Source organism: Arachis hypogaea, chromosome 3, assembly GCF_003086295.3.
Source record: "Arachis hypogaea cultivar Tifrunner chromosome 3, arahy.Tifrunner.gnm2.J5K5, whole genome shotgun sequence".
Classification (NCBI taxonomy): Eukaryota; Viridiplantae; Streptophyta; class Magnoliopsida; order Fabales; family Fabaceae; genus Arachis; species Arachis hypogaea.
Genome location: NC_092038.1, coordinates 10,655,803 through 10,799,981, shown reverse-complemented (window position 1 = coordinate 10,799,981; position 144,179 = coordinate 10,655,803). Strand labels below are relative to the sequence as shown.

The 144,179-nt window shown below is 33.5% G+C and overlaps 10 protein-coding genes, 1 long non-coding RNA gene and 1 pseudogene across 23 annotated transcripts; 10 read left to right on the top strand and 2 right to left on the bottom strand.

Annotated features, from left to right (window-relative positions):
• The first annotated feature begins 16,873 nt into the window (after positions 1-16,873).
• Positions 16,874-18,632, top strand: LOC140182524 (uncharacterized). The gene is made up of 2 exons (XR_011878265.1): positions 16,874-17,005; positions 18,273-18,632. It is a non-coding gene; the product is annotated as an uncharacterized lncRNA (long non-coding RNA).
• Positions 18,633-31,102: 12,470 nt separating this feature from the next.
• LOC112789459 (COP9 signalosome complex subunit 4-like) lies at positions 31,103-32,458 on the top strand (annotated as a pseudogene).
• Positions 32,459-43,490: 11,032 nt separating this feature from the next.
• On the bottom strand, positions 43,491-44,498 carry LOC140183062 (wall-associated receptor kinase-like 20). Its single transcript, XM_072231062.1, has 2 exons — positions 43,652-44,498; positions 43,491-43,558 (listed from the first exon to the last, which is right to left on the bottom strand). The coding sequence occupies exons 1-2, from the start codon at positions 44,496-44,498 to the stop codon at positions 43,491-43,493; spliced, it is 915 nt and encodes a 304-aa protein (XP_072087163.1).
• A 2,245-nt stretch (positions 44,499-46,743) lies between these two features.
• Positions 46,744-59,268, top strand: LOC112789458 (autophagy-related protein 3). The gene is made up of 11 exons (XM_072229394.1): positions 46,744-46,937; positions 54,507-54,719; positions 55,116-55,186; positions 55,411-55,527; positions 56,526-56,689; positions 57,121-57,194; positions 57,492-57,543; positions 57,790-57,855; positions 58,079-58,206; positions 58,809-58,913; positions 58,995-59,268. The coding sequence occupies exons 2-10, from the start codon at positions 54,559-54,561 to the stop codon at positions 58,906-58,908; spliced, it is 933 nt and encodes a 310-aa protein (XP_072085495.1). The 5' UTR covers positions 46,744-46,937; positions 54,507-54,558; the 3' UTR covers positions 58,909-58,913; positions 58,995-59,268.
• Positions 59,269-60,454: 1,186 nt separating this feature from the next.
• Positions 60,455-61,502, top strand: LOC112769526 (PLAT domain-containing protein 3). Its single transcript, XM_025814038.3, has 2 exons — positions 60,455-60,610; positions 60,770-61,502. The coding sequence occupies exons 1-2, from the start codon at positions 60,539-60,541 to the stop codon at positions 61,229-61,231; spliced, it is 534 nt and encodes a 177-aa protein (XP_025669823.1). The 5' UTR covers positions 60,455-60,538; the 3' UTR covers positions 61,232-61,502.
• An 18,166-nt stretch (positions 61,503-79,668) lies between these two features.
• Positions 79,669-80,955, top strand: LOC112772837 (uncharacterized). Its single transcript, XM_025817846.2, has one exon. The coding sequence runs from the start codon at positions 79,669-79,671 to the stop codon at positions 80,953-80,955; it is 1,287 nt and encodes a 428-aa protein (XP_025673631.2).
• A 12,891-nt stretch (positions 80,956-93,846) lies between these two features.
• Positions 93,847-97,728, top strand: LOC112789457 (splicing factor-like protein 1). Of its 2 annotated transcripts, XR_003196264.3 has the most exons (3): positions 93,847-96,492; positions 97,130-97,166; positions 97,390-97,728. XR_003196264.3 is itself a non-coding variant. In XM_025831361.3 (2 exons), exon 1 carries the CDS (start codon positions 94,037-94,039, stop codon positions 96,461-96,463), a length of 2,427 nt encoding a protein of 808 aa, XP_025687146.1. In that variant the 5' UTR covers positions 93,847-94,036; the 3' UTR covers positions 96,464-96,492; positions 97,390-97,728. The 2 variants fall into 2 exon arrangements, 1 of the variants encoding a protein (XP_025687146.1); XM_025831361.3 differs by lacking the exon at positions 97,130-97,166.
• Positions 97,729-100,153: 2,425 nt separating this feature from the next.
• LOC112789455 (uncharacterized) lies at positions 100,154-104,045 on the top strand. Of its 2 annotated transcripts, none has more exons than XM_025831360.3 (10): positions 100,154-100,428; positions 100,510-100,568; positions 100,693-100,756; positions 102,072-102,111; positions 102,452-102,511; positions 102,662-102,870; positions 102,960-103,023; positions 103,154-103,227; positions 103,327-103,560; positions 103,636-104,045. In XM_025831360.3, exons 1-10 carry the CDS (start codon positions 100,396-100,398, stop codon positions 103,768-103,770), a joined length of 972 nt encoding a protein of 323 aa, XP_025687145.1. In that variant the 5' UTR covers positions 100,154-100,395; the 3' UTR covers positions 103,771-104,045. The 2 variants fall into 2 exon arrangements, with proteins under 2 accessions (XP_025687145.1, XP_025687144.1); XM_025831359.3 differs by having other exon boundaries at positions 102,452-102,517.
• A 1,013-nt stretch (positions 104,046-105,058) lies between these two features.
• LOC112789454 (uncharacterized) lies at positions 105,059-106,921 on the bottom strand. Of its 2 annotated transcripts, none has more exons than XM_025831356.2 (4): positions 106,423-106,921; positions 105,989-106,151; positions 105,631-105,724; positions 105,059-105,552 (listed from the first exon to the last, which is right to left on the bottom strand). In XM_025831356.2, the coding sequence occupies exons 1-4, from the start codon at positions 106,728-106,730 to the stop codon at positions 105,257-105,259; spliced, it is 861 nt and encodes a 286-aa protein (XP_025687141.1). In that variant the 5' UTR covers positions 106,731-106,921; the 3' UTR covers positions 105,059-105,256. The 2 variants fall into 2 exon arrangements, with proteins under 2 accessions (XP_025687141.1, XP_025687142.1); XM_025831357.2 differs by having other exon boundaries at positions 105,059-105,540; positions 106,423-106,919.
• A 3,496-nt stretch (positions 106,922-110,417) lies between these two features.
• Positions 110,418-114,654, top strand: LOC112789453 (pheophytinase, chloroplastic). 2 transcript variants are annotated; one of them, XM_072232361.1, is made up of 14 exons: positions 110,418-110,690; positions 110,781-110,914; positions 111,124-111,283; positions 111,413-111,524; positions 111,678-111,981; positions 112,111-112,324; positions 112,469-112,558; positions 112,666-112,921; positions 113,079-113,191; positions 113,693-113,791; positions 113,875-113,922; positions 114,037-114,147; positions 114,249-114,339; positions 114,428-114,654. In XM_072232361.1, the coding sequence occupies exons 3-14, from the start codon at positions 111,212-111,214 to the stop codon at positions 114,526-114,528; spliced, it is 1,611 nt and encodes a 536-aa protein (XP_072088462.1). In that variant the 5' UTR covers positions 110,418-110,690; positions 110,781-110,914; positions 111,124-111,211; the 3' UTR covers positions 114,529-114,654. The 2 variants fall into 2 exon arrangements, with proteins under 2 accessions (XP_072088462.1, XP_025687140.1); XM_025831355.3 differs by having other exon boundaries at positions 110,424-110,690; positions 111,134-111,283.
• A 3,711-nt stretch (positions 114,655-118,365) lies between these two features.
• On the top strand, positions 118,366-139,518 carry LOC112789452 (uncharacterized). 9 transcript variants are annotated; one of them, XR_011879527.1, is made up of 19 exons: positions 118,366-118,750; positions 119,082-119,150; positions 119,369-119,448; positions 119,708-119,802; positions 120,311-120,465; positions 120,738-120,889; positions 121,104-121,222; positions 122,041-122,204; positions 122,339-122,413; positions 123,048-123,119; positions 123,930-124,067; positions 124,936-125,091; positions 125,695-125,747; positions 125,846-126,024; positions 126,140-126,225; positions 126,302-126,327; positions 126,400-126,493; positions 126,651-126,728; positions 138,849-139,518. XR_011879527.1 is itself a non-coding variant. In XM_025831351.3 (16 exons), exons 2-15 carry the CDS (start codon positions 119,096-119,098, stop codon positions 126,198-126,200), a joined length of 1,554 nt encoding a protein of 517 aa, XP_025687136.1. In that variant the 5' UTR covers positions 118,366-118,750; positions 119,082-119,095; the 3' UTR covers positions 126,201-126,225; positions 126,302-126,586. The 9 variants fall into 9 exon arrangements, 1 of the variants encoding a protein (XP_025687136.1); XR_011879526.1 differs by lacking the exon at positions 138,849-139,518 and adding an exon at positions 129,685-129,941; XR_011879528.1 differs by lacking the exon at positions 138,849-139,518 and adding an exon at positions 127,560-127,874.
• LOC114927445 (cell division cycle protein 48 homolog) lies at positions 138,154-139,235 on the top strand. The gene is made up of 2 exons (XM_029297368.1): positions 138,154-138,210; positions 138,849-139,235. Exons 1-2 carry the CDS (start codon positions 138,154-138,156, stop codon positions 139,233-139,235), a joined length of 444 nt encoding a protein of 147 aa, XP_029153201.1.
• Positions 139,519-144,179: the final 4,661 nt, after the last annotated feature.

Below are 144,179 nucleotides of genomic sequence, written 5' to 3'. Positions count from 1 at the left end.
TCGGAAGGGACAGAAATTGTTGGGGAGTGAGTTAATTAGAAAAGTTAGATTATAAGTTAATAAAGGTGAGTAATATGTTGGGCTTTTTGGTAATGCTGGAGGTTACATTTTTGGTAGCCAAAGGTTATATGTAGTACTATTGATGAATATGAAAAAAGTTACGAGAAGTTTTAATTTGTTGGTTAAAATAGCTCTTATATGTAGGAATTGACAAAAAAAAATGTTTATAATTCCATACTAAAACAAGTATGTATTTTAAGAATATAAAATTATATGATAAGAATTTATTATCTATTATATTCTATTATGTTATATATTTTTAATTTTACATGTCACATGTTACTTTTTTTTATTATAATTGGAATTAAATCTTTCTCTCCAAAATTAAAGAATTATCATCTCTTTCTTATTAATTTTACAACCAAAATATGCCACATGTCATTCCCTCATTATAATTGAAATTAAATCTTTCCTTCAAAATTAAAGAATACGTCCCTCCTCTCTATACTAATTTTATAACTAAAATGTGCCACATGCCACTCTCTCATTGCAATTAAAACCAAATCTTTTCTTCCAAAATTAAAGCATTTTCCCCTCCTCCCTCTTCTTTTCTCCAGCTCTCTCATTCCTTCAACCACTCTATCTATTTTATATATCATTATTAATATTAATATTAATATCAATGACTAATTACTAATTTGACAATCAGAATATGCAACATGACATTCTTTAATTGCAATAAAATTAAAATTGAGAAATTGAAATTGAAATATACCTATATTATGTATCATATATTACTATCTAATTTAATAATCAAATGAGTCACATGACACTCTCTTATTAAAATTGAGAAAAAATATATTTTCCTAAAATTAATAAACTCCATTCCTAAACTCTCTCCTCTACCTCTCTCTATTTTCCTATTTCTCTCTACTATTTCTATTCTATATATAATTTATATTTTATATTAGTAATTTGACAAATCAAAATATGTTATTCGATATTTTTTTATTATAATTAAAATAAATTTTTTTCTTTCAAAATTAACAAACTCTCACTCTTCATCTTTATCTTTCTCTCTCTTTTCTCTCATTCTCTATTTTTTTTTACCTTTCTGTTCTACAAAAAATAAAATTAACAAAATAATATAATTCAAATAAAAAATATTATTATTATATACATATTATTTTAATTTTTTATTTAGTTTTAAATTTTTACTATATTTTTATTTCTGTTCTTTCAAATATTTATTACATATAATTTGGAGAGAATACTAATGTTATAATTAAAAGTTAGAATCAAGATTCAATTGTTTTAAAAAAATTAATTTTGAGTTAATTTTATAACTATCAGTATAATTTTTTATGCTAATATCTAATTATACTTTTATAGACATAAAGAGAAAAAATATTAACACCTAATTATTTTTATTTGTGCAACAGACACGTATACACGTTAAATTGTTTCAAATTTTAGATAACGAATGTTAAAATTAATTATTAATAAAAATTAAACTTTTTCATATAAAAATAATAACTAAAAATCTTATTATTTGATTTTTTTATCTATAGATACCTTGGTCTTTTTAGCCAGAGATTTTTGTCAACCTACGACTTTTTATTTGTAAAAGTAGTTTAATTTTATAAATTTTTTGTGCCATATATAATCTATACTGTCAGAACAAAATAAACCGTAATTTTAAAAAATGTATATTCCCGTAATAACATTACGGATAAAAATACTAATATAAACTAAAAGATAAGTCTAATAGTATTATTAGTGTGTGTTCGGTTGTCGGTTTCCGGATAGATCGGGTGAGTAGGTGAGGGAGTGAGGACGCCCTGCTTCGGTCGTGCTGGAATTGGGGTTGCCGAGCAGCCGAGCACTCGTTGTAAAAGGAGATTGAGGGGGGTGCCACCTGCAAGGACACTCCGACGCTCTAGTCAGTGATGTGCAGGCGGGAAAATGATTAGATGAAAGGATATGACGTACCTTGGGGAAGGGCAGGTCATTCCCCATTTATACTGTGTCAGAGGTGGGTCTTGAGGGGACGAGCCCACTTTCTACGAAGATTCCTCCCAGCTGTATTAGGGGAATAGTGAGGACGCGTGTCCAAATATCGTGGCGAACGCCGAGGGCTCAACCGCCCGGGTCGGGTTCCCTATAGGTCGGGCCGACCCGTGCGTGACTTGGGCCAGACCGTAACAGTGTGAAATTATAAAACTTAAAATAAATAAAGGTAATAGAATGAATTTCAGAATTTGAAATTATTAAAAATTTGAAAAAAAAAATAAAATTTTTGGAATTTTTTAATTTAAAATTATTGGTAATTAACGTTATAGAATAAATTTTTCAATAAGTAATTTTAATGAAAAAATTTAAACAAAAGTACTATTATAAGAGTTTTTTTTATTTTTATTTTTGTACGATTTGAATTCTATTGGTATATTTTTATTTTTTAATTAATTTAATTTTATTCAAATAATTTAAATTAATCATATAAATACAATAATATGAATATTTTTTTATTAAAATTAAATTAAATTAAATTTTAAAATTTATTTTATAACGTTAATTACCAATAGTGTCAATTTTCAAAAATTTTAAATTTTAATTTTTTTTCAAATTTTTAATAATTTCAAATTTTGAAATTTATTCTACTATTTTTGTTTATTTCAAATTTTATAATTTCAAACTAATAATACTATTAAATTTATCTTTTAATTTATATTCTTATCATATAATTTTATATTCTCAAAAAAAATTTATACTTGTTTTAGTCTGCAACCCTAAATACATTTTGCTTTTTTTGTTGTCAATCCCTGCATATAAGGGCTATTCATGTACAAAAACATAAAAATCCAATTATAACCAACAAATCAAAAAAATTCTTAATTTTCTTTCATCTTCATCAATAGTACTACACATAGCCTACTTTTACCAAAAATACAACCTCCAACATTACCAAAAAGCCCAACATATTATTCATCTTATTAACTTATAATCTAACACCTCTAATTAATCCACTTTCCGACAATTTCTGTTTCTTCTGAGTCTCTGTCTGCGAGTGTTGACACCGCTGCCAAGCGTCAAGCACTCCAAAGATCCACGCATCTTCCGCACCTGCTGAAAAAATTATTGTTCAACACCATAGCATAACCCTTTATTATGGGCTCAATATTTAGGGTAATTTCATCTATTTATTTTTCCTTTGGAATCATTTTATAAAAAAATTTAAATATTAATTATATTAGATATATACTAAAAATTAATAATTAAATCAACTTACTATTATAAAATAAATATTAAAATATATATTTAAAAATAAAATAATATATATTTATATATAAAATATATATTAGTTGATTTGATCATTAGTTTTTTAATATATATAATATTTTTTTAAAAAGGAATGACTTCTTAATTTTTTTTTCAAAAGAATTTTTAAAACTAATAAGAAAAAAGAAAAAGAATAGAAGAGTATATTGTTTGAAAATGGTTGGAAATAGAATTTAAATAAATCTACAAACTATAAAAAAACATTTAACTTTAGCAAGTTAGCCAAATTAACTATAAAGACTTTTGTAGTATATATATATATATATATATATATATATATATATATATATATATATATATATATATATATAAATCTGTTATAGTTGATATAAATATTTTATTTTATTTCACATTATATTTGTTATTAGACTAGAAGTGAGTCGAATTGAATATACTAAATTTAAATTTAATTCAAAAAATTGAATTTATTTCACAATTTCACTTATAAATAATTAATACTATTTGTAAAGATTAAATTTACAATATACATTTTATGAATTTTGTTCATATTATGTACTAATATTTTTTTTATGACTAATTCTAAAATTATTTTATATAAAAATAAATAAATCAATAAAGTTGAAACGAAGAACTATGTCCTCGTTGCAGAAAGTAGATAACAAGTTATTGTGGATTGTAGAAAAGTCAAAGTTACTAGTAATAAAAAAAATTCTTTAATTTTGGGTTTTATTGGTAAATTTTAAACTATAATCCATGGATATTGATATAAACATAGAATATAATACAATATAAAATATGTGAATACATAAATTTAAATTTTTAAAATATATAATATTAAATATTTTTTGGATAAATTATAATAATATTTTAAGATTTTATTAATATTTAAAATACTTTTAACTGTTTTTAATATATTTTTAATTATATAAAATATTTAAAATATATATATATTTTAATAGATAATAATATATTATTTAAATTTATTTTTAATATATATTTAATAATATTTAAATATATTTAAATATATTAAAAAATAATTCTTTTATTAAAAAACAGTTAAATATAAAATAAAATCGTCTCTAAAATATATTCGACAAATCAATATAATAACTCAGCTAAGGGCATGTCTTTAATAGTTTTTAAACAATGTCAGCTTTCACAGCTTGCAGCTGAATAATTAAGATTCTGAATATGGACTTTGGTTACGTTCGATCGAGAGTTCATAAAAAAAAACTAAGAGGTAGGTGAGACCGTGAGAGGTTTAATACTTTAATGAGCTCAATATTTAGGGTATTTTCATTTATTTATTTTTCTTTTGGAATCATTTTATCAAAAAAATTAAATTTTAAGTGTATAAGATATATACTAAAAATTAACAACTAAATCAACTTGTTATTGTAAAATAAATATTAAAATATATACTAAAAAAATAAAATAACATATATACATTTATACATAAAATATATATTAGTTTATTTGATAATTATTTTTTATATATACATAATATTTTTAGTTTTTAAAAAATGATTTCTTAATTTTTTCAAAAGAATTGTTAAAACTAAGAAAAAAAGGAAAAATATAAGAGTATATTTTTTGAAAATAGTTGGAAAAGAAATTAAATTCACAGACCACAAAAAAATATTTAACTTTAATAAGTTAGCCAAATTAACTATAAAAACTTTTGTACTATTAAATGTATATATATAAATTAAAGCTCTTCTAGTTGATATAAATATTTTATTTTTTCTGTTACGATATTTGTTGTTAAGATAGAAGTGAGTCGAGTAGTTGATGAGTTTAGGATCTCTTTGGATTGACTTTTAAAAAAAGTAGTTATTTTTTTATTTGTTTTTAAATTTTTTTTAATCGACAAAAATTATTTCACATTTAGATAAACTTTTTAAAAAGAATTTTTAAGTACGTTTTTTACTTTTATTTTTTTTAAAACAAAATATTGCTAGTTTATAGAAAAAACAAATAATTTATTTTTTAATAAAAATATTTAAAAAAAAGCATATCCAAATAGATTTTAGTACTAATTTAGGTTGGCTTTTTTTTGTTCAAAAAATATTTCTTTTAAAAGAATACTTTTTTATTTTAAACATGTTCGTATATCATTTAAAAAAAGGTACTTTTACTAAAAAAATAAATAACTTTTTTCTAGAAGCCAATAACACATTGCTTTTAAAAACAGAAGCAAAAGTAGTTTTTAAATCTTTTCTTTATCAAAAATATCTTTTATCATAATTAGTAATTACAATTTATATTTTTAATTCTAATTTTTTCTCCAAATCTTCGATTTCTCTTTAAATCTTATTTTTCCTCTAAATATTAAACTTCATATCCTAATTTTTTTCTATATTTACATTTATATATTCTCTTCATGTTTTTTACATCTATCTTCTTTTTAATTTAGGACAAAATACATTCAATCGTATGTTTATATATGTATTCTTTAGATTTTGTTTACGTCCGCTATTTAGAAAGAAAGAGTGTTGTTTGCATAAAACCAAAACTAATTAGTGCTGCCATCTTAGATTTCATGGTGCAATACGTGAATATATATAGTTTTTGCAAAAGCCAAATGAATCACTTAAACCATGGTTAATGTAACAGCAAACTAAAAGTAAATCTTCGAGTTATTATATCTTGTTAGTTATTACATTTTATTATTAATTTTGGTTACATTTTCAATTAATTATACAAGATATATATATATATATATAATTTAAATTTAGTTTATTCTAGTGTCTTACATTTAAAAGATTCTTAGGACTTTATAGAAATATAAAATATCATCTTTCTAAATTTAAGAGATTATATATTTAGATCACAAAATGTTTTTAACTACTATCGTTTAGATCACGTGATAAAATTTTTAACTACTATTATTCAAGTGTTATTGAACAAACTTTTAGAATTTTCAAAGTAAGATAGAAGATTTTACAAAATATGACTAACTTCAAATTTAAGACTCAATTTTAAATCATATGGGCTTGTTTTACTCTATATGTTTATATAAGAAGAACAAACTCAAATAATGTTAATATCTTTAAGCAATTTAAAGATATCTCAAAGAAAGAAAACATTAAAAGATGTTCAGTACTTTGGGTCTCAGACAGATCGGTGGTGCTCTAAGAGTGTTTTGGTGGGAATCGATTTGGATCTAGGTTTGGTGAGTGAGGGCTGAGACTTCATGACTTTTTGAGCTGTTGTGGTGCGAAAAGGGGGGAGCTACCTGCAATGACACTCCGACGCTCAAGTCAGAGTTTGCACAGTAAATATATGGAGGTAGTGACGTACCATGGGGGAGGGGTAGGACCCTCCCCTTTTATACTCAGTTTCCCAGGGCGGGTCCCACGGGAATGCTTGGCATCTTCCAAGAAATTTTCCCCTCCCAGCTACCATCCAGCTGTCATGAACCCTGCTGGAGGAGAGGGGGTCTGGGAACTTCCCTCGGGTCGGCTGTTTGCGATTTGCCGGGTCGGAACAGTGCCCCAATACGCCGGCTATGGTTGCGAGAACCGTGGGTGGCGCGTGATGCTTTGGCTATCTCGTCATTGGGTCGGTTTGCCGCCAATCGTGGTAGGGGCGTGCCCCCTACGCGCGAGTGAGGCTCGTCGCCTTGATGGAGCGTCCTTTGTCGCCTCGTTCTTCGCGCTGTGCATTTAATGCTCTTAATGGTTGATTTAAATCCTGTGTGAAATGTCAATCTTGCCCCCTGCCTTTCGCGCTTCCCAACGTCAGTTGTCACTTCAGTTTTCTCTCGCCTTTTACATTTCAGATTTTAACTCTCCCACTCATTACCACATTTTCCTCACTTCCCTTCTATATTCTCTGAAGTGCTTCGTTGTGAATCGATTGCTTCTTCCAAATTCTTTTGGGATTTCCCAGCCCCTCTTGATCACCTCCATCAGTCTGGTAAGTACTTCTTCTTTTGCGTTTTATTCTGTGTTTATGCTGCTTTCCTTCATCTTGGATTTATTCATGATCTGCGAATTTTGCTAGGTTGCATGCCTGATTCGGACCAATGCTAGGTAGACAATAGGGGTTACTATGTTAGGTTTTTTTGGTTTTTTAGGCCTTTGGCTCTCGCTCGACTGTAGATTATTGTAGGTTTGGCTTTTGTTTAACTATGGATAGGCAAACTGTAGTTTCTGGTATTAGTTCTGATTTTCTGACCTCATAGACTGATTATGAGTGGTGACCCCACTGTAGGTATGGCCCAACATCCGGTCGCGAGAGCCCCTGTAGATCGGTACGCCTGGGTGACCTCGGACATGAAGGACACCCTCTCGCAGATGACTTTAGAGGAACTTACGGAGTTCCGACGAGAGGAATACCTTTGCGGGGGAGGTTCTGAGGAAGAGAACTATGAGGTGTTTGTTCCCAACAACCAGGAACGGATATGTCATCTAAACCTGCACACTCCCCAGATCGCTTATTGGATATGGATGTACAAAGCTATATCCACTAACTTGGGGATTCATATTCCCTTCTCCCCCTTTCAAATGGCGCTATTCAACCGGTGTGACGTGGCGCCGTCTCAACTGCATCCAAGCAGCTGGGCCTCTTTCCGCTATTTCGAGATGGTTTGTGAATTTTTAGAACTGCCGGCCTCAGTGGAGGTTTTCTTGTTTCTTTTTGTTCTAACGAATCCTTCTAAAGAGGGGAGGGCAAAGAAGGGATTCATGTCTTTTCGATCGGCCCAAGGTCGGAGGATCTTTGGCTTGTTTGAAGATTCCTACCACGGATTTAAGGATAAATGTTTCAAGGTTCGCCCCGTCGCAGGTCGGCACTCCTTCTGGTTGACTCTAGAGGGGGAACGCCGAATCCCGACCTATTGGAGTTTTGGGGCGGGTGCTAACGCGTTCACGAAGGTGACGTACAAAGGATTGTCACCAGAGAATAAAAACATTGCCGACGTGCTGTTGGCTGTGTTTGGGAAAAATCACGTCAATCCCCACCTCCTGATGGGGGACCCTAAAATGGGCAAAGCCTATATTTGTGAGTTACCCGGGTGGACGTTGAGCCCATCTTTATTTGTTTGTCCTCGTTTTCTCTTGATTTTAACTGATGTTCTTGTTTTGTATTTGATTTTGCAGTATCCATGGCTGCCGACCAAGTTGGTCTTGACAATCTGATGTCTAAATTCCTTCTTAATGACGAAGACAGCTCCACTACTCCTCCCGTAGATCCCACGATTGCCTATGGTCCTGAAGTTCAATCTTGCCCTCCTCAGGGGGAAGTTGCCGGGACCAGCAATAATCCAGTTCTTTTTCTTGAGGAGGCTTCCGAGGAAGGGGGTCTAGAAGTCGCCATCATTGACAACCCTCGGAAGAGGAAACCGACTTCTTCCCCAGAACGAGTTCTTACTTGCATGAAAAAGAACTTCGATGCTGGTTTCTTCATTGACGCTCAGCTCCTCCCGGGAACTAAGGAGTTTTTTACGGTGGGGACCTCGCTTCTCAGGCCAAGTGGGTATATCGCACTCTCCTCTGGGCCGCTGCAATTGTGAGGAAAGCGGAGCCCGTTCTTGCTGGTGCCCAGAACCTGGAGAACAAGCTTCAAAGAGCTGTTAATTTTGTGGAGAGGGCCAAGGCAGAGGCGACTACCTTGAAGGCCCAGCTAGCCACTGCCCAGGAGAAGTTGTCGGCCTTCGACGAGGTGGTTGCCCGGCTTACTAAGCGCGAGCTTGCCTTGGAGGCGCAGGTTTCCACTGCACAAGCTCGGGTGGCGGAGCTGGATAAGGAATTGGCTGCTTCGGTGGCCTCCGTGGATGCCGCCAAAGTGGAGGTTGTTGCCTTGAAGAAGAACAAAGAGACCGTGAAAGAGGCGAGGGACACCATTATGGCCACGGACAAGGTGATTAAGGCCCAGGTGAAGCTCCTAGCTCCCGAGTTTGACGTGTTCGCCGTGGGTGCCTTCAAGACCATCAGGGATGGGAAGATTGTCGACCTCTCTAAGAAATGAGTTGTTTGTACTTTTATTTCTTTGTTTTTTGTTTGATAGTTTGTAATACAATTGTTGCCGATCCACCGTTCTGACTTTTTAAAGCCGACTTGAGGCTTTTATGTATGTTTTATGGTTTTGAAACAATGTTACTGCAAAAACCTAGGCCGAGTTGTGGCTTTTTCATTTAAGCATCTGGATTTTGGCCTTATTTGATAGCCGTTAATGGTAGCATTTACGATATCTAGGGTTCCCGGGGTGATCAGTCCCAAGATACTGTATAGCCATCGAACTGGCAGATTTCACAAGGAACATTCGATCTCCCCTGAATGCGATTATATTATGATAAACTATGATTTACGTAAACGACCAACAAGAGATAGACATAAAATGGGACTTACTAAACCGGGAGATCGTTCGCCCGCTGGGAGTGCTTCGGCTTTTAGGAGTAGAATCTCCTTAAGTTTCTCACATTCCACGTTCTGAAGACTTCCCTTCTGTCCAGTTGTTCTAGCTTATAGGCTCAGTTACCGATCACTTCCTTTATTCTGGATGGACCTTCCCAGTTGGCCACTAACTTTCCTTCCCCCGGTATCGGGAGACCCACGTCATTATGTCATACGACTAGATTGTTTGGCTCGAAATCTCTCTTTAGCACTTTGGCGTTGTAACGCAGGGTCATTCTTTATTTTAACGCCGTCTCTGATAAGTGGTCCATCTCTTTAGTCTCATCTACTAAGTCTTTCTCCACGGCCTCCTCGACTCCACCCGAGAGTAGTCGTGGGCTCGGTTCCCCAACCTACACGGGTATTATCGCGTCAACCCCATAGGTGAGCCGGAAAGGCGTCTCCCCAGTAGAGGACTGATGCGTTGTTTGATAGGACCACAAAACCGACACTAGCTCATCTTCCCAAGCTCCCTTCTTTTGGTCAAGTCGCTTTTTAGGGCCTTGAAGGATGACCTTGTTCGCCGCCTCGACCTGGCCGTTAGTTTGGCGGTGCTCAACAGACGATAACTTCTGCCCTAAATCGGCGAGAAATTCCCCAGCTTCTGTTGGCAAACTGCGTCCCGTTGTCCGAGATAACAACCTCTGGGATTTCGAATCTGGCTATTACTTGCCTCCACATGAACTTCTGGGAATTCACCGAGGATATGCTGGCCAATGGCTCGGCCTCTACCCACTTCGTATAATAATCGATAGCAATAATTAGGCACTTGACCTGTCCAGACCCGATCGGAAAAGGCCCTAAGAGGTCGGCACCCCATTGGGAGAATGGTCGGGAGGCCATCAGTAGGCTAAGTTCAGCCGCTGGTGCTTTGTGAAAGTTAACGTTTTCCTGGCATCTCCTGCATTTCTTCATGAACTCCTTGGAATCTGTCATCATTGAGGGCCAATAGTAGCCGACCCTGACGAATTTTCGGGCTAAGACCTTTCTTCCGATGTGGTGGCTGCAGCACCCTTCGTGGACTTTGCTTAATAGGTAGTCCGTCTGGTCGGGGCGCAGGCACTTCAATAGAGGTTGATTCGGCGCTTTCTTGAATAGCTGGCCTTGTATTATTGCATACTTGGCCGCTTCTTTCCTCAGTGCTTTCGCCGTCTTTTTGTCATCGGGGAGCTTAGAATTTTCCAAGAAATTGGTGATCGGGTCCATCCATGAAGGGAGGTCGGCCGCCCGGGTTATATGTAAGGTCACTGTTGGTTCCTTCACCAAACCTTAAATCAGAGACCGGTTTCCCGTTCCTGGTTTCGTGCTCGCCAGTTTTGATAGGAGATTGGCCCGTGTGTTCCTTTCCCTCGGAACGTGCTGTAATGTGACCTCGTCAAACTCCTCGCTCAACTTTTTGACCTTCTCCAAGTATTTTTGTAGCAGTGAGTCCCTCGCTTGATACGTTCCATTAATCTGTGATGTGACGACCTGAGAGTCACTACATACTTCCACTCTGGTGGCCCCGACTTCCCTTGCCAAGATTAGGCCACCAAGTAGGGCTTCATACTCCACTTGGTTATTGGACACTGGGAACTCGAACTTTGCTAATTGATCATACACGACTCCAGTTGGGCTTTCCAGGATGATCCCCGCTCCTCTGAACGTTTGGTTGGAGGCTCCGTCTACATGGAGTTTCCACCGTGTGCTCGGTGTCTCAGGGGGTTCCCCGTCACTTCGACCAAAAAATCGGCCATTGCTTGGGCCTTGATTGCATGTCTAGGCTCGTACTGTAGGTCATACTGACACAGTTCAATTGCCCAGGTCATCATCCTTCCCGCCAGGTCGGATTTTTGCAACACTTGACGGATCGCTTAGTCCATCCTGACGATTACCTGGTGTCCTTGGAAGTATTGTTGCAGCCTACGAGAGGAGGTCAGGAGCGCATATGCCAGCTTTTCCAGCTTACTGTACCTCATCTCTACCCCTTGCAATGCCTTGCTCACAAAGTAGATCGGTTGCTGAATCTTTCCTTCTTCCTGTACCAGGACGGTCGCCAAAGCCTCATTAGTTACTACTAAGTACAAGTATAGTGTCTTTCCATTTATGGGTTTGCTGAGGACAGGTGGTCCCGAGATTCTATTCTTGAAGTGATTGAAGGCTTCTTCGCACGTCTCGGTCCATTCGAACACTATCCCTTTTTTTCATCAAATTAAAGAACGAAAGAGCTTCGGCAGCCGACGCACCGAGAAACCAGGATAGCGCCGTGAATCTTCCCGCTAGTCTCCGTACATCTTTAACACATCCCGGGCTCGTTATCCGTAGGAATGCCTCACATTTTTTCGGGTTGGCTTCCACTCCTCTTTGGGTTATCATAAAATCCAAGAACTTCCCGGCTTCCATGGTGAAGGAGCACTGAGGGTGTTAAGCCTCATGTTGTGCCACCGAAGAGGTGCGAACACGGTCTCTAGATCACTAATGAGGTCTTCGGCCTGGGTGGTCTTCACCAGGATGTCGTCTATGTACACTTCCACCGTCTTGCCGATAAGACTGCTAAATATCTTGTTCATCAGCCTTTGATACGTAGCTTCTGCGTTTTTCGTCTAAACGGCATCACCTTGTAACAGTATGTATCCCCTATCGTTATGAACGCCGTTTTCTCCTCGTCTGGCCAGTGCATCGGTATCTGGTTGTAGTCAGAGTATGCGTCCATGGAACTCAGAAACCGATACCCCGCGGCCGCGTCAACTAGGGCATCAATATTAAGGAGGGGGAAGGAATCCTTGGGACAGGCTTTGTTGAGATCGAAATAATCCATGCACATTCTCCACTTCCCATTGTCTTTCTTGACGAGGACTACGTTCGACAGCCAAGTCGAGTAGTCCAGTTCTCGGATGAACCCCGCTTCCAGTAGGTTGGCCGTTTGCCTGGTCACCTCGTCAGCTCTTTCCTGGGATATTTTCCTTCTTCTTTGTGACACTGGTAAGCTTCTGCCTTCACAGCTAGGTGGTGTGATATGAACTGGGGGTCGATCCCCGGCATGTTGGCTGGTGTCCAGGCGAACATGTCGCTCTTTACCCAAATCATCTCGACCAATGGTTCTTTCAAGTCATGAGGAGGTTTCTGTTCACGAAGGTGAACTTTTCTTCTGAGTTGCCGACCCTGAACTTCTCGAGGTCTCCTTCAGGTTCTGGCCTGGGCTTGTTGTCAACCCTGGCGTCTAGATCAGCGAGGAATATCCCGGATGCCTCTTTGGACTTCTTTCTTAGGGAGAGACTGGCATTGTCACATGCGACCACCATTTCCAAATCTCCCCTGATGGATCCAACTGACCCATCATCAGCAACAAACTTCATCATCAGTAGCTTGGTACAAATTACTGCTCCGAACACACTGATGATTTTCCTTCCCAAGATGAGGTTGTAGGTCGTGAAGTCCCTTAAAAGAACAAACTCTGCCATTATCGACCTCTTCTCTCGACCTCCTCCTATGGAGACTGGTAGGGAGACTACCCATCGGGATTGATAAAGTTATTGCCTAAGTCGACCACACCGTGTTGGTGGGTTTTCAGGTCGGTATCTCAGAGGCCCAAAGCATCAAACACGTTACGAAATTTTATGTTCGAATTGGCTCCGATGTCTACGAGGATTTGCCTGACTAGGCCGATTCCCACTCTTGCTGTGATCACCATAGGAGGGTTTTCTGGCAAGTTGTCGAACCATTGATCCTCTGGTCTGAATGATATTGATGGGACCCTCCTGGAGGAAGGCGCGGGAGTTGACGATGATACAGCCAAGACTTTAGCATCTTTCTTGCATGCCGACTTTGACCTGGGGGGAACGTTTCTCCCGACTACAATGTTCACAATGGTGAGGTCACGTTGATTGTCCTCCTTGGGTTCTTGTCTCGGTCTCACGGCGCGGCTCTTGTCGTCGCCAGATCGGTCACGATCCCACCTCCTAGGTTCTCTTATGAGATGAGAGAACTCTGCCAGCTTACCTTCCCATATTGCCTGCTCCAGAGCATCCTTCAAATCGAAATAATCTTGGGTCTTGTGGTAGTCACAGTAGAAGTTTTTGTTCCCTCCAGTTCTATCTTTGAGTTGTCGGGGCTTCGACAGGATGCCTTTGTCGGCTATCTGCTGGTATAAGTCGACGATCGGGGCTGTCAGGGGGTGTAGTTAGTAAACTTCCCTACCCGGGGGAACGGCTTGAAGGCTTTAGCTGGCACTCCATCCTTGGAGTGCTCCTTAGGTCTTTCCCCGTTACCAGGCTGACGATCAGGATGATAGGCGGGCTGCCGCTTGTTGGCTAACCTCTTCGTCGTTGATATACTCCCTAGCCACATTTTGGATTTTTTGCATCGTCCACACGGGCTTGGTGGTAAGGTGCTTCCTGAAATCTTCGTTTAGCAACCCCGTTCGTCAAGCATAATCTGGCCACCGAGTTGTTCAAGCCGTCAATCTCCAAGCATTCATTATTGAACCTGTCTAGGTACTTCCTGGTCGGTTCCCCGCTTCTTTGCGTCACCCCTAGCAAGTTGATCGGGTGCTTCGCCTTGTCAATGCACGTAGTGAACTGAGCCAGGAAAGCGTGAGTTATGTCCACTAAGGTTGTCACAGAGTTCTGGGGGAAAGCATTGAACAAGCGGATTGCCGGCCCTGCGTTGGGGAACGTCTCTCCCAACTACAACGTTCACATTGGTGAGACCGCGTTCATTGTCCTCCTCGGGTTCTTGTCTCGGTCCCACGGTGCGGCTCTTGTCGTTGCCAGATCGGTCACGATCCCGCCTCCAAGGTTCTCTTATGAGATGAGAGAACTCTTCTAGCTTACCTTCCGGTATCGCCTGCTCTAGAGCATCCTTCAAATCGAAACAATCTTGGGTCTTGTGGCCGAAGCCCTTGTGGTGTAGAGGTTTTTGTTCCCTCCAGTTCTATCCTTGAGTTGTTGGGGCTTCGACAGGATGTCTTTGTTGGCTATCTACTGGTATACCCCGACGATTGGGGCTGTCAGGGGGTGTAGTTATTAAACTTCCCTACTCGGGGGAACGGCTTGAAGGCTCTAGCTGGTGCTCCGTCCTTGGGGTGCTCCTTAGGCCTTTTCCCGTTACCGGGCTGACGAGTAGAATGATAGGCGGGCTGCTGCTTATTGGCTGTCACGACTTGGTTAACCTCCTCGTCATTGACATACTCTCTAGCCACATTTTGGATTTCTTGTATCGTCCACACGGGCTTAGTGGTAAGGTGCTTTCTGAAATTTTCGTTCAGCAACCTGTTCGTCAAGCATAAACTGGCTACCGAGTCGGTCAGGCCATCAATCTCCAAGCATTCATCATTGAATCTATCCAGGTACTTCCTGGCGTCACCCCTAGCAAATTTATCGGGTGCTTCGCTTTGGTAATGCGTGTGGTGAAATGAGCCAGAAAAGCGCAGGTTATATCCACAAAGGTTGTCATAGAATTCTGGAAGAGAACATTGAACCAGTAAATTGCCGGCTCCACTAAAGTTACCATCAACTTAGTGAAAGAAAAGAAAAATAAGAACATTTTTATCAAATTAAATTTTTTTATTGAAATTAAGAATCTCAAAAAATCGGAAGTCGAAGGTTCATAGCTTCCATGGAATCTCTCTCTCACTCACGATCTCTCCCTCTCTATTTGTTCTTTCTTGGCTTCGGTTGCTTTTAATTGATCAGAAAGGAAGTTTGAGAATTATCTAACTTAATGATAATGATGCGTCATGCTTTATATATATACATGAAAGCCACGTTTGGCTTTTCTTATCATTGTTTCTTTAATGGCATTCAGCCAAAGACAAATGACTAATAATAATAATAATAATAATAATAATAATAATAATTCTTTTAACTTTTTAACAATATTTTATTATAATAAAAATAGTTTGAAAATTCTAATAGATTTTAAATTAAAAATATCATAAATTTAATTTAATTACTTTAAAAAAAATAATTTTTTTAAATAAAATAATAAATCATGAATAATTCGTTATTTAATTTTTAAAAATTCAGAGTATTACACTTTTAGTTGATATAAATATTTTATTTTTTCTGTTATGATATTTGTTGTTAGGATAGAAGTGAGTAGAGTAGTTTTAGATTGACTTTTGAAAAAAGTAGTTATTTTTTCATTTTTAAAAATAAATTTTAATTAATAAAAATTATTTTATATTTAGATAAATTTAAAAAAATGTAAGTATTAAAAACGTTTTTTGTTTTTATTTTTTTTAAAACAAGGTATGGTTAGTTTTAAAAAAAAATAATTTATTTTTTTAATAAAAATATTTAAAAAAACGTATTCAAATAGATTTTAATGCTAATTTGGATTTTTTTTTGTAAAAAAAAATACTTCTTTTAAAAAAAGTAATTTCTTTTTATTTTAATCATGTTCGCATATCATTTTTAATAAAGAACTTTTATTAAAAAAATAAATAATTTACTTTTTTTAACCAATAACACATTACTTTTAAAAACAAGCAAAAATAAAAGCAATTTTTAAATCTTTTCTTTATCAAAAATAGTAATTATTGTAAACTCCGGTTAAATTAGTAGATAATTAGTCAATAAATTAGTTTTTAATAAGGAGGATTAAAAATGCGAATATTATATCAAAATAGGGTAGAACTTATCGAAACGAGAATTTTAACACTAATTTCGAAGGAAAAGGTCCAAGATTAGACCGAAAGGACCGAACCGATTGAACCAGATCCAAACTGGGCTGTCGGTTCAACTGGACCAGCCCTATTAAATGAACCCAGCTTTGTCTTCTCCCTCGTTACTGCAGCAACGAAGCTTTCAGCTTCCAGGGAGAAGAGAAACGAGAAATATCCCGTAACCCTTACGTTAATTTCCAACTCCCGTAACTTCTCCGTCCGAGCTCCAATCGCCGCACCGTTTGCGGTCACACGTTCACCGCGTTGAGCTCTACATTTTTACAAGAACAATTTCATAGGTAACTTGCTATTTCACTTCAGCCTCTTATTTTCCCAATTTTCGAGTTTTGAGAAGGGGTATTAAATTTCTTTGATTTCTGATGTTTTAGGATCCAATTAGTTTGAGAAAAACGTTTACTCTTGCTTATGTGAAGCTTGGGTAAGGTGAGGATACGATAATTTTATTTTAATTTCATTGAATTTGAGATTTGAGTATTAAATTGGATATATATGTGTTATGAATGTGTATTAGGTTGTGAATAAATAATTGGAGCTTGAAATTGTGAATACTGGAACTTGGAGAAAGCAGATTAGTTGAGGTTTTGAGGGCTGTGTTCTTTTAGGAAAATTGTCTTGGAATAATACTTGGGAATCGGCTAAGGTATGGTTTAGGTTTCTTGCATTTAATATATAATGTTCTGTGAAAACTTAGGCTAGATGACCATAGGATAAGTTGGATTGCATGTGTATATTTAATATTTAGTATCCTGTTGATGAATATGGTTGGTTTGGTGCTTGAGGATTAATCGGTGATTTAGTGAATTATTGATTTTGAGGTATAATTATTGTGGTGATTGTTATGATGATAAGGAAGGGTATGTTGGATTGAACAGAAAGCAGGTTTGGACCCGAAAAGGGTGGCAAAGTCCGAGTTTTAGAGGAGATGCTGCCGAAATTTTATAAAAATTAGAGATTTTGTTTATATGATTATTTAAAAAGATTTAGATTCAAAAGTTATATGGTTTGATTTAGAGTTACTAAGAAAATGAGCATGTTTTAAGTTTGATTCATTTAGAAAAGAATGAACTATGTTTTGAATAGGAACTATTGATGGACGGAATGGGAGGTGTGACAATGAAGGATAAGGATTGAACATAATTGACGTATAATGATGAATGAGATGCGATTGAGAATGATGTGGATGTTGATAAATTATAATTGAATTATTTATATGGCTTATGGATTTGAATAATCTGAGATACGAGATTCTCTGGATCAAGTGTCGTGGCTTGCCACCACATGTACCAGGTTGAATACTCGATACTCTGTTGACCCTACGACATAAGTGTGACCAGGCACTATATAAATTCCCGGGTATGTTACCCCCATTGAGCAATATTGATTATTTGAGATAAAGCTATGCATAGACTCTTGGGGATGCACGTCGGGGGACAGTCTAAGTGCAATTCAGACTTGTCGGGTTGGCTGGATAACCGACAGATGAGCCTCATCAGCCATAGGACAGGCATGCATCATATGCATATTACTTGAATTACTTGCTTGTGCTTTAATTGGGTGTGTCTACATGTTCTTGCCATGTTAAATGTGTATTTGTTACCTGCAGTATTTGTAACCTTCTTGTGCTTGCCTTTATCTGTCTATTTGTCTGTGAAAATGCATGATGGAGTTGGAGGTATAGAGGAATGACAGTATGAGATTTAGAATTAAGATTAAGTTAAGTTAGGTATAGATGCTCATAGAAAACCACCTTTTATGGCTTCTGTTTAATACTTTAAGCTCTATAATCTGAGCGTCGGCGTTCTAAGATTGCCTTTGGCATTCACAGGACCTTATATATTATGTGTGTGGCACCTTTATCATACTGAGAACCTCCGGTTCTCATTCCATACTATGTTATTGTTTTTCAGATGCAGGTCGAGAGGCATCTCGTTAGGCGTCTGGACTCTTGAAGTGGAGTGATTACTGGGTTATTTTGTTATGCTATGCTGTATATATATGTACTTAGCTTTCTCTCCACATAACTTATTCTTTTTTATCCTCCTAGAGGTGTATAGAGAGGCAGGATTTTGTTTATGTACATTTGGGTTTTGGATATGTATATATATGTATATATGTGTGTATATTCTCCGGCCAGTCTTGACTTCGCAAGCTGAGTCAGGAGCTCGTTGTTTTGTATCTTTGACTCTCTATTCCTGTTTTGGGTTACTTTACGCTTGACAGCTGTAACTTTCTTAGCACGCAAGTTAACTCATTTCTCGAGCGTTGCGCTTTTATATTCGCGGTTTTTTTTTTATTTCCTCTATTCTTCAAGGCTTCTAGCATATTATAATTCTTTTGCTATTATGTGTACTCATTTTATTTTAGAGGTCGTAATACCATACCACCTCTGTTTTATGACTTAAGCATAAAGCTTAGTGTGGTAGGGTGTTACAATTATAATTTATATCTTTAATTCTAAATTTTTTTTTAAATCTTCAATTTCTCTTTAAATCTTTTTTTTTTAAATATTAAACTTCATATCCTGATTTTCTTCTACATTTACATTTATATATTCTCTTCATATTTTTTACATTTATCTTCATTTTAATTTAGGACAAAATACATTTTAAAATTGCTTTTCATTAATTTTACGTCTATTAATAGATAATTTAGATATACATAAAAAATATTATTATATAATTTAAATATAAATACGGTACTCCAAAAGTACTCTCATATATATTTTTATTATAATAGAAAATTATGCATACTAATTTGTTAATATTATAAATGATGTTTTTTAAGATAGAAAATATTTGATATAGTTTAATATCAAAAGTTGTATATATATATATATATTCATGACTAATAGAAAAACAAATTAAATTTTTTACATGATATCAAATAAATTGTCCTCTATGCCTCTGTTTGTCTAAAACCATTGCGCCTTTTTCATCAGTCTCCCTCGCTTCTTCTTTCCGACAATGGCAAAACTCTTCTTTCGGAATAAAGTTCTGTCTTTTTATGTCAAAGTAGATGGAATGCAGTTCCGTAACTGGATTTTTTTTTCACATTCTAGGGTTCCAAAGAAGAGCCTCTTCTGTAGATCCTTCATGTAATTCTTCCCGCATCAAGAACTTTAGGATGCAAGCAGCGTTAAAAATTTTCGTGAGCAATTGATATTGCTTCTTGGCAGTGCCATAAATCGGGAGAGAAGTGTTGTTGGTATGTGCAATCGCAGTAGCAGTTCTTGTTATATTTACGACAGTGCGGTCATTAGAGTATGACGAGAGAAATGAAGAAAGAAGGATTATATTAATATATATCTAAAAGTCCTGTTTCAGTGATTATGTGCAAAACATATTTTTTTAGCATAAAAAGATTCCACGCATTAAATACTGACAAGTTGTATAATTTAAATATATATAAAAATATTATATTAATAATATTTTTATAATTTAAGTATAAATATAGTATTCCAAAAGTACTCGTATATATATAAAATTATATATTCTAATTTATTAACATAGTAAATTATACTTTTTAAGATAGTAAATATTTAGTATAGTTTAATATAAAAAATTATATATATATATTCATAATTAATAAAAAAAAAATTAAATTTTTTATAACGTCTTTTGATTTACATATATATCATCTTGATTATTCTATTCAATTTAAATTAAATATTCATATTTAATCGCATGCAGTTTATATATATATATATATATATATATATATATATATATATATATATTTGGAAACATTTTAAGTGCACCGAAAATATCGATGTACTAATTATTTTAACCGTTGATCTGAATTATAAAAAATATATATAATATATATTAATTAAAATCAACGATTAAAATAACTGATGCACGGGTGCTCTCCGATGTACTTAAAATGTTTCCTATATCTTTAGATTTTGTTTAGGCCTTGTTTAGGTCGACTATTTAGAAAGAAACAGTGTTTGCATAAAACCAAAACTAATTAGTGCTGCCATCTTTAGATTTCATGGTGCAAAACGTGAATATATATAGTTTTTGCAAAAGCCAAATGAATCACTTAAACCATGGTTAATATAACATCAAACTAAAAGTCAATCTTACAGTTATTATATCTTATTAGTTATTACATTTTATTATTAATTTTGGTTACATTTTAAATTAATTATAATATATATATATATTTCTAATTTTATAATTAAAATATATTACATGTCACTTTTTTATTGTAATTGTAATTAAATTTTTTCTCTAAAATTAAGGAATTTTCATCTTCTTCTTACTAATTTTACAACCAAATGTACCACATGTTACTCTCTCATTGTAATTGAAATTAAATATTTTCTTCTAAAATTAAAGAATTTTTCCCTCTTCCTTATTAATTTTGCAACCAAAATGTGCTACATGTTACTCTCTTATTGCAATTGAAATCAAATCTTTCCCTCCAAAATTAAAGAGTTCTCTCTTCCTCCCTTTTCTTTTTTCTATTTCTCTCATTCCTTCAACCACTCTATCTATTTTATATATCATTATCAATATCAATGACTAATTACTAATTTGATAATCAAAACGTGCAACATGGCATTCTTTAATTGCATTAAAATTAAAATTAAAATTGAAATATACCTATATTATGTATCATATATTACTATCTAATTTAATAATCAAATGTGTCATATGACACTCTCTTATTAAAATTGAGAGAAATTTTTTTCAAAATTAATAAACTCTCTTCCTAAATTCTCTCACCTATCTATCTCCATTTTTCTATTTATCTCTACTATTTTTACTCTATATATAATTTATATTTTATATTAGTAATTTGACAAATCAAAATATGTCATTCGATATTTTTTTACAATTAAAATAAAAAATTTTCTTCCAAAATTAACAAACTCTCACGGTCACTCTCATTCTTCATCTTTATATTTCTCTCTCTTTTCTCTCATACAGAAAACAAAATTAACAAAATAATATAGTTTAAATAAAAAATATTATTATTATTATTATTGTTATTATATACATAGTTTTTTAGTTTTTTATTTAGTTTTAAATTTTCACCGCTTATCTTTCTAATTTATATTTAAATTTCTCTTCTTTTAAATATTTATTACATATAATTTGGAGAGAATACTAATATTATAATTAAAAGTAAGAATCAAGATTCAATTGTTTTAAAAAAATAATTTTGAGTTGATTTTATAACTGTTCGTATAATTTTTTATGCTAATATCTAATTATATTTTTATATACACAGAGAAAAAAATATTATTTTTAAATAGCAAGTATAAAAATTAATTATTTCTATTTGTGCAACAGACAGTTAACTCCTAATTAAATGTAAAAGTATACACGTTAAATTGTTTTAAATTTTAGATAACAAATGTTAAAATTAATTATTAATAAAAAATTAGAATTTTTCATATAAAAATAATAACTAAAAATCTTATTATTTGACTTTTTATCTACAGATACATTGGTCTTCTTAACCAGAGACTTTTGTTAACCTACAATTTTTTTTGTCAAAATAGTTTACTTTTATAAATCTTTTGTGCCATGTATAATCTATACTATCAGAACAAAATGGATCGTAATTTTAAAAAATTATACTTCCATAATGTTATTACGGGTAAAAATACTAGTATATATATATATATATATATATATATATATATATTATTAAATTAAGGATTAATTACTCTATTATAGGTTTGCAAAATTTTTAATTAGGTCCTTCTACTTTTTTTCCTTTTAATTGAGACCTTGCACTAAATTTTTTTTTAATTGGGTCCCTACATCCTTTTTTTCTTTTATTTGGGTCGCTGCACTAAATTTTTTTAGTTAGATTCCTATAAAATTAAGCTAATTACTACTAAAAGGGACTTAATTGAAAAAAAAAATTAGTACAAGACCCAATTAAAAAAAAATTATAAGAATCTAATTAAAAATTTTACGAAATTATAGAGACTAATAAAATAATTAAATCTTAAATTAATTTAAATTTAGTTGATTATAATGTCTTATATTTAAAAGATTCTTAGGATCTTATAAAAATATAAAATATCATCTTTCTGAATTTAGGACATTATTTGGATCACAAAATGTTTTTAAATACTATCATTTAGATTATGTGATAAGATTTTTAACTACTCTCATTTAAGTGTTATTGAACAAATTTTTGGAGTTTGCAGTAAGATAGAAGATTTTATTAAATATGACTAATTTTAAATTTAAGACTCAATTTTATATCATATGGACTTGTTTTACTCTGTATATTTATATAAGAAAAATAAACTCAAATGATATTAATATTCTTGAGCAATTTAAAGATATCTTAAAGAAAAAAAACATTAAAAGAGAAGATGATAGTGATGATAATACTAGTGACCATAATGATAGAATTATATGGGAAGAACTAACTCAAACAGGTAAAAATGATAGAAGAATTAAGAAATCACATCAGAAATGAGTCACAAGTGAGTTACCGCAACGTATGCGTCATTAGTACTTTATAAGTTAATTTAAACTAAGCAAATGGATATAGTAGCTATATAGAGATATTAGACTAGTGCTTTATATTTTAATATATTAGTGGCATGTATTAGGAGCTGAAACATGTTAATAGCATGTAATAGGAGTTGAAACATGCTAGTAATAAATTTTATGTTTATTTTTTTTATTTTATCCAAATAAAATTAAAAGTACTTTTTATATTTAATTCTTTTTTAAAAGATCTATTCAAATATGAAATAGTTTTTTAATTAAAAATATTTTTAAAAAAGATAAAAAAAATAAGTATATTTTTTAAAAAGGCAATTCAAACTAATTCTTAAATTAAATAAAAATATTTTATTTAAAAAAAAATTTACTAAAAAGACCAATCCAAACTAACACTTAATCGTATCAAATTTAAATTTGACCCAAGAAAATTAAGTTCGTCTCACAATTTAATTTGAAAACAATCAAAACTATTTGTAAAAATTAAATTATTCAGCTCAATAAAATCTTAAAAATAAATGGACTTAAATATTATGAATATAATTTATAAGTTTATATAAATAAAATAATATATATTATAAACTATTAATTACATATTATTATCAATTATAGTTTATAATCTCTATTAAAATTATATATAAAAAATTATTATAAAATCTTATATTTGAATATTAATATATAAGTATATTGTCATATTCTATTAAAAAATTATAATTCTACTCTCAATTTTAATAATGTCTCTTTATTTTATATATATATATATATATATATATATATATATATATATATATATATATATAATTATATATTGGGTTGTATGTATGCATAAATTTATAAAAAAATAATATTATCGAAATAGAAGTGATAATATTCATTTTTATTCTATCATAAATAATTTAATTAATTATGTTAGGTTATAGTATTACTTATTCAACTTATAATAAAATAAACAAAGATATTATCATACCAACGAGTTATAATTTAAATGACATAATTTTTTTATTTTTACCTAAAAGTCTTAAATTTGAGTTTTATTTCTAATTAAAAAAAAATATTACCATTTAGATACGACAAAAATAAAAAGCAATATCATTTACTTTTCTAAGAAGTACCTCTTATGGCTAACCTAAGAAGATACTTAGGTGTTTCCTTTATTCACGAGAGGGGAAGTGCAACCAACAACACTTCCAGTTTATTATTATAGATAGGATTAGGGGTGCACATAGGTCGGATAAAGTTGGGTTTGATGGGACCTAGATCCGATTTGAAATATACATTGGGTCTATTTATTAAATTCGAACTCGATCTTAAACCCCATAAAACCAATACACTTTCGGGTCACAATTATATCGGGTGAAAACCGGATAAAAATCGGGTCGTTAACATTATATTATGTTGATACCTTCTTGTAAGCTAGCATGTAAAAATATCCAAATTTCCAAGACTCCAACCATTATTTAACAAGGTAAAATTCACTTAGAAAAATATAACAAGAACCAACCCTTCTTTAAAATTAAAGCATAACCACAATCAATACTAAAGCAAAACCACAATCAATACTAATATTGTCTAATAATACAAAATATTTAAATAAATACAAATAACACAATATTATGCATTAGTCTAAAGTCTTATGCATTTTAAACATAAAACATTAACTTATAATCTTATAATGACTAATAACACAAAATATTAAGGTTTACAATACTTAAATTACACATAAGAATAGTCATGATACATCACTAATAACACAAAATATTAATTGTGTATGATGACCGGGCCACCGGACCGACTTCGGGTGACCCGAGCTATGACTCGGACCCGACCTGAAATAATGACCGGGTCTATTTTTGAGACCCTTACCCGACCCTAAACCTGATGAAATTACACCAAATTATATCCTAAAGTGTTCGGGACCGGGCCGAACCTTCGGGCCGGGCCGGATCTGTGCACCCCTAGATAGGATGCAGGCGAAACTCACAAGTTGAAACAAGAAGACCCTTTTTTTGGCGGAAAGATGCACCTTGGTCCAGTTAGTGCTTACCACTATCCCTAGTTATTGTATCTAGACAATGAAACTTTCGGTGACTACTTGCAATAAGATAGATAAATTTTGTCATGATTTTTTCTAGGGTAGCAGTGAAGAAGAGAGGAAAATCCACCTTCTGAGTTAGGATTGGGTATTCGAATCGCGACTAAATTCTCATTTTAGTCTCTGAAATTCATGCGATTATTCATTTTGGTTCCCGAAATTCAAAATTACCTATACTGGTCCTCCAGATTCAAGTTTGGGCACCAATATGGTCCCTCGACTCTTTCCGATGATTATTAGACAAATAGAGTGCTGAGATGACACCCTTCCTGTCATGTTGGACGCTATAACGGCTAGCTGACATGACGAGAGTTGTATTTATATCAAATTTAGTCCCTGAAACCCTAATTATCTTATTATTTATCTGAGTTAATGACAAAGTTTTAATAAGGGGGGACTAAATTGGATACAAATACAACCCTCGCCACATTAACTAGCCGTTACAGTGTCCAACGTGACAGGAAGGGTGTCATCTCAGCACTCCATTTGCCTAATCATCACCGAAAAGAGTCGAGGGACCATATTGGTGCCCAAACTTGAATCTGGAGGACCAGTATAGGTAATTTTGAATTTCGAGAACCAAAATAAGTGATTAGATGAATCTCAGGGACCAAAATGGAGATTTAGTCTTCGAATCGCACATAAAACGAATTAGCTATTCCTTATAAAACTTGCTTAGGGTTTAGTTCACAATAAAGACGCTTTGTGGGTAAAGATTATGCGCGCCAAATATGGATATGAAGATAATAACATCACAAATGTTCGCAAGAAAGCATGCAATTCTAATACTTGGAATAGTATTTCAAAGGTCTAGGAAAAGTTTAAAGAGAATCTAATCTGGTGAATCGATGATGGTAAAAAAGCCCTCTTATAGAAAGATCATTGGGTTCTAGAAATTCCTAAACTTTGGGACTTAGCTCTTGTTAGCATAGATGAAGAAAATCTCAAAGAAGCGGTCAGTGTGTATGTTAACTCTGAGGGAAGTTGGGACTTGGACGCTATTGCTCAAATGTTCCCTAAAGAAGTCATGGATCATTTACACATTCTCAAGACTCCCAATCCTACTATAAGAAAAGACACATTAGGATGGTACCCAACAACAAGTGAGGAATTCTCTATAAGTCTGCTTATGATGCATATTTCAGAGACAATACAAGAAGCAATAATTTCTATAAAAAGTTCTGGAAAATTAAAATTTTTTAATGACTAAGAACTTTTAACTGGTTCCTATCACATGAAGCTTTGCTTACAAATAGCAATAGAAGATGAAGAGAATTTATAGTAGATGGCCAGATATCATGGTGAAGAAGAGACGTTGCTCCACACCCTCTGAGACTGTCACTACATCTGGCCAATGTGGACTAGCATCGTAAACATTGATACATAGGAGACATTTTCTAATAATCTTTCCAGGATCGGGTAAAATTGAACCTGTTTCTGGTCTCCCACAAACAAAATGGGACTCCAAGGCCCATTATTTTCATTACCACTTGCGATATTGCCTGAAAATATAGAAATAATTTCATTCTCAAGAATGAGAACGTGCAAAACAATCAACTTCAACACTTGATTACTAACCTTGCTGAGAACTACAACTTTGTGCTCACTATTACAAAAAAGAGTACAAGAAGGCTAAAACGTACCAGAAAAGTTTTAGTTGGCTGGGAGCCACCAGAACTAGGCTAGTTTAAACTCAATGTAGATGGATCAGTCATTCAGCTAGGGAATCGAGGAGCATGTGGCGAAATTATTCGAGATTAGTATGGTGACACCGTCACGGGTTTCAGCATGAATATAGGTGTGTGCACTATCACATACAATAACAAAAATTTGGGACTTTTTATGTTGGGTGAAGCCTGCAACCAAAATGGGGATCCAAGATTTGGTGATAGAATCAGACTCGAAATGTGCTCTTTTACTGCTCCAAAAGAAGGCGATGAATAATAGACATAGTAGCTCCACCCTCATCAAAACAATCAAAGAGCTTATGGTAAAATTGAACAAGGTTAAGGTTAAGCACATCTTCAAAGAAGTCAACTTTTGTGCGGATGTACTTGCTAAGCACGGTCAAGAGTAAGAGGTTGGCTATCACTGCTTCAAGCATCCTCCTTCCTTGCTACATCTTCATCTCCTTACTGATAGAATGGGTGTTAAATTTTCTAGGATTATTCTAGTGTGACTGTTTGTTGTTTCTTGGGCTTTTGGCTCCCCACTTGATTAAAAAAAATGTCAATAGATTAAGGCATATATAAGACAAGGCTCAAATAATTCGATATTTATTTAAATAAATAAGAAAAATGATCACTTGACTCATTTAATTTTTTTTCAAAGATAGTAGGTTATATTTTATTAATTATTGAAAAATGAAATACGAAGATGTCCAAAAGTAGGACAACATAATAAAAGGTGGAGATTTCCCAAAACAATACACTGAAGGTATTCATCCAACGGTACATGGTCGAAAAACGAAAAAAATCTTAAAGAAGAAAGAATGATAAATCAAATTGAATGAAACTAAAAGATTGTCTCATGGAGATGACGATCTAAACTGGGAGTTCTTTGGATTTCACAGAGCAACTTGACAGAGTTTGCTAGAATGGCAGACGTCATTGAAGTATAACCTTCAAAAATTAACTGGTTGCGAGCTTTCCAGCATTTTCAGTAAATTATGGCAAGCAATTGAGGATTACGATCATCATTCTTCAACGGGTTAAACATCTATGTTGATGCAGTCCACATGTCCAAAAGTTGTTAGGGCTCTGAGGGGAAAGACAGTCACGAAGATAACTCTAAGACCATACTTTTTTATTCTTGAGAAATTGATCAATCAATGAGTGATTGTTTATATTGCTTCATGATAGCAGGGGCATATTGGCGATATGGATGGGATGCGGTGGTGAATCTAAGCAAGCACCAGAAGTCGACCATGCAGAGCTTTCCAGGTAAATAGCTTAATTTTGTGAGACAAGTTCAACTTCTATAGATCAATCCACAGCTTTTTCTGCTGCATATAATTAGGACAAAACTTTAGAGGTGGATGGTGAAATAAATAGCCAATTCTGTAACTTGATGATGTATCATATTGCTTGGATTTGTTCAAATCCCATTGCAATTTGTCCCTATTATGCTGAATTTAACTGACAAAATCCTGTTTGTAACGTCTTGAAAAAATAATTCTTGAATGAGATTCTAATTCCAATTCCTGTTTTCATTAATTAGGTCTTTAATCCTTGGAACCAACTCAGAAATAGTCTGTCTGTTTGACATGTCAGAAATCATTAAAGGATATAGAAGAGACAACCAAGGATCCTCAAAGGTTCAGATATTCTCTCCAGTACCCACAGCCTAGTTAAGACATTTTTCAATAATCTTTTGTCCTTCCAGTATGCTCCTCCATTCCCAAGAAGGTAAGACTCCAATTTCTGCAGTTATAGCATTATCATTGCTAAAGTATTTACCTTTTAGGATTTTGGAAAATAGGGAAGTAGAATGTGTTACGAGTCGCCAAAACTGTTTGCCTAAAAGTGCCATATTTTGGATTTTGAGATCTTTAAATCCAAGGCCTCCTTCTCTTCATGGGCGAGTCATAGTGTCCCAGCTAATCCAAACCATCCGCCTTTCATAACCTTTTTGTCCCCACCAGAACTGAGAAAGTAGAGAGTGAATTTCCGAAATTAAACCATCAGACAACTTGAACAAGACAATGTATAAATAGGAATAGCTTCTCCCACTACTTTAAGCAATACATGTCTACCACCCGACGATAGGAGATTGTGCTTCTACCATTGGATTCTTTTCTGAACCTTCTATTTGTTCATACTAAAAGAAGCCATTTTCAATTTAGAGACTGTAGAAGGCTAACCAAAGTATCTATCTTGGGCCCCAACATGATTAATATTCATAGAGTTAGTCAGTAGTGTACGAGTAGTGGAGAGAGTGTTGTGGCTAAAGAATACAGCAGGTTTATTAAGATTTACCCTCTGGTCACTGATGCTTCATAAGAATTCATTAAATGTAGGATGTTTGAACATGCTTCAGGATTAGTCTTACATAATAAAATAGAATCATCAGCAAAAAGGAGGTGGTTGACCTTGGGATATCATCTATGTATCTGAAGATCATGAATTAGTCTGTTTTGTTCTGTCTTGTGTAACAAGAAGGAGATATCTTCTGCACAGAAAAGAAAAAGATAGCGAGATAGAGGCTCTCCTTGTCAAATACCTCTATTTGGTTTGAAGAAACCATAGGGTTGTCCTTCTACAATAACAGAATAAGAAACAATTGTCACTTATTCTCGAATCCACATGATCCACCGGGAGTCAAAACTAAAATTTTTTAATATAAACAAAAAAATGTCATTCTATTCTATCATATGTCTTACTCATATCTAATTTTAGCGTCATTTCATTTTCGAGTCCACTTTTCTTTTCTTCAAATAATGTATACACTCATGAGCAATTAGGATATTATCAGAGATTAATTTGTCTTTAAATTAGTTTTTATGATATTCACAATGGTGGTGGAAGCATCGTCATGTCTTCCTGCAACCGTGAAGGAGGATGTTACCGTGGCGGTTCCATTGGAGAAGGAAGGCGCGTTGCCGTCTGTTATTGCGTCGGTAGGCAGGAATAAGGAGATATTCCATGGAGATCCGGAAAACCTGAAGGTCACGTGAGTCACTTCTGCTGGGCAAGCCTCGGTTTGAGGTTGGTGAAGCACTTTGATTTCCTTGTTTTATAATTTTATATTTTATATTATGGATAGTTTAAATATAATAGCTTGGAATATTAGGGGTGCTTCAAATAAGTTAGCCCGGGTGAATTGTAAAGAGCTGATTAGGAAATTTAAACCTGTAATTTTTATTGTGGTTGAAATCCATTGTCCTTTTCAACACTTGAAACTGTTCTGGGAAAGACTTGGTTATCACCCTATTGGTATAGTGGAGGCGTCAGGACATAAGGGGGTATCTGGTTCCTTTCTGCAATGCATGGTGTTCACTGCAAATGGGTTGATGCTTTCGATCAGTGTGTTACAGTTGAGGTTCAGGTAAATAATGTGATTTGGAGGTGTAGTGGTATCTATGGTAGTCCTCAATTTAATACCAGAGTTCTGCTATGGGATTATCTTGTTACTCATTCTTCGTCTTTCTGCGGGCCATGGATTGTTCTTGGTGATTTTAATGAAGTACTATTCTCTCATGAATCTAAGGGTTGCCTCTTCTCGAGTCGTCATGCAGACCGGCTTGCTGCATCTCTAGGGGATAGTAATCTGTTTGACTTGAAGACTATTAGAAGACGGTTTTTTTGGTACAGAAGGGTTAAAAATGGTGTTGAGGTGGCAAAAAAATTTGACCGGGTCTGTATCAATAGTGGCTGGCTATCTCTCTTTCCAGAGGCTTACGCAGAAATTTTAAATAGGCTTCAGTCTGATCATTGTCCTATCCTAGTGCGCTGTGCAGGTCGTCCCCAATCGAAAAAAAAATAGACCTTTTCGGTTTATTGCGGTTTGGGCAACTCATCCAGAATACAGAGATATTGTAAACCAGTCATGGCAGGCTGGCTATAGAGAGATGCATGGCAAGCTTTCAGAAGTGCAGAAGAACTCTTTGGAGTTTAATTCTAAAGTGTTCGGCAATATTTTCGTTAGGAAATGCAAATTAGAGAAACAAATTAATTTCCTTCAGAAGCGACTTGAAGTACTGGAAGATTTGTCTATGCGACAAAAAGAAAAACAACTGATTAAGGAATTTAATAACACGCTTGTGCAGTTTCTTGTTTTTTCTCTCTTTTAGTTTTTGTTTATTTTTTTTTAAGTAAAAAAAAAAAGCTAATTTGTCGTTAATATGAACCCTATTACTGCATACACACGGGGAATAAAATCCATATGGTTATAAATTTATAATTGGTTGGGTAACATTTATTTTCCTATGTCTTTTGTCAAGGCAGGCTAGAAGTTTTCCCCAAAAAAGAAAAATGGAAGGCGGTTTTTGGTCTGGAAAAAATGAAGGCTGGAAGCTAAATACTAACTTCTGGTTTTGGCCTGTAGCTAAAATGGTCTAATGAAAAATTGGGCCATCCCAGTATAGCCAGCCCACTAGAAGAACTGGCATTAGAGGAAGAAAAAACAATGTTTATTTTTTGAAAAAAAAAAATTATACGCTTAAACGACGTCGTTTAGATCTCGCCTCCGGCGTCGCCTCCGTTATCCATTTCTCCTCCTGCATCGCTACTCCGTGTGCTGCCACCCGCGTCTCTGCTGCCTCTTCGCCGGCGTCTTTCTACTCTTCGTCGTCGTCTCTCACCTCTCCTGCCGCTTCTCCCTCGTCCCTGGTAAGATTCATTGCTCTTTCATAATTTATTTTATGCTAAAATTCTATTTTGTTTCATAAATTTGATTTTAATGTTGTGACGTTGTTTGCTAATTTTATGTGGTTTTGTTGGCTGTTGTATTTGAATGTCAGCTTTGGCTGTTCTATTTCAAATTTTGTTGGTTGTGTTCATGCCATTCCTCCTGTGCAATCCAAGAAACTCCCATGAACATGCGCAATGTGTGGTTTATCATTAATTATAATAGGCCTTGTTTTGCTCTTTTTCCTTTTTCTTATCATCAATTTAAGTTATGTGCATTTGATTTTATTTTAGTTATGATATTTGATAAGTTGAACTTGAAGGTGAAATTTTACCTTAGTATATAGTGAAGAAGAAGAGTGAGGGTGGAGACCTGACAGTGGTGGATTCCGTTTCCATATTGGTCGAAATATAGAGCTAAAAAGTTGAACCCTGCCATTATCGACCACTATCAAAAATAAAATTGATAACGTCACTTCCCATTACTCATCTCACTTCGTTTCTCTTCTTTTCTATTCTTCCTTTAAGTTTTTGTTTTCCCTTATGCTTCTGCTGAACTGTTATTATTTTATTATTTTTATTTTTTATTTGCAGTGTTTGGTTGATTTGATGGGTTAATGAATGATGATATGCCCTATGGCATGTACAACTTTTGAATAAAAACGGAACATTTATATTCCTAATCTTAATTTTTATTGTTAACTTGTTTGGTTTTAGGGTTTTATAGATTTTGATAGTTGTTGTTGATGATGAGGAAACAGTGATGGAGAGTGCTTTTGGGAATGCTTCTGCCATTACAGACCAGAGGCAAAAGACAGAGGGGAATGCAGTACAAAAGCACATCCTTTCTGCTGTTATTTCTTCCAGTGACATTGTTCAGGCTAGGAGATTTATTGACCACAGTTCAGTTTCTTTTCCTTGCCCCATAACTTCTTTTTTTCTTTTGTTAATCTAGGGATTTATTTGCTTTCCTCAATTTCAAGCTCTTGATAATCTTGATGTTTTTGGTTTTGTAGTGTCATTGGATGATGTCCCATTAGTAGTGTCGCGGCAGCTGTTACAAACTTTTGCTCGAGTTGGGAAGATTACAGCCAGAGACCAAGAAAGAAATTGCACATTACACCCTTGCGCAGATTCAGCCTCGCGTTGTGTCCTTTGAAGAGCAGGTTTAAATTTACGCATTCTGCAATAGGAGACTTTAAATTGTATCCTACTTACTTAATAGTAGTGTATAACTGTTGTTTATGGAAAGCTTTATCTTGCAGGAAACATGCTTCTGTAATCCCCTGTTTGCTAGCAATCATTTTTAATTTTTTCCATAAGTATCTTGTTTGATGGGTAAATTCTGCAAACCAAAAATACTTACTGGATAAAGAGGATTTTTTACTCACTGTTTTGTGCTATTCTGAACAATCGTATAACTTGTCCTGAGATGGTGGGAAGGAGAAGAGGAAAATCACTCTTTTTGCTTCTAGAGTCACTTGTTTGGATATGCATTCAACAACGTAATTATTACTATGGTAGTTCATTGTTATGTCAATCATCAGGAATGCGGTCTTAGAAAATTTCTTGCCACCAAGTTTATTTGCTTGTGTGAAATAATGTGTTTCTGTTTCAGCACCAAATAAGAAACACACTCCTTCCTGACTAATTTTATGATTTTATATTTTTTGCAAGGAAATCCTTATTAGATGGTTCTTTTTCTAAGACCGTGTTTGACTTTTTCTTTTCTTTTGTTTGTTTTGGCTCTTGTTAGGAGGATCTCTTGTATTATTTTTCTCTGTCTTAGTTATATCCTTCTTTTATCAATTTTTTCTTTTTTAAAAAAGAAATGCCATATAGGATAGTCATAACAAAACATGGAAGAGCACAAGTATTCAATACTATATTATCTATAATTTTTAGCGTTATATACTGTCCATTGCAATTCCAGTTCTATGTTTTGCATATATATGAACATTATTATTTTAACTTCTGTAAGTATAGGGATGTTTCGTCCTTTCTAACTACACTTTTTGTCTTTGTTACTGATGGAAAAATCATTTATTTATTTTTGCAAAGCAAAGTCTTCAATTAAAATCTACCCTTTTTTGGCAGGATGATGATGCTGTCCATGCTGAAGCTTTTATTAATAAAGCATCATTTTTGGTTAGCAATAGTCAGCACTGAATTTGCAGTATAAGGTTTGAAAACTTATGGCTGTGAAAGATGACTTAGCTTAATGATCCATGAATTCATTGAGTCTTGATAGATCTGATTCTCTATTTTCCAATTTTTTTTACCTCTCAGTATGGTATGCAAGGATCTCAGATTTGAAGAGGAAATTCTTGGAAGCAGCTTTGCGATATTATGATATGTCTCAAATTGAGAAAAAGACAAATAGGAGATGAGTATGTATGTTGCATTCAGTCTTTTTTGTCTGAATTTATTGATATCCTTGTGTCTTTCTACGTATGCACTTGGTGTATTCTTTATTGTAGGAAGATCAATGAGGAAGCCCTTGAGCAAGCTTTATCTGTTGCTCTTACATGCACATTATTGGCAGCTGCAGGACCGCAATGTTAACATTTTCTTGCAACATTGTACAAGGTATTTGATTCAATCATTATTCATTAATGACTGTACAATTGTGAAAGTTCTGTTCACAATATCAAATGTTATTATATTAATGTTTGCGTACTTTGATTAGGATGAGCGGTGTTCAAAGTTAAATATCCATCATTTGTGGCTTTCCTTGCTGATTGTATAATGTGAATCCATTTATATCAGGTGTATTTGGAGAGAATTCTTAGAATGTACTTAAAAGAGTTCAAAGTAAGCTAAAGAGGTAGAAAATCCAATGTTTGTTACTAGCGGAGCACATTATCTTAGCCAAATTTGTCCTTGGACCAATGGCCAATTATGATATGCAACACACCAGAATTTCAAAAGGTGTATGCGTGAAATAGAGAAAATCCAAAGAAAGTTTGTTTGGGGGAAAACTCAAAACGAAAAAAAAAAGCATCATGTAAGCTCGGAGATTCTCTATCACAACAAGAAGCAAGGAGGAATAGGGTTCAAGAAGCTTCAAATAATGAATGATGTTTTTCTCATCAAACTAGTTTGGAAGCTCATATGGGATCCTAATACTCTATGGACAGGTGCTTATTCAAAAGTATGCAAAGCATCGGTGCTGCAGTCAAGGATTAATAGCCAAAGCCTCAGATTCTCTACTATGGAAGGAGTTATCTAGAATTTGGCCGGTTATGCAAAACCTTTTGATATGGAACATTGAAAATTGAGGAAGTGTTAATTTTTGGAATGATAGATGGATAAAAAGAACCCTACAGCTGAGAACTATGGTGGAAGATACCCCTCCTAATGTTATGAATATGACTAAAGTTGCTGATTTTGTAGATAATAATGGAGATTGGGATTTACACCTTTTGAACAACATACTTCCAGGAAGTATAGTTAAAAAAATAAGAGCTATACTACCGCCTAATGAGAATGGAGGAGAGGATTTTTTGGGATGGAGCTTAACAACAAGTGGTACTTTCACTATAGCTACTGGCTATAAAAGACCCTCACACAACAACAAAGCAACCCTCTAAACTATGGAGCACTGTCTGAAAATGGAGAGGACCAGAAAGAATGCGAATTTTTATGTGGCTTATGAGTCGAAATAGGCTGTTCACTGCTGCAAGGAGTGGAAGAATTTTGGGCGCTTCTAGCTGCTGTCACGCTTGCCCAATTGTGGAGGAGACCACTCTTCATGTCATGAGAGATTATCCAAAAGCTTCACCTATTTGGAACCAATTTATGACCCCTACTTTGAGATCACTATTTTTCACTACCCCTTTTGAAGTATGGCTTGACTTCAATATCCATAATGACATCGGGACATCTACTACTATCCCGTGGTTAGATATATTTATATCAACTTGTTGGTGGATGTGGTAATGAATAAAGAAGTGTTTGAAGCTCCGAATACACGACCTATGATAGTAACACAAATTATTAAAGAGTATGCATCAAACTGTAGGAGAGCTTTCATAAAGAATAAATTTGTTGAGCACACATGACAAGACATACAAGTTAATGTTGGTTGGAAACCACCTGACAGAGGATGGGTTAAATTGAATGTTGATGGATCAGCCATAGAAAATGAAGAGAAGGCTGACTGTGGAGGGATTATCCGAACGCACCAAGGGGAATGGTTGGCGGGTTTTAGCAATAATCTTGGATCATGCCAAGCAAGTCTCGCAGAATTATGGAGTGTGTTCTATGGGCTAAAGCTTGTATGGGAGCTGGGGTTCGAAGAATCATTGTTGAAATGGACTCTCAAGAAATATATGATTGCATCAGCAAGGATTATGAAGAACAACAGCAGGGAGCGATCCTTATAAAAGTTTTGGAATACAAGAATAGGCCTTGACAGCTAACTTTCAGGAAAATATATAGAGAAGCTAATCAATACGTCGAATGGTTAGCTAAGAGAAGCACTCATTGTCAACCTGACTTTAGATTTATTGATGTTTGTTCAGATGAACTGATTCGTAAGCTTAATGATGATGTAAAAAGGATTTCAATGTCCCGGATAATCTCAGTTGTGTAATATTCTTTTGGGCTCAGGCTCCATTTTTACACACACAAAAAATATTTTATAAATTATTGTAGTTGTCATTCAAATATTAGACAATTAGAGGTGTAAAAACCCTCATTTTGATTTCGTGATGAAACCATGTTGTGGACAAGTGAGGTTGAATGAGTCTCTCTCTTGTTACATTAGGGAATGGATAGAAGTTTGAGTAGTTCCTTCGATTCAATTTTCAAACTATGGCGTAAACAAGTTAGGTTGAGAAAATCAGATAGAAAGTAGGTGATTCTCTTTGTATTTAATTTCAATCTATTTTTTTATTTTAATTTCAATGTATCTTTTTATTCTATTTGAATTCTTATTTTCTTGTTTACTCTCTTGTTCCTTATCATTTTGTATCAAATTTCAGGTATTAGATTAATCTTTATTAATCTATATTTGTTTTTTTTTGTGTCAAACAAAAAAAAAGAGTTCAATGTCTCTAGTGTCTTTATTTATGTTCTTGTTATCTTTGTCTTTTTTGTGGTATTTCATTATTGTTTTTGTTGATTTCATTATTTAAAAAAAATAAATAAAACATCTATTTAATATGAGAAAAAAATTTATTTTTTTAAAAAAAATATTTTTATTTGAAATTTAATTCCACAATTTAAAATGACTATAATATATTAGAAGAATAGAATTTAAATTTAAAGAATGCGAGAGTTAATTTGCAAATTAGACTATTTTTTATCCGACTTATAAATAAAGAAAAAATGAGAATTGGACTTTTTAAAGGAATCCAAATAATGTATTTTTAGTTGTTTCAAAATAAATAAAAAAAAAACTTCAACTCTTAAATAATTTCTAATTCCCAACATTCTAAACAAATTCATAGTGCCAAAAATTTATCTTTCTTATATTTATTCCTTTCATATACTATTTATTCTTTTCATACACTAATTTTTCCATAGAAATATTCTCCGTTTCAAATTTCCAATAGGGGGCAATAGCAGTGCGGATTCCAGGGGAGTTTTGTCACCCCTGCATACAAACATGGCACATCCATGTTAAAGTAGGTAGAATTATATAATTTTTCATGACCTGAAAACTTGAGTAAGTATAATGTTTTTCATTTCTTGCATCTCCTTGAAGGAAATAGAAAAAAGTATATATTTATTTTATTATTTCTGAGTTATAAAATGTTAACAACACTTTTAAATTATAACTCAATTATAAATTATCATAAATACCATGATCTTAAGCATAATAGAAACTACCTATTTTCTATTTATAAATCTCAGGCACAACAAAAATTATGGTGGGAGAAAAAAAAAAAGCTATCAAAAGATATTTTGATCGTGTAGAAAAATTCTCAACCCAAATAAATTAACTATTGCTCCTTTCTACTTTTAACAGAGTCAAATTGAAAAAACAAATAAACTTTAATAATTTATAGCTAACACCCTTTTAGTCCAGGGTAGAAACAACATCGTAACACTATGATTAAACAAAAAATGCAGCACGTTACATCAAAAATAGGCATCAAAATGAAATAACTATAATATAAATTGCAATGCAGCATAAAAGAATTTCAAAATGACTTTAACATGATGTTAATACAGTTAAGTTTAAATTTTAGTCACAATCCAAGGGCTATTTAGTTGATTAGTTGCTTCAATTTAATAAGTTTACTAAGCTGATGCCAGTTGTGCTTCTGAGTTCTGTGACATGTTCCATGCTTGCAAAGTTTAAAAGATAATCCAAATTACAAAACCATTGATTAGAAGACTAGTCTAGTAGATCCTAAAAGTAAGTTGTATGCAACAGAATTCATGTGAATACCATTGAAGTTGGCTAAGTTGGAAGTGCTGCAAAACTATGTTGCTCCACAGAAGGATCAAAACAGCCACAGAAAATAAGAATGATGAATCCCATCAAGAACATCCCTAACATAAACCCACAAGCTTTTGCATAACATGCACTATTGCCTCCTCTTCTTGTTTCTTCCTTACTTCCCAATTCTTTTCTCTCAACCCTTAATCTAGAAGAACCTTCAAAAAATTCCTTAGCATCTTCATAATTAGCAAAAGATGCGATCCTATCAAATCCAACCTTTGTTGTCTCCCTCTCATCATGAAATTCCACCATATCCTTGTCAGTGTCGCCAACATCATCATGAAAAACCTCTTCTTCTTCTTCTTCTCCGTCTTCATCATTGGAGCAAGAGCAGGTAGAATCATTGTCGATGTTGATGTCTTCAGGGGACAGTGTCTGATGAGTGTTCCATGCATGAAAGGCTTTCTCCAAGGAGGCAAGTCTCTCGGAAATGTGGTGCAGATGGTGGGGACTTGATGACAATGGTGATTGAGAATTGGAAGCAACTTCAGCAGATAACAATTTCCGAATGAAAGCAATCTTGTTCTTTATGTCTTTGGAGAGAGATTCATGGGACTGTGTCTGATCAGGGGCATGCAGCAACAGATCATCCAGTATGGATGAGAGTTCCTGGAGTTTTGAATGCAGCACTGAGCTTTTCTTTGTCATCCTTTCTCTCTTTTTTCTCTGATGTGTGCAGTTGAAAATAATGGGTGTTTTGAGGTTGCAGTTACTAACTCTTGAGAAATGGAAACTGTGGGATTAGAAAGGAGGTAGGTGGCATTTGTAATTGGACCCATCAAACCTGAATACTAAAAACAAGGAAGGCCCAATCTTATGCTAATTAACAAGAAGTTACAACATTTCATAAAAGAGCAACATTTATGCTAATGGAAAAGTACAAATACATAATGAAAATATTAAATAATATAAAAAATGGATATATTGGAAGTTTATTTTATTGGAAGACTTTCACGTGTCAAGCAATTTTACTGGCACATTGCTATTTAAGTAGCAGGTTTATAATTTGTCTTGTAGCGAGTATCAGAGTTACAAAAAAAGCCTTGAAACATAAATGAAAAGACAAAAACATCTAGAAGTAGTAGTCGATTGGATAGGTAGCTAAAGTGGGAAGGAGCTGAGCTATTGGACTCATTTTAATTACCATATAAATATCACATAATTTCTTTAACCACTAAAAAATAATTTTTTTATCTACTTGCATTATAATGCATGTTAATTAAAATAGAGATTTTTTTATTTAAATAAAAAAAATTATTTATCAATTTAATTTAATTCGAAATACAAAAATTTATTAATTTATATATTTAGTATCATTTGAGTAATTATATATGTGACTTTTATTTTTTTATAATATATATATGAAATTAATATTTAAAATGATGAAATTGTTGAACTTGTAAAGGTCTTGATTTTATGATAATTGATTCCGTCGTAAATTTAGGGGTAAGCACGGATAATGGGTACTCGATTATCCGTTCGAATCCAAACCAAATCAAACTAATGGCTCTCTCTAGTAATTGGTCCAGATAGCGGTTCTGGAGGAGCGGAATCCAAATTAATCCGTGGATCCAACTATATATTAATTAAATAAAAAAAATAAAAATTTGACGATTTTGAGTAGGGATAGCAAAGCGGGCCGACCCGTTCTACCAACTAAAATGGGTTCAGAATGCTAACCCGCCCCGCTTTTATGACGGATTGGCGGGCTAGCCTGCTTGACTATTTTTTAAAAAAATCATTAAAATTAACTAAAAAATAATAATTAAAAAATTAAATACAATTAAAAAATAGTTAAATTATAATATAATTTTTTCACTATATTTTTTTAATTTTTAACTTCAATAAAATTGTTCAAAATAATATTTGTCAATAGAACCATCTTTATTTTAAAAAATAAGTCACATAATTTAAGCAAATATACCAAATTATAAAATAAAATAAACAAAGTTAATAACTAAAAGAAGAATAAAAATAAAAATAAAAATAAGTGTTTGAAAATTCTATAATTATTAATTTTATAATAGTAATCACTCTTTTATTTAATAAAAATAAATAAATAAAAATTTTCAGCTTGACAGACCGACCATCCCTGCCCCGCCCCACCAAAATCCGCCAATTTGGCGGTGCGGGTTTGGCAAATTTTCTTAACTTGGCAGGCTTCAAATCCTATCCCGACCCGCATTTTTTAACGAGTTTAGCGGATCGACCCGATAGGTTCAACCCGTTTTGCCACCCTTAGTTTTGAGTTTCTCTCTATTGCACTTTATATTTAGCTTTTAATGTATTTGGTGTTTAATATGTTTGGATTTTAATGTCTTTAGTGTTTAATATATTTGGATTTTAATGAGTTTAGTTTTTACTTTTTAATATATTTGGTGTTTAACATGATTGGATTATTTCTATTGATTTTACATGTTTATTGGACTTACAGAATTTTTAAGATAAAAAATTCATTTTTTTATGAATTTTCGTTTCATTGGATACCTAATTATCCGAACCGAACTAATCCGTTTTTTAATTGATTTGGTTTAGTTTGGGTACATACACAAAAATACATAAATCCGAAGCAAACCGAATCAATTACAATTCAATTGATTCGGTTCTAATTTCATCCTAAATCCGAACCAACCCGACCCGTACTCACCCCTACATGGATTATCACGCTAGAGACACTCTAGTAAATGGTTGAGACACACAAAATGACATTTGGAGAAAAGAGATTCAAGTAGAAGAAAAAGTGAAAAACTCCGGTCAAACTACAAAGCTTAGGTAGAAGCAAAAAAGATGGTGTACCATTAGCCAAGGAGGACCTTCGCAAGCCAAAACCTCCTATCATGGAGGAGGAGCAGCAATAAAGGAAGAAGAATCAAGGCAACTCAGTGAACCAGAAAAGAAGATTGAAACGGCGAAACCAACAGTCAAAGGGAAGTAGAACATAGGCGAAATAAGAGGCAGTTCAGCGTGGGAAAAAATGAGGCGGCAAGCAACAAAAAAACAAAAACGACTTGAAAGAGCCGCGAAAAACTAGGAACGACTAGCGCTGAGCCGTTCGGCCTCCAGCGTGGCAGTAATACATGGATGATAGTGGTCGACAGTGATGAAACTAGAATTTTAACATGGAAATCTATATGTTCATTAGATGGAGAATTATCTTAACATTATTTCTGATCAAATTATAAACTTCTACAAATTCAAATAAATTGATTTTATAACAATGTTATACAATTAACACCACATTTATTTGAACTTAAACATTGACTTATGAATAAGACAAAACATATTAATTTTGTTTGATGGACATATTTTTGCAAATCTTCGTTGGCGTAAATAAGAGTTCCAAATTCGATTCATTTTAGCATTGACTTAGTATTCGATTTTACAAACAATTCTTTAGAAGTTAAACTTAGAGAGCGCATGATTTTCACCAAATTCAAAGACTTAAAATAAAAATAAGTTAATGATATCATCAATGAATTTGACTAAGACAAATTACAAACAATGGATGTTTAAAATAAGCCAAATAACTTGTACACATTAAATATATCACTTTTTATAAATTTTGAATTTTAATAAATAAAAATAAAAAATCTTTTAAAATATATTAATGACCTTAATAATAGAACATATTAAAATATAAATAAATAACATATGAAATAATAGTAAAAAATAATTGTTTTATTTATATATATTGACAATGCTCGTATTTATCTTGATTAAACCAAATTCATTTTTTTACCTAATCTTATAAACAAATAAAAAATAACATGATTATAAATTCATTATGAAATATATATGTATTTACCATTATATACATGTAATATTTTAAATTGTATATAATTATACATGTAATATTTTAAATAAAAATCTATTTTAATAATATTTTTAACAAACATAGTTATTTAACATATTTTTAATAGCTATATAAAATAATCTATCATATATCGTAAATTAAAATATAATTTATTTATTTTGTATTTTATTTGTTGCAATAAAAAATAACATCTTAATATAAATTTTATTTCTTTTTTTGGTCGGGATATAAATTTTATTTGTTGAAATAGTCACATATATTATTGTTGTCATATCTAAATCTAATGGTTCCATCTCACATTCTCCTTGTTATAGTGTTACTCATTCTCCCAATCTTTGCATCGGCTCCCACAAGGCCACCAAGGCTTGGTTCCAAACAATGGCTTCACAAAAAGACAAAAAATACATTCAACTGCCCACTATGTAATTCTCACCAACTCTAATTTGGTTCACGTTTCAACCTGTTAGAAGAACAGCCAACACCCTTCGTCTCTTTACTCTACTACATAACTCTACCAAGTACCAATCCATCTCCACCTTTATAATTTTTTAATATATATCTCAACGGCTCTGCATTATGGCATAGCAATATATCAATAAAGTGTTCTGGCACATGTGAAAACTTTCCTATTTTATTAGGTGATGTTGGTTAATTCTGAATCTTTTGTTGGAACTGAATTTGTTTGATACAGTGTTTGAAATAAATAAATAATTAATAAACCTATTTTTGAAATTAATTTTTATTATTCAAAATAGTAAAAAAATAACTGCAGTAAAAGATTCAATAAAATTACTTATTAGCACGTAATAAGCAATCATCAAGTATTCAAATGAGTGATGCCACATTTTGCTTTTTAATTGGCTCTTCTGTTATTCTTAAAATTGTTGTATGGAAATCTCAATATAAATTGTCACTTCAATCAACCATTGGACATTATCAACTATATTAAGGTTTGATTTGATAAAAGTTTTTAAAAATATACTTGTACTTTTTAAAAGTATAAACATTTTACTTTTCATTAGTAAATTAAAAAACTCATATAGTTATGTTAACAACTTTAAAAAATTAGGAGTATTTTTAAAAATATCTATGAAATTTTTTTTGTAAATTGACTTATATTTATTCAAATCAAAATGTCTAATATAACTTCAAAAAATTTAGTAACAAAATAACAAAATAAGGCCACAGCAAAGAACATCGCACAACTCCAATCAAGAACAAATCCTCTTCAAATAATGACTGACTTGCATATACTCTCTCAAACAAGAATAAACTCCCTTCAAATAGTAAAGAACTTACTCTAAAAAATATTTTAAATTAAAAGAGAGCGAGAATAATTTTTTATTCAAAAATCATTCTTCGTTCGAAACACGCAATTAAAGCTGGCAAAATTATGGTCCTGAAAGATGCTAATTTGGCAATTAATTTTTTCCATGTCTGTAAAGAGAGTATCTAAACAAGATTAACGATGTGAGTATGATAAAGATGTTTGAACTTGTGAAAATCATGCACAAATCTTATAAATTAAAAGCAACCTTATAATCTGATCAAACATTTTGAATATTAAAATTTGTTAGCTATGGTGACGCCAAATTCATCAAAGTTCAATAAAAGAAAATGAAGTTTTCTTTCACAAATTTTGACCGAAGATAATTAAAGATGATTATTAGTCCACTAGTAGAAACATCATTATCTAACCTTATTATTCTCAAGATAGCTCAAACACTTTGAGCCCTATCACATTTTAAAATAATGGAAAATAGACTCTGTTCTCACATTAGAGTGTGGACACTGATTCTCTACTTTTAATAACAGGAAAGAGTCACATATAATTATTTTAATATAAAATTTAAAAAAATATTAGATAATTTTTAATTATTCATATAACGATTTTTAATTATTAACATATCACGTGAAGAATTTCGCCGTTTGGTTATACAATATCTGCTGCTACTGTTATTCTATTTCTGCCACTGCCATTGAGATCGTGAGAAGTAGCCTCTGCACAAGTCAATACCAAAGAAAATATTTTTCCACGTGAGAAATAATTCGAAAAAAGAGAGAAAACAACAATTTTATACAAGTTCAACTTACTTTTCGTGCAGACCCCATCAATGGGATCCCACACAAGATCATTGATGCAAAAGCACCTCTTGATCCCACTCCCAGAGCTAGGATCTAGTCCACACGCCGACGTGGCAGAATCACAATCCTGCGGCGATGCGCAAACCGTTTCCCTGGGTAACAACCACTGGATCTCCAAACCGGGTTGAGGCCACCGGTTCACCGGAAGATCCGGGTTTAAGTTCACAAAACTCGAATAGGCACTGCAACCAACATCCCTAACCCGAATCTGGTAGGAGTTACTGGACCCGCCGGTACGGAACGTGCAACAAAGCAGTCCGTTATTACAAACGGAGGCGGAGGCGGTGGCGTTGATGTAGGTATGGCAGAGGCTGGAGGAGGAGCAGTTAAGCGGCGACAAAAGAAGCGCCTGGGTGCAATTGAGGTAAACAATGGTGTTGGAGCTTGTGATGTTGAAAGGGAGAGTGTTGTTGAGTTGGATCCCTTGGTGAATCTTGTCGGTGGTGATGCACGTGTTCGGCACGAGCGGTGCCGGACGAATCACGAGACGCTGGGACTTAGGGTTTATGGACTCGATCGGGTAGGAGTTGTTGAGCGTGTCGAAAACGAGGGTGTTGGTGGTGCAACGGATTTTGTAGGCGGGGTCGCCACAGGTTGGGGTGGTGCTTAGCGGGAATGGGACAGTGGTGTTGCCGCAAGGGGGGCATGGGGTGGCTGGTGTCACGTGAGGAGAACGCGAGATGAAAAGAATGGATGGTAGAAGGAAGAGGACGAGGTTTGTTGGGGTGGCCTCCATTGTTGCGCGGTGAATGAAGAGAGAACAAATTGAATGGAATGCATCATGCAGTAACGTCATGGTTACTGCTATATATCGCGCCAATTATGGTTATAGCACTATTTTATTTTATTTTGTTTCTTATTATTGCTATATATTTATTGCGTTCAATACTGAGGACTTTGACTTTCAGCATTAAATAATAAATATTATTTAATAATAATATTATTATATATTTAGAAAAAATATAATGCCGTTTTTAAATAAATAAGGTCACTCCCTTTTAATTTGCTTATCAAATTGTTATCATCATTAAGTAGAAAATAATTTTCTTCAATAATATCCGGTGGAAAAAAGAAACGTTTAATAATTATATTATTACTAATGCATTTTTTAATGTTTCTCTAATGTTATAAAAATAGGAAGTTAAATAAATTTGTATTTATCATTTTAAAATTAAAAACAATTAATAAAAGTTTTCGTGAGAAATTATTGATATAGTAAAAAAAAAAGTTAATTTGTAATTTAACAAATTATTTCCTTTCGAAAAAATATTACAATCATAAATTGTCGTCGTAGGAAAAATAGGCTCAATAACTTTAATAATAATTACTATACTTTTATAAGTAGTGATAAATGACAATGACAATGAAAAATGAAAATTTGAATTAATGTATTAATTAATTTCTTTCAATCTTTTTAATTCATAATATTTTGGGTCAATTTTAGTTAATGTTAAAATATTTTATTTGACTATTTAATAAAGGTTAAACCATAAATAGAGTTGGATGCAATGCTGACTTAAAATAAGTATAATTTTGTCAAATCTCAAATATAATTTATACTATTTATACTTCTAAAAAAATATCATTAACAGATATTCTGAAAATACTTGATAAAGTTTTAATGTATATATAATATATTTATAACAAAATTCTATTATATTATTGACAGGCATGTGCTAACAAAATTTCAAAAAAAAAAAAAACCAAAACAAGGAATAAAAATTAAATTGAGTTACATGCTTTATTTAAAGGATTTTGTTAGAACACATATAAATAAAAATTAAATTTTGTTATGAATTGAAATAGATAAAAGAATATAGCTTTAATTTTGGTTAATTCTCAAATTGTTGAACCATTATTATTATTATTATTGTTGTTGTTATTATTATATACAAATAAGAAAATAAAATTGGGTGTAGTGTTAAAAAAAGATAAAAAAATATATTTAAAAGAGAATGTTGTTATAAATTTTTTCAAATTTATTGTATCGAAAAATGCTTGGCATTATCTATGGGGGTTTAAGTGAGAAACTTTAATAAGGAAAAAAAATATGAAACTTCTCTATTCTGAGAAGAGATGTTTTGATGCGCTTTTATCTCGTTTATTTATGAAATATGTCTTTTGAATTTATTTGGATGTTATTAAATTATTAAAAAAATTACAATAAAAACTTTTTTTAATATGTTTGATAAAATTATAATAATAAAAATAAAAATATTAAAAAATATATATTTTTTAGAATTTATAATTTATATTTATTTTTTAAAGGTATTTTTATTTAAAAAATATTTTTAACATAATAAATAAACAAAAAAGTATTTTAATATTATTACACTTAAATATAATTATCAAATAAAAATATAATTTTATATGAGATATCTAAATATAAAATTATTTTTATTTTTTTAAAAAATATTTTAAAAATATATCACTTAAAAAGAAGATCTTTTTGTAAAAAGTCACACAAATAAACCTTTTATTTTAGCAAGATTAAAATAATATCCATTTTAATCTATTTCACAAAAATATCCATTAATAATTATCATATATATACATATATATCATGATTTTGAAAACGAAACGAGACTGATCGAATTAATTGAAAAATCGATCATTTAGTCGGTTCCATTGATACAAAAAATTGGCTAACAAAAACTATTTTAAAAATCGGTCGAATCAACGATTAACCAGTGTACCCATGAAATTGGGTGTTTTTTTTGGGATTTTCGATTCATTTTTCATATACCATTATACCCTCAAACGACCTCATTTTCTTTATCAACTCTCCTAGAAATACCCCACCTCTCTCTCTCTCAACCAGAAACCGGCAATAAAAATGATCCGGTCCGATACTTATAACCGTTGGAAAAAACCGTTTAAAAACCGTTGATTTGACCGGTTACTGATTGGTTGGATCGGACCGATAACCGGCCGGTTCGAATAAAACGAAGCAAATAAAAAAACAAAACAAAACAAAAGCAGAACCGTTCGTGACCAACCAACCCCACCCCCCAATTCTTCCCCCAATCATTCGTGCACTCCCTGGAGACTTCTGAAGCCAAGGAAAACCCTAGCCCTTCATTGCCGCCGCCGTCCCCGGGTCCTCAGCGCCGCCGCTGCTTCCTCTTCCCCGTGTCGTTTTCATCTTCGCTGGCACGTCGTTTTCATCTTCCTCTTCCCCAGGTAGCTCGGCACGTCGTTTTCATCTTCGCTGGCTTCTCGGCACGGAACCCAGGTTAGTGGCCCTGCTTTCAATTCTTCGCCTCCGCTTCTTCCTTTTAATTTCTGAATGTTCGGTCTTCTTCTTCTTTTGAAGTTCTGAAATTGTTGTTCAATTTTGTTCCATTTTTCTTGTAATGTTTTGTAAATTGTAATTGTCTGCTGCTGATAGATCTGTCTTGTATTTGCTGGTTGCTGATGGCTGTAAATTTTTTTTTCAAATTTACTGATGGCTCGATGGCTCTGTTAGTCTGTTGCTTTCAATTCTTTGCGCTGTTACTGACGGCTCTGTTACTGATGGCTCGATGGCTCTGTTAGTTGCTGATGGCACTTAATTTTTTTGTTCAAATTTACTGATGGCTTTGTTTGTAGGTGCTGGTTTTGCTGGGTGAAGGTTTAGTGGTTTGGAATGTTTTATAATGTGCTAATGTTTGTAATTGCTGGCTTTGTTTGTAATTGCTGGGTGAAGGTTTAGTGTTTTGTGATTATTGGTTAATGTTTTGGTTTAGTGTTCTCTCTTTTCCAGATTTCCCTTCTCCCTGTATTTCTGCATGTTGCTGAATTGGTAATCAATAAATTTGCCTTTTTGCTGTAAATCGGGACTTTACTAGGATTTGTTAAATTTGTTGCTGTAACTTGAATTTGTTGCTGAATTTGTTGCTTCCCAGTCACAGAATCAGAACAGAATGCTCAGTCAGTGCTTGATTGATTGGCTTTGCTCACTGATTGTATTTGATGATAAATTTTAAATTGATAACTTTTAAATTTTAAATTTGCTGCCCATGTTACTGATTCACTGTTCTTTCAGTGCTTTTTGTTGTTGTTAATAATTGTGATGAGTTTTGTTAAAATTTGCACTGCCTATATTACTGAGTGTTCCTTCAGTGCTTTTTGTTGTTGTTGATAATTGTGATGAACTTTGTTAAAATTTGCACTGCCTATGTTAATGATTCACGGATTCATCCCTCTTGTCATTATCATTGGCATGAACTCCAAACCAAAACCCCAACTCTCTGCATAAAATTGTAATGAAAGCTGATTGGGACTTTTTCTTCTACTTAAGGTATGAATCAGAATGATGAGGCCAAGTTGTGAATACACAAGTGTCAACGGACTATAATATACATTGAGTTTGTGACATTAGAGGGGTGTAATAATAACAATAATGGAGTCATGTTACTTGAATATTGAGGTTAACATTTAAACTCTCAGCTTCCCAGCCCTGTTTGATTCTTCATCTCAGGCAATTGAATCGAATCAACCAGGCCTTCCTTTTCTTTTTCTTTTAGTTGATTCTTAATTTTTCTAATATATGTAGCTTTCTGAATCAAGTGGATCAGATTATGTAGTTTTCTTGATTTGGGATATTTTTAGAGACGCATTAGAAGAGCTATTTTATTATTATGTTTGCTATAATATTCACATGTTCTGTATGCTTGTGATTGTTTCGGTGTTTACATTTTCTTTCCAAGTCACTTGCTGTGGTTGTTCTTTGAGTTAAGGCTTTGTATGTGTGTGTGAGAATATGTGATAATGTTGAATGCTGTTGCATCTAATAGGAGTTCTTGGAGTACCCTCATCTTTGGTCCTTTATAATTTATTTATTATTTTATTCTAAAACGATTTTTTCGGTTGAACCACCGGTTGGACTAATAAACCACTGAACCAGTTATTAAAACGGTTTGATGACCGGTCTGGTTTTCAGAACGTTGGTTTTGTGTTTTTATTAAATCTGTAGATGATTATCTGATTATTAAGCTCAGGTTCTGCTCTGCTGTTGTGTGTTTTGTGTTTTGTGTTTCAGGGTTTTAACTGCTGAGAGAGTAATACTAATATGCCGCTAATGTGTTTTGTATTTTTGTGACTTAATTATGCTCAGATAGTTAGATTAGATTGTGATTGTTTTATAATTTATTGAATTCAGTTATGGATGACACTATCAATCAAGAAGCGATTCCTGATAATAATACATCTGGGGATAACAAGTTGCCTGTATTAGAAAAATGACTCTTACATTCTTATACACTAAATGTGACTTGTATTAGATGGAGGTTGAAAAAATAATTAAGAGTAAAAGGTTACTAATTTTTTGGTTAATTTTTTGAATTGCTGGAATTTGTTTATCAGCTTAGGTTCTATTTCAATTTGGTTCATCCTTTTGTTCGATATTTTGTCTATATCTAATTAAATGTGAGGAATTTGAAGTCAGCATTTCTTGGAAGTTCTATTACACCATCAAACTGGTGATGTTTAAATGAAGAAAAGTAAGAGATGGTTAAAGATCGATTTGAAGATGAAGGTAGCATATTGAGGCTCTATGAAGAAACAAATTAATTTTAGATTTATTCATGTCTTGTTCTTCTGTGCAAATGTTGAGACTTGAATTTTGCCATGCTATCTGAGGCTAGATATATAGATTAAAGTCTTTAGTTGTTGCAAACTTGATACAATATATGCTAATCTGTTAATCAACATTCATGTGAGGTTTAAGATAAAATTAGTAAAACTTTTGTTGCTTAAGAGTAAATAAAACATAACAAGTTGAACTTATTTTATAAATATTTTGGACAGCTCCATCAAATGGAATTTTCGTAGAGAGCCCCATCAAATATTTTGCCTAGATTGTATGATTATTGATTAATTGTTCTGTTGTGTTTTGTGATTTTATAGTGATGTGATACTGTTTTATGCTTTTGTGATTCAATTGTACGGTCCATCATTATGTTGTAAGGTGTTTATTTATAATTTATTTATTATTTTATTATAAAACGATTTTTCAGGTTGAACCGATTAGACCAGTAAATCAGTGAACTAGTAGTTAGACCAGTTCGATAATCGGTCTGATTTTCAGAACCTTAATTTTTTGTTGAGTGAATTTGTTCTGAGTTAATTTTGCTGATGGGATTCTGAGTTAGAGTTGATGGTTGAATTATTGTTAATTTTGTATTCTGAGTTGGCTTGTTGCTGAAGTGATTCTGAATTTAGTTTGGATGTTGAGTCTGGATTTTTTGTTTAGTTTTCTTGATTTTGGATTTTTCAATTTTGGATCTGTTTTTGGATTATGAGTTTTCGTTGTTGAATACTTGATGGGATGTTGAAATGTTTTATGATTTTGAATTCTATTGTCATTAGTTTGAGTTTTTGTGTAACTTTGTGTATTCTATTGTTGTTGATTTTATATTTTTGTTACTAATGTAATGAGTATTGGGATTTTTTTATTTTAATAAATAAATGAATTATAATAATTATTAAAATAAATATTTCTTACACTGTAAACGAGATAATTTTGCATATATTTCGTTTACAGTGTAATAAGACAGGTGGATGCAACACGTGTATATCTCGCTTACATGTATTTTAAAAAAAATTAAAAATAATAAAAAATATTAATAATATCAATAATTCAAATTTTTGGGAGGGAGGTGCTTTCCATGTGATTAGCGCCTATGCACCGCAAGTGGGTTCGGACGAACAACACAAGACAAGGTTTTGGGAGGATCTAGAGAGTTTGGTTCAAGGCATACCTTTGGGAGATAAGATTTTCTTAGGAGGAGATTTAAATGGCCATGTTGGGAGAGAAGTGACTGGATATGGGAGTATTCACGGAGGCCATGGTTTCGGGGTGATCAATGCCGAGGGTAAAACTATTTTGGACTTTTCCTCAACTTTTGATCTTCTCATCGCAAATACATGTTTTAAAAAGAGAGACGAACATCTTATAACCTATAAGAGTGGCATGACAAGCTCTCAAATCGACTTCTTCTTGTTGAGGAGAGTCGACCGGAAATTTTGCATTAACTGTAAAATTATCCCGGGAGAGAGTTTGACAACACAACATAGGGTGCTCGTCATGGATTTTCGCGTTGAGCAAAAGTTGAGGAAAAGACATCATACGAAGAACCCAAGGACGAGGTGGTGGCGGATGAAAGGTGAGGAACAAAGAAGCTTCCTAAGACGGGTAGGAGAAGAGGCAAAGTGGGATGGGAATGGAAGCGCGGAAGAGATGTGGAGGGAGATGGCAGAAGTTATTAGAAGAACAGCAAAAGAAAGTTTTGGTGAATCTAAAGGAATAGGACCAAGAGACAAGGAGTCCTGGTGGTGGAATGCGAGTATACAAGAAAAGATAAAGATAAAAAGAGAATGCTTTAAAGAGTGGTTTTTATGCCGCAATGCAGATAACTGGGAAAAATATAAGGCGGCTAAGAAAGAGACAAAAGTGGATGTAAGTGAAGCAAGAACAAGAGCATATGAGGGTCTCTACCAGTCTTTGGGCACGAAAGAAGGAGAAAAATGTATATATAGAATTGCAAAGAGCCGGGAAAGAAGAACGAGAGATTTGGATCAGGTTAAGTGCATAAAGGATAAGGATGGAGAGGTGTTGGCTCAAAAGGAGAAGATTAATGAAAGGTGGAAGAGCTACTTCTACGAGTTATTTAATGAGGGACAGAAGACTCTTCCGAGCCTTGGTCGATTATGCACAAGGGAAGAAGATCAAAACTTTGACTACTATCGAAGGATTCGAGACTTCGAGGTAAAAGAGGCTCTAAAGCAGATGAAAAATGGCAGGGCAGTAGGACCTGATAATATCCCGATTGAGGTTTGGAAGGGTCTTGGAGGAAAATGCATCAACTGGTTAACCAAGCTTTTTAATGAGATTTTAAGGTCAAAGAAGATGCCTGATGAGTGGAGAAAGAGCACATTGGTACCTATCTACAAGAATAAGGGGGATATACAAAGTTGCGGAAATTATAGAGGAATTAAGCTTATGAGTCATACTATGAAGTTATGGGAAAGGGTGATAGAACGGAGGTTGAGAAAAGAGACACAAGTAACAGAGAATCAATTTGGATTTATGCCAGGCAGATCTACCACTGAAGCGATATATCTATTAAGAAGGATGATGGAGAAGTATCGTAGTAATAAAAGGGATCTACACATGGTGTTTATTGATTTGGAAAAAGCGTATGATAGGGTACCAAGGAGGTCTTATGGAAGGTTTTAGAAAAGAGGAGAGTAAGGATCGCATATATTCGGGCAATTAAAGACATGTATGATGGGGCCACAACTAGTGTGAAGACTCAAGGTGGTGTGACAGAGGAATTCCCTATTGGTATAGGATTACACCAGGGATCATCCTTAAGTCCATACCTTTTCACATTAGTCTTAGAAGTACTCACAGAGCACATCCAAGAGCCTGTGCCATGGTGCATGCTTTTTGCCGATGATATCGTCCTTATGGGAGAGTCAAGGGAAGACCTAAATAAGAAGTTGGAGTTATGGAGAGAAGCTCTAGAAGTGTATGGTCTGCGCATAAGCCGTAGCAAGACGGAATATATGGAATGTAAGTTCAGTCTGAGAAGGGAAAACTCCAATATAGAGGTGAAAATTGGAGAGAACACCCTACGAAAAGTTAAAAGTTTTAAGTATCTTGGGTGCATCATACAGGATAATGGAGAGATTGAACATGATGTAAATCATAGGATCCAAGCAGGTTGGTCAAAATGGCGGAGTGCATCTGGTTTTATATGCGACAAAAAAGTGCCTTTAAAACTTAAAGGTAAATTCTATCGCACCGTTATAAGACCGGCTATGCTGTATGGTACGGAGTGTTGGGCGGCTAAAGGGGAGCACGAACATAAGCTGAGTGTGGCAGAGATGAAGATGTTGAGATGGATGAGTGGTCATACGCGATTGGATAAAATAAGGAATGAAGATATAAGGGAGAGAGTTGGAGTAGCACCTATTGTGGAAAAGATGGTTGAATCGCGTCTCAGGTGGTTTGGACATGTGAGAAGAAGACCGATAGAACATCCAGTCAGGAGGGTGGATGAGATGGAAGATGGACAAAGGGCGAAAGGCAGAGGAAGACCTAAGAAGACCTAAGAAGACCATCCATGAGGTGGTCAAACGAGATCTACATGTAAACGGTCTCTCTGTAGACATGATACATGACAGAGCACAATGGCGTCGTTTGATTCATGTAGCCGACCCCACTTAGTGGGACAAGGCTTTGTTGTTGTTGTTGTTGTTGTTGTATCAATAATTCAAATTTTTAGTATGCAATTAGTACAAGATTAGTAGGAGAGAATAAAATGGATAAGTTTGATCAATTAGTACTCAAAAAGGTTGATGGGAGAGTGGGAAGAGAATTACGTTATCCCACGTGATTGGATCATAAGAGAATTGAAACGGTTATCTCCCACTCTCCCATCAACCTTTTTGAGTACTAATTGATCAAACTTATCCATTTTAATCTCTCCTACTAATCTTGTACTAATTACATGCTAAAAGTTTGGATTATTGATATTATTAATACTTTTTATTATTTTCAATTTTTTTTAAAAATGCATGTAATATTTATCTCGTTTACACTGTAAATGGGATATACACGTATCACATCCATCTGTTTTATCTCGTCGTGTAAACGAGATATATGTAAAATTATCTCGTTTACATGGTAAACGAGATAAGAGAAGTATTTATTTTGGTAAATATTTTTTAAATTATTTATTTCAATCATTATTATAATTAATTTATTTATTAAAATTTAAAAACCATGAGTATTGTTGCTAATTATTAGATTAAAACTTAGAAATTATTTTAAAAAAATTTTATTTTGTGAATTTTTAGTGATAAAATATAAACAAGTTATTATGTAAAATTATAAAATTTTAAAAATTTAAAAATTATTGAATTTGAAAATTTAAAATTCTATATTAAATTTTTAGTAATTTTATTATATATTTAATTAAATCAGTTTAATCACGGTTCAACTCTGATTAGACCATTAAATTATTGAACTAATCACCTTATCGATTTATTGACAAATTCGATTCTCACAACCTTATATATATATATATATATATATCATAATTATTTAGTTGATTTAAAAAGTAATGATAAATTTTAATATAAAATATAAATTTATTAGATCTTTTGACTAGAATTCTATCCATATTATAAATTTATCAATTTCATTCTATCTAATCCGATTTGTAAAAATAAATTTATTTTACTTAAATACGACATATAATCTTTTCATATTTTATAATATTAAATATTATTTATATATGATTAACTAATTAAATTATTAATTTGATATTAATAAGTATTTATACAAAAGATAAAAATTGGAGTTTAAATCTGGACTTGTTTCCCTCTGCTTTAAGCCCTAATGTTAAAGTGATGATTTACACATAATATGAATAAAATATGTGAAAACGTGTGATTTGGGTAAAATAAAATTATCACTGCAATTTACTCGTAATCTCTCATAAAAAAGCTCACTCTCAGTTGGAAAAAACTTACGCTCGCTTTATTTACTAAAAAGTAATAATTTAGAAAAAACATATGAAAACATTGATTTAGAGAAAGGAATAATTAATTATTTATTTTAGTTTAAAAATGTGAAAAACCAACAAGTAATGCAAATCCACAAACCAATAATTATTGTTTTTATAGACTAGGTGACCGTGTTTAAAGCAAAAAACGAAAAAGGAAAAAAAAAAAAGAAAAAAAAACGAGAGAGGAAGTCCAAAACTTTTTCTCTCATTCGCATAATCCAATACCTCTTCTTCCTCTGCAGTCTGCAATCTGAGTCTGCATCTCTGCATTCAACTTCTTCAGAAGAGAAGAGGATGGTTCTGTCTCAGAAGATTCACGAAGCTTTCAAGGGCACAGTAGAGAGGATCACGAGCGCTCGAACCGTCTCAGCCTTCAAAGAGAAAGGAGTTCTCAGTGTCTCCGAGTTCGTCACCGCCGGCGACAATCTCGTTGCCAAATGCCCCACTTGGTCCTGGTAAATTTTCCCCCTTCCTTTTTTTTTTCATCCCAAAGATTTAATCTTTCTTAATTAGGGTCCCTGTTACACGATGTTTTCGTTCCTCTAATGGATATTCGTTATTTCCAAAATATATATTTTTTTAAATATGCTTTCAAGCTTCAAAATTTTACCTCTCAGAAGGATTTCAATCAAGTTATATAGCTTCGGTCCCTGTAACAAAGGGTTTGGGGTCATATGGGACTTTCGGGGATGATTTGAATCATGTACTAATATTAAGTATTAACTACTAGCAAGCATTGAACATTTTCATTCATTTGTGTTATGGCAATTGCTAAAGCTCAAAATTAAGAGGTCCTTCTTTTTGTGCCCTCATTAATTGTTAATATTCTGTTTTCCCATTGCACATAATAGGGAATCTGGTGAGCCAAGCAAAAGGAAGCCATATTTGCCAGCGGATAAACAATTCTTAATTACTAGGAATGGTAAGAGTCGAGCTTGGGATGTATTTGTATGTCATACATCTTTGTTCTTGTTATCTTCAGTCTAGTTTGAACTGTGTTATGTTGTTCTTTCTGTCCTTAAAGCTAGAAAGTTATGATACCTGTATTTCCCTGAGGTTCTCCTGAATTTGTTATTGTGGTCTTAAACAAGTAACTGTGGCTGTCCTCATTAATGCTGGTTTATGAAGTTGCTTAACACTTGACAGTGCCTTGTTTGCGGAGAGCTGCATCTGTTGAAGAAGAATACGAAGCGGCTGGAGGAGAAGTTCTACTTGATGATGAAGAAAATGATGGCTGGCTAGCAACTCATGGAAAACCTAAAGGTATGTATGTTGCTGGAGGCATTATTCTAGGGTTGTGTTACATTGCCTTACACAAGCTTGGGGTTAGGTTAGTCCACTACCTAAAATAACCCCCACAATCTTAGTGCAATAATGGTTTCGTAGTATTTGCTTTTTACAAATATAGGCTTATCCCAAAGTTAGTTAGTATTATGTTCATTAAATGCAAGTGGTGGGGCAACAGCATCGCAGATCGGTGTCAACGTCAGACTCTCATGTCGAGCTTCTGGGCGTGCCACAACCCCCATCTAATCATAAACTTCCACCTTTCTTTCCCTAAAACAGACTCTTACCAATTCTTTCCACCCTCGTCATCTATGCTTCGATCTGTGCTCATTGTTGTGACCACTGTTTCGTTGAATTCCCCAATTCTGCTCCTCCTTTTGATGAAAAAGAGAGTGAATGACCAAGTTGCTCCATTGACATACTCACATAAACATATTGGGTTGGCCAATCAAATCCCTTAATAATCTGTTTTCCACCTTGGAGCTGCTCCCCTCCCCACCAACCCACCACAACCACAAAAAAAACCCTTGACGGGCTTTCCATATTTGAATTAAGTTCTTCCCACTTGTGAGTGGGATACCAGCAAATGTCCAGGTAGACAGGTATTAAGGTCTCAGCAACTGTTTTTCCCTTGAGTCCAGTGTGGCTAGCTCACCTCCAGCCAACAAAGACCTAAGGATTTATCTGCAAAATATTGAAATCTCCAAAATTTCAAATAAATTTTCAAGCTACTAACCAGAATTGAAATAATTACCATTGAAATTGAAATAAAATCCGTCCTATGGTTGTGAGCATGAATAATATATCTGTTTATAATACTTTTTTATACAGGACTAGCATAAGTCCCAAACTTGTGGGAGTAACAAAACAAGAGCTTCTATTCTATATCAGTATATTGTGATTTGGTTCTAATCCCATTCCTTGATGCTCATACCTTACACCTGTATTATTACTTTTTATTTCTTTCTTTCAAGAAACCAAATCCGACGAGGAAGAGGATTTACCTTCCATGGAAAGCCTAGAAATCAGCAAAAAGGGACCTATTAAGCAAATTTCATCCTACATGAGAGGTGATGAGGAAGATGATATTCCGGATATGGCTGAGTTTGAAGAAACTGATAACATTGTTACAGATCCTGTAAGTTGGGTATCACTTTCTAGGAAGTTAGATTGTTGTTTCCTAACTGTTATACATCTGTATTTGGATTGAAAAGTGAAGTTTTATTGAATCACATGAAAGAGAACAGAAATATGTATCGTCTGTCATATGCAGATGTATTCTCATACTATGCTTGTTGTAAGAGTCTTTTCAGGGTAGTCTGTCCTCGCAATATTTGTTGGAATTAAAATGTTAGGTAGGCTGTAGGCAATTACAACCTGAAAGTGAGCTCTAACTCAATTTTTCATTTTAATACTTTTTATTTTTTATTTGCATAATTTGTAATAGTAATATAATATTTCAAATAATTCTCCACTAGTTTACTTATTTTTTATTAACTATATACTTTCACTGTTTACTTGTTTAGTACTGATTTAAGAAATGTGATTTTGTCATTGTTTACTCTTCAGTCTACATATCTAGTGGCTCATGAACCTGATGATGATAATATTCTACGAACCCGAACTTACGACGTTAGTATCACGTAAGATGAGTTTCAAACTTTCAGTGTAACTTTTCTTGATTGCCATTTTGTTCCTGAACAAACTGCTACTTGTGATATCAGAGAAGACTGGGTATCTTTTCTCGACATATCACACAAGTGCTAAGATTTTCCTGAATAAACTATTGGAGGATATTTATTCCTGACATATTTGTACTTCTCCTATTTTCTTTGTTGTATCTTGTTCTTTCTGTCAGATAGAAAGGACTACCTATTTTGTATTTGAAACAAACAGTCTTTAGACAATAGTTTGAAAAGTTCTATTTGACTTGTTTGTAGGTATGATAAATATTATCAAACACCTCGAGTATGGCTTACCGGGTATGATGAGGTTTGTTTTCCACAAGATCTTCTTTTAACTATATATATTCATTCACTTTTGTCTGGTCTATAAGCCTACGGTGAACCTACCAGGACAACTAATGTTTGCTTATTTTAAGTAGTGGATATAAATGATGTGAATATCCTGAACTGGGGGCTCAGGGGCTGGGTTAATAACAGTTCCTTAATCTTTTTTCATTTTTATACCTTGGAAACTTAGTTCACTGGTTTATGATCCCATCTTTCCATCTTGCAGTCAAGGATGCTTTTGCAACAAGAACTTGTCCTTGAAGATGTTAGTCAGGACCATGCTCGCAAAACGGTGAGATATGACATGAATTGTTTATGTGAAAGATATTTTATCAGAATTCAATACGATGTTTATTGTTGGATGAATCATTTTGATGTATAGATCATAGTTACATGCTTAAAGGGTAAAACTATTAAGCTTAATACTTACTATGTTTTTAACCCCTCTATTTATCAATTTATAGTTTGCTAAACTTATGTTAATACGTTGTTGTTCTAACATGAAATATATACAGGTAACAATTGAGGACCACCCTCACTTGCCTGGTAAGCATGCATCTATTCATCCATGTCGACATGGAGCAGTGATGAAGAAAATCATTGATGTGTTGATGTCACGTGGGGTTGAGCCAGAAGTTGACAAGTAAACCCTTTCTGTCTAAGATATTATTGCTTTCATAGAAACGTAATTAAAATCTTCCACCTGGTGATATAAGCTGGAGTTTTCTTTTAATAAATCTAAAGCAACATTGTCTGTAATTGTTTACAACATCCATACAAATATTGTTTCCTGATTAGCTTCACAATTTTTTATTTATCGGATATGTAATTACCGGGTTTCAGGTGATGGAATATTTGATTATGGAATCTGCTTAAAGATTGTTTGTAGCATATAGTCAAGCATGCATTTGTTTTTTGTTCAATAGTCATTTACCCCTTTCCTAGTTTCCATGGTTAATTATATTATGTTCCTCGAGATAGCGGCAACTTTATATGCTTGAGATGCCATATTGAATTCCAACATGTATGCTTATGCCTGTTAATTTAACTTCAACCACTCCATACAACTTGAATTCCCATAAATAATGACTTGTTTTTATTCAAATTCGTGAGTTGTGTAAGCTTTCAACTGGAACTTGGTACGGCGCTTCTGGATCTGGTCACTCTTAGCAATGCCTGACTTAGTATAATCACATTTTATTCCTTGGAGTGGCATAACTAAATATAAGTGATGTATTTGTGTAGGTACCTGTTCTTATTCTTAAAGTTTATGGCCTCTGTAATTCCAACTATTGAGTATGATTACACAATGGACTTTGATCTTGGTAGCTCCAACAACAACTGACTAAGGTAACTGATTTTTATTTATTTTCCTTAGTATCATAACATGGCTTTTTTCTTTCATTCTTATATTCTTTTGTTTTTTTTCAGATGGTAGTAGCACATTCAAGTATAATTGGGGAATATACTCCATTGTTGATCTCCCATTGGATCCAATGCAGAAACACTCAGTCCTTTTATCTTGTTTTGTTGGTTTGTTGCGCATGTATTCAAATTGCGTATAAACCTTGCTGTTGTTGCCAAGTGTACATGTCATGTAAATTACAGCCACGTTAGTGTGGTTTGGTTACTGTCTTTGTACATATATAGCTAACTCTATGTCACTCTCTATAATGAAATATATGGCAGCCAATGCTTATCGTTACGTTCCCCCTAACTTCTATTTTAAAAAAAAATCATAGATTTCATTAAGATAACAAGAGTTACAATTAGGACCACTTGAGTCAGCAGTAATAGAAGAAATGAGATTTTCCAACAAAAATTAACCTAGAGAGAATGATAGTCAAATAGCAGTCACTATTCGCTTGTGTGTGAATCACACTTAAAATGTGCGGCGAAACTTGTAGTTGATTTTGTTTAGTCGCTTGTGCTCTTCATGCATAGGAAATTGAAAGTGTTAAATGAAGATCAAAATGTGTCACCTTTTATGGTTTTTAAAAGCGAATCACTTCCTTAATGTTGAGCTTGTTAAGTTATTATGTACGTTTTTGTAGTGAAATGCTGATTAGATTTGGACTTATAGCTTGATAGTTATATGACATTCAAGTTGAGTAATGAAAGATTACCACCAAATATAGGACCAGCGAATTTTAGGGTTTAATTTTGATGTATTTAGTATTTACCGAGTAAAATATTTATACTGTCATTTAATGTATGAATCATTCATGTTAGACAATGTAAAAAGTTGTTATATTTACTAATCTAATATTACGTGGATGTACATGTAAAAAGTAAAAATCAAACTGCCTTATACTCACACTATATCAAAATTAAATTCTTCTTTAGAAATTGCTAATATCCCTTACCAAAAAAATATGCCATAAATAACTAGATTGTTTAGATGAGCTTATAATAAAATATCTTTTTTTTAATTATCTTTTTCTAAAAGATCATTTAAAAAAGTAAAAATAATTTATTTATTATGTGAAAAATATTTTTTTTATTTAATTTTTTTTAAAATATAAATGGTAGCTTCTAAAAAATGCAGATTATTTTTAATATGAGATGAAGACGGGTTTTGGTTGAATATTAATATTTGAAGTATATGACAGAATTGTGAATGTGCAGAAAATATATCCAACACGCATCCTACTTATTGACTTTTCACTTGCAAAATCCACTATAATTATACCAAATAATCTCATTTTCAACAAAAACACCAATATGTTTTTCATATAAAAAAAAAATTAGCCTCTAAAATTTATATAATATCAATATTAAAAAGAAAGAAAAGGAAAATATATGATTGATAATTTGATATAGTGCTTATTGTGTAGAATGGTAAACGTGTCTCCCCTGTATATAATTGCTATAAATGGTCCATCTTCTCCGATCTGAATCTATCAAAAAGAAAATAACATAACAGCAGAGTGATCACTGATCAGTCGCTGAATACAGCTAATTAACACAAGACCATGAGGAAACAATACCTCTCTTTTCTTCTTCTATCTCTCTTCCTTTCTGCAGATGCCCGTGGCGATTCCAATGTAAGTATTCAATTTCACACATACACACCTCTCTTCTAAATTTATCTATTCATATACGTACTTTAATTTAATTTTACACTCTTCACGAACAATCTTATTGGTGTTCCGATCCATCTAATCAACATGTATGTATCTATGTATGTATGTACGTATAAGCAGGAGTGTGTGTACACGATGTACGTGAAAACCGGATCCATCATAAAGGGAGGAACAGACGCAAACATAACTGTCACTCTCAGTGACGCAAAGGCCCGCGAGGTTCGAGTCCCGAACCTCCGGGCCTGGGGGATCATGGGCCAAGGCTATGACTACCTGGAGCGCGGCAATCTTGACGCCTTCACCGGCCGAGGCCCATGCATAGACACCCCGGTCTGCCGCCTCAACCTCACCTCTGACGGCTCTGGCTCCCACCATGGTTGGTATTGCGACTATGTTGAGGTAACTACCACTGGCCCCCATAAATCATGCTCCCAGACCTTCTTCTACGTTGACCAGTGGCTCGCTGATGATGTCAGCCCCTACAATCTCACCGCCGTCCTCGACGGATGCCACCGTGCACAATACGCCCGTCGTGGCAGCAGGTTCAGTGTCGGGAATAATGCCAAGTTATCGTCGGCTTGATGAGATAGATGCATGATTCAATTCATTGATTCATCGTTCTTTCTTTTTCCTTCTTTTGATTTATTTTCTTTTGTGGTAGTTGATGTTTGATCTCTTTTAGTTGTTTTCAATTTCGTGCATGCTGTAGAGAAGTGGTATGTGATGATGCTTTATGCGTATGCATGGTGAAAATTGTTAATTGAAAGGATATTCTTCTTGGGTATTGGCGTTGTAACGAGGAATTATTTATGGTGAAAATCCTTAATTTCACGTAAAGTTAAAATTGACTATACTTAAATTTTCATCTTTATTTATTTGACAACTGTTCCTACCCTGACCCAACGCTATGGCCCAGGTCCAAATACGCCAAAAGGCCCAATCCAAAGATTGGCCTTCGTTATTCACCGACCTCTTCAAAAGAGGTCGGACTCAACACAGACTTCTTTCCAAAGAAGTCGGGCTCAAGAGATAGCTGGCAGGTAACACTTATTCAAATAAGTAACTGCCCCTGAAATCTCTCAACCCACTTCTAGAAGGCATATCTCAACAATCCCTAGATAAAGGGACGGTTATCCACCTAAAAAGGTGGCACTACTCCAACGGTGGTTATTGGATCACCACTATAAATATCCTGACACTCCTCAGGTATCTCTAAGTTCCAATGCATTCTAAACCTGCTTAACCCCATGCTGACTTAGGCATCGGAGTGTCTTTGCAGGTACCACCCCCCATCTCTTGGAACACACAACTCGGAGGCGGCTCGGAGACCACACTCCTCCAGCGCTTGGGCCTCAAACAAGTCCAACCACCGTCCGGTTCTAGGTAAGCCCCGGAACATTGGCGCCGTTGCCGGGGACCTGGAGCTCAACTCTTGATAATGGCGGATGATCAATAACATAGTCAAACAACCACTCGACATGAATAAGATGCAAGCATGTTAAAAAGAAGCTGGAATACAGTTTCTATGGATATCAGAAATCCCGTAAAAACTTCTCCCAATGGGCAGAGGATATCAAATAGGGATGATGATTCTACTTCTACAGTTAAATTGGATTAAAAGAGAAGAAAGCACCGTCCCAAGGCCATTGTAAGAAACAAACCAAGACGAACTCGAAAGCCAATTGAATAAAAGAATTTTCAATTCAGAAAATTCAATTGGCAAAAGAAGTTACGTGAAAAAAAAAGACGAACTCGAAAGCCAATTGAATAAAAGAATTTTCAATTCAGAAAATTCAATTGGCAAAAGAAGTTACGTGAAAAGAAAAAAGAGGAAAAGGGAACGTGACTAATCCCAACCTCTTCGTGAAATAAGATGGACAATGACATCTGTGCCAACTTACAATCTCGGAAAAATCCATGATACCCACTCATGAAATGGAACAGTTGCATGTTTCAAATACACAGCATCAGCCAATTTGAATGCAACCCAATCCGACAACGGAGTGATGAATCCAGTTTTTTCTTCAGTGGATTCACCTGTCAATTACAACAGTGAATAACACAAAGAATTCTCATGGTACATCTTTCGTTGGTTGCTCACAAATTACATCATTGCCAATGAATATGGAAAGAAATATTCCTGTGGTAGAATTTAATGTTGTTTGCACACCAATAAAGATGGATGTCTTCCAGGAAGAAAACTGGAATCCAATCCAAAGAAAAAAAGAAAGTCGGGGTGACAAAGGCCCAATTTTCATTGGAGGGAATGATGGTCAGACTCTTCTTCAAAGGTCGGATGAGCCGGGAGCTCACCAAAGAAAATCCGACCTCTTTTAGAGAGCTCACGAATAAAGTCCGACCTCTTTTAAAGGTCAGACTTTACAATAAGGTCGGATGAGTTGGGAGCTCACCAAAGAAAATCCGACCTCTTTTAGAGAGCTCATGAAGAAAAGTCCGACCTCTTTTAAAGGTTAGACTTTACAATAAGGTCGGATGAGTTGGGAGCTCACCAAAGAAAATCCGACCTCTTTTAGAGAGCTCACGAATAAAAGTCCGACCTCTTTTAAAGGTCAGACTTTATAATAAGGTCAGATGAGTTGGGAGCTCACCAAAGAAAATCCGACCTCTTTTAGAGAGCTCATGAAGAAAGTCCGACCTCTTTAAAAGGTTAGACTCTACAATGAGATCTAAAACCTCATTGCTCAGAAGAATCCGACCTCTTTAGATTCGACAAGGAAAAAATCCGACCTCGTTTTGGAGTCTGTAAAAATCCGACCTCTTTCACGATCAACCTACAATGAGGTCAAAAATCTCAAAGAATATCAGAAAGAGATTCCGACTTCTTTTAAAGATCAGAGTCTACAATGAGGTCGAAAACCTCCAAGCTTAGAAAGAAAGTCCGACCTCTTTCCAAGCTTAGAAAGAAAAATCCAACCTCTTCTAAAGATCCAAGCTTATGAAGATAATTTGACCTCCTCTGAGGATTCAAGTCTACAAATAAAAATCCGACTTCCTTTAAGAGCTTACAAAGAAAAGTCCGACTTTTTTCTTGAGGTACAACTTCGAGAACCAGATCCCAAGCATAAATGGCCATGAGAAGGTCATACGAAGAAATTTCTCAACTGACAACCTCATCTTAATCCAAAATGACATCGGACCAAAAGCGGACGAAGAAAGGCCAACACCAAAATGAAAAGATTCAACAAAGTCACTTAAGACTTGAAAAAGAACTACTACAACATACTCAACTTACTCGAAAACAATCTACCTAGATTGTGCCATGTTTACAACAGAAGGGATACTACAGCTAGAAAGCGCACCTTACTCCTTAATGCACACTTTTTCTGACTTGAAGTGATGAGATCCAAAGTGGCGTAAGAAGTTATAAATGCAAATCGTGGTCCGACCTCATTAAGCCACTTGTACTAAATCAAACTGGCAAGGGGCAAAGCCTAAAACAAATTGCACAAATAACTTAAGGACAACGTGATCATAATCAAACATCAACACGAAGAGGATGTAAACCCGACGTCACAACAATTTGTTTAAAACAAATTGAGAAAGGATGGCGATTTATAAGAATGCTTCCTCAAGCCAAGAGATAAGTATCCGACCTTACTAAGTTGACACAATAAGTATAAAACAAGTTATCCGACCTCCCAAAAAGAGAGTCCAAAATAACTTGTAAAAGTCACATAGCAACAAATAGTAAGATTCAAGAATGGCATGACTGAATACTCGAGTCCGACTTTATAAAGCTCGACCTCGAGTAGGGGCTCTGGCTTATCATGAAAGCTAAGTCCAAAATTATTAAAAACTAAAGACAACATTCTACAATGATGCTAGAGCACGAAAGAAGAACGTGACCCCCTTCCAGAAACCTGAGAGCAAACTCAGATAAGGAAAGAGCTCTTGAGACAAAGGATGGCTACGAGATTCGCCGCAAAAGACCTCATCTTGATAAGAAAAAATATCAGGCTACTGAGTTCGGGCGAATGAAAGCTGACAACAAAAGGATAGGACCCTACAAGATTACTGAGATCTTAGGAAAAGGTTATTACAAGGTGACCGACTTAAACAGCACCGAGCTACCAAGGTCGTGGCATGCTTGTAACATGAAAAGGTACTATAGCTAAAAGCAAACTCTACTCCCTGATATACTCTTTTTCCAACTTCATGATTTTTTTCCAAAAATTAAAGGATTTTTTCTGAAGAAGGGTTTTTAACGAGGCATCATAGTAGAGACTAAGGGATCATAGATAGTGAAAAATCCTTAGTAGCAGTAAAAGTACCTTCGCAAATAAATAAAGATCTTTTATCTCTTATAAATTCCTTCTCGTTTTTCTTTCTTTCTACGAAACGCGCCGACTTAAGCTCGACAAAGCGTGAAAATCCCATGAACCGACCTATATGGTCGTCAGGATAAAACGACGAGGTACAAGTCGGTGTAAAGAGGTTATAAAAGTCGATCGTAATAAACTCGGAAATTATCTGACTTACAAGTCGGAAAAACCGAGAAAAAAGGAAACGCATCGCAAAAATAACCTAAATCATAAGAGCTCAATAAATCAAAAATTGAGTATAAGGAATACCAAAAAGAGATCAGGAAACCTATTGAAAGCACTAAGGCAAAAGGCTGTCCCGAGTTGTTAAGGAAAACTTAACTTAAAGAAACGGACAGTCAGCCAAGAAAAAGGTTTTTCAAAACAAAGATCAAAAAGGTTTTTTCTAAGATTACTGAAATCTTAGAAAAGGGCTACTACAAAGTGTCTAACTTCGAGGGTGAAAAACTACCCAGGTCGCAACACACCTCCAACATAAGGAGATAAAACAATTCCTTATGAAAATTGATTTTCTACAATTAACACACACCAATTGAAGCTCGATAAACCGCGAAAATCACGGGCCAATCATATAGAAATCACCTGGATGAAGCGACGAGGAACCAATTGGTGGAAAGAAGTTACATATGCGAATTGGAAAGAAAACACCTCGAAACAGCTCGGGCCAAACGGGTTGAAAAAGTGGTGTTTAGAACAAGTCGCAAAAGTAACTTAACTAAATATGCCCCTTGAGGCATAAATACGATCTAACAACTCGATCCACACGGATAACAAATGGATCGTACAAAATCTCAAGCCCACAATCTCATCTCTACAAGTTCTAAAAATAAACGACCTAGTCGTATAAAATGGAAAACTTTCACAAAAACAAGTTGTTCCAAGAAAACTTGTTCTAGCACTCACAACAACATAAGGATAACTTGGATTAAACGAGTTATGCCAGTCAACCATATTTTCAACGAAATTGTGTTAAACACAAGTCGTGTCTATCTAAAAGCAAAGCTTTAAAAGTGATTTGTATCAAAATGAATCACTCCAACCAAACGACTCGTATAGAAACGAGTTAAAAAGGAAGGATTGTAAACGTTTTTGAACAAAATCGAACGTAAAAACTATCCTCCAAAACAACTTGGATAAAACAAGTTGTATCATTCACAAGGACGACAACCTTGTAAAAATTAGAAGGGGGAGGGAATAAGCATATAATCCCTTCACCTAAGGCGCCAATTTATGCTCGACAAAGCGCAAAAATCACGAGCTAGCCTTTTCAATGGTCGCTCGGATAAAGCGACGAGGTATAAATTGGTGTCCAATGGTTATAATATGGCTTGATGATTTAAAACAACTCAAACCCATGAGTTGAACAAAATCGAGTAAAAAATAACCATATGATCTAAGTAATTTGTATTAAAATAAATTGCGCAAAACAACTTGATATATAACGAGTTGTACTTCAAAAAAGTGACTTGTATAAAAAACAAGTCATCTAGAAAACTTAGAATGAATGAGTTCAACAAAAAAAAAGGCTTCATTCGAAAATCCTTTCTGCTTGATTGCTCGAGTCCGACTTCATAAAGCTCGACCACGAGCAGGGGCATAATGGATAAAGCAACGAAGTCCGATGGTTATAAAGATGATCTGATAGTTTAAAAGGACTCAAAATAAACAATTTGTACTTGAAACAAGTTGTGAAGTCAAAAAAAAAAAAACAGCTCGAATTTAAATGAGTTGTATGAAATTAGATCAAGAAATAGCCACGTTTTAATTAAACGATTTGAAATGAAACAAATCGTAAGACCTTAAAACTACTCGCATCGAACGAGCTAGATGAGGTTATACTAAAAAATAATTACGAGTTTTGAAATAAACGATTTGTATCAAAACAAGTCGTAAGAAATTAGAATAAGTTTCAGAAAGGTGATTTGTATTAAAACAAGTCATGTATCCTCAAAACAACTCGAATTGAACGAGTTGTACGAAACCAGGACAAGAAATATTCTTTGGTTAAACACGATGTGCTAAAACCAGTCATACAAAGCCTACAAGCCTTAAATAACTCGGAAAGAACGAGTTGTACCAATCAGTCTTAGAAAAAAGACCTGGCCAAAAACAAGTCGTTTAAAGAGGGAAAAATATTTATAGCACGCTAGGGGCATAAGGGTAAATTGACGCGATCATTAAAGAAACGCGCTGTTACCAATGTAACTGCTCCCACGTGTAAATGCGAAAACCCCAACGGACGCGACGTTTGATTAGACTTGGCGATTAAGAAATTTAAAATCACGTCGGCTACAGACCCAAGTTCGATACTCGAATCCAACTCATAAGCAAAAGAGTTTGGACTCGAGTAGGGGCACTGTTCCTACCCTGACCCAACGCTATGACCCAGGTCCAAATACGCCAAAAGGCCCAATCCAAAGATTGGCCTTCGTTATTCACCGACCTCTTCAAAAGAGGTCGGACTCAACACAGACTTCTTTCCAAAGAAGTCGGGCTCAAGAGATAGCTGGCAGGTAACACTTATTCAAATAAGTAACTGCCCCTGAAATCTCTCAACCCACTTCTAGAAGGCATATCTTAACAATCCCTAGATAAAGGGACGGTTATCCACCTAAAAAGGTGGCACTACTCCAACGGTGGTTATTGGATCACCACTATAAATATCCTGACACTCCTCAAGTATCTCTAAGTTCCAATGCATTCTAAACCTGCTTAACCCCATGCTGACTTAGGCATCGAAGTGTCTTTGCAGGTACCACCCCCCATCTCTTGGAACACACAACTCGGAGGCGGCTCCCAGACGTAAACCAAGTCGGAGACCACACTCCTCCAGCGCTTGGGCCTCAAACAAGTCCAACCACCGTCCGGTTCTAGGTAAGCCCCGGAACAACAACTATTTTAACGAAAATGTTTGTGATCTTTATTTAAATAATCACATTTTAAATAAAAATAATATTTTTATAATATATAAAAATCAAATTTTATAATCTATTATTCAATAGTTAAAATAAAATATTTTTTATAAAAATAATTATAAAATCTTAATTAAAATATATATTTATTTATTTTTGACACGAAGATTGAGCTTTATTAATTCGTTGAACCACGTTTTAGTGAAATATATTAAAGGTTAATAGTCAAATTAATTTTTAAAAGATTACTCATTTTTTAAATTCGTCTTTGAACTATTTTTCAATTAAATTAGTAAAAAATTATAAATTAATCATTTTCGTTCTTCAATTGCTTAATTAGTAGTTTTTATAAATGATTAGTGATATAGAACGTTAACTTACATCATACATGACACTTAATTAGTATATTTAATTAGACGCTAAACAAATATATTTATGAAAATTTATTAATTTAGTGTCATTAGGTTATATTACGGTTATGGTTTATATAATTGAGAAAATAGACTAAATTAATAGATTTTAATAAATATATTATTTATTCAGCGTCTAACTAAATATGTAAGGTGTTATTCATATCCTATTCTAGACCAAACCTAATAAGGAAAAAAGGCCCATAAAAAATGATGGCCTCTCCTAACTTACCTAACCTCTCAAGAGGTCGGACATGACAAAAGGTTTAGTTTTACTTATCCAAATAAGTAACTGCCTCATCGAATCTCTCCAACTACTTCTATATCCGCTAAAAGATAGATTTTAACAAACTTCCAAGATAAAAAGAACGATTATCCACCAACAAAGGTGGAACTACTCCGAAATGTGGTTATCGACTCTGCTATAAATACATTGACACCCCTCAGGTATATTCATGTTCTAATCTACTAAAAATCTGCCTAAAACCCTTGCTAACTTAAGCATTAGAATCTCTTGCAGGTACCACCCCCACCTCCTTACGAGGAACTCGGACGGCAGCACCTCGGTACAAGAACAAGTTGGACGCTACCTCACAAGGAGTCTGGACCTCACGTTCGGGCCCAAATCACCATTTCAGGTAACCCTTGGAATATTGCCACCGTTGCCAGGGACTTGAAACTCAACCTTTGATAATGGCAGACAATCAATACAATGACGGTCATACGACATCTGAGTCAGAACCAGAACCCTACCGTGATGACCTCATGCTCGCAATACCTCCACCTCGGGAAAGAATGCACGTTCCCCACGAAAAAGGAACATCGGAGAACCCCCAGCCATGACGGATCCAATCAGAGGTCCATCCACCTGAAGATGAAGAATCTCCTCATCCATCAGAGATATTAGGCTTAGTCCATGGCCATCATGGATGATTAGAGCAACTCGAGTTGGAAGCAGAACGATAATGAAAAGCAGAATGAGAACTACGAAAGGAGGTACGACGACGAAAAGAGCTGGAAGGAAAGCTCTTAAGTTTGGAGGATGACTTCCGAAGACGGAGCAATCGAGCAGATCGAGAGGAAAGCTCTCTGGAAGGTGAATATCCGTTTGTTGAGGAGATCATGCAGGCTAGAGTACCAAGAAATTTTAAAACACTCGACATGAATCTTTATGACGAAACGACTGACTCGAGACACCATCTCAACAACTTTAAAAATTGGATGTACCTAGCTGATGCCTCTGACGCAACTCGTTGCAAAGCATTCCCGACAACTTTGACCAAAGTCGTGATAAAGTGGTTCGATAACTTACCTCCTAAGTCGGTAACTTGTTTTGATGACTTGACAAGGAAGTTTTTCACTAGATTCTCAGTTCAGAAGGATAAAGTGAAGCATGTTCCAAGCTTGCTAGGGTTTAAACAAGAAGTCAAAGAGCCACTCCGGGATTACATGGAAAGATTCAACGCAGTATGCTAGGAGATACAAAACTTACCTACTGAAGCAGTGATAATGGGGTTAGTTAACGGCTTTAAAAGAATGTCGTTCTCTCAATCCATATCCAAGCGACACTCAACTTCCTTGTACGAAGTACAAGAACGGACGGAAAAATTCATCAATATGAAAGAAAATTTTCGACTAAGAAAGCCTCTTTCGAGGCCTAGCCTGCCCTATCTATCTCAAAAAAAGGAGAAAGAAGCCAAGAAAAAAGAAGAATACAACTTGAAAAAATCTCGAAGGTATCATAATTATACTCCACTTCGAGTCTCTCTTGTAGATTCTTATAAGGAGATATGCCACACTGAGAAGCTTCCACCTTCTCGTCCAATCAAACACAAAAAGGAAGAAAGTCGGACAGAATACTGCGGATGACACAAGCTTTATGGACATTCTATCAACGATTGTTATGATTTAAAGAATGTCATAGAGAAGTTAGCTAGAGAAGGTCGGTTAGACAGGTACTTAGCAGAGAGATCGGATGACCAAAGAAAAAGAAAAAGATGAAGAAGGAGAACGACAAAAATGTCCACCTCAAACTCATAAACGACACATATACATGATTAATAGGGAATTTGTTGGAGGAAGAATCTCAAAATTATCATGAAAAATGCATTTTAAAGATTTATCATAGGAGTAGAGATACAATATCCTATCACTTCAATAATATTCTCAGAGGTTTCGATGTCTCTTATCATATCCATAACAAAGACCCAATTTAATGTCATAAGCCTTTTCAAGATTTACTTTGATAGCCATAAGCCCTTGCTATGGACTTATTGCACATTGTATAAACCACTTCTTGAGCTATTAAAATATTGTCTGTACCAATTCTACCAAAAACAAAGTTCGCTTGTGTGTTAGAAATAAGATTAGGTATATAAATTTTTAATTTAATTATAATAATCTTAGTGACAATTTCATAACAAATATTACATAAACTAATAGGTCTAGAATTTTCAAAACTTTCTGGAGAATGAAGTAATGAACTTTAGGAATTATAGCTATTAGAGTCTGGTTTACCATAGCAATGTTACTAGGATCTTTAAAAATAGATTTCACCCAATCAATAAGAGAATAAGCAATGACATCCAATAATGTTGAAGAAATTTTGTTGGGAGACCATCACTCCCTAGTGCCTTCCAACTTCCCATATAAAAAACTGCATCTTTTCTTTTAGGAGAAATATCTCTACCCGTATTTGCATATTGTTGGTCAGGAAGTCTAGGAAAGTTCTTAGTGATAGGAAAAGGAGTTGGACTACCTTCCAAAGAATAAAGATTTTTGAAAAAATTAACACCCCATTTTTTAAGTTGTTCCACATTATCTATCCAATTTCCATCGTCATTTTTTAGAGCAGCACCCTTATTTCTGCACTTTTTGCCATTAACTCTTTAATGGAGTATTTAGTATTTTTATCACCAAATCTAATAATGTTGCCCCTTGACATTTGTTGCCAATAGCTCTCTTTTTAAATCGCTATTTCTTTATATTTTTTTCAAAGGTCTTTTTGAAGCTTATTTAGAAAATGGTTATTGGCAAAGGACATGTTGTTGCTGATTCCTTCATGTCTAGATATAAGACACTATTTTTTCCTGAAAATATGACTAAAAATCTCATTCCAAAGTTTGACAGTATCAGACTGTCAGTAAAGCTTTTAATGTTGCTAGCCAGACTGACATCATTGCTCCAACACCTTTAATTTAGGGGTGTTCATGGATCGGATCGTATCCGCATATCCGCGGTAAATATCCGCATCCGATCCGAAAATTGCGGATACGATCCGATCCGCAAATTGATCGGATCGGATCGGATCCAATCCACACCTTTTGTGAATCGGATCACGGATATCTGCTCTACATCCGCGGATCCGCAGATCCGCACAATAATAATTCAAAATAAATAAATATATATATGTATGGTATTATATTTACTTGTTTGTATGTTTTAGTTAGTAATTATTATTCATATATTGTATTATTTTATTTTTGTTATTTAGAAAGAGTTTGATTAAAAATATTTTAGAAATAAATAAGTTTAAAAGTATGAAAGAAATATTTTTATTGAATTTTTTTACATAGAAATATGATTAAAAAGAGAAGGTTTAATTATGCGGATATATCCGATCCGTACATTTGCGGATCGGATCGGATCGGATCTGGCACTAAAAAGTGCGGATATCATATCTGATCCGATCCGATGAAAATTGTGCGGATCGGATCGAATTTCGGCCATATCCGATCCGCGGACATCCCTACTTTAATTTTCACCATATTATCATATTTTTTATGTAGGATCCAAGATGCTAAAAATCTGAAAGGCCTTTCCCTATCCTCTCTGGCATGAATATGATAATCAAGAAGAATGGACAAATGATTATATTTAAGTTTAGGTAAGTGCTTAACTCCTACATCCAAAAAAGTATTGACAAATGCATAATTATTAATAAACCGATTAAGACGTCTTTTAGTATTATTTCTTTGCCAGGTAAAAGGGGATCCTTTAAAGCCTAGGTCATGAAATTCGCAATTATTCATACAAGTAATAAATTTATTAGTATCATTAAAGAGATTAGAAGAATTCTCTGTATTATTGAGGAAGAGGATGGAGTTAAAATCATCGCCTAAGAACCAGGGACCAGTAATAGAAGAAGAAATATTTTTCAAATTTGTCCATAATTCACTCTTACTTCTCACATGAGGGTTGCCATAAATTGTAGTAAGATTTCACTAGCGAGTGTTCTTTTAATTGACTTTTTCATATAGATAAATTGTTTGTGACAACTGATAAATTTAATGTTCCAAGACTCTTTTATCCACAGACACCAAATACCACCAGAGATTCCTTCCACTTCACTGAAGCACCACGAGTCAAAGCCCAAATGCTTAACAATTCCTTCGACCTTACCTCATGAGATGTGAGTTTCAAGCAAGATACAAAGCTTGAAATTATATCTGTATCTTAAATAAGAAATAATAGAATTGAACCCCTTTAAAGAAGCTCCTATATCATTCCAAATGATAATATTCATCATAAAAATAATTTTTAAAAATAAAGTAACTAGCAAGAGTAAGAATAACTCCCTAAACTCGAAAGAGAAGTCCTCAAGCTTTCATAAGGTTGTTTTTTGGAGCAGCAACTCCCTCACCCCCATTAAGAAGAGTTTCTCATGATAAACAATTGACTTTTTTCATCATGACAACTTCTTGACTATTAGTGCTTGATTCAGGAGGTTTATCTTTGACATGTTCTAAACTTTGATCTCTAGTTCCGCCTCCCATGATTTTAGAAATCAGAGAACTAGATGGGGAAAGGGGGGGTCAAGGGCCGCATTAGTAGAGATGAGTGACAAACCCCAATTTGACGGTTTATTTTGTAATGAGTTTAGAGTGTTTTGATAACCTTTTGTTACATTTAGCCTATGAATTAGCATGGTTTTGTTATTTCTCCCATATTTGTGCTTAAGTGTAAAAACATGCTTTTTAAGCCTTATTTTGATGAATTCTAGTTCTTCTTTGATTCCATAAGATGCCTTGATGTGTTTGCTAGTAATCTCAGGTTGAAATAGGCTAGGCATGGATCAAAGGAAGCAAGGAAGAAAGCATGCAAGTGGAGAGAAGCACAAAAAGCCAAAGAATTGATCTAGGCCATGCACGCGCACGCGCACAAGGCGCTCGCACGCACATTGCGAAGCAGGCCAGGGACGCGCACGCGTACCGTGCGCGCACGCGTCGATGACGGCACATGACCTCATTAATGCAGCACGTGCTTGGCGATTTGAGAGGGTTTCTGAACCCATTTTTTTGGCGCCAATTGCTAAGGGAAAGGAGAAAAGGATGAAGGAAAAAGGGGAATCTATCAATCTAGCATATAGCATAATTAGGATTAGTTAGAGTTAGTTTTGGAGAGAGAAGCTCTCACTTCTCTCTAGAAATAGGATTAGGTTTAGGTTAATCTCTCTTCTTAGATCTAGGTTTGATTCATGCTTTGATTCACTTTTCATTTATCAATTCTTAATCTTCTCCTCTTCCTCTTTCTAGTTATGTGCTTTAATAATTGTAATTCTTCATTTTGTTTTGGATAGATTGTTGGTCTTTTGTTTTCTTTCAATAATGCAATTTGAGGTAATTCATGATAATTGTGATTTCCTTGATTGTTGTTGTTAATTCTTTGCAATAATTGTTGTTGATTTACCATGCTTTTCTTTTGTGCCTTCCAAGTGTTTGATGAAATGCTTGGTTGGATTTTAGTGTAGGTTTTGTTCTTCTTGGCCTAGGTAGAGTAACTAGTGACTCTTGAGTTATCTAATTCCTTTGTTGATTGATAATTAGAAGTTGCTAATTGATTTGAATGCCTCTAAAGCTAGTCTTTCCTTTAGGAGTTGATTAGGACTTGAGGAATCAAATTGATTCATCCACTTGACTTTCCTCTATGGTTAGAGGTTAACTAAGTGGTAGCAATGAACAATTCTCATCACAATTGAGAAGGATAACTAGGATAGGATTTCTAGTTCTCATACCTTGCCAAGAGCCTTTTATAGTTGTTAGTTTACTTTCTTGTCATTTATCTTTCATGCCTCTTATCAAAACCCCAAAATAACTCACAACCAATAACAAGACACTTTATTGTAATTCCTAGGGAGGACGACCCGAGGTTTGAATACTTCGGTTTATAATTTTAGGGGTTTGTTTTAGTGACAAACAACTTTTTGAATGAAAGGATTATTGCTTGGTTTAGAAACTATACTTCGACGAGATTTTATTTGAGAAATTCTAAACCGTCAAAAATCTAATCATCAATGAGATATTCATTTTGATGGCTATAGTAAACCTGATTGCCAACCCTTTTAAATTGATCCCAGTATTTTTTATGAGCAACTTTTTTTTTCTTAGTAAATGCCGCAATCTTCATATTCTCATTTGGAGTTAATATGTGCTCACATTATTCCGTCTTGCATTATTTGTATGAGGTTATTTTGTATTTCTTTTTCTGTTATTTTATGGGTTTCTTTCATTGTGGTATTGCCGGTGAAATTCTTGCTTGGCCCCACTTTCTGATTTTGTCCTTGGTTCGCATTTTTGTTTTGCTAAGAGTAACTGTTGTAGCTAGTTTCCCTTTCCATTCTCCTGCCGGATTTGGTCTTATTCGTATTAATGATTTGCTCCTCCTCAATTAGTTCCTACTAATTCAGAGTCTCATATCTGGTAGTTGGCATATTTTTTTAGGCTGATTATTCCCCTACAAATTTCTGCATGTTTTTTCTTTGGGGTTTCTTAACCACTATCTAAGGCCCAAAGAGGCTTTCCTCTTTTGTAGTAATGGCTTTTTTGTTGATAGGCACATTAATGTGATGTTGATTTTTCACATTATGAGACAATTTTTTATCATTAATGATGATTTCTTGATTTTTCGCCATAATCGTATCTTCCCTTTTCGACTTTTTCCCTTCTTTTTGTTGTTGCTGGCCGTGGGTGGAGGAGCTACCATCCTCTTACTGGCATTTGTTATCTTTAGTTGGAGACATCTTCTCACTTTCTTTAACTCCTTCTCTAAAAATCTTTGGGCACACATCAAAGTTTTGGCCATACCTACCACATCTGAAACAAATTTGATGCAAGCCCTCATACTCCCACCTAAATTCCTTTCCCAAGGCTGTGAAGGACAGAATAAGTTGGTTCCTCAAATCAATCTCAACGTATATGTGTGCAAACTTGTCTCTTTAGACTGATGTTAACTTATCTAACCTTATCATAGTACTAAGAGTTCCACCAACCTTCCATAAGAAATATTTATTATAGAGCTCTACTAGCAGGTTGAGAATTTTAATCCACACATAAACTTTCTTGACTTGTAGATCTTAAGGTATAAACAAAGGCCTCCATCGTTGGATGAGGAGATAATGATCTGAAATCATCCAAGGATCTTCAAACAGGACATAAGCATATTCTTCATAACTGGAAAAACAGACAAAGAAGAATCCTTCTTCCAAATCCATAACCCGAATGCTCTCTTTTTTCTTTCACCTTCTATTGATTCACCTCTCCATTATCTATAAGGAGATTCTTTTTTCCATAGGCTTCACAATCAGCATTTGTTTCCATGGTCTACACTAGGGGTGGCAAACGGGGAAGCCTGCCCCACTTAACAGTAGGTTGGCGGGCCAAGCCTACCAATCTTTTTTTATAAACCATCAAATATTAAACAATATATATAAACATTAAAGTCTTTATAATCATAAATATGTAATAAACATCATTATAAACCAAGTTTTTTGAAACAAAATAATAAAATTAACATTGTCCAAAGCAAAACAAACATTGTCTAAAACATATAATTAAACATCTTCAAGTTTATAATCAATCAAACATAAAACATAATCCAAAATATAAGTTAGAACATCTTCAATTATCATCTTCATTCTCTTGTAGATGAATAACATCATAAAAATTTATAAAAAAAAAGCTCTGACAAAAAATACCTGGCCGAGTGAGAAGCTCGCCCCTCCCCGCCGAAGCCCACCAAATCTCATGAATTAGGCGGTGCGAGTTATGCGAAAATTTTAAGTTTGGCAGTTTCAAATTTCCAGTCTAACCCGTCTTTTTTGGCGGGTTACGCGGATCGATCCGGTGAGTTAGTGGCTCATACCACTCATCGTATTATTCAAGCGTGACTTCGATCACCAGATTTGAATTGAAGGAACCTGCATCTCCTAGTCCGGTTCCATGAATTTGTTATCCGAAACGTAATCCTCTACCACCATTTCAACAATTTCTTTCGAACTTCTCCAATCCATCACCTATCAGCCTATCTTTGTAATAGGCTTTGCCTTGTTGATTTGTAGTAGGATATGTGACAGCAGTGTTATCTGACATAAGCTGCCGTTCGACTTTCTCTCTTTTTTTTTTAAAGAATTGGTTTGCATTTCTTCTTTCATTACATTTGCTTTATATTCTCTAGCATCTATTTTCACTTTTTTTTGTGTTTTTAGCCATTAGATCTTACTTCTCTGATAACTTCTTCTCAGTATCAACGTTGAGAGTTACAGAGCTCATAATGGTCGTATATGATTTTCTTCTCTTAATCTATAACAATATATAATGGCAATACATGGATTTAGTGTCCAAAATTTTTTTTCAATATTACCCTTTCTAATTAACTTCTCCACTTAATGTCAGTTATTTATCTCTGAAAATTCCCATTACTCCATTTAGCCACCTTAACATAATTTTCACCTGTTATCTTTTCCCTTTTAGCCATTTTTCTCTTCTTATTTCATTTCTTATTAATATTATTGAATACATTAAGATGAATAACAGGTTCGAAAAAAACATCCACCAGTTATGAGAGGAAGAGAGAGAGAGCGAGCGTGGGTGGGAAACACAGAGAAGGGTAGGAATAGGGAACATGGCAAAGATCCGAGAATTTGGAATCGAGAAGAGTATCGACGATTAGAGCATGAGTCCTTTTCAGTCTTCGTGGAGAATCTGCCTCAAGACATCTCAAAGAAAGAACTGTTTCAGTTGTTCAATTGGACTGGACGTATAAATGATATATACTTATCCCGCAAACAAAAAAGTGATAATATATATATTTTTGCGTTCGTACGATATACTATGAAGGGTGGGGCGTTGAAGGCAATACGGGAAATGAATCGTCTGAGGTTGAGAGGAAAAGTTGTGTTTGTGGGAGAAGCAAAGTACAGAAGGGTATCTGATATGTATGACAGAAAGGAATCCCAGGGAGGTCAAGATAATCAGATCAACATGGTTCTGCAGCCACAACGCGAGGAGACTAGTAATACGCTTGAGGTAAGAAAGGAGAAAAACAAACAAGAACTACATGTGAGCAGGGGGCCTAAGAAGATTGAGGTTACAGTGGCAAAAGAAAATCTCGATTGGTTACAGCGAAGTCTGATAGGAGGGACGACAAGGGCCATTGATTTCTGTTCCTTGAAGAAGATGGTTGAGATAAACCTGCCTCAGGTCACCCAAGTACGAGAACTGGGCGCGTTTAAAGCTTTACTGACATTTGACTCTGTGTTGAGCGCCGAAGAAACTTACACTTTTAAGATGAATAGTCTTCTACAAATGTTCCATAACGTATGGAAATGGGAGGAGGCGGAGAGGAGCGAAACTAGGAGAGTGTGGTTAGAATGCTTTGGAGTTCCGTTACATGTATGGTCAGCAGACACCTTCAAGATGATAGGAGGTCAATGGGGGGAAGTAGTTGGGTGCGATGATTTGATGGAATCATGTAATTCCTTTAGCGTTGGACGTGTACAAATTGATACATGTGTTTTGGATGTAATTCACGAATGGGTACATATTACAGTAGGTCTCAGTGGTTTTGATGTCTTGGTAAAAGAGGTCGGACAAGAGACATATGGTCTGGGATGTAAGTTGGTAAGCAGTGATGATGGAGGCACAAGTAGCAAACAAAGACTGAATGGTGCAGCATCTGATTGCCTAGAAACCGTTATAAAATCCATACGGCGCACAGATATGCAGGAATCCAAGGATGAGGCGGTGGAGCTAGTAAAAATGGTGACGAGGGACGATGAAGAAGACAAGGGTAGGATGGTACTTTCAGATGAAATTTTGAATGAATGGATTTATGACAAATTAAATATCAATAGCATGAGTTTGGCAACGTATGATTTAAATCAAGAAGGAATTAAAGCAAAGGCTGATTTGGTGGGAGGGGATTCTGTGAGTGATTATGAAGATTCGAAAAGGACAAGGTCTGATTTTTTGGAAGATAGGCTAAGTGGGCTGCGAGCTGGTGCCAACAGGGGGAAAAAAACAAAATCCAAAGTGTCATGAAGGTTGGGCCAGATATACTAATTGCTATAATACAGGCTTGCTTATGCAAGTGGGCCTAATCACAGCAGATGACCCAATGGAGAGAGGCGCTGAACCAGGAACGGTTGGTGGGCTCAGCGCTTGTCAGCCGGATCGGGTTCCAACTAACCGGGAATCCTATCCTTGCGTAGCTGATCCAGGGAAGAAGCATGCCGATGGAGCTGCGGGTTCGATCGAAAACCCTTGGTCACGGAGTGGCGGAGAAGGCAGAGAAGCGCACGGCGTGAATCAAGCCAAGGAGCCCAGTGTTGGTCGCTGCCCACCTCTCGCTGGAACGGCGACACAAAATGGTGAAGAGGTCATTCGCGGTTCGGTGGAGAAAGTAGTGGCTGAAACTGGAATACTGCGAATGGCTTCTTGAGACAGGCTGGAGGACAAGGGAGCTGGGATGGAGGATGCCCAGGGCTCGGCAACTAGAGGTTGTGAAGGTAACATGCATCAAGGGACAAGGGAGGCAAGTAAGACAGGGCAAGTGGCCAAGACCACGTTCGGTGAGGAAGAGCACAAGGTTGGCAGTGAGATTGGCATTAAGACTTGGGATTCGAAGAGCGGGCTTCATGTACTCAGTGATAATGAACATACTGGTTCACTGGCAGGTAAGGGGTCCGTGGTGCAGGGTGAGGAAGAAATTGAAGAGGCTATCGGGGAGGGAGTAAGTGATGGAAAAATTGGGGGAACGGGTGACAATCTGAATTCAACATTGGAAGAGCAAATGCTGGAAAATAAAAGGACGTGGGATCTAGCAGTGGAATCTGGTACTATCCTATATGACGAAGAAGAGGATATCATGGCCATTCTACAATCTCAGAATGAAGAAATCGCACGAAGAAGAAAGTTGGCAAAGCAAAAGGCGAAAGCAAGGCGAAGTCGACCAAAAAATAACAAACAGGTGTGTTATAATTCTCATAAATGAATTTTTGTTCCTGGAATGTTAGGGGGTTGGGGGGAGATGGGAAGTTGAGTATGGTTAAGAACTTAAGGAAGAAATATAGACTGAATATGCTAGGCCTGATTGAAACTAAAAAACAAGTTGTGACGAGATTTGATGTTGCACGTCTGTGGGGTTGTAGTAGTGTAGGGTGGGAATATGTTGCGGCTGATGGTGCTTCGGGTGGGTTGTTGTTAATGTGGGATGATTTCATGTTCAAGATGAATAATTGTTATAAAGGGGAGAGATGGCTGTGTGTTGAAGGGGTCTTATTAAAGAATAATTTCAATTGTTCCTTCCTTGTGGTTTACGGTCCTCATGATAGAGGGGACAAACTTGTTGTGTGGGAGGAGCTGAGCTATGTTGCTGGATTATGTCAGTCCCCTTGTTGCTTCATGGGAGATTTTAATGAGATTGTCCATGTAGAAGAAAGAAAAGGTGCATGTAGTTTAACAATAGCTGGTGAAGAGTTTAAAGACTGGATACAGGATATGCAATTGGTGGACCTACCGCTAAATGACCGTAAGTATACATGGTTTAGAGGCTGTTCCTGTAGTCGGATTGACAGAGTAATGGTTAGCTTGGAATGGGTTGAGGAGTTCCCTGAGACCCGACTAAGAGGAGGACCAAGGGGTTTATCAGATCACTACCCATTGATAATGGAAGTTACCAAGATAAGAGACGGCCCAAGACCTTTTAGAAGCCTAGACTCATGGTTTACCCATGAAGGTTTTCTAAGAATGGTTAAAGAGGAATGGAGGGGTTTAGGGGAGAAAAATATCATAGAGAAATTAAAGGTGTTGACAGCTCCTCTAGGGAGATGGCACAAGGACAACTTTGGGGACATGGATAAGAAAATCCAGCAGCTTGAGGAAGAGATGAAGAAACTGGATGATAAAGTCAGTAGCGGAGTGCATGATGGAACTCTGGAGGCAAGAAGGAAAGCACTGGTGACCTGCTGTGAGAGATTGTATGTCAGAAAAGAGTTGCACTGGAAACAAATGTCACGATCTCGGCACGTGAAGGATATGGACAAAAACACCAAGTACTTCCACCAGGTAGCCTCCACTAGAAGGCGGAATAACAGGATTGATGCTTTGATGATAAATGGGAGGTTGGTTAGGAACTCAGCTAGAATAAAGATTGCTATCCGAGGGTTTTATAAACAGTTGTACTACCAAGAGGAGTCTCCTAAGGTGGGCTTCAGGGATGGATTGGTGACAAGGATATCCGAGGAGGAGTCTGTGGAGCTAGAGGTTTTGCCATCAACTGAAGAGATTAAAGAGGCAGTGTGGGACTGTGAATCATCTAAAGCTCCAGGTAGTGATGGGTACAACATGAATTTTATTAAGAGGTGATGGGATGAGATCGGGTCTGAGTTTACGGCAGCTATGGTTGCTTTCTTTCAGACAGCCAAGTTACCGAAGTATGCCAACATCACTTGGGTGGCTTTGGCTCCTAAGTTTGTCGGGGCTAAGGAAATCAAGGACCTGCGCCCGATTAGTATGGTTGGTTGTGTGTACAAGGTGATATCCAAGGTGCTGGTAAGGAGGATGAGAACACTGATGTCAGGGCTGGTTGGGGAGACCCAGAGTGCGTTTGTCAAAGGTCGCAAGATACACGACGGGGCACTCATTGCGTGTGAAACAGTGCATTGGCTCAAATTAAGGAGAAAAGAGGCAGTACTCATCAAGTTAGACTTTCAAAAGGCATATGATAAAGTTAAGTGGAGCTTTGTAGATATTGTCCTGCAGAAAATGGGGTTTGGAAGCCGATGGAGGGCTTGGGTGATGGAATGTATGAGTACAGCATCTATGTCAATGTTGATAAATGGCTCGCCTACAAAGCCGTTTATGATGGAAAGAGGCTTGCGACAAGGAGACCCACTATCTCCTTTCCTTTTTGTACTTGTGGTTGATGTTCTACATAGAATAATTGGCGAGGCGGTTAGAAACGGCCGTATTTCTCCTCTATTGGTTGGGGGGACAACATAGAATTATCACACCTTCAATTCGCAGATGACACAATTTTGTTTTGCCCGCCTGAAGAGGAGACTGTCAAAAACTACAAGAGACTGCTACGTTGCTTTGAGCTGATGTCAGGGTTGAGCATTAATTTTGACAAATCCAGTCTAATTCCAATCAACTGTGACCAACAATGGGAGGTTCGTATGTGTAGCTTGTTGGAGTGCAAGGAAGCTACATTACCCGTCAGATACCTTGGAATTCCTTTAGGTGCTAATCCGAGGTTGGTGAAGACTTGGAAGCCAATAATAGATAAGGTGGAAGAGAAACTAAGCTTATGGAAGTCAAAAGTGCTAAACAAAGCGGGAAAGCTGGTGCTTATCAAAGTAGTTTTAAATAGCTTACCAGTATATTACTTAAGTTTGTACAAGATGCCGAAGACGGTTGCTGAAAAATTGATCTCATTACAGAGAAAATTCTTGTGGAGTAAGGAGGATGGTGGTAATGGCATAGCTCTGGTTAGATGGGAAGTGGTTCAGGCTCCAAAAAAGCTAGGGGGTTTAGGTGTTGGAGATGCAATGATCCGGAATACAGCACTTTTATTTAAATGGTGGTGGAGGTTTTCGAAAGAGGACTGCCCGCTGTGGAAGAAAGTGGTCTGCTCTGTTTATAATCTGAATCCTAATGAACTACTATCCACTCAGACATTACCTACTAGAGGAGGTTCATGGAAGGATATCTGTCAACTGCAGATCAAGGAGCAACATGTAAGAGATAAGATGATAAATGGACTATCCATGGAGGTTGGCGACGGTAGAAGAACCCGATTCTGGGAGGACGTTTGGTTATGTTGTGGTGCTTTGAAGGATAGGTTCCCAAGACTCTTTTCGGTTTCACTCCAAAAAGGATCAGTCATTGGGGATTGTGGGTTTTGGGATGGGATAGAGTGGATCTGGAACTTCCATTGGAGGCGTGAGCTATTCCAATGGGAGTTGGAAATTGTGAATCAGCTGCACGATGCTTTGAGGCCGGTTAAACTATCGGCAGACAGAGATGATAGGCTTGTGTGGAAGTTTGAGAGACAAGGTGTTTTTAGTACTAACTCATTTGTGCAGGTGTTGCAGGAGGAAACATTACAAGAGGATATAACAAGTTATAGTTTCACCAAGACTATTTGGAAGGGCTTAGTTCCTCCAAGAGTGGAGCTGTTTGCGTGGTTCACATTGATTGGCAGGGTGCATACGAAAGAGAGATTATGTCGACTTGGGATAATTACTCAGGAGGATAATATGTGTGTTCTATGTAAAAAGGATGTTGAGAATATTCATCACTTATTCCTGGGATGTGAATTTACTTGGCAGGTTTGGTGTGCATGGTTAGTTCACCTTGGCAGAAAGTGGTCCTTTTCTGGTACTGTGAAGGAGCATTTCCTAAGCTGGACAGGTGCAACCAGTAGAAAGGAGGAGTCCAGAAATTGGTTTATTTGCTATTTTGCGGTTATCTGGAACGTTTGGTTGGAAAGAAACATGAGGATATTTCAGAAGAAAGAAAAAGGCGTAGATAACATTATTGACATGTCACTTCTTAGCTACCAGGAGTGGAAGAATAAAGATCCCTTGTGTTGTTAATGGCTATGCCGAAGATGACATGGGGTTGTTTGTTCTGTTAGATGACAATTAGTTCCTATTTGTGTTTCTTTTACTGTTACTGCTACTTGCTCCACCTTGGTGTTGAGCTTCTTTGTTTCAAAAAAAACATTAATAAATTTTAAAAATACATTAATCTCATGCCAATAATAGATTTGTTTTTAAACATTCAAATACTCATAATAATAGTAAAATTGATCCAAATCCAAATAATAGATAGAACGGTAATAATATTAGTAAGTATAAATTATTATTTTCTAAAAGCTTTAATTCGTACTTAGTAAACTTCAATTATTTCTAATATACTATGTTACATATATCTATAATACAATGTATTATGAACCATGCAGTACCATACACGAGATAGATCTTCCAAAGAACAAGGCCTTTTTCAAATAAGCCAATTCATTTGGGACCATGCGGATCCACTCTTTTTCCCATTGAAAGATCAGCCTTTTATCTCTGTCTCTGTGTTTTCACGTCGATCATTCTTTGCAGATATTAATTGTTCACTTAAAAAATTTACACTATTAATTTAATATTAGAAATTTTTTATTATGAATGTACTCTAAATTTTTATTATGTATTTATAATTTTGTTAAAAATCATTTTTAAAAGAAATATTAATCTTTTTTTTAATTTTTTTGTCTAGATAATATTAAATCATTTATATTAAAAGATTTACGTAATTCAAAAAATATTATTTATATGTTAAAAATCTACTTTTAGATATTCAAATATTAGAATTGGTCCAAATAATATACTGAATGATGATAATATTGGTTAGTTGTGTACATATATTTCATTAGTTTGTTAATTTTATTTTTTAAATTATTTTTTATTATGGTACTATTTTAATGTATTCTAATTTTTTTATTGTGTATTTGTAATTTTAAAAATAATCATTTTTAGAAGAAATATTAATTTTATCTCTTAATTTTTTTAGTTCTGAGAATATTAAATAACTTATATTAAAATATTTAGATAACTCCAAAACTATTATTTATACTATAACAAGAGAAGAATATACAAAGAAAATATAGGAGTTTGATATTCAATTCTTTTTTCTATTCAGTTAGTTTTGTTTGATGGTTGTTGTATAAAATATTTATTTAAAAATATTGATAATTTTTTATTTAATTTATACAATAAATAATAACATTTTATGTAATTTTATTTTATTTAATATCTAATAAATTTAGAATTGAATTTTTTTTTATTCTTTTCGAATTAAAATAGTTCCATTGTATGATTGATAACTTTAATTTCTATCATAATAACTAACTTTTTTTACTATTTTTCTTATTTTTGTCATAATAATTATTTTTTTATTCTAATAATAATTGTTCTATACAGGGAAGTGCATCTTGGGAATAGAAATAAGAAATATTGAAAAAAAAAGATGAAAAAAAGGTGAAACAAATTAAAAGGTAAATTAATAGAGTAGAGAATTGAAGAAGAAGTTATACATGATTTTTTTTATAACCGTTACTGGAATAGAGATGAAAATGAGATAGAGAAAATGAGTTGTTCTGGATATGGTTTCTTTATGTAACCTAACCGACGGATGCACGGGAGAAGTTCTATCATAAAATATAATATTAAGATTTAAATTTGGACACTAAAATTTTGAAGTCAGTTATGCTCTGTAAACTATGTGCAATCACTCTCCATACAATAGAAGCTGTTTTATAAAATATTTATTTATTTATTTTTAAAAATCTAATTTTTTTAATTCTAAAAGTATTGGTATTTTTTATTTAATTTATAGTATTAATAATATTTTATTTTATTTTATTTAATACCTAATAAATTTAGATTCGAATTTTCTTTTTCTTTTTTTACAAGGTTGAATTGAAATAGTGTTATTGTATGATTGACAAATTTTTGTCATAATAACTATTTTCTCTTACTATAATGTTACATGTAAAATTTTTTTAATTTAATTTATACTGTAAATAATAATATTTTATTTCATTGGTTACCTGATAAATTAAAAGAGATATAAGAGTTTGGTGTCCAATTATTTTTTTCATTTTACTCCTATCACTATAACCCAAAACAACCGATGCAGTTATCATTATTTCTACCATCACAAGAGCAGCCATATGTAGTTATCATTATTTTTACTGTCATAAGAACAGTTTGTTCGTAGAGTTATTGTTATTTCTACTATCTCATATATATTGTTTCGTACTCTTTTATTATATTATTATCGTTATTTATTTTTTATTTTTATTATCATTTTTTCTGATTTTTTCTATTTATATTGACATGGACGTTTATTATAAAAATAAAATTTTCAAAATCAATAAAAGGTAAAGGTATATTTTAATTGGGATGTATTATTATTTAATGTTAAAGTAATATACAAAATACGAATAAGATATATTGTGATACATATATACAATAAATTATAGGAAGAAGGATTTTAACCGTTATAGAGTATATGAAAGAATGATCAATTCATTGTATTAATGAGACCAATAAACAATAAATTAAGTATTATTATATTAACGTGACAATTGTATTGATGATATGTATTTTTATTTTAATATTAATAATCAAACATGATATTAAATCAGGTTCGTCCACCCAAAATTTTTTCTGTTGATTGGGGAGATACGGTTAAAGTAACCAAAACTTAAGAAGACGATAAAAAGATAAATATTGGATTAAAAGAATAAAAGGTAATGAAATAAATTTTTATTATATAATAATATAATACCGTCTATTTAGACGTATATATTAATTATGTTAAAAAATTAACTTTTTTTTTAGCCATAAACTTTAAGAGCACAACTAACTCATTTTGGTGACAAACAATATCATTGCAGGTGACTGTTATTAAATATAAATTCCTAATAAATCATATGTAATGTCATTTACTTTACATTTTGTCATACATAAACTAAGATTAATGTCATTTTTTTTGTCTTTTCAAAAAATTCAGTGCAAAACAAGATATCTCAATTCTACAGGTTTTAATTGAATTAATTGAATTCGTCCCTATTATATGGAATCAATTTAATTGAATAATTTTAAATTATTTTTATGGTAAAAAAATGTGACAGATTTTCAAGACTCAAGAAATTATTAATAAAGAGATGTATGATGAATTATAAAAAAAAAAATTCAAATACACAATTTTTATATTTTTCTATTTTATTTATAAATTATTCTTATAATTTGATATTCAAAAACAAAAAAGACAAGTATTTTCATAGGAAAATGAAGCCTCTTCAGATGCAAATTCATATTTTGGCCTACCACTTAAAAAAATAAAGACAAATATAAATTTTCATGACATTTAAGCAAAATTATCTTTTGTAAATAACTAATATGTATTTTGATTTATATATACTCTTTTTGAATTAGGATAATATTATTATCATTATTTTTTTAACTATATTTTTTCTTATAATATATATCTCTTTATTGTGTGCTTTTATAATTTAACATTTTAAAAATTTTTTATAGTCATTTTAAGGTAAAAAAATATGATATAAATAAAATTACGTCAATATTAAAATAATAACAAAAATATTTATCTAATAAATTTGAAGAATGAATAATATATTAACAAAAAAATTAATTTTTTTAAAAAATAAAAAAAAAAACGGCTGAACCGGTACGCCTATTGAGCCGCCAGTTCTCCAATAAACACAATCTTAGGGATTTTTGATAAAAAAAAAATCCTTGCTATTAACAGCTTTTCATTTTCGAATTTAAAATAAATTGCACAAAATGACAAAATATATTTTCTTAAAAAGAATATTCTAACCTGAAAATTGTTTATCGGTTGAATCGGACCCAAATTCTACACGCATCGGCGCATCGCATTGTCTTGTCTATATCTATAACAATATATAATGCCGATACATGGGATTTGGTGTTCAGTTTTCTATTTCCTATTTTCGTGGCCATATATGAAATAAGAAAAAAAATAATTAGAAGCCAATAAGTGTTTAACCAGTAGTGATAAATAATTTTTTTATAGATCTTATTATATTCTAAGGTATTTATTTAAATTATATTTTTTTCCTTTTATGTTAGTTTTTGTTTGTATCGTATTGTTTTGAGTATGTGTCTGAGCACTGTACTCTGATGGTCTAGCCAACCATTTACTGCTTTCTTTTTTGACCTCTCGATGCACTTTGTTATATTTCTCTGGGAACCATTATTTTTTTACTTTTAACATCCTCGATTGCATCGCAAGTTTAACGTATAATATTTTTCTTTAATTTACTTACCCAATTAATATTTTCGTCATTCTTTTACCTTTTTAATTTGTCCCCAATATTTCACGTACAAAAATAGTGTTATGTCTTTTTTTTTTTTCAAAGGCAAGTGGTATTCATTTCATAATCCAAGAAATACAAGAGGTCCATGTAGGACAAAAAAAGAGAGAATGGGAAATTCCCAATTAACTTCTGTACGGAGTTATAAAGCAAACATAATAAAAAGGAAGAATTAGAAATGATATATTAAAAGGACAGAAGATCTAGAAGGGGCTTTAATCCCTAACGTTTCATTGGAAGGGAATTGGGAAAATAGTCACCGCTTCCATCAACATTCTTCGAGAAATTCGGTCTGTCACTTCCGGTGGAATTTTTTCATGTTCAAAGACCAAGCAGTTCCGAGTTCTCCAAATATTCCAGCACACAATTCCAACCAAGAGCAAGTTTTGTTGATCACCTCCAGTTCCTGATAGGTATGCTTTCTTTCTCCTCCAACACTGATAGAGTTCCTCTTCCTCTTCTCCTATCGTCACATCTGCAAATGGACTTTTGAGCCATACTTCTTTTGCCTTATTGCAGGTGAATAAGCAGTGCATAGTCGATTCCTCTCCTATCTGACACCGGGGGCAAATTGTAGAAATTGATGGGATTCGTCGCTGGAGGTTCAATAGGACAGGAAGTCTTCCATGGAGGGCACGCCAGAGGAAGAATTTGATCTTCGGGGGTAATCTCATTTTCCACAAATCTTTGCAAATATCACTACATTGAGCTATAGGTGGACAGAACTCAATTGGTGGGTGGTGAAAATGGTAAGCCACTCGATATGCTTATGCTACATCATAATTACCAGACTTGTGAAAAATCCAGGATATTCGGTCCTCTCGGTCTTCAATATTAACTGAAAGAATACTTTGAGCAATTTATGGAGGAAACAAACACTGTATTAGTTGATTATTCCATTTCTAGTTCTCAGTTAGGAGTTCTTTTACCCATGTCACACTTTGCCTTGTTGTTGCAGACTGCATAGGAGCACAATAGGGATGAGGAGATGGCAGCCATGGATCTACATAAACACGGATACTTCTCCCTAACCCTACCTTCCAGAGCAAGCCTTTCTCAAGAACTTTACGACCCTCTAGGACGCTTCTTCAATCCCACGAAGGTACTGCTCCTACTCCTGCCTCCAAAATAGACTGGTATCTGTAGTACTTTCCTTTTAGCATCTTAGTGAGTAGAGAGTTTGGTCTGGTAGCTATTCTCCAACACTGTTTTCCTAAAAGTGCTAAACTTTGGGCTCGCAGGTCTTTAAAATCCAAACCCCCCTCCTTCTTGGGTCGCGTCATACTCTCTCAACTTACCCAAGACATTCTTCTCTTCCCTCCTTTCTGTCCCCACCAGAACTGAGATAAGATTTCATGGATTTCGGTTAGAAGACTATCTGGTAGTAGGAAACAGGAGAGGCTGTAGATTGGGATGGCTTCCCCAACTGCTTTGATAAGAATGTGTCTACCCCCAGCTGAGAGCAATTTTCGCTTCCATCCCTCCACCCTCTTTCTAACTTTATCTTTAATCATTCCAAAGGTGACATTTTTAGATCTTTGGACTACAGAAGGTAGTCCTAAATATTTATCCTTCGCCCCTATATTGCGAATGTGAAGTGTGGCTGCCAAAGCTTACCGCAATGGAGAAGAGGTATTATTACTAAAAAATACCGCTGATTTAGTCAGATTTACTTTCTACCCGCTAAACCTCTCATAATCATCTAGCAAGTCAAGAATATGCTGGCAATTGTCATAGTAGCTTTACTAAAGAGAATTGAGTCATCTGCAAATAGTAGGTGGTTCACCCAATGAGATCTTCTGTTAATCTGAATTCCACGGATAACACTATTTTGCTCAGCCTTGTGTAGCAAGAAGGAAAGTCCTTCTGCACAGAAAAGAAACAGATATGGGGATAGGGGATCACCCTGTCGGATGCCCCTATTTGGTTTAAAAAAAACTAAAAGGTTGTCCTTCCACAATAACCGAGTAAGAAACAGTTGTGACGACTTCTCGAATCCATCCAATCCATCGAGAATCAAACCCAAGTTTCTCCAGAATAAACCACAAAAATTGCCATTCAACTCTATCATAGGCTTTGCTCATGTCCAACTTAACTACCATTTCATTTTCTAAACCCCTCTTCTTATTCTTTAGATAGTGCATGCATTCATGAGCAACCAAAATGTTGTCAGAGATAAGCCTACCCTTCCAAGAAGGCACTTTGGTTAGGACTAATGAGAGAGTTCATAATTCCTTGCAATCTGTGAACTAATACCTTCGAAATAATTTTATAAAACACTGAGGACAAGCTGATAGGCCTCACTTGTGTCATATTCCTAGCATCTAGAATTTTTGGAATGAGACAGATTTGGGTGTGGTTAAAACTCCTCAGTATCTGACCACCCATAAAGAAACTCTTCATCGCATGAAAAACATCTCCACCAACTATATCCCAATAAAAATAAAAGAATTTTGCAGTAAAACCATCCTCACCTGGAGCACTTTGGGGGTGCATGCTAAAAGTTGCTCGTTTAACTTCTTCCATTGAAACTGGCCGGATTAGTTTACGGTTCATAGCAAGTGTAACTTTAGCCTCAAACTCTTCAAAAGCGTGACTAGGATCAGTAGGGTTATCTGATGTGAAGATCTCCTGAAAATATCTTTCTGCCACTGCTGCTATGGCTGTATGAGATGTGGCAATTGCACCGTCATTTCCAACTAGTCTCCAAAGTTTGTTTCTTCGGTTCCTAGCTTGGAAATTTTGATGAAAGAATTTTGTGTTCCTATCACCAAGGTGTAACAATTTAATTCGTGATTTATCCTTCCAAAAACTTTCCTCCCAGATGTGGGCCGCCTCTAACATTCGTTCAAGTTCATCTAGTTGATCCCCTCCTTGTATTCCTAAGCCTCGCAACTCCTCAATACTAGCAGTCAGTTCTTGAATGTGCTTCGCAGAGTTAGTACGATTCTCCTGCTGCCATTGAACCAAACAGTGCCGACAGAGCTTCAATTTTTCAGCCAGTCTAAACATTGATGAACCTGTAACTTCAGCACTCCAAATTTCTGCTATTAGCTTCCGAACCCCTTCCAAACCACACCAACGTTCCTGAAACTTGAACCTTCTTTTAGATTTTTTCAATGGAAGATTTGAGTCTAACAATAATGGGGCATGATCAGATCCATTCTCAGACAATCTAGTAACTACTGCTGCCGGATAAGAATTGAACCACACATCATCAGCCATGAATCGATCTAAACGTTCTTGGATTAACTCTTGCCCTCTTCTTTTATTGGACCAAGTAAATGGTCTCCTATCTATACCCAAGTCTACCAAGCCATTTTCATTAATAAACCCATAAAAAGCAGCCATGGAAGCATTAGATTTGACTCCCCCGCCATCCTTCTCTTGGAGACTGGTGATAGCATTAAAATATTCGAGGACAAGAAAACAATTCTACAGTTGCTGAAAAAATGATGATAATTCCCCGAATTGAGAAGCCCGTGACTGGTCCGACGTACTTAAATGAACCCCTACAACTTCCCAAACTTTATTGTTAACTGGGTCTTTAATTCTGGCAGCAATGAAGAACCGACTGGACAGAATAACTTCAATCTCCACCCCCTCCTTCCATGCTAGAGCAAGCCCACCTGCAGTACCCTCCGGATCCACCAAAACCCAGTCCACAAAGCCGCATGCCCTTAACTTCCTCTCAACTTGACGAGGTTGATTTTTAGTTTCGCAAAAAAAACCAACCTCTGGAGAGTAGGATCTACAAATCCCTTTAAGATTATGGAATGTCAGGGATCTCTCCAAACCCTGACAATTCCAACTTATCAACTTCATGGGTTCTGGGGTGCCAATTGACGGCTGGCACCCTCCACCTTCAAAATAATAGTAGTGTGGTCATCGAAACACATCTTCTTCAGCTGTTCTGGATTTTCCTTTCTTCCATTCCTCCGTTTACTCCCCGTAAAAGACTTGTTACAAGAGCTATGTTGTCTAGCAAGCTGTTTCATACTCACTTTTTTAATACTAATACTAGATCTTTTGGGGGTGGTAATAATCTGTTGATCGGGAGTCAAGACATTTGAAATATCAACCAGAGCCAACGGAGTAGCAGTACTAAAAAAGGTTTGACCAGTATCCTCCATATTCCTTTCTCCTTCCCCCAGCCTCTGAATTAGAGGATGCATGCTGCTTTGATTGTTTCTGTTTTTCCTCATGCATGCTTATTCCATAAAAACCTTCAATTAACCATGAAGGAAGAGGCTTTTTTCTGAATTAGAGGCTTTATATCCTTTTTTCTTATCAATGAATAATTAATCTCTTTTTATCTTATATGTATTTTTTATTTTTTTTGAACATGTCTATACCTATTAATGATGAATTGAAAAAGTCTAATATTTTGTTAAATTTATTTTTTTAATTATTTCATATGGGATAAATTATTTTTTTAATTTTTAAATTATTAATTATATAAAAAATTATATTTAAAATTTGAGTACAGGAATATTTATTTTTAAATTAAACTAAAATAAATAAATTATATTACAAAAACATAATTTATTTTGACTTCTATAATATCATTTGTTTGGCATATGACACTCGTTATTTGATTAACATATAAAAGATGTAACATAAATACTTGGTGATAATTAATTATGGTGGGGCGAAGAAAAATAATAAAAAATAAAAAATATAAATAAATAATTCTAAAAAATAATAAAATTAAATATAAAATAAAAAATAAAAATAAAATATTTTTTATCAATTAAAATTATGCATGAAGATAAAGAGTGATTTGAATATAAATTTTTATCTCCACTTCAAATTAAATACTATTAAAAGTAAATAATTAAAATTAATAACGTTGATAAATAATTAATTTGTAAATAATGTTTCTAATTTTTTTTATTTTGATTTTGTTACACATAATTTTTAATTGAATAATCTTGAAGCGTTTATATAGTTATTTTTATGGTCAATAAATCTGACAGTTTTTCTGGACTCAAGAAGTTATTGACAAGGAGATGTATGATAAATTATGAAAGATTTTTTTCAGATACACAATTTTTATACCCTCCTATTTTATTTTTTAATTATTCTTATAGTTTGATATTTAAAATGAAAAAAATAACCATTCTCATTTATTCTATTTTTTCACTATTTATAAAAAAAATAAGACCTCTTTATATTTAGATTCATATTTTGGCCTACCACTTAAAAAAGATGAAGACAAATATGAATATCCATGACATTTAAATAAAAATTATCTTTTATAAATAAGTAACATGTATTTTGGTTTATATATACTCTTTTTGAATCAAGATAATGTTATTATCATTATTTTTTGAATTATATTTTGGTGTTTAGTAATTTTAATTTTAATAAAATATGATATAAATACAGTCACGTTAACATCAAAATAAAAAAATACTTATCTAATACATTTAAATAGTGAATGATATATTAACAAAAAATAAAATTAATTTCTTAAAAATAATAAAAAAACGGCTGAACAGGAACTAACATATAAATTCTTAATAAATTTGATGTAATGTCATTTAATTTACATTTTGTCATATATAAATAAAGATAAATGTCATTTTTTGTCTTTTAAAAATATTCAGCGCAAAACAAGATATTTCAATTCTACAGGTTTTAATTGAATTAATTGAACATCCCTATAATAAGAAATCAATTTAATTGAATAATCTTAAATCGTTTATATAGTTATTTTTATGGTCAATAAATATGACAGTTTTTTAAGACTCAAGAAGTTATTGATAAGGAGATCTATGATGAATTACGAAGAATTTTTTTCAAGTACACCATTTTTATATTCTCTTATTTTATTTATTAATTATTCTTATAGTTTGATATTTAAAAACGAAAAAATAAGCATTCTCATTTATTTTATTTTTTTATTATTTTTAAGAAAATGGAGACTTTTTTAGATTCATATCCATATTTTAGCTTACCACTTAAAAAGAAATAAAGACAAATACAAATATCTATAATATTTAATTAAAATTATCTTTTATAAATAACTAATATGTATTTTAATTTATATATACTCTTTTTGAATTAAGATAATATTATCATTATTTTTTGAACTATGTCTTTTTATAATATATATTTTTTTATTGTGTGCTTTTATAATTTAACATTTTAAATTTTTTTTATAATAATTTAAATTTTAATAAAATATAATATAAATAAAATTACTTTAACATTAAAATAAAAAAATATTTATTTAATAAATCTAAAGAATAAATGATATAATAACAAAAAATAAAATTAATTTCTTAAAAATAATAAAAAAGCGGGCGCTCGTATATATATATATAAACCCGAGTCGCAGCGTTTTGTACCCTTTTGTAATAATCTAATCTCAGATAAGAAGAGAGTTTGCATCTCTTCTCATCTTGCTTCGCATACGAGTATACGACAATCTTGAATCTATATTCTTCTTCTTTCCACATCTTCGAATTAAAACCCTAACCCTTCTCTCTCTCTCTTTCTCTTTCTCTTTCTCTGCAATCCATGGAGGCTATCGATTCCAACCCTAACCCTACGCCTCCGCTTTCTTCATCAGAGACCCTGAATTCATACGATCCATCATTGCATCTTCACAATTCCGAACCTCACTATTCAGATGCTGCCAACACTACTGATTCTGGCCACCCGAACACATCGGAGAACGGCCAGGCAGCCGTCGGTGCTGATGTGAATTACCCGCCTCAGGTCGCCAAACCTTTGATATCCGAGAACGGGTTGACCGGTACCACCACCCGCAGTGGCACCGACAAGGACCAATCCGGCGGCGAGGAAGAGACAACCAGCAGGCGCCGACGTAGGAGCCGGTGGGACCCGCAGCCTGATTCCAACGACCAGAGCAACAGCTGTGGCGGTGGCGATGCCGATTCTGGCACCAAAGTGAGGAAGAGGAAGTCGCGGTGGGCTGATGACGATCCGAAGCCAGTGATTCAGCTTCCTGATTTCATGGGAGGTATTGAATTCGATCCTGAGATTCAAGCTTTGAATAGTAGGCTACTTGAGATTAGTAGAATGTTGCAATCGGGTTTGCCTTTAGATGATCGCCCTGAAGGTGCTCGATCCCCTTCACCTGAACCTATATATGATAACATGGGAATTAGGATTAACACTAGGGAGTATCGTGCTCGTGAGAGATTGCAGAAGGAGAGGCAGGAGATTATATCTCAGATTATTAAGAAAAACCCTGCCTTTAAGCCTCCAGCTGATTATAGGCCTCCAAAGCTTCAGAAGAAGCTCTTTATACCGATGAAAGAATACCCTGGTTACAATTTCATAGGGCTGATTATTGGCCCTAGAGGTAACACGCAGAAGCGGATGGAGAAAGAAACTGGTGCTAAAATTGTGATTCGGGGTAAAGGATCAGTGAAAGAAGGTAGGCTGCAACAGAAGAGGGATTTAAAACCTGATCCTTCGGAGAATGAGGATTTGCATGTTTTAGTGGAGGCAGAGACACAGGAATCGCTTGATGCTGCTGCGGGTATGGTGGAGAAGCTCTTGCAACCTGTGGATGAGGTATTGAATGAGCACAAGAGGCAACAGCTTAGGGAACTTGCAGCCTTAAATGGGACGATTAGGGACGAAGAGTATTGTCGATTGTGTGGTGAACCTGGTCATCGTCAATATGCTTGTCCTACAAGGACTTCAACATTTAAGAGCGAGGTTGTCTGTAAGCATTGTGGCGATGGTGGACATCCAAGCATCGATTGCCCGGTAAAGGGTGCTACTGGGAAGAAGATGGACGATGAGTATCAGAACTTCCTGGCAGAGTTGGGAGGTACTGTTCCTGAATCTGCAACAAAGCAAACTCCTACGCTAGCGATTGGTCCTGGCAACTCTGCAAGTAATCCTCCTTGGGCAAACAACAGTGCTGCTTCAACTGGTGGTAGTACAGCACACCCTGGCTTAGGTTCTGCTACGATTAAAAAGGAAATTGATGATACAAATTTGTACATTGGGTATTTGCCACCCACTCTTGATGATGATGGTTTGATCCAACTGTTTCAACAATTTGGTGAGATTGTTATGGCCAAAGTTATCAAGGATCGAGTGTCAGGTTTAAGTAAAGGATATGGATTTGTGAAGTATGCTGATATTCAAATGGCAAATAATGCAATTTCGGCCATGAATGGTCATCGCCTTGAGGGCCGAACCATTGCTGTGAGAGTTGCTGGTAAGCCTCCTCAGCCTGTTGTACCTCCTGGTCCTCCAGCATCTTCTGTGCCCACTTATCCTGTTCCAAGCCAGCCACTTGGTGCCTATCCATCCCAGCAATATGCTGCTGGTGGTCCAATTGGTAGTGCGCCCCCTCCAAGTTATGGTGGTACCCCTGTTCCGTGGGGTCCTCCTGCTCCTCCTCCACCTCCATATGCTGCTTATGCACCACCTCCTCCTGGGTCAACAATGTATCCTCCTATGCAAGGCCAGCCTCTGCCTCCCTATGGTGTTCAATATCCGCCTGTCCAGACAGGCCCTCCTGGTGCCACATCCCAACCTGCATCCAGCAGTGAAGTTCAGCAGAGTTACCCTCCTGGAGTGCAGTCTGACAATAGTACCACTACTCAGTCTGTACCCTCTATATATGGGAACTCGGTGCCTTCAATGCCTCCACCACCTCAACCTACTTACCCTGCATCATATGGTTATCCTCCATACTACAATGCAGTTCCTCCACCACCTCCCCCTTCTGCGCCTGGGCCTCCCTCTACTTCAGACCAGTCCCACATTGGGAATGTGCCTTGGGCCAGTAATCCTCCGGTACCACCTCCTGCTTCATCTGCAGAGAAGACAACATATGGTGCAGATCAATCACAGGGAATAGGCAATGTGCCTTGGGCCACAAATCCACCAATTCCTCCGCCTGCTTCATCGGCTGCAGATTCAGAGTATGAGAAGTTCATGGCAGAGATGAAATGATCTAGTTTTGTTGGAATTGATTTCCAAAGGTGCGTGTGTCATCTCCATTTTTGGCCCATATGAATGTTATATTTGATTGAATCTATAATTCAATTGCTAACTTGCTTTTTACATCTGATGTATAGCTTACTTTGCATTTAGTCATAAGTCCATGTCGTTTTTTAATTCACATAAAAGCTTCTTGTGACTCATGTACTGTAGCTCTTTCAGCTGATGAGCATCCTGAGAAAACCATTACTTGTTTGGATTTACTTTAATTGGAAACAGGTTCTTAGTAAGCTTTCCCTTCTGGATTTCAGCTTGCCCTAGTAACTCATGAATATTGATATAAAAAAATTAATTATACCAAATTATTCGGTGTGGTCATATTCATGGTTACATGCTGCTGTTTTGCATTTGAGTTGCGATTTTCATCTGCAGCTTGGACCCCCAATGGATATATATAAGTGGTGTTTTCCTTGAAGTGTTTCAGAAAAAAATAGAGGGCCATCTCTGAACTCCCTGATTTTCTCCCCCTCCCTCCCGTCTCCCAAATTCACACCAACGGACCAAATGAAACACACACACACAAGGAAGATAATTAAACTAATTTAATTTATTATGTAAATCAACTTATTCACCTCTCTTTGTTAACTTGCTTCCACTTGGGCTTTTGTATATCTGAAGGGCCCTTACAGAGGGATGGGCAAACTGGTATGATTTTGTAAGTATATGTGATATCCACATACTTTAAATTTGATTTATTTCAGCTCCAGCTCTCTTGTAGTGTGTCTTTAGTGTTGTATACCTTTTTTTTTTATTTCTACTTTTCAAGTGGTTTAAAACAACTTGCAATATTAGCTATGGCTTTTTATATTTTTACTATTATATTTAATCAAGATTTTGCCTTTGTTAACACCTCATTGTTATGATGCAACATTGTACAGGCCTGATGTTTCTTGGAGCTCTAACCTCTTGCCATGTCTTTCTTCGAAGTATGGGACTCACTTTAACCTTGCTGTGTACTCTTATGAACTTTGCAGAGTTTTGGGCTAGAAGTTGAGAAAAGTCCTCATACAGTAGACACAACATCAGAGCTTATTATTGTCATGATTATTATTAATCTCTTTTTGTTGTGTAGGACTTAACACCGTCTTAATTATTTTCTTTTGGTATTTTATTGATTTATACATTAATGTCTGGTTTCTAATGTCTCATTCTGAAAGTTTGTCCGAACTTCTATGGCAGCTGGTTCCTGGTGTTTCATTGATAAATTTGTTTTGTCATTCTTGGTTTATTGAGTTCATTCAGAGCTGATTCTGAGTTCTGACTTGTAGTTTTTATGATGAGACTAAATAATTTGTTTTTGATGGCCCTAAGTCTCATAATTGCTTGGTGCTGAAGCTGCCTTTTAGATGCCTTTAATCATACACCTCCTTCCTGAAGGTAAATCATGCCTTGTCATTTTATTTTGGGCATATTTCGGGTTGGTTTACAAGATAATTAAAAAAAAAATGTATATATTTAACAGTTGCAGTGTGGCAGGTAAAAGATTTCAAACATTTTTTAGGTTTTTTGGCATGTTGAATGTCAAAATTTGGTGTCCTTTCCACATTTCTCCTCAATTGAACTTAAGCTGACACGGTGTTATGAACACCAAGTTCTTGTATGATGATGATACAGGCAAGTATGAAGTTTCCCATTTGTTCTGAGGTGATCATTCATATGGTCCTGTGAGGAGGGCAAATATTGTTGGGCATAAGATCGAGGCTGAGATGAAATTGATTGTTGGTAGGGTTTTGAGTCGTTTTCACATGCTTCATTTAGCTGTGTTGCTGGGTGAAGATAGATATAGTAGATGATCATAGTATTGTAGAAAACTCCTTTATCTGTTCTTTTTGGATTAAAATGAACAATTGAATTGTAATGCCGCTGGGATATAAAGCTTTATGGTCGCCAACAATTAAATGTTAAATTATTGTCATGAAATCCTCCAGTCATATTAGGGCCTATTTAGTTTGCGTTTTCATTTTCGTTTTCAATGTTTTCTAATTTTAAGATTCTCTAAAGAAAAAAGAAAAGTAGTAAAAAATCTAAAATTCTGTTTTTACTTTTTTTTTTTGTTCATTTACAAAATCTTAAAAAAAAGTGCAAATCAAATAGGCCTTTCGTTTTTCTAGTTTGTTGGTCTGTCGAGGTAAATATGTAGGTTCTGGAAGCCCTCCTAATGGTTAATAGGTACTATGTCCACCTTTCTAGTACTATCTAAGATGTGAACTATCAATTGCTCTGGATTTGGTTTTTCCATTCTCAGAAACGTGTTAATACCTGACACTAAATGTAATATGGGCTGTCCTCAAGATTCTTGAAATGCGATTTATTTTGTGTTGAACATGATTGTTTTGCAGTATTTGTGAGTTGATGTTTTGATTGGGAAGAGAAGAGAAAGGGTTTGAAGAATAAGTTGCACTTTTAGGTAGTGTTTACTTTGAGGTTAAGGATCAGTATTGTATTTGGTAGTTTGAAACTAAATTTTAATCTTTGTCTTCAAAATTTTAGTCCCTTATTAAGTATCTCTAGAAAATAAAGACACAAAGATCTGAAATTTTTTGAAACGAAAATTAAAATTTTAATAATATTTTATTTCTGAAATAGTCTCATCTAATTTTTTGAATTTTTATTCTACCCCTTCTACCCTCTCACCTCTCCAACCTAAATAGTAGGGTGATGTCTCCGGCGCATCTGAACAGATCTCACCCTGGTCTCAACTTTGATCTTGCTTGCCTCCACGGCCTCTTCAAGAGGAAGAGCCAGAAGCACCGGGAGAGGGTGGAACGGATCTTGCTCCAGTCTCACCTTTACTTTTATTTTTTATGTTTGTTAATTTTTTTTGTCCTTCAACCCATGTTTATAAATTCTAGTTTTTGCATTCAGTTTTTTACTTTTGTTCTTTTTATAATAATTTTTTTCATTTACTCTCTTATGCATATTATTATTTTTTTATAAAACTTATATTACTTTTTGTTTATATGAATTTTTTTATTGTTATTATTATTATTATTATGTATGGAATGTTTTTTTGTTTTGTATTATAATTTTATTAATTCTATTAGAGTACTAAAGAGTACTGAAATTATTAAAAAAAATAAAATTTATTTAAATATCTAAAATAAAATTATAAGATAACATAAAATAATTATTTAAATTTATGTCATTTTTTATAATTTTTTATCTCAGAATAATTTTTAATAATATAATTCAAATAATATTTAATTTAATATAATTTATTTTAAATAAAAATTATTAAATATAAACCACATTAATACCAATCCACTTTTTGATCAAAATTAATTTCCAAAATCAATTTTATAGAAATTTCCGTTTACAAATGTTAATCCCAACTCACACTAGATTGGATAAGTTAAAAATTAAGAAATTAACTTGAATATTTATTCAATCAATTCGGTAGTATCTTAGACTGACCAATTAACATGGTGAGGTTTGGAAAACAAAATTAATGGTTCCAAAAAATCATTATTTACTTCATTTATTAAATTATGTAAATTAAAAATAATTCAATCAAATCTGCGAACTCTGGAATCATTGGCGTTGTGATCTTTCTGAATAAGGAGGGTTAGAAAGTCAATCTGAGCGAGATAGCAACAATCGGTTTTCTTCACCCCTCATAAGGAGAAGGGGCTTATAATCTCTATTCTAATTAAGACATTCTGAGAGTTACTTTTAGGTGAGATGGTTAAATAGTCCATTAGAGTTGTGGTCTGAGAGTTGAATTGTCACCACTTAAAATCAATTATATATATTAAAAGTGAAAACCCTAGTCATCCGACAATTTAAGCGAAGTGGTTGAATCATCATATAGCAATTCATTTACTCCAAGTTCGAGTCTCACTTTTTGCGAAAAATAATCTTTCTCGCGCTTCATCTTCTCCGTCATGGATCAAGATCCTCCTCGAGCTCCTCGGAAGGTAAATTTCAAACGCCAAACTCTCTCAGATTAACTCTACATAACTTTTATTCAATTTTTATTTTTTCATTTCTACCCGCAGATGAAGTTCACCCCCAATCCTCCACCCAAAAGGAAGCCCAAAACCACTGCTTCCTACAGGTACGTTAGTTTGTTCAATTTTGGAATTGAAATTCTCAGCCATCTTTACTCCAAACGAACGATAAATTCATTAGTTCGTTCATTGTTTCTAATTAGTGGAAATTGTTTTGAATTTGCGATGCAGGAGAGATGCTGAAGGACAACAACAAAATCCCGAAGAGGATAAATCCCTCTTGCGTCGTTGGAATGTAAGTAATCCTCTCTAGTCTTTCCATTTCTTGAACGACGGTGTAAATTTCTGCTGTTCTGTTTAATTTAATTAATAGCCTTTCTTAATTATGTTTTGTTTGGTTACAGAGAAAATCAGAGTCATGAGAGTTCAGTGAAAATAATAATTAGATATCAGTACATTCCCGTAACAGACTAACAACAAATTAGCAAGCTCATAGGGGGAAAGAATAAAAGAAAAAAAAAGATGTAATAGAAAGAACTAAAGAAAGTCAAGACTTAGACCGCTTTTGTTTTTGGTACATATGTCCATTAAAATATAAATACGGGAGTACATGTATGGTGTTTGTTTACTGGAATGGTCATACACAAGCAACTATAAAAAACATGTATTTTGTGTCTTTTTAAAATGTTGAGACACAAATTTTTAACTTGAAATACTAATTCTTTCAATTTTCTTTTTGTCCTAAACATCATAAAAATAAATAAAATAAAAACCCTTTCCATTTAAAGATTTACTAATTTAGTTTCATTTTGAATAAAATATAGTTTTTAGTTGTCTATTTAGGGTAAATACCTTTAATTGAATCTTCAATTTAGAAATTGAATGAATAAAGAGGGGAAGCAAAAAAAAACATAACAAAATTTTAGGATATGATACCATCATTATTGAAAGATGAACACGCTTTATTTATTTTTTATTTCTTTTCTGACAAAAAAAAGAAAAATGTATCACAATCTTGAATCTTGACTGCTTATTATTTTAGGAAACACAAAACTATAAAATAAAAACTAATGATTTGTTATAATGTATGTTTACAGTTTGACTGCTTTTTCTTTTTCTTTTTTTATTTTTAAAAAATAAAGAAGAAAGAAATCCCCAATCTTTTAGGTTTTCTTAGTTAGATCTTAAAATCAAGTGTAGAACTGCAAGTATGCAAGCTTTAAAAAGGTGAATGTTCTTTGAAGATCACTAACATAAATATTACTCTTTAACTTCCACGGCAAATGCTATTGTTATATGGATATTATTATAAGGGTTTAATTTTGATGTACTTAAACCATTTTACATCGTTGTTCAATCATGTTCGTTCCTTTATATGACCATTCACACGTTGGTTTTTGAAAGTAGTTATTTTTGTTGACGTGGTGATATGTAATTTAATGCACGTGTAAAACAACTTTACACTATAGGCTTATGCTTTTGTTGGAAAGCATTCATGAAACGCTAATAATGAATATTTGAATACTGTTCTTTTAAATTGACATCATAAATCTCTTTCCCCCTTCCTTTGATAAAATGAGATTGACTTCCTTTATTTTCTTCATTTGCAGGAAAATATTGCAAGACGCACACCTAAAACTGAAACAAAATGTAACTTTTTGCTGAAATTTTCTAAATATTATTGTTCATCTATATATCAAGCCAAAAGGCTGATGAAAACATGAAAGACATATTCCTGAAATTTGCATAGCTTTAGGGGAACATTTGTGATAGATGTAGAAAGTTGTTCAAGTTATAAGATAACTGTTGTGTTGAAGAGGTAAAGATCAGAACAATACAGCTTTATGGTCATCTTACCATGGAAATACTAGTTGAGTGGATTGGCTGCAAGAAAATGTATTGAACACCTTGATTGGTTAAATTTTTATATGTCCTGCTTGTTATTTTCATAGTTAATATTTTCATCTTGTTTTTTATGTAAATTTTGCAGCAATTCATCAAGTTGCATTTGGTCCTGGAGATAGTTCTTCAGCTATGCTTCGGAGATATGGTAAAAGTAGCGGCTCGTCTTTCGAAGACTTTTCTAATGATCTTGCTTTAACACTTTCTTCAATTGCTGAAGATGATAAAAGTCATAGTTCAATTGCTTGTTATTTTCATAGTCAATACTTTCATCTTATTTTCTATGTAAATTTTGCAGCAAGTCAAGTTGCAGTTGGTCCAGGAGATGGTTCATCGCCTATGCTTCAGACATATGGTAAAAGAGGCGGCTCGTCTTCCGAAGATTTAAATGCTTTAACACTTCCTTCAAGTGCTGAAGATGATAAACGTGATACTTTTATGTATGATGTTGAGGAAACCATGAACAAATCAGAAAGGAAAAGTAAAAGAGAGCACAAGGAACCATGGGTGAGAAACTGTCATCACTCATTTTATTTTAGTTCTCATCAGCATCTTTGTCGCAAGTATAAGAATCTGAATCTTTCACTTAACTACAGGATTATCAACACTCTTACTATCCTACTAGTCTTCCCCTGCGAATGCCCTATTCTGGAGATCCAGGTATGCTTTTATATATATTAACAAATGATCTAAGATCAGAATGAATATTCATCAAATAGAAAGATAAGGTGCCAAGGAACATGAGTTTTTTAGCATTGACAGCAGCATGTATTGGTTTTAAATCTGTTAGAATTTGGGGAAGCTGCAGCAAGTGTGGAGTATGATGAAAATAAAATCAATGCTGCTGAGGAACTTGGCCTCAACGTAAGTACTCTCCGATGACATTTGATGAAGTAATTCTACTATCATTATACAGCAGAAACTGTGATATAAATATAATGAACAGAGTAAATTTTCCAACAGGAGAAGAGTGACCAACAAAAGATGATTTTGTTCAAGTTTCCTCCTGTTCTACCTTTCGAAAAGCCGACAGGGAGTAGGAAGGGGAAGGAGAAAGTTGGTACGTCAACTGCTTCCAAAGAGCCTGGAAAGAAAGAGGGTACTCCCTTGGAAGGATTGCCGACGGGACATGTGGGAAAAATGATGATATACAATAGTGGAGCAGTCAAGTTGAAACTAGGAGAAAACCTATTTGATGTAAGTGCATGCAATGTGTTTTTCAGTTACTGCATTTGACATCATATCAATATGTAATTTTTGTTTCTAATGCAGGTGTCTCCAGGCTCAAATTCTCAAATTTTGCAATATGCTGCAGTGATGAACACTAAAAAGAAAGAGTGCTGTGTTCTTGGTCAGCTTGGTAAAAATGCTGTGGTCACCCCTGATCTTGATTCACTTCAACTCTAAGAAGACAAAATGTAAATATACCATGATCCACCGTCAAGTTAGAACAATCATTGACATGGTAGTGGAAGTACCCAGTTACTTGTTAAAAAGGGATATTGGGAGTAAATATACGTGTGATTAACACCGCTGATTGAGACTTGAGAGTAGCAAATTAGATAATGAACATTGATTTAGGCACTGTGATATGACATGAAGAGTGTAATTACTATTGCTTGGTTGAAAATATTATTCCATGTAGGAAGTGCATAATTGAAAGATGTTGATAATATTCTCAATTGCTTATTTGGCCTTTTATATCCAATAGTTAGAACGAAGAGACAACAATTCAGGTATTGCATAAAATTACAGTCAAATTTGTTAACATGAAACAGGCTGAAGAAATAAAAGACGAAAAAATTCACATGCTATATAAACAGTAACTAAATAGTAAATCTCTAAATATCTCTAAATCTCGCTGTAGAATAACTTCTAGTTCACTTCAAGGTCTCGCTGTAGAATAACTTCTAGTTCACTTCAAGGTTTATTTAACCATAAGGTCATATGTGGAGTTTATTGTACATTATGTTAATCTGACTTCCACATCCCAATTTCATTGAAACACTTCATGGATCTTCTTTACTAAAGTACTATTTATCTATTATTTTGAAAAATATCCCAGCTATGTTAAAAAAATGTGTCCAAACGGTCAGTTTCGCAACTAACTCTACTTTGGTCGTTCATGAACAAGCCATCAACTCTTCATTATACATAAATGGTGTATGGTAAATAGTATTTTGTCAAGTGCATCACAGAATCAACCAAGATATTAGTCTTTTCTTTAACAAAAAATACCCTTAAAAACAAAAAAAAAACAAAATTTATAGATACGAGAGTACACAGAAGTACATATATGGTATTTATTTAAAAAAAACAAAATTATGAAAGACACGGTCAATTACAAGCACCCATTAAAAACATGTATTTTGTATCTCTTTAAAATATTGAGATACAAATTTTCAACTTGAGACATCAATTCTTTTACAATTTTATCCTGCCCTCTACCGACATTAAAATGCTAAAATAATAAGAGTAAAATTAAAATTTCAGTATAATAATAAATTGTGTATTCTGTCCTGTCTAATTTACCAAACACAATATGAAATGAGTATCTTTTTATATCTATGTACTTTTGTATATCTATGTCTATGTCTCATTTATGTTGAGACAACAACCATACCCATGGTAAAAGTATAATCTAACTTCACACATAAAATAATGCTAACATGTAAAAGTCCAAACTCCAAAGAGATAAAGACAAAAACACCCAATAATTTAACCATAAATTTGTAAAATAATGCTAGCATTGCTTTCATGCTAGACACAATTGATACTTCAAGCATGAAACAATATTTTTATCTGAGAAATGACCCAAAAAAAACAGAAAAAGAATAAAACAGTGAGTCCCAATCCAAAACCTCTGTCCTACATCTCGTTTCGACAAATTATGTCAAGCCCTAGCTTGAGCTCGAGTCAGCAGCACAAACATAAGGACCATGATAGAAAGGATAAATGAATTTCTCAGCTTGTCATTGAAAGCATCCAGGCTATCTGCATTTGCATGTGTCCTCCTGTTAAATATAGGTTGAAACAGCTTATTCACTAAATCAGTAATTTTCTCAATAATCTCCTTGAATATGGCTCTTGCACTCTCAAATATCCTCACAACAAAATTTCTTGCATGGAAGGAGTCATCACCATCATCATCATCAGAAGGATCATGCTCCTCCTCATCTGATATGGAAGCTAATAGCAATTATCAGCATGAACTACAGACACATCTACACCTTAATCTGTTCAAGTATGACAGACTTAAATACCAACCTGCTGAGATCGCCTCCCTCAATTCCCGCACAGCTTCATTCTCCAGAACAGCATCCCAAACAACTTTATCAGATGATAATGACTTCACCATTCTCTACAGCAGCAGCAACAACAATTGGTTAAATACATGTAATAATTTAAATTAGTAATAGTCAAGTGTGTTTTCCTAGCAGAACCATGTAACTGCTTTATATTGTCTATGTTAGATTCCGGAAAAAGCATATATTTTTAACAAAGTGAACATTATGACAGGGAGTTTCATACATAATCAAGCAAAAGCTTTTAGCTTTCATTCCTTTTTGTGTGCGGTTACATACAAGAGGTTCTGATTGAGACTAACAGGACTAAAAGAATTGACCTGAACATAAGGATCATTCTTCAACAAATGAAATGCATAATAAACTCTATCATATGCATTGTTAGGTTGCAATGATGCTGAATTATATGAAGACAAAGAGGGTTCTTCCCAGTCTGGGTCAGACACTTTTGAATCTGAAGAAGAAACTTGGTCCGCAAACACCCTGCAACATTAAACACGGTAACACTCAACTCCCACCATGCAATTACAACTTCAATACGCCAACAATCAGCCACCCTTATAGAATACGCTTTAAAAATGAGGTAAATAGAATATATATTTATAAACAAATATATATTGACGGATTTGGTGGCTGATTTTAGCGTGAGCGGAATGTTTTTGTTCCACCTTACCTGATTGTTTAGTATTTCATTGTTTTCAAAATAAAAAGAAAAGCAAAGAAAAGTAGAAAGTGAAAATAACGACATGCTTACTGTTGGAGAGCAGAGACAGCATGATCAACTTCACTGTGAGAAGGAACAGGGCCTATAACGTAACCGCCATGGCGCTCAAACCCATCAACACAAACCCACTCGCTCTCATCAGCACAAGCGGATAGTTTCTTAGCGTAGAGAAATCGAGCGGAGGAGAAGGAGAGAGGGTTTAATAATGATGAAAGTTGTTCTTTGTGAGAAGAAGATGAAGAAGAAAAGGGATCACTACGTGGAGGAGTAACAGGAACACCAAGACTTTCCCTTGACCTTGAAACTGCTCTGCCAACGCTCTTAAGAGACCTCAACATGCCGCCGCCACCGCCTCTGCCGCCAAATATCTTTATCCTTTTAGATTCTTAGTCGGAGGTGGGAATAGAACAGTTAAATTAGTACTACGCTATTCAGCCCCACAACCTCCATAGCAGTGTTATGATATGCAGAATCTAAAAAGATAAATGAGCTACAGTTACATATTAGCCGTATTTGCTTGAACCCGCAGTACTTGCACATAAGCCTAATCAATTTGAATTTTTTAAATTTTAAATTTTATTTTAAGAAATAAAATAAAAAAATTATAAAAAAAATATTTAAAAATAAAAATTTATATTTTATTTTTAAAATAAAATTTAAAATTTAAAATTTAAAATATCTAAATTCAATCATAGTAAATATAAGTTATTAGATAATTTAAATATTTAATTAAATTATTTAAAATAAAAATAATAAAAGTTTCTTAAAAATTAAAAGTAAAAATCATTAAATTTTTTTAAAGATTTTTGAGCATATAAAATAATTCAATTTTATTAAGTAGATAATGACTTTTGTAATCAATATAAATAATAAGTTTTAAAATTGACCTAATAAAATTTAAAAAAAAAACACTCTATTCTAAAATTACCTCATAAATCATAACATTACATAACCATCTGCATATCCAGTCATTGTTAACAATGCATGAGTAAATCGAATCAAAAGGAATAACTATCAAATTAAAAATAATCAACGTAGAATATTCGATATATTCATTGTTCACATCGTTTAGTATTCTCGTTGTCTCTCCATACTTTAAATTATATTATCTCTAATGATTACAGGAGCAAGTACATTTAATTCAAATTTAGATACTAAAAAAAGAATTAGAAGAAGTGTGCATAGCTGAAAAAAAGACACCTGATACAAAGAGAAACATTTTTGAAGGAATTGACTACAAATCTTTCAAAAAGTTTTCAAGAAGTTGAGAATATTATTGAAAATACGACTATTTTAGATGATTCTGTGCAAATTTAATACCCAGCCATATTCGATGTTGCTGAGAATACAGGTAATTTAAGAGGTAGCAATATCAGCACTTTATTATTTACTATTGTTATGCTTTTTATAAACAAAAAATTATCGTTTAGTGTTCAAGTTTTAAAATTCAAACCAAGTTTTAAAATTCAAACTAAGATATGGTTATATATTATAATTTTTGTATTTGAACATTGATTTATTGTAAAACTTAAATCTTGAGGTTGGCACAATGAAATTGTATTATATGATCTCATCTTTTTAATCTATAAATTGCATTCTTTGGTAATCTTTTATAAATATTATTTTTATACTTAACATGGTGAAAGAAAGGTATATTTTTATATAAATTATTTGTTGCAGATATAACTAAAACAATTTATTATCTTGGTGATTATTAGATGTGATAGATATTGATGACCCAGAATTTTTTGTCGGCATTGCGACGCCATGATATGGTATGAGGAGAGATCAGAGAAGTCCAAAACAGGATCCAATTTTGAGTTCTCAATATGTTGTATGCGAGGAAAGGTACAACTGCCGTTTTGAAGCACTTGATCGGACGCTCAGGAATCTTATGTTAGTTACCGATCAACATAAGACACATAAACCATTTGGTGGTAAGATTGTTGTTCTAGGAAGTGATTTCAGACAGATACTTCCGGTGATTCCGAAAGGAAGTAGACACGATATATTAGCATCCGCTATTAACTCATCCCAATTTTGGTCATTTTGTAAGGTTCTGAAACTGCATACGAATATGAGGCTTCTAATGTCTTCTTTGGATCAAGATGAAGGTGAAATGAAGATATTTGCTAATTAGATACTTGATGTTGGAAATGGAAATATTATCTCTGTTGTTGGTGATGAATCAGAAGTTAAAATTTCAGATGATCTATTGATTACAACTACTGATGATCCTCTCTCTCATTTGGTAGACTTTGCATATCCAAATTTGTTGCAAAACATTTCAGATTACATATATTTTCAGAGTAGAGCAATTCTTGCACCCACACTTAAGAGTGTCGAGAAGGTAAACGATTTTGTCTTGACAATCTTTTCAGGGATGGAAAAGGAGTATTTGAGCTCTGACACAACATGTCAAGCTGATGAGAATGAAGATGTAAAACAAGAGTGGTTCACATCAGAGTTTCTAAATGACATCAAATGTTCGGGACTACTCAATCACAAGTTGACTTTGAAGCCAGGAGTCGCTGTAATGCTACTGCGAAACATAGACCAGACTTCAGGTTTATGCAACGGGACAAGATTAATAGTTAACAAACTTGGCAGCAACGTAATTGGAGCGACGGTAGTGAGCGGTAGAAATATTGGAGATAAAGTGTACATTCCAAGAATGAACTTGATCCCTTCAGATTCAGGATTGCCATTTAAGTTCCAACGGAGACAATTTTCATTAACAGTATGCTTTGCAATGACCATTAACATGAGTCAGGATCAATCATTATCACATGTACGGCTTTATTTGCCAAAATCAATGTTCATCTATGGACAACTTTATGTTGCTTTGTCAAGAGTTAAGAGTCGCAGTGGTCTCAGGGTTTTAATTCTAAACGAAGACGGCAATCCAAAGTCATCAACAACAAATGTCGTGTTCAAAGAGGTTTTTAATAATATTTAGGTAAGAATAATATTATTTTCATTTTAATAGCATGTTATGATTTACACTTTTGTACAAATCTTTACTATAGATATAACTAATTTATCTATAACTCTTTTTTCAAATTTGAAATGAAATGTGTAACAAGGAGCACAACATCCAATGATTTTCTAATGAAGTTAGTAAGATATTAGGTTGTTGATAAATTTTTATTAGCTTTTTGATATAAAATTTAGGGTAAAATTAACATGCTATTATTATAGTTATATATGTTCTTTTTTTTTTATCTCCCTCCTTATGGTTCAAGAATATTATAAACTTCGAACTCTTCTATTCATATTTTACTTTGAATAAAGATAAAATAACATATTTAACACGTTTATTATATAACGATGATGATAGTGTTATACTAAATTTAAAAAATATATGATTATAAAATATTATTTTTAATTTAATTTATCAAATTTAAATATAAGCCCGTGCATCGCACGGATTTAACACTAGTTAAAAATAATCAACATAGAATATTCGATATATCCATTGTTCACATCGTTTAGTATTCTCGTTGTCTCTCCATACTTTTCCAAAATAATTTTACCCTGTATTCTTAATTTTTGAACATTTTAAATTTTTTTATTATTTTAAATTTTAAAAATATTTTTATTAGCCATTTAATTCTTTTTTTTAATAGAAGTATAAGTTAAATTTTTTTAATATTTTAAAATTTTAAAAATTAAAAAATTTCATTTTAAAAATTTTAGGAATTGATATGGATAATGTTTTTTAAATAATTAATATATCGTAATTAAAAAATTCTAATATTATAATAATTCAAATAACAATTTAATGATTTGCAAATTTTCCTCCGTCACAATATATATATATATATATATATATATATATATATATATATATATATATATATATATATGTATGTATGTATTCTTTCCCAAAAATTGACAGCCTCAACCCAAAAGCCAAAGTATGACAAATGGACACTTCACTCACACACATTCCTCCACGTGGATTTTTAAATATTTTTTTATTTTTCTAAAACAGTTATAGTTCACAGGACAGGAGCCACTTCACTTCACTTGCGAGTTCTTCTTCCTCTGTGGTTCTTTCCCAATGGCTCTCCTCTCTTTCCCTTATTTTCCTTCTCATTTTCCGTCACTTTCCTTCTCCCGAAACACTCGGCGCTGCTCTCCTTCCTTCAAAATGAGTGCGCAGCAAACTGCTAATACGGCCATTGTGTGGTTCAAGCACGACCTCCGAATCCACGATCACCCAGCCCTCACCGTTGCTTCTAGCTTCCAATCACTCCTTCCTCTTTACGTCTTCGATCGCCGTATCCTCTCTCGTCAGTATTCGCCGAAAGCCCGAAACACTCTTTCAGATCTTAACTCCCTTCGGAGAATGAAATCTCACCATGTTGAATTGCTGATTGCAGGTTTCTCTGATGAAATGCTGGAACTGCTCCTGTTCGCGCTGCAAGATTTGAGGAACTCCTTGAAGGAACGCGGCTCCAATCTCATGATTAGATTCGGGAACGCAGAGCACGTCATACAACAGCTTGCATCTGAGGTTGTTACTCTTCAGTTAGTTAGTTACTTCTTTAGTTGATTAGTTACACAGTTAGTTAACTTTTATAGTGAGTTACTTAGTTGATTAGTTACTGATGACTCCACAATACATGTCCGTGCATAATGAGAACTTTTTTTCCGCCAAAGTGCATGATGAGATCTTGAATTAAGCATTATCAATTGCTTTTGTTGAACAAATTCATCGCCCAGGGTGGAACAGGTGAATGCCAGTTGTGTATTTGCAGAACAAGAGGTGGAGTATGAATTGTACTTGCTTTTGGATGTTGTGAAGGAGTGTATGAAATCTGTCACGGTTCGAGAACGTGCTCCTAGGATTGAATTATGGAACACTCCATTTTATGATGTAAATGTAGGTATCCAATTGATTCTTGGCTTCTTTGGCTATCTAAATTGTTCAAGAGTTGAAGAATTTATATTGGTGATTACTTTTATTAACTTGTCGATAATTGATTTGGTCGTTTCTATCACTATCCAATAGGTTCTGCAAAATCTTCCTGCATCGTATGATGACTTTAAGAAACTTCGACTACCTGTAACTGAACCACTTCAGCTGTCAAAATTACCTGCTGCAGACATGGAACTGGACTGGGGTGAGTTCTGTGGTGGTTGACTTTTCTTGTCACTTGTCATGAATCTTCTTTTGGAAGAGTATTTGATATTATATTTTCCATTTTTTTTAATCCATTTAACATCTTGCACTTGTAAAGTGGCCAAAGTCATATGATAGATTTTCATTGAAATAGGTACTCTTCCTGTATATGATGATGTAAAGAATTTCATTACCAGCAACCAAGGGAGATTGAGAGAGAGGTGGAACTCAATCAAGTTGACATCAGCTGAAACCTTATTACGGAATAAAATAATGAAGTCTAGTGAAAGCAGTGAAGGAAGTTATGACTCTAGGCAACTGCAGTCAAAGAAATCAAATGAATCTGTTTTCCTGTCACAAAAAGGTAATGCTGTAGGAGGTGGAACAAACAATGTATTAAATGCCTTGGCTGCATATTTGAGATATTTCGAGGGAACAGCTCGTGATGACTGGCAAGAGTATGTAGTAACAACCTGGCTTTTGTGATTATTTGTTGCTTATATCTTCTAGGGTCTTGAGTATGGAGTCTAGAGGTCAGTTTAAAAAGACGAACAGTGAAATGTCTTTTCACCTTTAAATCTGTGCAGGATACATGAAAAGGTACGTGCTTCTGAAAGTCGGAATGGAGCATCATTTATTGCACTTTTTGGTCCTGCTCTATCCCTTGGCATTATATCTAGAAGAAGTGTACACTATGAAGCTATCAAATATGAGAGAGAACGAAATGCAGGATTTATATCTCCCTTTGGATATTCAGCTACCACAATTGCAGGAGCAGTTGATGCTGTGTGCTCAAAGGAGGTGCTAGTTTTAGCAATTTTGCTATATTAGAATACAATTTTTTTTCTGGCTTGTTGATTTGGTTATTTCTTATTAGTTGTAACAGAAAACTTGCCTTTACCTTTCTTATCAAATGATCTATTCATTTAATTTTTTGGAACATAGTGGTACTGGCTTATGGCTTTGAGAAATCAAACAAATAATGATGGGATACACTCAACACGGATGTGGAAATGGAATGGTTTTCTTATTCAGGTATTCAACTGATTTCTCATACTTAACGATTGATTCATTTCCAAATGGCCAGTCAACTCTCTTTTGTCAATTTAATGAATTAAGAACCCAAAAACTGGTTTTGTTAGTATACAGTTGCTGGCAATGATGGTCCTGCTGTTGTTCTTGTGCATGGATTTGGCGCTTTCGCAGAGCATTACCGTGACAACATAAATGGTTTAGCTGGAGCTGGAAATCGTGTTTGGGCTATTACATTGTTAGGATTTGGCAATTCAGAAAAGCCAAATATTGTGTATACTGAACTCTTGTGGGCCGAACTAGTGAGAGATTTTATTGTTGATGTTGTGGGTGAACCTGTCCACCTTGTCGGGAACTCAATTGGTGGTATGATTACATAAATCGGGTGTACTTCCTCTAAAAAAATCTGTCCTTTTCACACTTACACACTCACAGAAATTTGTAGCTTGGTGCATTTCTTTTTTTTTTCTACTTGTCTCTTCATCCGCTGTTGATGATTTGATAATTGTTTTTCTTACTCCAGGTTATTTCGTATCCATTGTTTCTTGTCTTTGGAATGTTTTGGTCAAATCTGTAGTCCTAATCAACAGTGCTGGCAATGTCGTCCCTAGTTATACATACATACCTTTACCTGAAGTAAGTGTAAATCAGAACAACTGAAACTATACCATAGAACTTGGAGCATAGTAGTACATGGATTTTTTTCTGTTTGATTTATCTGGAAAATGACTTCTGCATGAGACTATTTATTTTGCTGCTTTAAATGATTGGGGCGGATTACTAGATTTTTGATTCACCAAATTAAAAATAGAATGAAAGAGCGAAATGCATCAATGGAAGTTGGGGTTTGGGTGATTGATTTGGTCCAAGTTAAGTTTGTTTCTTAGATTAGATAAATCTACGCGCACACAGCCACCATGTATGTGTATATATGTATATTTCGTATTCTAATATGTATTCTATATGAATTGCTGATTTGGTGTCTGATTTTTTATGCACACCTAGTATGATTGATTAGATTTAATTCAAATCTATTTTATAATTTCTCAAAGCATTTCTTGTAATAATATGACAATCTTGATAATTTATTATAAAATAATTCAATTACCGAGTCCTATAACATGCTTTCCTATTCAGGATAGAAAAACTTCCGGCGCCTCCTGGTTGGGCTCTCGTGTTCTTCTACTATATTTGAGGTTACGGATTCAGGAGTTAGTTAAGAAATGTTATCCAACTGTAAGTGTTTCAAAGGTATAAATATGTCTCACATTTTTGGTGTGGATATTGCTTGGTTCTGAGGCATTTAACTTCGCATGCAGCGGACAGAAAGAGCAGATGATTGGCTCATAAATAAAATGCTAAGAGCAGTATCCTCTTCTTCTTGGCTTTTACTTTTTAGTAATTTGCTTCACTTTGAGTTTTGCATTATTCTGATGTATATATACATGGCTCATTTTGCCATCTCCTTACATATGTAAAAGTCATATGATCCTGGTTCTCCTGTGGTCGTGGAAAGCATCTTCGGTTTTAATCTTTCCATACCTCTTAATTTTCTTATTGAAGAATTCAGGGAAAAGGTTCTGATTATACAGGTAGTCTAACGTTAATGGCAAGAAAATTTGAAGTTGATATATGTATGTGAATTAATCTCTGGTATAGCTTCGTATCTTGTTATTGATTTCTTTGTTATCAGGGGATGAAAGATCCAATTTCTGACTCCAGTTCCAGGGTGGCTACACTGAAAGAACATTGCGATGGACTTGTAATTAAAGAATTGGATGCTGGTAACTATAACTTTTTATACTTGTTCATCTATTGTTAACTTTTAATTTTTTAATGATATCCAAAATTTTTAAACTTCTAACATTACAGGCCATTGTCCGCACGATGAGGTGCCAGAACAAGTGAATGATATCCTTTATGAGTGGATACCTAGGATTGAAAGCCAAATTTTGACAGGGTCCCCAGCTTAAAGTCTATTGATGTATATAGCAAAATGTAGATGTATATAATCATTAATCACTATTCATTATTACTAGAACATTTTATAATTTAATTTTGTTTCTTACTTATTCATATAAATTTTAGTTTGAATTAAATTGGTCCATTTCTAAAAATAGATCCAACATTCTATCCAATTCCTAAGATTTGCTAAAACTTAGGGTGCGTAAGAGAGTACTTGGATTGGACTTTGATGAGCATGGATATAGGTGATGGAGAGTTTGAGAGAAAGGAATGGGTTGAGTTTCTCGTCAAGACGTCGTGGTATGTGTACGGTGTTCCTAAGGCAAGGGACTCCAATGCCACTAATGAACGTGAGGACTGGGGTGTTTGTTTGTTAAAGGAACTGGAGCGTCACGGTTTGAATCTCATTTTGAATATGTAACAACTCTGCCGCTGCATATATCCCCTCTTTGGCAGTGTAAGTGCGTAACCCTTCGACCTGGCGTTCCAAATCCAGCCTGAATGGGAGCTAACGTGCCACAAAAGATTAATATAGAGAATCAACTCTTCCACGATCAGATAAAGGAGTTGCAAGTCTACTATAATTCCTGCCTTCGTGTGTGTTCATGGGCTTGTAAACAACCTTTATATTTGACCATCTGATTGTGATAAAATACATATGATGACGACGATGAAGAAGGGGAGGAGCATCAGAAGGAGTTTTGAGTCATGCAAAATTTATCAAAAAATAGTATTGAAATTTTTTAATTGTGACATAAAAGTTTCTTAATTTAGATACCAAAATTTTTTAACCTTGACATAAGCTAAAAGGATAAAACAAGAATTATGAGAATGTGAAACAAGAAGAGGAAAAAAATGATGATAATGAGAACTGAGAAGGAGGGAAGAAAGTTTTGAATTATACAAAATATATCAGAAAAATAACACCGTAATATTTTAACCTTATATAAAAATATATTTTTTAACGTTATATTTTTTTCTTTCTTTTTTTTTGTTGCTCTTACTTATTTTTTTAGAAGTATTGTTTCTCATATTAAATTTGAATAAACATGTATCTACTATATTCCAATCTTATTTAGTCAAATGAATGTAGGTTTATATTTATTGGATTAAATTCTTGCCGGAAATAAAAATAGCACCAAAATTTGTTTAAATTGACACCAAAATTCAAATACAATGATACAAAATATAAAAAATAAATTGCAAATTAAAATATCACATTGACTCTATAAAATAAAATAAAATAACACCAAATTACTTAAAATTGACATCAGAAGTTCAGTAACATGACACAAAAACATCACTTAAAATTAGGGATGGCAACGGGGCGGATTTTTCTCTACCCGACCCCGTCCCGGTCAACAAAAATCCGCATTGAATCCGCCCTGCTTCTACCCGCGGGTAGTAAAATGTTAAACCCTAACCCGCCCCGCCCCTACCCGTTCCAATAATTATTAAATCCAAAAAATAAAATAAAATTTTAAAAATTATATAACCATTATTTACATTCATAACATAAATTAAAGTAAAAATTTAAATATGATACAATATTATTAATTATTTTACTAATTATTTTATATATATTACATATATTATATATTAAATATATATATTTATATATCTATTATATATACCGGGACGGGTTTAACCTAAACCCGACCCCGTCCCGTCCCGTCCAAGAACTCGCCCCGCTAAAATCCGCCCCGGTGCGGGTGTGGGTAATTACCCGCTCTGAACGGGTAGGGGTGGGGTGGGTACCCGCGAGCTCGGGTAGTGTTGCCACCCCTACTTAAAATTGAATGCTTATTTCAAATATAAAAAACTGAAAAATAATATCGAAATGTCTTCACTTTAATACTGAAATTTTTAACTAAATGATGTTATAGAACTAAGAACTTATTTCATAAAAATTTGAATTGTAGATTTACAAATTTTAATAGAAAGGATAATAATTGGAAAAATATGTATACAATACAGCGAAATTAAGTAAAACAAGTACAAAAATTCGAAAGAGAATGAACAGTGGCATTACGTATAAGAAGAATACTACGTATTTGATATATAAAACAACAAACAAATTTCTAAAGAATAACGCCAAAATATATTTACTCTAACACCAAAATCTTCAACCGAATAATGTAATGGAACTAAAAGTTTATTTCATGAAGACATCAGTTGCAAATTTACAAATTTTGATAAAAAAAAAGTGGAAAATCTATAAATAATGTAACAAAATTAACTAAAACAAGTGTAAAAATAAAAAAGAAAATGAACAATATTATTTATGTATAAGAAGAAGACGACAATAGCGACAATAACAATAACGATAATAATGATGATGATGGAGCTGCTGGTGGTGGTAGTGACGATGACGAAGATAACAAAACAACAGCAGAGGTGTATGGAAGAAGAAAAAAAAGACAACGCGTACGATAATAACTTGGGGTGTGTTTGGATTTGCGTTGGAGAAGAGAGAAGCGCGTTTGAGCTTCTTGAACGCTTCATCTTTGTGTTTGGCAAAGTTTTTATCCTCTAAACGCATAAGTGATTTCTATGTTAAACCCACGTTTACCGGAAGCTATAAATTCTAGCTTTTCCGTTTAGCTTTTCACGTTGGATTAAAAATTATGTTGTATGTACCAATTATGTCCTTCATTATTTATATGTTTGTTTTTTTTTATAATATTTTTTTTTAATACTCTCTTATGCATATTATTGTTTTTTATAAAATTTTTGTTTTTTTTTATTTATATGAGTTTTTTATTGTTATTGTTATTTCTTTTTTATATGGAATATTTTTTTACTTTGTATTATGATAATATTAATCCTATTAGAGTACTAAAGAATATTGAAAATACTAAAAAAATATTAAAATTTATTTAAATATTTAAAATAAAATTATAAAATAACATAAAATAATTATTTAAATTCATGTCCTTTTCTGTAATTTTTCACCTAAAAGTGATTTTGAATAATGTAATCCAAACAATATTTAGTTTACTACAATCCATTTTGAATAAAAATTGCCAAACATAAACCACGTTAACACTAACTCACTTTTGATCAAAATCAATTTTACAAAATCAATTTTATACAAACCTCAATTTGCAAACTGTAATCCAAACACACACTTGGTCGTAGAGTTTTATTGTATATTTTATAAGTGAAACTAAAAAAAATATTGAAGGTCTTTTTTTTCACGGTACATTTCAACGACTAAAGACTAATTTATGGCAGATTTGAGCTTTATTTAAAAATTTGTCGTTACCCAATAGATTACTACCTGTATTAGGCGAGATTCGAATCTCTAACACTTGTTTAAACAGACTAATAAACTAACAACTTAACTAACCTAAAAAAGATTGAAGAGTTATAAATTGTATTTTACACTTTCAATTGAAAAATAAAATTGAGAAAATCTATTTTCGTTTGAACAGTAAAACATTACGAAATTCAGTTCGATCTAATAAAGAAATGGTAAAAACTGAATATATCAGAAGTTCATAATTAAAAATTAATTGATGATAATTTAATCAAATATATCAAATCATTTAACCACTTTATAACTATCAATTATTTTATAAAAACAACTTTATGCGAGTCTCTGCTTTCACAAAATGACAAGTTAAAAAATCGTCACCAGATCTGAAACTAATGGGTCGGATAGTACGTAATTGAATTTGGATTTTCTAATTTTTGAATTTTCATTTTAAAGAATAAAGTGTAATCTTTTATTTTTGAATGATTTTTCTTTCATATTTCTTTAATCTCACCTATGAAATAAATAACAAGAAATTACACTTTATCCTCTAAAATAAAATTCAATATTTAGAAGATTCAAATCCACGAAATTAAGCAGGTTTTTTAAACCAGCGCCAATAGAACGTCGTTTTGGATTAAAAAGAAAAAAAAACAAAAACAAAATTTATGAACAATTTGTTGACTCTGAAATCTTCTTCTTCCTCTCCCAGCCGTGCTCTCCTCCTACCCAGCCGCGGCATTCCCCCTATCCGCCGTCGTCCCCTTCCTTCGCCGGTGCAATCTCTTTTCGTTTTCGATTTCCTAGCTGTCGCCTTCTAGCCACCTTGTAGTCGCCATCGTCGTCGCTGTTCCCTGCCGCCTTTCAGTCACCGTCGTCTCCTCTCTCCCAGAAGCCTTGCAATCGCCGACGTCGCCTCCCAGTCCTCTGCTAAGCCTCTCCTCGGCTTCTCAGTTCAGGACTTTCCTCAGGTAATATGTTTTTTAATTTTTCAGTCCTCAATCTGCTGTGTTAGTTTGTTTCCAGTTTTTCAATTTGTTGTAGTTGTTACTGCTGTGTTTTTGCCTCTCCTTCCTTCTCCCTCTTCGGATCTTCCTCCATCTCTGCTCATAACTTAGCCGCACTTTGAATTTCTCTCGTCTCCTTCCTTTGCGTACTCTCTCTCTCTCTCTCTCTCTCTCTCTCTCTCTCTCTCTCTCTCTTCAAGGCAACAACCAGCTACCACACACCTCTTTCAGCCTAATCGATTGGAGAAGCTCACATTATCCTTTTCTTTTCTTTTTTTTTTCACTGTTTTTGCAGTTTCGAGTTCGATCATGTCGAAGGACAAGGACTCTACCAATTTGTCACGCACCTTCAAATACCTCTTAGGTTTCGATTTAAATTATTGTTTCTTTTTTCAGTAATGACAATTTAGCAATGTGATTTTAGTTTAACTGGAAAACATACATCAGATTTTAGTTTAACTGTTTCAGATTTTCGTTAAAATAGTATTGCATTCGTTCTTTCTTTTTCTGGTGCTACCTTACATAACAAGGGTTGCTGATCTTCTTTTCTCGATGTGTTGAATGTGTATATCATGATTCCAGCTACTCAATTCTTGTCAAGAGGAATTCCATTTATATTCAATACATGGATTGTAAGGCATCTTACACAAGAGGACTATGCGGTAAATCAATTTCTATTGCTGTTTACATCTTCTGTGTGCAACTGAGTATATATATGTTTGATTGTGTTCATCTTTAAACTTAGAAGCGGATTCTCTTGCCGTTGTGATGTAGACATGTGCTTGATGAAATTTGCCATCGGCAGTGTTCCCTATCATTTACTCAGATTAGATAGCTTTAGCAAATGATTTACATTGCTTATCTGCTTCTTGTACTCATGTTTTGGATGATCAGTTGTTTTGTTGTGTTTTTTTGATGCAGCTATATGCAGTGCAGTTTCATCTGTTTATCACATGTGTTTTATTTCTTAGTCGGGAAGGCTTCCGGCGAGCATGCTTGCGCATGGAAATGCAAAGGTGATCCATCATGCATTGCTATTTCTGTTAGAAACTTTTTTCTCTATTGAGTTAATTCGGGTTCCTTGCTTCAGTTAGGGATAGTGCAGGTTCCATCCCTATGGTGAGAGATTTGCCAGTTCTTTTAGTTCTCTTTGATTAGGTTAATCTGAACTATGTTTTTCAACTAAGTGGGTTTAAGGATGAGTCTTAGGTTTAGACCTGCAAATACAGTGTTAGTTTAGAGCTGATTTTTATGATGCTATGTATGAAATATATTGTTAGTCAAAGGAAGTGTTTGTGATCAAAGTTGGTTTTGCATAAGGTGAAAGAACTAGGAAAAGTCAAATTGATTCAATTAACCCAGGTTATATCTATCTCTTTGATTGTATAGAATATAGTATTCCAAAAATGTAGTTCATGGAATGCAAATTAAGCTTTATTGCTTTCATTAGAGTTTACATTCTTAATTTAATTTCCGAACGCTCCTGATCAAATCCTTTTATCTTATACATTTTTCATTTTATAGTGATGGCAATACAAAAGATGTTGTGAAGCTAATGAAAGTGGTGTGGATGAGTTTCCCGCTTGGAATATTTATTACAATAGTGGCATGCTCTTTTGTTCTATGGTTGCAAGGCCTAAGTTATTCTAGTTCACTTGGGCAAGCTGTCTTGATAAATGGTAATCTACTTGAGCTTTATGCAATTTATACTCATTTTTTCTTTTGTCTTTGTGTGACTATTAAAGGCTTTGCTAAAAAAAAAAAACGTAGTTAGAAAGCCCTAAAGATAAAGCCTAACTTTACTGGAGACATTGATTATTCATGATGAGAAAAAGAATTCCATAATCTTATTTCTGTTCAATCCACATGTAATCAAGCAGCCTGGAATAACTCTTCAAGCTATCACACAATGTAATCTTTCAAATTTAATCAATTTGACTTGTTATGTCAGGTCTTGCATGCATTTTGGAGCTTTTAGCTGAGCCTTTGTATATTCTTTCACAGAACTTGGTCTTGCTTGAATTAAGATTGATGGTTGAGACAGTAGCTACTATTTCACGATGCTTGACAATGTACTTTCTACTTGTCAAGAAATCTCAAATGGTAAGAGCTTATTTGTATTGTGCTACATAATATAGTCAGTGCTTGACAATGTGCTTGCATCCAGTTTGAAGAACTGTAATAATGAATTTTTTCAAGGAGAAATAGTCTTCAAAGCTTATGTTGTTAGCTGGATGCATAGAATTGCTATTCTATATGTCTGGTCAGCATATCCTTAGAAATATGACTGATTTCAGAGTCGACTGACCATTTTCAGGAAAAACCAATCATATTTGCATTATCACAATCTGCGTATGGAGCCTGCTTATTTATTGGTTACTGGGGTTATCTCATTCTATTCAGCAAATTCAAATGTTCTTACCTTTTCCCATTCAGGTTAATTTTTGTATACCTTTTTTCTGAGACTTAAATATGTCTAGTTCTTTACATGGTTGGTACCGGCCGCTTTTGTCATTTTCTCTTCTAGAAGATAAGAATAAATAAGATAAACGAAATTAAAGGAAAAATGAAAAAAGTTTTGACTGTTAATGAATCTACAATTAGGCACTGGCAGTTCAAGGAGATGATTGTATATTATCTTAAGAATTGAATTGGTACTGTCCTATATAATTTTTCTGGGATTAATTTTCTGCTGTAATCTTTGGTAGAGTGGATTAAACTTTGCGTATTAAATAGCAACACAATTATTAAGGCTTGGTAGATGTAATCACTTGTGTAATTTCATTGTTGGATGCCAGTAATATTGTTTATTAGCTTATCATTTGATTCTCTGAGTCACTTCTTGAACATGGATGAGTTTGCCTTTATTTCTTTCATCTTCTGAAATTATAAATGTGTGTATAACATGCTAGATCTTTTAAAATTATTGGAGAGCCATGGTATTTGCTAGGAACTTATCCTTGAAATCTTCAGTGATTATTGACATAAACCTCTCATTTACTAAGGTTGAACTATGTTATTCTCTTCTTGTACAGTTGTACTCATTTGCGTGCCTGGATACAATATTTTGCACAGTGTTGCAGCATAGATAATACTATTATTAACATCTAAGTTGGTTTGATAGAATGGGATAAACTTTCATAGTGATATGTTTACTAAGCTGTTCAATGAAAAGGTTGATCAAATTATTTATTATTTACGTCAGATTATTTAAATGTAAGCATACATTCTATAATTATCTCAAATTTTTGCAGAGAAGGAAAACTGATTGACTTTGATAAGCAGCTGTCCAAGATGTGCATGTTGTTTACCTTTCAATCTTATCAAAAGTTGATTCTTCAGGAAGGAGAAAAAATGGTGCTTGTGTGGTTGGATACACCATATAATCAAGCAGTGTATGGTCTTGTGGACAAATTAGGTCCGAATTTGGTTTTCATAATTTGTACTATTAAACTTAATTGCTTTTCCTAATTTGGTTAAGAATGTTTCTTATTTTTATTGAGAATAAGATTGATTTTCTCATATTTAATTTTATATATCATCACCTTTCAGGTAGCTTAGTGGTGAGACTAGTCTTTTTACCTTTTGAAGAAAGTTCATATGTAACCTTTGCAAGGTCTGCTTCAGGTTCTATTCCTCTCTTGTTCACTCAATATTTGGACTGGAAAACCGGAATTTCTTCCTTTCTTTTTTTTTTACCTTTTTGCTTCTACTTTACTCTTGCTTTTCTTCCCCTCTTGTTTGTTTCTTTGCATTACAAATGTTATACTTCATTCCTCTCTCCTTAATTTTCTTGAGTAGTTATATTAGTTTTAGTTGACCATGAGACTTATTTCCCTTATTGTGATTAAATATAAAGAAATTGATAATCTGAAGTCAGTATTTATTCATCAAACAAATAAGTGGGATGAGCATGATTATATTGTTAGCACTATATTAATATTATGGGGGACATACTTATTTTCATACATAGAACATTCATTTAGTCATATCTGTGTAAAGGCTTACATGGTTTTAATCAGTAGTCTTTGCCATGAAGATCTTCTTGGCCATTTATTCATGGCAATGTAAGCATATTTTGTCATGAGGTTTTTGTTTATTTATTTAATATTTAACTCATCTATTTTATGTCAGATTCCTTTAGTATATAATCATGATGTTTGTTGTTTTTGTACCACTAACATAGTGTTCTTTTCTTCTTCTTTTTTTTTTTTAAAAAAAAATATAATATGCTGAAACATGTTTTGGCCATTCTTGACAGGACAATATCCAGGGAAGAGCAAGAAATTAGGAAACTGCTTGATGGAGTCCCTCAAGTTAGTTTTGTTGATTGGTATGCCTTCTCATTTAATTCCACATTGACATTTTGTCCCAGATATGAGTTCCTTGGTTTTTCTTTTCTTTGGTTCAGTCACAATAGTTTATTTCTATTCCTCATTTGAAGAAGTTTTCCTTGGCCGTGTGTGTTGAGTGGTTTCACATAGACTGCTAAAGTCACACAAACTGTTGGGAGAAATGATGTTATATCTTTCAGAATAGTTGACTATAGTTATAACTAGTAGCTAGTCTAGACAATGTAAATTAATGTTTAGCCATATGAGATGCTGCCTTGCCTAATATCAGGTTCATTGTTAAAATGTTCTATCGAACTATGATTTTCTCTTCTGTATAAGCATTAGCAATATTTGGTTTGTGAGAGTGAATAAAAGAAAAGAAAAAATGTGATGACCAAATAGTGAGTCATTACAATTGGGTGTTGTACATCGCTTTTTATCAGACTATAAATCTTTGACCCATTTTCCTTGGAAATCAAAATAAATAGATGTATAAAGGAAATTAAAGAAGGGTCTATCTATGGGACTAAAATTTTCTTTTAGCTTGTCTTGAGTCTACCCTGGAGCCAAACACTTTATTCCATCTCGAGGAGCCTCTTTACATGAAACTGAAGACAATGTGTTCCACATAGTGAGAGACATCTATAGACATATAATTTGAGAAGAATAATATGTAGCTATTAATAGTTGTGGCTATAGTTGTATGGCAAGCTTTACTCTTTTCATAGCTGGGAATAGATTTCAACTGCATGTTTTCCCCTAAATTTCATATTCTAGTCTTTACCTTGTGGTATCATTGTTCTTTCCAGGCCTTGTCTTTATGGCATTTGGTCCAAGTTATTCTTATTCGCTCATTAGATTGCTGTATGGTGAAAAATGGAGTGATGGGGAAGCGTCAACTGCTCTCCGCTACTACTGCCTTTATGTCATTGTCTTGGCTATCAATGGTTAGTGATTCACCTTGTCTCTTGTTGCTTAGTTTATAATATCCAAAAACACATTCATGGCTGGTAGCAGAACTTGCAACTATCTATCCTATGTTTGTTATTCTTCACCCATTATTATTGGTTTTGTGATTGGTGCTTGGGGCTCTACTTTCTAGATATTACCAAGTGATTTTACAAAAAAAAGACATGACTGAATGATAGTAGATGTATTGCATTTATTGTTTGCTAATAACAACTGAGGCTGATGTATAAACAGGTTTCGGAATGGGTATAACATAAGAAACCTTCATTTAGTTTTTGTATGCTTGAAGGAAGATCATTTCTGATTAGGCTTGCTGTATCACAAAAATATTCAGTTGGGAGAAAAAATTATTTTCATGGAATGGGTGGGTGCTTGTATGTTGAAAGCTGTTTAGGGACAGGATTAGCATAAGCATCACATGGATATTGGTGAGATTAATGAGGATATCATGGTAGGAAATGAAACTTGGATTAATACTTGACTCAGGTAAGACTGTATCAAAAGAGAATTTTAGCATAAAACGTGGGATTGTGGGAGATACTTTTGATCTCCTAAACTTTGATAGATGTTAACCCTAAACCCATTACCCATTTAAATCCATATGGCATGCAAGTTTTCTATTCTCGGTTAACTTGTTCAACTAGTGTCATTGCCACTTTTTATTTAAAAAAAGAAAAACTACCTAGTAGCACTGCGGCTAAGATTTACTTCAATGCCAAATGCCTATTATGGATACTAATCCAAAATTGCATTATACATGTGCTTATTTCCTTGTATGTAACAAGCTTGCTACCCTGCTGGATAAATTCCATACTTAAAATTATGATGTTTCTCTCCTTGCCTCAGGAACATCTGAAGCCTTCTTGCATTCAGTTGCAACAGAGAGCCAACTAAAGCGTTCAAATCATTCATTAGTTGTATTCTCGGTGATCTATGTAGTTTTGAATGTCCTGCTAATAAGAATAGCTGGGGCAGTTGGCTTAATTATGGCAAATTCTCTCAGTATCCTTCATACCTTTGGGTTGCTGGCTTAGCAATCCTATAGTTGTTTATTTCAAGCTATTTAACATTTTTTTTTTTTTTGTGATGTCCAGTTGATGCTCAAATATTACAACTATTATTTACTGCCAATTGTTCAAATGAAGGTTAAGGGAAAAATTAGATCTTAAGGAGAAGTGGGGTTATTACATAAAATATTTAAAGGTGAGGCTCTTGATCACTGAAAAAAATGGGTTTACAGATAGAATCAATTAAAGTAAATATTCTATCATCTGTTATGTTGTGGGTTTTACTACCGCAAGATGATGTTAAATCGGATGTAACTGTCTCTATGCCTAAACTTGCAACATGCTAGTCTTCTAAGTTGTTAATGCATCTTAACAAGAAGCCTAGATACTTATTCTGTATTAAGTAGCTGAAAGTTTGTGTGGTTACTATTTTAATCATTGCTAGAATGCAAATACAATCAATACAATACTGTAGGACTCCTATAAGTGTTCCCATGTTGATCTAGCAATTTTGTATTATACTCGTCTATTTTTCTTGTTTAAGTTGCATCATTGATGGGAAAGAAATGTTTTCTTTGGTTTCTTGACTCAAACATAGATATGACCTTGAGGATTTCATACTCTGCTGTATTCATTAAAAATTATTTCAAGGTATGACTGTTGGCTTTGTTTTTCATGACCTTAATTTGATCATATTTCTGACCCAGGTATTCATATCATACTTGTGTATTTTTTTTCTCTGTCCGCAGGAATCTTCCTCATTTTCATTCTCGAGCTGCTTGCCTTCAGGATGGACTTTTCTGTTAATTTCAGGTGTAATCACTCTCATTTCTGAGAATATATTTCTGGACCAAGAAAACTTCTGGCCAACATTCATGATCCATTTGTCTGTTGGGCTGGCTTGCTTCTGCATTTCATCTTATGTGATGTATATTCTTGCTTCCTACTTATCATTGTTATCTTAAAAAGAGTTCTAATAACTACTGATAGACACAATAGTTTATACTAGTTACTGTCTGAATGTACCCATTTCTGTCTTTTAGCTACCAACGGGAAAAACCGTTCATCAAAAGGATTATTCGTTTTCGTGATCACTCAGACTGAAGATTTTTGCAAATTTACCTGTATGGTAAGTTTTATATCTTTTTAACAACTATTTTCTTCGAATTTATCCTTGGACATGACAAATAACTATTTTCCTGCAGGCAGAGGAAAGAGCATGGATTACCAGGTAGTTTTCTGTGGCATGATATGTTCACCCATGCCAATAGAAGAATACTAACTATTGAATCTGATTGAGCAGTTTGTAACAAAGAAAATTAGTTGGTTTGTTGAGATAATAACCAAAAAGGAGGAGAATGGAACCGCGGTGGATCTAACTCGCTGACTAAAATTTGGTATATTTATCCAGCTTCTTTGGCCTTGATTTTTCTGTAAATTAAACTTTTGAATTTATTGATTGAGAAATGACAATGTTTGTGTGACTATTATATCTGTTGTATCTGCTTTATCTTCATTTAATTTTTGTGTTATGCTGCACATATTGATATGCAGTAATACACAACACAACAAATGTGGACGTGTAAGGCTACAAGAGATCATAAATCGAGTTAACCTTCTAGCCAGATTCAGGTCAGTTGAAAACTAACTAAATGGGTGTGCTACTGTGCTCACATTTTCTAATCTGATACGCTAAAAATATCATCCCATCCCGTTTTATTTGTACGTATCACACACTCCAAATAATGCGGAATTGCTGAAATTTTGAAGTAAAACAAAACTTGGGAAATTCTCGATTGTTTATCCAATATACTTAGGGCTAAAAGCCTGTGGAATGATTAAAAATTAATAGAGTATGGTGAGTATAGGTGAAAAGTGAGAGAAAATGAATAACATACAAAGGAAAATGGCCAACTAAGACACCTGAAAGTAGTGAAGATTGATCGAGGTGTATTTGATATCGCCGCTTTATTTGATGTTTGTAGGGATAAAATTTGCAGCAATTATACTAATCAGATGAAGGGGAAAAAACAAATAATAAAATTGAAAACCTTCACTACCAAACAAGAAAAAATATAAAGCTTAATCCCAATTTATAATCTAAAACGTGAAGATAGCGGCGGAGGTAATTTTCTCTTCACTGATATGAAATTTGCTATACATCACTTTCCAAAAACGAAAGAATGGAAAATAAAATATTTTTGAGGAGTAAGCTTTTGATTAAGGTAGGGTTTGAGCATCTGGTTTTTGTCCTGGGAAGTAAAAATGGAGATAGTGTAGTAAAAAGTAAATACCACATTTTTTTTGTTTCTTCTTGTTAGAGTCTTAGAGATGTAAAAATTAGTTTTAAAATTTTTACTGAGATAGTCTCTTGTAAAAATTGCTTGAGATAGATTTTTTTTTTTAATATTTTTTCTTTTACTGTCTCTATCCCCTTCTCCAAACAAACAAACCTCAATGTAGCAAATGGGATAGGGAGAGAATCTTAAAAGTCAAAACCAATTCACAAAAAGCAGAACAGTGATGAAGGAGACGGTCAGAAAGAAACAAAGGTTATGATTCATAGGACACCCACTCTGCCACGAGTATGTTGGTTGGCCTCCATTGTCACTAGAAACGACCAACAATGGTAATTATAAGCTTTGAAAGCTGAAGAAAAGTTGAAAGAGCGTAGGGGGGAAAATATGAAGCTTATTATTAACTTGTAGACTAGGCTTCCATAATGGACGAGTATCCAACAAAGAAAATAAGTATAAAGTGAGCTCCATTTTCTTAAACAACATTATGCTATTTTTTGAGTTTTCATCTTTGCTTAATAGGTTGGATTCCTTGATGGACATAACGACGTTTTGAATTTTATTATTTATTTTGCAATATTGATATTGCAACCTTTCATAGCTATAACTATAACGCATGTTTAGGAAAACACAAACACGAAGATTGAAATCAGAGAGAGAAAAAGAAAATCGAACTTTTGGTGCCCATTAAGTTTTTCAACTTTCTTATGATAATAAGTATTTTTGTCTTTGATTAAGAAAGAGTGACAACATTTTAGCGGAAGGAGGGAGAAATGGTAAAGAAAATCTTTGTTCTTTGTTTCTACGTAATTATTGAATACGGGAAAACAATAAAGGGGAAAGAAGAGTGACACCCTTTTGGTGATGAAGTCAAGCCTTCCACAATTTTCAAAGATATGTGAACCTGAAAAATCCAAAAATTACGATTTGGAGTGTCCTTTTTTTTTTAAAAAATTTCCACAATGAAGTTATCAATTTCCCTTCTCCCACAAACTAGTTTTGCATTTAGATATTTATTGTAAATTTGCTCTAGGATGCATTAGTTAGATTGGTGTATATATTTCATAAGAAGATTAAATATGAAACAAAAGTGAGATTATTCAATCTCAAATTCAAATATAATGCTTGTACGAGTAAGCTTAAATGTCATGCATACAAAGATACGAGAACAAATTTTCTAATTACAAGGAAGTATTTATTTCTACGTTACATGAAAAAGATATGACCTATGGCCTGCAACCCCTATATATTATTAACCAAAAACATCAACATGAAAAGGAAAGTTGAAGAAATATCATTTTTTTTTCTTTTTCTTTCTTTTTTTTGGCTAAATTATGTGGAACTTCATTGAGAGATTGAGGGGCAATTTCCCAAAATTCTCCTTCGACTTTGGTTCCGATTTCCTCTCCTCTTTGTCCTATTACTTTAGAAGGAGTAAATCATTTGCTTGTCTATTTTCATATCTCTTCACATACTCACAACTAACTAGCTAGCGGTGCATTCCAAATATCGAGTTAAAGCATCTTTTTTGCAACAAACACCCTCTATGAGTGTTGATTAAACATGACATGTAATCATGATTATGGGACCCTTTAATCTTAAATTCTCTTCCAACGTGTAGGGTGTAAATAGGCGTTTGTCTTCCAATAATTTTCAATATATATATATGAATTTAATTTTGATGTATTGATCATTTACGTATATTTAATTATATATTATCATATCAATAAAAATAATTATTTTTAATAATTAATGCATGAATAATTATCTAAACGAATAAATGTGATTGAAAGATGGTGTAAAATTATTTACATTATCAATGTATTAAAATTAAACTATAATTATATAATATTAAAATTTATATTTATTTTTATATCATGTGTAAATTTTCACTTTCTTTTTAACTTTTCCGAATCAGCCAACTTACTTCATTAAATTCACCTAAGATCCACAAGCAAGGCAACAACCATTGCCAAAGGTTTTCAAATTCCTCTTACTATTAGTTTTACTTGATTACATGAATGTATCATCTATCTATCTACTAATTACCCTCTTTAACTTTTTGCAATTTTCTAAGAAAAAGTTGGGTTATTTTTTACAAGCTCCGTCATATAACAACTCTCCAATTATCCAAGGAAACTCTTCTTTTTTTTCGTTTCCATAATTTCCTTTTACATTTTTTCTATTTTCCGTTAGGTAGTAGTAGGATGTTGTTATGTTCCATTTTTTCAGATAGCCGTTCATGCAGTTTAATTTTTTCTTAATTATTATTATAATTATTTTTTTCCCAGGGTGGGTCGGTGGGCTAGCTAACGAACTGAAGTTCATAGAAATGGCCGTATGTCTTTTAATCATTTTGCATGCTAAATTGCTAATCTAACTTTATTTCTCTTTAAGTAATAATAATTACACATATGCATTATTTGTGTTTGGTAATCCCATACGCATTATTTGTATAACTTCTAAGTCACTTATCAGTTAATGATACTTATATATATATATGCCAAAAGAAAAGTTTAAAAATAAAATTATTTAAAAACATCCGAGTTATATTTATCTTAGCTTTTCAAAATGATTTGTGCTGCTAGCTATGACATGCTTGGTTAGTTTATTATTTTACCTTCTTTTAATACATTTAAGAAGTTAAATTCATTGTTAAAATAGTTGACATGAACCCCTCTCTATATATATACAGCCAAAATTCTAAGGAAACGTTAAGCTGAGAGTTAAAAAAAGGTCTCCTAGCAAACAAGAATGATTTCATTTCAAGTATTTGAAGTTTGAACCTAGAAATTAGAATCTATATAATTTTATTACACATTAAATTCATCACCTATGAGATTTTTACTCAATCTTCACTCTTAACTAAACATACTCTTAAAAATTACAGACTTTCTGATGAAAAATAAACAATTGGATTTACTGATTGGTTAAGAAAAATGATATATATCTTGTTTCTATTTAAAAAAGCTTAATTACTTTAAATATCTTTATTGTTTCGCCAAATTTTTTATTAGATCTATAATTGAGCTCCTACATTCAATTAGATGCTTTTTTAACTATTTTTTGTTAAAAAATTTAAATTTTTTATAATATTTATTTTTATATTTGATGTAGAATGAATTATAAAATATTTTTAAATTTTATTATATTTTTTAAAAAATAACAATAAATAAGGATCTAATTATATAATTAGAGATTTTTAAATTGTAAAGACTTAGTTAAAAATTTGACACAACTAATAGACTAATTAAACCTTTAAAAAGATAATGACATCTGATAAGTTACAATAACACTTTAGAGTTGGTTAAACAGACTTAAAAAACGTAAGAGATTAAGGATCTCTGTACTCTCACGGATGAAAATTTTCACAGCTCGGTCACTCACAAGTAGTAAAATTTATCAGATACTAAGCTAATTGTATAGCAAAATGGTCCCATAAATTTTACAGCTGGATCATTCACAAATAGAATTCATTAGATGCTAGTTGCTAATTGTTGTTTATGAAAATGGTCCCATGAGTGCTCAGATAAATCAAGTTCTCAAACAATTATTAAACTAATTATGCTTTGCATGATTCAATTAATGGTGCACTTTTCTGGAGGGTTAAATTAACTCTGATCATCAATCTTGACTTAATAAGAAGGAAAAGGTGTCACATGCCTTCACTTCACTCTTCTTCAAATCCTCATTATTCTGTTCTCCACTTTCATTTACAAAAATAATTATAATTATTTATATTAATTAAAATTTCAGACTCAAACACAGAGGTGTTATAAGTCAAAGAGCAATATTAGGGACTGTAACATATATAATGCAAGGACACTGTAGATCACTGCAAAAAGAATGTAAGTGGGACTGTGTAATTGGACCCAAAAACCATCTATTCTTCACTTTATGCCACCCACCTCTTCTTTGAGTATAGGTTTCAAACTTTTTCATCATTCCCTTGTGGACCTCTCACTCTCACTACTCTTACTCTGTTTTCATCATTTTATGTATCTATTCCCATAACAGTCTCCCTTTTGTATATCTCTCTCTCTCTGCATGCTGTCTTGTCCTTTTAACAGCTTTGGGGCCTTCTTTTCTTGTTTTCCTTTTCGTTCTTCTCATACTGTAGAGGAGAATAGAGAGAGATATATCAAAGAAGAGAAAGAAAAAGAAAAGAAAAATAAAATTTTTTTTTTTATCAAGGTCATAATTTATTTTTTTACCATTAACAGAGACTGCTACAACAAGATAGCATTAGCCAAGAGCTTGGCCAACATCTAAAAAACAGAGCAAGAATGAAATTCAAAACTGATAACAAACAAAACAGCAACCAAACTACAATTAGATATTACATTGACATTCTCTCCATTCAGCATACTCATTCTGTGGCAGCACTTTTGCAAATTCAATTAAGGTCGTAAATGTTAATTACATGAGTTTTTTTTATTCCGGGGGGTTATTGAGCCTTATCTTTTCCGAGGATACATACTGTTCATGTCATATTCTAGATATTAACCAACATAGTACCCTTTATTTTTTCATCTTCCCTTTCTTTTTGTGGTTTTTTTTTTTTTTTTATGCATAGGAACGTGCATGATTCTCTTCACATTGATTAATATCTCGTTTTCTGAATTGTGACCTTTGTGAGGGAGCAAGTGTGAGAGAGGAACATAGACTTGTTTGGTCAATTATAGTTTGTATTTATGCCAAGGAAAGGGTGGGCGTGTTTCGTTGGTTCTTTTGTGAAATGAGACTTTTAATTAAGGTTTTATTATTCTGTTATCCATATAGTTTTATTAAATTTGTAATTAGATCTTTATACTTTTTTATTTTAATTTGGCCTTTTAATTTTATAATTAAATTTTTTTTAATGTAAAAAATATTAGAGTTAAATAAATATTTATTCGTAAATTGAAAGTATTCATAATTAAAAACATAATTAAATCTTAAAAAAGTATAGGTAGACAATAAAAATATTAAATAATGTGAATAATAGATATATCGGATGTTCATTTCATTAGGTGTACGGATGATTATTCTAATATTAAGATTTAAGTGAATAATTTAAAAATATAATGTATTTTTATTTAATTAGTGGTTGTTCATGTTGTTCAAAAAAGTCATTGGTTATTACCTAACATAACCTTTAAATCTTTGATCGTATATATTTTGGGAGGAATATTCCGTTAGTTTTAAAATTTTTGAGATAAAAATAACTTAATTACAAAATCAAAAACAATTACAGATACCATAAGAATAATTAAATCTTTAATTAAATGAGAATGAATTATGAGAGAGAACTCTTACCCCCAACGATAACGATATTCAAAAGCAGTGGGATAGGAAGCCATCAAGAAACTTGGCTACATAGTATAAACAACTCTCTGCTAATAATTAAAGTCTAGTTTTATGTAGCTAACTTTTTTCAGAAATAGCAGGTATCATTTTAAGAGGAGGTTTGAAAGTTCATATATATGGTTTTTTATTATTATTTTTGTTTGTCAAGTATTCAGGATTCGCCCCAACTAATTTGTATTCGATCCGAGTTACATATTTAACTATAATAGATGAGTTTTTTAATGAAGATATAGTTATATTTTCAAATTAAAGCCTCAAATTTAAGACCTTGCTTAAGCGATACTAAACTATTTATCTGTCGGACCAACGCCGCGATAGTACTCAATATGTATAATTCCAAATTATTCAACATGCTTGTATATGTTATGTATAGATTGTATACTTTGATTAATAATTAATGCTAAATTTCATATTGAAATATTTAACACTAGAAGTAAAATATCTTAGTGAGTGCCATGAGATACATGTTAGGTAAGTAAACTACTAATGAGAATAGATTTTGATATAGACAAACATTTTCTGCAGTATCCTAAATTCCACCCAGATTTGTATAATTATCTTCCAAAACAAAATTAAATTATTGTCACTTGAGCACGCATCAATTATATAAAGGGAGCTACTCAAATGAAGATGCAAAAAACATCTTTTTATGAAGATGCTTTGTATAAAAGTGTGATTTATTGATTTGGCCACACTTCAAATAAAAACAACACTTTTATAACATATCAAAATCTAACCCTACACTCCATCATCTAAGGGTCAAAAAGAAAAATCATCACATGAAGACAATTATAATATCTTCATGGGAGTACCCACCTTATATAAATTACACAGTATCACATGTTCACATAAATAGGGGGAATCCACATAATAATGTGTCTTCTAGCTAATGGCTATAAGCAGAAAGTGACCATTGATCAAAATTAAGAATGATAGGGTCGTAAACACTTTTCAGTTCCACTCATAAGTGGCTCCAACCACAAACCTTAGCTAGTTTTCTGTTCCAACAACTGCAGATACAATCGTATACTTCAATCTTTTATATATATATATATATATATATATATATATATATATATATATGATTGCAAAGAGTAAAGACAAAATTAAAAATTGAAGTTGAACTGAAGAGAAAGTCCAGTGAGTAAGAATTGAAGAGATTTAAGAGGGAATCACGCGTGGGGGTGGGGAAGGGTATGTTATCCAAAACCATCATGGCTCATTAGAGAATCAAATTTTGTAGGCCCAATAAATAATAATTTATAAATAAGAATAATGTCATATGCACTATTTTTTTAATATTAAAAATAATTTTAATACACTAGCAGTATATTTTAGATGAATTAGATGTAAATATAAAATTATTTTATACTCAAAGTACATTAAAATTAATTCTTAAGAACAATTAATAAAAATTAAAAGAAGATAAAAAAAATTTCCTTATACTATAAAGGAAAATATACATAATAAATTTATAAAAAAAAGAGTAATACAAATATAATTTCCCAATAAATAAACTCATTCATATTCATAGTTCATGCATGCTTAAAAACGGTCTATGCTACTATGCATAAAGCATGCCTCACTTTCTTAGCACTATTTGAGTGCATAGATAAGAGATCCTCTCTTAGGTTCATTGCCATTCGGTGATTATAAGACACGTGTCCATTTGTCCCCTACCCTCTTCATCATGCCATGCCAATTCTCATTAATCCATGCCTGCTACACTACACCAATATGTATTTCATATCATTCTTCTTGATCATGAGTCCTCATTTCAAATTGATGATTCATGATAGCTTTGCACTAACAATTATAGCATTATGCAATGTACAATTTTTTTTAAGAAAGTGCTTTGTTGCCAGAGAAGTCGTAAAAAAATGTATCCCGGAATTATTAGACAAAAGAATATGAAAGATATTTTAAATTAATCACCGATTTCCATTTCTGTTTGCCACTGGTACTGCCAATTGTTTCTGGCAAGTTTTAACAAGCCTCAGTTATAAAGTGTTACTCTAGAGGAGGAAAAAAAAAAGAAGAAAAAGAAGAAAACAGATAATTGGATTCTTAGCAAGTTATATATATATGTTGTGAATGTAATTTTTTATTTAATTCACTTCAAACGATGATACATTAATTAAGATGGTAAATACATTGGTCTTTTAATTGGTAGTCTCAAAAATTCATATAATAAAAATAAAAATAAAAAATCTTGTTAAAAATATCTCCACAAACCTAAATTTCGTTTGTTAAAAAGAAAAAAAATAGTCCATTTCAAGCATAAGATTTGTTTGAGTGAACCTATAAAAAAAATAAAAATAATTTTATATTTAAATATTTTATATAATTTTTTATTTATTAATTATGTTTGAGTATAATAATATAAAAATAATATTTTTTATTTATTATTATATAATTTAAAAAAATATAAATTATAAATATTTTAAAAAATGTTTTTAATTTTTAATTATTTTTATTTTTACTATTAAAAATTTATAAATACGTTAAAAAATAAAAAATTAACTTATCAATTTAATAACATTCAAATAAGTACACCGTTCATGTCATTTAACAGGATAATTAACATACTGAGTTGGTTTACTTCTTAATGTGAAAGAAAATCAAACTACACCAGATATTGACTGGCTAATTTGTCTCCATCTTTTTTTTTTTATGTTAAATGAATAAATGTGAAGAAAGATTAAAATTTGGACGAGAGCAGATTTACTATTATTTTGAGTATATAGTTTATGATAATTAAGACGGTAATAATAAGAGATGTAACACAAGAAGATTTAAATTTTGAGATGAGAGTGAAAGCGCATCAAATATGATACTTATAAGGAAGCCCCTTTTAACAAAAATACAAATATGAAATTTTGATTGGTAACATGTTAATGAGAAAAGTGTGAAGGGTATAAGGGGGACAAATTAAAGATGATGTGGTGCCCACAGAAGCACTCACCACCAAAACAAATGCCTCAAAGTGGGTCCCATTTTCTACTGTTGTGCTGTGGCGTGGCCTTTGCCTCTGCCAATGTCATTTGGGTCCATTGATTCTTCATGTGTCATGTTTCAATTCAACTTCCTAATGTCTATTTTTGTCATTTTCACCCAGACCTTTAAACTCATATCAGCATATGTTCAATTCAAGTATGAAAATGTCCCAACTTAAAATCTGATACGTTATAATTCGATTATATTAGTGTTGTTTTTTATCCTGTCCAATTATATTAGTTTTGTATTAGTGTTGGGATTGCGGCACTTAAACTAATTCGATTATTGGATTAGGTTTATATTAATTTTAAAATTTTAAAATATAATAACATATACAACTTTTTTTTAATGTCAATTATGATATTATTTAAATATAATTTTTATGACGTATTATCTTTTTTACTACTACATATTATTTCTTTAATTTTTTATAATTTTTTAATACTTTCTAAATTTTATATTTTTTGGATACTCAATTATTTAAATGGATTCAATTCAGATTTAATTTGTTTAAATTGATTTGGGTCTATTAGCAAAAAAAAAGGAAAAATTTTAGATTCACATTAATTAAAATATATTAAAATTTTATTTTATTTTTTTCGAGCTCAGAATCAATCCTATCCCTAAATACTCTATTTAAAATGGTGATATCCTTAAAAAAACATTCAAAATGAATTAAAAAATAAAAATAGGATAAAATACAAACTTATCTTTAAGATTTAAGATTCCTGTGAAACAAATTTAGGAAGATATGAAAATCTAATAACTAAGATTCCTTTAATGCTCTCAAGACACTGACCATACAAATAAAATAGACGTACGTACGTACTATTCCTTCCCTGCATGACATCAACCTGCTTTCTGGTTTTTTCTTCCAATTTGCCTCTGCACTCTCAAATTTTTATTTTACTCTTATTCTTTTATCATAATTGATTATTATTAATTTATTATTATTCGGTTAGAAAAAGACACAAAATTCAAAGACACATGCTTTTCTGCTCAAGCTAATAGCATAGTAAATGACGAAAGCACTTCCATATAGATTTCTGCTGAATCCTGTGCTAATTAAATCCATACAAATCAAGACCGGAAGGCTAAGAAGATAATGATTTAAAATTATTTTATTTAATTTAATATTTATTATATTTAATATTATATATTTATTTTAAAAATAATTAATAAATATAAAATAAGATAACTTTAAATTAATTTTTATTGTCATTTAAATATTTTTGAATTAAAAATACATACACAAAGTCTATTATTAAGATGTCATTGATTTTATTCCAAAAATGCTTGCTGTTGCTTTATGACTCAAATGTTAGTAACAGATTGCCAGCACAAAAATAGATCCTACATGCATATATAATAACTAGCTAGCCATTATTGAGCTTGTTTTTCCAATTTGGATATATAGGGTTGCAGTTTTGTAGGTAATAGTTTCTTGTTTAAGTATATGCATATATGATTAGTATATGGTGAAAACTTATGTGAGGTTGATTTCAAGTGAGGTTGATATTTGAAAGTCGTTTGATGAAAATTTAGTCAAACAAATCAAATTATCTAACGACTCTCAGATATCAACTTCACGCTAAGTTTTCATTATTAGTATATATATATATTTGTGTGTGTGATGTGTGTATACAAATATTGTGGAATTGTCTTTTCATTTTTTATTTCTGTTAACATAAAAATATATCCAATTTTATTTTATACTGTTTAGTTTTGTAATATATAAATAAAAGATGATACGATCATTATCTCTTCAATACCCCATGTCAAGTTTGGCATATTAATAATAAGGATAAATTAAAATTTCATGTATAAAATTGGCATATCTAATATTGTGTATGACATAAAAAAAGAGATGAGCCTAACTTTAAGCTTGATATATTAATAATTTAATAATTTCGTTAGATAACCAACTAAAATATTAATTAATCTAAATATTTTTTTAACATTATTAAAAACTAAAATTTTAAAATTTTAAAATTAGAATTTATTTTAAACTTATAACTGATGAAGCACGATGTCAGAAATTTTATTAAAATTTGGTCAACGTTTAGTCCGCAAAAAAAAACTGAGTAATAATTTTTAATTATTAGACATTAAAATATTATTGATGACTAATTAAAAACTACAAATCACAAAATTTGTTGGCTCCTAACACTCCTCATGAAAGGAGATAGCGTTCACGATGCAAGGTGGAGACTATTTTGCTTTAAGCTTATATGACGCATTTTTAATATTCTATTTCTATTTTTTTAAAATCTTAATTTTTAAGAAGTTGTTCAAATTAAGTTGTTTTCAATACTAATAATTTAATTTAGATCGGAATAAGTTAGGAATGGCATGTGGTCTCTCAAACATGTTTGGTTTTGTACTTATAATTCTTTTGCTGAACAAAAGTATTAATGTTGTTGCAATCCCATGCTGATAGCAATATGATTAATCTCTCCACTATTGCGGCAGTATTAACCTTTTCTTGCTTTTCATTGTTTCATGCCATTGTAATCAGCATTTCCTTGTCCCTTTTGTCACAAATATTCATGCGCATCCCCAGTTGTTATCTTCATGCTTATTATGGCCTCAAATTACCCTTCCTTGCTCACTCAGTTTCAAGTTGAAGGTCTTCTTCCCTCTTTTCTCGGCCCAAGTGATAAATAATTGTAGTCTTGCAAAAGTGACAATTATAAGATCTGGACCACTAAATTGCAAATAAATAAAGTTTACTTATTCATCACTATACTAAAAGAGCAATAAACCAAAAGGGTATTAGCCAAAAATCAGCCAAAATACCTTTGGATAAGTATATATATGGATGTTTCTTCTGTTAAGTATCAGAATGTTTCTTTTTCATATTAAATGGATGTTCTTTTATATATTTTTTGAATTTTTTTATATTACAAATGTAAATGCTTCTATTTCTTTAAGAATTTTATTTTTTTTAAATTTTATAGATATTTAATTATTTTTTCTAAAATATAACTGGATATTTCTTTTGTTAAGTACTAGGATATTTTTTCATATTAAACGAATGGTTTTTTTTTATATTTCATACAAATTGTCACTAATTATTTTTCTAAGCTTTGACATTTCGAATCTGCAGCGAGAAAGTTCAAGAGGGGATTCCGGCGGTATTGATAGAATGTTGAACCAACTATTAACAGAGATGGATGGAATGTCTGTTAAGAAAACATTGTTCACCATTGGAGCAACAGACAGACCTGACATTATAGACCCTGCATTGCTTCGGTCAAAACGTCTTGACCAATTGATATACATTCCTTTACCGGATGAGACATCACGTCCCCAGATCTTCAAAGCGTGCTTGAGGAAGTCACCAATCTCAAAGGACGTCGATCTTTCGGCTCTTGCTCGTTATACACATGGATTTAGTGGTGCAGACATTACTGAGATATCATCACGAGCTCCCGATCTGATAAAGACAGTTCTGACTGGAAGCGAAAGCGATCAGAGGAGTGGGTCGTGGTAGGAAGACAGAGAAAGTCTGGCGGTGAGAGAGGGAGGTCTGTATGTGTGATTGTTGGAAGTGGGTAGGTTAATGTAAGAGAGAAGAGGAAGGTTTTTATAGGTTTTAATTACGTTTACTTGATTAATTTTAAATTTTTTAAATTTTAAATTTAAAAAATTTAAAATTAATTATTAATATAAATTAACGTGGTTTTGTTTAGTTTTTAGCCAGTAATTTTTTTGTTTCATATACTTTTCCATACTAAAAATGTATAAAAAAAGTAAGAAATAACCATTATTACAAACTTTTCTGTTTCATATACTTTTTCAATAGCTCATCTTTCTCTATTGGTTACATGCTGGCCAAAATTTAATAGAATTGCTGTCCCCTAAACTTTCCTATTATGAAAAATAAGTGTCAATAATAAATTTTTTTTTTTGACAATTTGACCATCAAAATATTTTTAAACTATTTTATAATAATATTAACATTCTTTTGACAACTAATAACTGTAAAAGAATATCCTATCAAAATAACTATTTTTAATGGCCGTCAAAATTGCTTATTTTTTTTGTTAGAGTGGATGAGGGGAAATTAGAATATTGTATTCACTTTCTTTTTTCTTTATAATGCACGTTACAAATTGATCGTTGTGTTTGTTCTTCTTTTACTTTCAATTTAGTTTGTAGGAAAAGTTTAGGGACTAGCAATTCTATTAAATTTTGGTCAGCATGTAACCAGCAGAGAAAGATGAACCATTGGATGAAATCTCACACCAATCTCACACCATCAAATCATCATTGATGGCTAGTTGATAGTTAATAATCACAAAAATTGTTGGCTCCCTATCATTTCTCTTTCATAATCAATATAATAACCTAATGTCAAGAAAGATTTTTTTTGACAATTAAGTGGCCATTAAAAATACATGCCAATACTGACCGTTAATAATGTTATGAACTTTTATGATAATTAATGGTCATTAAAATACATTTAAATGTTTTTTTTTATAATTATTGGTTATTAAAAATATTCTTATAAAATAACTAATTTTTTCTATACTAATAATGATTCTCAACTATATTAAGTTTTTTTTATAGTGATCCTTGAAAAATTACTTTAATATATAAGTATATAAGACAATAAATATGAAGAAATAAAATTATAAGAGAAAAGCTTAGTATACAAGCGATTAGGGCTTGTAACTATTACAAGTTCATTAACGCCTAATCCACTAAAACGCACTGTAACTCCTACGTCATTTACACGCGCTATACAAAGATCCGCGTTTGTATAACTACCAAATTTAAAAGATTTGTTTCCTTCTTTGTTTTCTTTCTTTTCAAATTTCATCGTTCTTCTTCTCGCGCGTCTTCCCCTGGTTTTTCGATCGTTCTTTTCCTCTCCTTTCTCATTGGTTTGTTCTTCGTCATTGACGTTAGTTTTTCTCTCTGTAACTCCAGCTTCGTTTTGACATGGTGTATTTATAGTTTTTGACATGGTGTATTCTGCAACCTCTCTGTTGTTGATGACCAGTTTGTTCCGAAGGTTGGAATGACATTTACCACCCTTGAAGATGCTGGAAAATTTTACAGGAACTATACCAAGGTTGCAGGTTTTTCTACAAGAGTTCGGAGCACAAATAGAAAGGAAAACGAGATTAAGAATCAATTGATTACATGTAGCAGAGAGGAAAAATGAAACTCTCATAGCAAAGACTCATTTGATATGAATTGGAATGATTTTCTGCTAAACTTTGGTCTTGTGGACAACAAGTGACTTTCATGTAGTGTTGGGTTAAAATCTGCAGCAGAGGTGTAAATTTAATTTTTTATCAGGTGTATTTATAGTCTGTGTTTGGGTGTATTATGCAGATCTCTATGCAGACCGTCATATACGGGTTTTAATCTATCTGATCACCACTTCATATTATAGTACCTGTAAATCAGACATTTTGAATACACCAGAGAGAGTTTAATTAATTTTGGTCTTGTGGACAACAAGTGGCTTTCAGGTAGTGTTGGGTTAAAATCTGCAGCAGGGGTGTAAATTTAATTTTTTATCGGGTGTATTTATAGTCTGTGTTTGGGTGTATTATGCAGATCTCTATGCAGACCGTCATATATGGGTTCCAATCTATCTGGATCACCACTTCATATTATAGTACCTGTAAATCATACATTTTGAATATACCAGAGAGAGTTTAATTAATTTTGGTCTTGTGGACAACAAGTGGCTTTCAGGTAGTGTTGGGTTAAAATCTGCAGCAGAGGTGTAAATTTAATTTTTTATCGGGTGTATTTATAGTCTGTGTTTGGGTGTATTATGCAGATCTCTATGCAGACCGTCATATATGGGTTCCAATATATCTGGATCACCACTTCATATTATAGTACCTGTAAATCAGACATTTTGAATACACCAGAGAGAGTTTAATTAATTTTGATCTTGTGGACAACAAGTGGCTTTCAGGTAGTGTTGGGTTAAAATCTGCAGCAGAGGTATAAATTTAATTTTTTATCGGGTGTATTTATAGTCTGTGTTTGGGTGTATTATGTAGATCTCTATGCAAACCGTCATATATGGGTTCCAATCTATCTGGATCACCACTTCATATTATAGTACCTGTAAATCAGAAATTTTGAATACACTAGAGAGAGTTTAATTAATTTTGATCTTGTGGACAACAAGTGGCTTTCAGGTAGTTATGGGTTAAAATCTGCAGCAGAGGTGTAAATTTAATTTTTTATCGGGTGTATTTATAGTCTGTGTTTTGGTGTATTATGCAGATCTCTATGCAGACCGTCATATATGGGTTCCAATCTATCTGGATCACCACTTCATATTATAGTACCTGTAAATCAGACATTTTGAATACACTAGAGAGAGTTTAATTAATTTTGGACTTGTGGACAACAAGTAGCTTTCAGGTAGTGTTGGGTTAAAATCTGCAGCAGAGGTGTAAATTTAATTTTTTATCGGGTGTATTTATAGTCTGTGTTTGGGTGTATTATGCAGATCTCTATGCAGACCGTCATATATGGGTTCCAATCTATCTGATCACCACTTCATATTATAGTACCTGTAAATCAGACATTTTGAATACACCAGAGAGAGTTTAATTAATTTTGGTCTTGTGGACAACAAGTGGCTTTCAGGTAGTGTTGGGTTAAAATCTGCAGCAGGGGTGTAAATTTAATTTTTTATCGGGTGTATTTATAGTCTGTGTTTGGGTGTATTATGCAGATCTCTATGCAGACCGTCATATATGGGTTCCAATCTATTTGGATCACCACTTCATATTATAGTACCTGTAAATCAGACATTTTGAATACACTAGAGAGAGTTTAATTAATTTTGATCTTGTGGACAACAAGTAGCTTTCAGGTAGTGTTGGGTTAAAATCTGCAGCAGGGGTGTAAATTTAATTTTTTATCGGGTGTATTTATAGTCTGTGTTTGGGTGTATTATGCAGATCTCTATGCAGACCGTCATATATGGGTTCCAATCTATCTGGATCACCACTTCATATTATAGTACCTGTAAATCAGACATTTTGAATACACCAGAGAGAGTTTAGTTAATTTTGGTCTTGTGGACAACAAGTGGCTTTCACGTAGTGTTGGGTTAAAATCTGCAGCAGAGGTGTAAATTTAATTTTTTATCGGGTGTATTTATAGTCTGTGTTTGGGTGTATTATGCAGATCTCTATGCAGACCGTCATATATGGGTTCCAATCTATCTGGATCACCACTTCATATTATAGTACCTGTAAATCAGAAATTTTGAATACACTAGAGAGAGTTTAATTAATTTTGGTCTTGTGGACAACAAGTGGCTTTCAGGTAGTGTTGGGTTAAAATCTGCAGCAGAGGTGTAAATTTAATTTTTTATCGGGTGTATTTATAGTCTGTGTTTGGGTGTATTATGCAGATCTCTATGCAGACCGTCATATATGGGTTCCAATCTATCTGGATCACCACTTCATATTATAATACCTGTAAATCGGACATTTTGAATACACTAGAGAGAGTTTAATTAATTTTGGACTTGTGGACAACAAGTAGCTTTCAGGTAGTGTTGGGTTAAAATCTGCAGGAGAGGTGTAAATTTAATTTTTTATCGGGTGTATTTATAGTCTGTGTTTGGGTGTATTATGCAGATCTCTATGCAGACCATCATATATGGATTCCAATCTATCTGGATCACCACTTCATATTATAGTACCTGTAAATCAGACATTTTGAATACACTAGAGAGAGTTTAATTAATTTTGGACTTGTGGACAACAAGTAGCTTTCAGGTAGTGTTGGGTTAAAATCTGCAGGAGAGGTGTAAATTTAATTTTTTATCGGGTGTATTTATAGTCTGTGTTTGGGTGTATTATGCAGATCTCTATGCAGACCGTCATATATGGATTCCAATCTATCTGGATCACCACTTCATATTATAGTACCTGTAAATCAGACATTTTGAATACACTAGAGAGAGTTTAATTAATTTTGGACTTGTGGACAACAAGTAGCTTTCAGGTAGTGTTGGGTTAAAATCTGCAGGAGAGGTGTAAATTTAATTTTTTATCGGGTGTATTTATAGTCTGTGTTTGGGTGTATTATGCAGATCTCTATGCAGACCGTCATATATGGATTCCAATCTATCTGGATCACCACTTCATATTATAGTACCTGTAAATTGGACATTTTGAATACACTAGAGAGAGTTTAATTAATTTTGATCTTGTGGACAACAAGTGGCTTTCAGGTAGTGTTGGGTTAAAATCTGCAGCAGAGGTGTAAATTTAATTTTTTATCGGGTGTATTTATAGTCTGTGTTTGGGTGTATTATGCAGATCTCTATGCAGACCGTCATATATGGGTTCCAATCTATCTGGATCACCACTTCATATTATAATACCTGTAAATCGGACATTTTGAATACACTAGAGAGAGTTTAATTAATTTTGGA

What these genes read in the sequence shown, in the direction of transcription:
- LOC114927445 (XM_029297368.1), top strand. Translation starts at nt 138,154, where the DNA reads ATGTTGTTGCAATCCCATGCTGATAGCAATATGATTAATCTCTCCACT. An exon ending in ATCTCTCCACTATTGCGGCA is followed by an intron (nt 138,211 to 138,848) that starts GTATTAACCTTT and finishes TCGAATCTGCAG; the next exon opens with CGAGAAAGTTCAAGAGGGGA.
- LOC112789458 (XM_072229394.1), top strand. Translation starts at nt 54,559, where the DNA reads ATGGTTCTGTCTCAGAAGATTCACGAAGCTTTCAAGGGCACAGTAGAG. An exon ending in ATTCTTAATTACTAGGAATG is followed by an intron (nt 55,187 to 55,410) that starts GTAAGAGTCGAG and finishes AACACTTGACAG; the next exon opens with TGCCTTGTTTGCGGAGAGCT. An exon ending in ATAACATTGTTACAGATCCT is followed by an intron (nt 56,690 to 57,120) that starts GTAAGTTGGGTA and finishes TTTACTCTTCAG; the next exon opens with TCTACATATCTAGTGGCTCA.
- LOC112769526 (XM_025814038.3), top strand. Translation starts at nt 60,539, where the DNA reads ATGAGGAAACAATACCTCTCTTTTCTTCTTCTATCTCTCTTCCTTTCT. An exon ending in ATGCCCGTGGCGATTCCAAT is followed by an intron (nt 60,611 to 60,769) that starts GTAAGTATTCAA and finishes ACGTATAAGCAG; the next exon opens with GAGTGTGTGTACACGATGTA.
- LOC112789452 (XM_025831351.3), top strand. Translation starts at nt 119,096, where the DNA reads ATGTCGAAGGACAAGGACTCTACCAATTTGTCACGCACCTTCAAATAC. An exon ending in TTGCGCATGGAAATGCAAAG is followed by an intron (nt 119,803 to 120,310) that starts GTGATCCATCAT and finishes TTCATTTTATAG; the next exon opens with TGATGGCAATACAAAAGATG. An exon ending in TCATTAAAAATTATTTCAAG is followed by an intron (nt 125,748 to 125,845) that starts GTATGACTGTTG and finishes CTCTGTCCGCAG; the next exon opens with GAATCTTCCTCATTTTCATT.
- LOC112772837 (XM_025817846.2), top strand. Translation starts at nt 79,669, where the DNA reads ATGCTAGGCCTGATTGAAACTAAAAAACAAGTTGTGACGAGATTTGAT.
- LOC112789454 (XM_025831356.2), bottom strand. Translation starts at nt 106,730, where the DNA reads ATGTTGAGGTCTCTTAAGAGCGTTGGCAGAGCAGTTTCAAGGTCAAGG. An exon ending in AGAATGATCCTTATGTTCAG is followed by an intron (nt 105,725 to 105,988) that starts GTCAATTCTTTT and finishes CTGCTGCTGTAG; the next exon opens with AGAATGGTGAAGTCATTATC. An exon ending in GAGGGAGGCGATCTCAGCAG is followed by an intron (nt 105,553 to 105,630) that starts GTTGGTATTTAA and finishes AATTGCTATTAG; the next exon opens with CTTCCATATCAGATGAGGAG.
- LOC112789455 (XM_025831359.3), top strand. Translation starts at nt 100,396, where the DNA reads ATGGATCAAGATCCTCCTCGAGCTCCTCGGAAG. An exon ending in AAAACCACTGCTTCCTACAG is followed by an intron (nt 100,569 to 100,692) that starts GTACGTTAGTTT and finishes TTTGCGATGCAG; the next exon opens with GAGAGATGCTGAAGGACAAC. An exon ending in GCCCTATTCTGGAGATCCAG is followed by an intron (nt 103,024 to 103,153) that starts GTATGCTTTTAT and finishes TAAATCTGTTAG; the next exon opens with AATTTGGGGAAGCTGCAGCA.
- LOC140183062 (XM_072231062.1), bottom strand. Translation starts at nt 44,498, where the DNA reads ATGACGTTACTGCATGATGCATTCCATTCAATTTGTTCTCTCTTCATT. An exon ending in TGATGGGGTCTGCACGAAAA is followed by an intron (nt 43,559 to 43,651) that starts GTAAGTTGAACT and finishes TGACTTGTGCAG; the next exon opens with AGGCTACTTCTCACGATCTC.
- LOC112789457 (XM_025831361.3), top strand. Translation starts at nt 94,037, where the DNA reads ATGGAGGCTATCGATTCCAACCCTAACCCTACGCCTCCGCTTTCTTCA.
- LOC112789453 (XM_025831355.3), top strand. Translation starts at nt 110,459, where the DNA reads ATGGCTCTCCTCTCTTTCCCTTATTTTCCTTCTCATTTTCCGTCACTT. An exon ending in ATGCTGTGTGCTCAAAGGAG is followed by an intron (nt 112,325 to 112,468) that starts GTGCTAGTTTTA and finishes TTTGGAACATAG; the next exon opens with TGGTACTGGCTTATGGCTTT. An exon ending in CATACATACCTTTACCTGAA is followed by an intron (nt 113,192 to 113,692) that starts GTAAGTGTAAAT and finishes TTTCCTATTCAG; the next exon opens with GATAGAAAAACTTCCGGCGC.